This window comes from Chaetodon auriga, chromosome 4, assembly GCF_051107435.1.
Source record: "Chaetodon auriga isolate fChaAug3 chromosome 4, fChaAug3.hap1, whole genome shotgun sequence".
Lineage (NCBI taxonomy): Eukaryota > Metazoa > Chordata > Actinopteri > Chaetodontiformes > Chaetodontidae > Chaetodon > Chaetodon auriga.
Window position 1 is genome coordinate 21,192,753 of NC_135077.1, and position 121,896 is coordinate 21,314,648.

The window sequence follows — 121,896 nt, forward strand, 5'->3', positions numbered from 1 at the left end:
AATGGCCGACATGAACAGGAGTAATGATTACAGCACTTCACTGTTCATATTATTGTTTTAAGACCGATTTGAACAACTGTGAACTCATGATTTAAGAGTAAAATGACATGCATTTAGAATAGATTATATGTCCAAAGAAAAAAAAAAAAAAAAGAACAAAGAGAACTCTGTCTCTTCAGGACATGAGAGCGAACTGAGCGAAGTTTGGAAAACCCCGTTTTACTTTTATAGTAAGCAATAGCAGCACAAACAAGAAAGCAGCTATGGAGCCCCATGTGGTAAAAAGCATGTTACTAATATGTATAATCAGGATTAAATATAGTCAAATGAATAATTAGAAAAAACTGCGAATTGTTAGTCATGTTTCCAACTCATGACTTCACCCTCATGACTTTCTGTATGTTTGACCAATCACAGGCGCAGCTGTCCTTCATGAGCTACATCAGTGTGGGCTGCGTTGTTGGGATTATTGCTGGCTTCTGCATAGGTCCAGGTAAGCACTGCAGCAAATCTACCCTCGCCGCATATGTCACTTAAAACCTCTGTTTAAAGACTCCAAATGAACATTCGCAGTCCATACATACTGCACTCGATGTTGGCTGCCCTGTGTGTAAGATAACACTGCTCCCTGCTGGAAGCTCGCACAACAGCAGGCACCAAGTGTGAAAACCAGCAACACTCCCTCCCGACTCCTCCTCTGACTGTGAAGAGATATTGTATTTCATTAGTCTTGTAAATTAGGAAATCATAACTGCCACACTACATCCATTCCCTCAGCCATTTGTACACTGGATGAGTTGAGTGAAGTGAATTAAGAGGCAATAGTTTACAACTTTAGGAGCCATGTTGAGTGGACCTGCAGGGATGATGAATTAGAACAAATCTGGTTTACATGCCGTCATTCGTCAAGCCGGCAAAATCCATACCTCGGCACGCACGCGAGGATTTCTGTTGCTGCAATTAGACTTTTAATGGTTCATTGTTCATAAGCTAGCTGTGATGAATACGGTTTCCTTTAGACAAAACCTTGCATGCACAATGGACTCCCCCCAGCCCCCCATACATACCACAGATGTTGACAAATTACAGCATAGTTATTGGTTTGACAATATTAAACCTTCCTCTATGCAATTATCATGCACAGATAATGAGGACATCATTTGGAAGGCTCATCATTAGAGCATATTAATGCATATTTCTCCTTCTTGGCTTTCACTTCTAACAATGAAGAATTATGTGTTTAAGGCTAAGACAACACCTCATAGATCGTGCATATCAAAGTAATGAATTGGTAAAGTCCTGGCTAAGCTATTCTGTTTCTTGTTGTTCGAAGTTGGACTCGTGCCAAGTTGACAAACATCCTTCTCTCATGTCAATCTATGATCACTGAGTAATAATGATCAGTTAATGAAGTGCACGCAGGAAAAAAGCAGTGTAATATAACAGTCCTGGGGCTTGAGGAATGTTTATCATTTGGTATGTCATGTTCTGTTTATTTTGAAAGACTGCCAAAGAATAGTCCAGAAAGGGAATATTGATAAACTAATTGATGAATGAAGACGCTAGTGTTAATTTCACTACACCCAATAGATTCATGCAGCTGCGCTGAGTTGTTAAATGTGATTTGTATTATGACAGCGTGATAGGATGCCTAGTTAGATCAGACCGTGGGATGAGCCGTGTGTGGAGTGAACCATGACTGATTGAGAAGGTTGCTGATGTCAAATGTGTCCTTTAAAATAATGGAAATATGTTCCTTTTTCTCTTGTGTGTAGCTGGCGTGCCTTTCTTGATCACTGCAGAGCTGTTCAAGCAGTCTCATCGACCGGCTGCCTACACTGTGGCCGGCTGCCTCAACTGGTTGTCCAACTTCACCATCGGCTTCGTCTTTCCCTTCCTAGAGGTCAGAACACACTCAAAATCCACTGAGCCAAATTCTGATTATTCACCGCTCCTCAGCATTGTTTATTAGCTGCAGGCAGGCACATTATTTTTTAGCAAAAAAAGAGCTGCACACAAGCTGCCCTGCACCAAACGACAGCGAACAGCTATAGCATTTAGCCGCTAAAGAGACAGATAGCAAACAGTGAAAAGGAGAGTGAATACTGGACTTAGATTCATCAGTCGGACACAAACACGACGCCTAATGGATGCTTGCTCTGTGTCTGCTCAATGTTTAGAATAAGCAGCTGTTTGCTAGCATGTTTGCCACAAACATTTAATAAGGAGATGATATGTTAACGTTGTGTTCACAGCTTGTTTCTGCTGCTGTCCCCAAGTGGCCAAATAAGAAGGAAAAAATCAGTCATTGCTGCTTTAATAATTTCAGATTTCTTGTTTGCTAATCCATTAATATCATCTGAAGTAGTTTGTATAAAATCTATAGTAGCAACCTTTTTGTGTTCTCTGCTATCAAATCCAAGTTAATCTGCATTTATTAGCTTCACTGTCTCTGTCCAAGGATCCTATTTTTGCCTGTTTCATGTCTCCTTGCAGTAAGCAGTAGTTGTGTTGAAGTAGAAACTATGACAGTACAGCTTCACATTTGTCTCCTTTTGCCTCCTTGGACAATTTCCACTGTGTAAAGAACAGGATTTGTTCTCTTTGATGCACCACAGGCAGCTGCAGGTCCTTACTGTTACCTGATCTTCTGTGTGATCTGCTTGGGAGTGGCCGTCTACACCATGTTCGTGATTCCTGAGACTAAGAACAAAACCTTTATGGAGATCAGCCAGATGTTCGCCGCCAAAAACAACATCCTCAAAGAAGAGCTGATCAGCAATGGTCACCTCAAACTGGCTGTGATGAACGGCTACGGAACCCTTGGCTAACATGATGAAAGATAAGCTGCAGTGAGGAGGTGGACCTACATGCGAATGATGGTTTCTTCTCTCAGTGCGCCATCCTGGTCTGAACGTCACCATAGTGGAGATAAAAGGTGGAGCTGCTGTGGTCTGCTGCTTCATGTGACAACTAGAAAGACCAAAGCGTACACACAATCACACACACACAAAAGGAAAAGTAGGTTCATCTGTTTGACAGTCGTCACTTTCCACACAAACAACACTTCCCTGTTTTAACAGTTAATCCCGTCAAAGTGTGTTCTCTACGTAATGTGAGACAAAAGTCACGCAGTCATGCATTTCAAATCAACCATCAGTGGCATTTTAATCCGTTTCTCGGCATCTTAAAGCGTTTTTACAGGATCTGAGTTGGTTTGTCACAAGGATTAATCTGCATTAGCTTCACTTTCTGTGAACACATCCCATGATCACTGGATGCTTCATCCATGAAAGCTGTTCCTCTGTTTTCTGTTGCTGTACATTTACAGTGTTCAGCTCAAGGTGAGTGTCTTCACTAAGAACTTGAGCTTGTTTGTTGTGTCTTTCTTCTTTCTTTCAGTTTTGTGTCTCTTTTCACGTAAGAGAGTTGGATATTGTGGCTACTGTAGTAGTCATGTCATCTTGTCAAAATATATGCACATGTATTTAAAGCTCGTTCATGAGATATAATTTATCAATATATCACTGCTGCATGTTTTATGAGACCTTTTTGTATAATGTATGGTGGAGTCAGTGAGAGATATGACATGAAATGAAAGACTGTTCAAAAATATACAGACGTTTGGACAAGAAATCTGAATGTTTTCTGTTTTCTGCTGCATTCAGCTGCAAACTGCAAACGTGCCAAAATAAGAGAAAAACGCCCTGGTCTTATACAGCAAGTCATACTCCAAGTTTACCCCCTGTACATCACACATGGAGCAGCTCTTCTGTGCCACCACAATACTTTTAGTTCCTTTTGGGACCAATTTTTACTTGACATTCATTTAGCTGTGGTGACGTCAATAACTGGAAGTAGCCTTCATACACAGAAAGTTACAACCCCAATTCCATTAAAGTGTGGACGCTGTGTAAAACAGAAATAAAACAGAATGCAATGATTTGCAGGCAAACTGTTTACTGACAACGGTTTTACAAAGTGTTCCTGAGCCCATGTATTCATATCCTTCATGTGTTCACAAAGCGGTGAACCTCACTCCTGTCCCAAGTTGTTTGAAACGTGTTGCTGCACCAAATACAGAATAAGCATATATTTACAAGAATCAATGAAATTGATGAGGTAAAACATTCAATAAATTATCTTTGTGTTGCTTTCAATTGAATGTATGTTTTTAAAAAAAGGATAAGAAAATGATCACATTCTGTTTGATTTATGTTTTACACAGAGTCCCAACTCTTTGGGAATTGGGGTCGTACAATAAAGAGAAAAGTCATCGTCTGCCATCATTGCCTCTCCCCAGAAATCAAACATAGGAAAATAACACTTTTATTTACCGCAAAAATACACACACATCATGAAACCAATACCCAAATAAAACGTGGGTCTTACAACCACAATTCAAATGATTCGAAACACAGACGATGGACAGCAATTTTAGAAGAAACACAAACAGTCAAAACAAACCTTTTGTTTCAAAGGGAAAGACTGAAGCTAATAGTGTAAACTGAAAGGCCCTGATAAGACATACGTTCATGTATAATGGGTTTATAAGTCGCCACTAATGGTTAATAGATTGTTTACAAGTGAGGTTCAAAGTTCATTCTTGACCTTGAAGACAGCATTTGAGAAAAAGGTCCATTTAGTGGCTGCTCTGGGCTTTCAGTCATGTGATCTTCATCATTGGATTAGTACAGTTTGTAATTGAAGATGGTCCTTCTCAGACGAATTACTACAATTCAGGGCAAACTTCATCTGCTGATGAAGGTTGTATAATAGAATAGAAAATGTTTTCTCTACATTTACTAGTGATTTACACATCAGTTTTAATCCATTAATAAGAATAACTAACCCATTTGGCCAGTGTTCTTCCGTTCTATTTGGTGATAATCCAGTTATAAATGTAAATTAATTAAAATGAATTCATGTTCATGGGTTTATAAGTCCGCACTTATAAAAGTCAGTCAGTCATTAATAGAGATTTTTACAGTTTATCATGCTTGCAGTTGTAAATGTTAATAATCAGTGGTTTTATAATAATACCTGATTAGTGATTAGATTAGTGATTATCACCTGAATCACCTGCAGACAGCAGACAGACACAGTGAGCGAACGGCTGATGAACAGAGTGGAGCTTTTAGCAGCTAAGGAGCTGAATATTTCCCTCAGGAATTGGACTGACAGAGTGAAAAGAGTGAATGTTGGACTTAGATGAATCCAAATGAATGATCAAGTGGAAATGTGGAAATGTTTCCGAACAATTTTTTATTACATTTTCGTCCAGAGCTTCTGCAGCTCTTTCGGTAGGAGGTCGGAGGTCAAGCAGTTCATTGGAGATGGCTTCCTGATGAACTCAAAAATTGAAAAGACAAAGCAAGTGTCAAGCTGGAGGATTGTAATTACTGGCCAGAGGGATTTTTCATAACCTGCAACCCAAAATTTGTTCTTATTAAGGGCCACAGAGTGATTTATAAGCATTAGTAAAAGATTTATTAATGTATTACAAGGAGTTTTCGACAGGTTAGCAGCCGAACAGGGAAAAAAAGCTTAAAGCGACAGTGACAAAACACAAAAAAACACGACTCAGCCTCAACAGATGGAGAGAATTGTGGGATCTGAAAGGTTTGAAAAGCGATCCTGAATTGGTCTCTTCCTCCTGCATACGTATGTTCTCACTGGGGACTGTTGGTGTAACTTTAGTGTCCTCAACAAAATGACTCTTACCAAGCCAAAAAATGAGTTAGCTGTAGGTTGAGCTTTGCTTCACCATCGTTGCACACTCACAAGAAGCTGTTTTTTCTTTCTTGGAGGGACTGATCTGAGGCTGGGAACTGGAGAGCAGACAACATGTGATCTTTTGACAACAACCAACAGGCTGACATGGCTTCAGTATATGGATCTATGTTTTCTGTCTCTGGTTCCAACAATAAATAAGACCACGACAACGTAGCTGGAGTTAAAGTGAGGGAAGTTATGACCATATTTTTGTCATTCATCTCAAATTATGTCCTGTGATCATAGATCATAGTCTGTTTACATTGGACATTCACGTGCATCTTGAGTGATCTGATCAGCTGTCAGAGCAGGCACGAATGCACCTAAGATGCAGTAAACACATTCGGAGGTGGTCTGGGCCACATGTGTCCAGGTCCTTTAGCAGTTTGTGCAGAATGTGACCTGAGCCTCATTGAAGGGCCGCCTACTCAACTGACATCCCCTGCACAATAACAAAAAGAAAACGGATCTTATTGATGGAGTTCACATGAAACATGCTGTCTGATGTCCACATGGGCTGCTGGTTAAAAACAGCAACAGACAGTTATGTTGCTATTTCATGTCCGTGTCCTGTAGTTGTAATGCTGTCGAGTGGTATTTAATAAAATTCCTAAAATGCACTGGCAGTAGTCGTCGGTATTGAAAGAACACCACATTACATTTACTTACAGAAATGTTGATGTACATGTTTATTTGCATGAAGAGCTGGGAAGTGAGATCTCAGGTGGTTCCTCGAGATGTATGTGGAGACATGATACCAGGTGTATTTAGAGCTGTGCACTTGTGGCAGAATCACACAAGCTGCAGGTTAATGCCAGGTGTGAACAGGACCACAGCGCTCTCTCGCTCTAAAACTGCCATCATCCAGACTGCAGTTCTTGCTAAGATTGCAAACTTGCCACTCCATGTGAGGCTGTACAGCAAATGTAGGAGTCATAGTATGCTGAAGGATAGGAAGTGGTGCTCGACTCCCTCTCATCTCTTCCCATTGCCTTTAGGCTGGCTGATCCATCTGTCAGCCCCTGCACAAGGGCCCTGCAAACCCCCAACTGAGGCAGAATGGATAAATGTTGTCACATCCCCACTTGTCCTGACATTACAGAGGGGGGAGAAAGAAGAGGGTCAGCCGGGCCAGTGTGGGAAACATCAGCATATCACATCTGGATAGTTTTGAGTTTTGGTATGGTAAATCTGAGTGCCGTGGCCCTTTCAGACACAGCTTCCCATGGCAGAAAGGAGAGAAAAAGGTGAGGCAAGCTGGGTGATTGAGAGCTAACCTTTGGAGTTGTTGATTTGCTCCTGAATGACAAATGGACAGAAGAGTTTGAGTCCTGAGAGAGGACAAATGGGGGCACTGTGGCTGTTCATATGTAACGTCAGTGCCAAACAAAGGGCTCCTTGCCACAGAGACTACAGTATATTTCTGTGGATAATGCCACAGCATTGTGCACATGTGAAAACACACTCACACGCAGGCTCACTCCGCCTCCGGCAGGCAGAAGCTATAAATCAAACAAATAGCATCACAGCCTGGCGAAGGAAGCATTCCAACAGATAAAATGCTCTCCCACACAACAAAGCCACACTCACTGCGTAATTAATTGCAACAAATTACCTCTTCCTCTCCCTGTCGGCCCCCACCTCGCCTCTTTTACGGCACTGACAAGCGCACTACACGCTCCTGCGCGCGTGTCTGCTCGGGTGTGTATGCGCACGCAGTGCACACTCCTGCGCGCATCGTGGCACCGCTACGTATACACACACACACACACACACACACACACACACACACGGCCTGCACCCTTCATAAGTGCTTTAATGTGGCTTATTGCAGTGTGCGGTCCCCTTAGCCGTGGAAATATTCGCTTGACGGATGTGCTTTGTCGCCGGCGCTCCCCGGCGGAGGGCGGCTGTCAGGGAGGAGATGATAACATTAACAGGGAGGCAAGGCGATGACAAATGCCTGTTATCAGCGAACGAGGCCGGTGACAAATCGAACGGCAGAGCCCAGGCAGCCCCGGCGCGGCGTAATAAAAAAGAAGATGGATGGCACACCCAGGCAGGGCCCGCGTTAATGCGATTTCCACTGCTCTCCCTGACTCCCAATTAAGGCTGGGGGGGGGGGGGAGGGGTTTGGGGGGAGCGCAGGAGAGAGGGGAGAGGAGACAGAGTGTGTGCGGATGGGAGTATGAGAGAAAGGAGAAGGATGGTGAGAGGAGGGAGGAGTGGAATGGGAGGAGAGGGTAGAAATGGGAGGGCAGGAAGGAAGGGTGAGGTAGACGCATTGGCGTGTGCAGAGGAGAGATGTCACAGAGGATGAGGCGAGTGACAGGAACAAAGTGGAGGAACCACAACTGAACATGCAGCTTTAATTGTCTGCAGAGCCCATCTGCTCCCTCCGCCCTCTCCTTTACTCACATCTCAATCAGGGCCCTGTCTCAGAGGTATAGGTTGTTATGTGTCTCTGTGGCCAGGTGGACCACCATTAGAGCCTTTCAAACTCAGACAGTAATGAACAAACCCTCCCAACACCCCTCTCTCTTTACCTTTAGATTGTAAAATGTCAGAGCAAATTCTTGCGTGGACAGGCTGTAGCTCCTCCATCAGCAGTATCAGGTGTGTCAGCAGTGGATCGAAATAAAGTCCTGCGTGCTCCTGCGGTTCTCTATTGGCCCAGGATTCAAAGGGCTGCTCCCTAAATCAGCTCTTATAAAAACAGAGCTGACAGGCAGCCTATGGCTTATGGGCAGACAGAGCTATACAGATGAGCTACGACTCTGTCCGGGATGACTGTTCCAACTTATCCTGTCCAAGGACCCAGATGTTATCTCTTTGCTAAAAGGATCAGCGCAGGATATTGAGAAATTGCCGCTGGATGAGGGGGGCATCTGCGCCCGAATACCCATGGGCTGCTGTTTTGTCACTCTGACAGTGCTTTATAAAAGGCTGAGGAAGCTCAGAAGGCTGCAGAAGCGCGGGACCATATATCTCCCGCTATTACATTCAGGCTAGGAAGAGAGGGCTGAAATGACAATGAAATATAGCCCCGGCTCAAAGGGAGAAAAAGAACAGGGTCTAAAGAGGGACGGCTGAGTCTCCTCGGGAGCCTGCAGGGGCTGTGCTCCAAATCGGAGACAGATGCACAGCAGTCCTGGACACTAACCCTGTGCTATACTGCAAGCACACAGAGGTGAAGAGGAGAAGATATGTGGCTTCAGAGAGGAGTCCTGAGAGAGAACAGCCTCTGTGTGCCTTTGCTGATATTAGTCTGTAGGAACAAGGAGAAATTAGAGGCCTGCAGGAGGAAAGGGAGGAGGAGGAGGAGGAGGAGGAGGAGGAGAGGGTAAAAGTCCAAACTCGGCAAGGACCCCTGCATCATTAAGTTGTCAAGTGGACGGGAGGCCCCGAAATATGACTTGGAGTTATGGTGGCGGCCGGGGCTGATGATATAAGAATTACAGTACATGGATCACAGCCGGATCGATAGGTAGACAAAGTCATTATGGAGGGGCTAGAGTTCAATGCCTCCCCGGGGCCACGAGCGGGGGACAGAGGGCTTTTATTTATCACCGTGGCAACGTGTAACACACACAACACACAGGTGGGTCGCTGGGCACTTATATTTTGCTTGTTGCTCTTATTTCCAAAGCTATCTGTTCCCGCTGTATTGATCGTTTAAGCCAATCTGCGCGCGCACAAATGGACCCCCGCACGTGTCATTCATTTGTCAACACGTTTGCGCCCCGTGAAGGATGTCCGCGCACGTGTGTGTTTACAGGTAAGCTTGATGTCTTGGCGCATGCACATCACTCAGCAGTGAGCATTCGTCCTTCTCTGCTCTCTCCGTCTCTGCAGCAGAGGGATGGGGAGCACGCGCAGGGCAGCATCGATCCTCTCTGTGCCGAGAGAAATTAGGCATGAAATTAAAGCTCCCATCAAAGGCCAGGGCCGGCACTGTCACCTGATCCAGCACTATTTATACTCCCTGGAGATGATGATGATGTCTCCATCACACTGATGATAACAGGACAGAGGGAAGAGAGAGACGGAGGTGGAGAAAGAGAGTCTCTCCCCTCCATCCACGGTGCCACTGACCTGCCATCATTTATACTGCCAGGGCCCAAGTGCAAGGTTAGCGCCAGCGTGAACCCCCATAAATCACGGCTCTGCTGGACGGAGAGAGGCCGGGGTCGACGCCTCTCGCAGCCCAGCTCTGCTGATGAGAGAGTATTTATAGATCAGGAAGGAGAGAGGGAGGAAGGAGAGGAAGGGTGTGTGTCTAAGTGGCTTATGACGAAGGAAATGTACAGATATGGTGGGAAAATGACTGTAAATGCAATAAAATCCCATTGTGCTTTGGTGTGACACATGGCACATTAGCTGCTCTGCATTCATGTAAAGTCAGTCAGTGCCGAGGCATCACAGAGGTGCGAGGAGCTCAAGAGCCAGCAGGGGGAGCCCATTCACCACACATCACACCAAGTCTGCTGCCTTCACGCTGACATTTGGGCTTCAACATAGCACAGTTGCTTCTCATCCTCGCAATGAGACATATATGAAATAAATAAATAAATAAAGAAGTGAAAACCTTGTAATCTGCAAATCACATGCAAATGATCAGAGGTTCAAAAAATCCACAGTTTGAAGTTGACGCATATTTTTTTGCAGTGACATTCTGTCGGACGGCGGGCCCAGCATGGTGCTGTAATGACCAGTGGCCAAAGATTGTCCAGGATAAACACTGGTTATGGTTGACCACAAGATGACTGGTTGTCCCTCGCTCTCACTTTTTTCTCTGCAGCCTCTGCATGCAGCGCGGCGTCCAGCTCGCCAAGTAAATGCTGGCACGGTGCCAGATTTTGAAGAAAGAATTACTTAAAAAGAAGGTTTTCAGGATCACACCGTCAGTGCTCGTGTCGGCTGTGACCTGAACGCCGACTTTAGGGAAGAGTTTGGTGAATTGGTGGATCACTCAGAGTATCTGCAGGAATTAGACCAATTGTGAGGGGAGTTTCCTGTGCTGTGTGTGTGTGTGTGTGTGTGTGTGTGTGTGTGTGTGTGTGTTTGAGAGAGAGAGAGAGAGGGAGAGAGGGAGAGAGAACAGGGGCAGCAGTAGCCTGGAGGTCAGAAAAGCAGCCTTGTGATTGGTTCAAACCCAAATTGGCTGGGACTGGGAAAAGAGATGGAGAGGTGGAGTGTAAGCACATTTAACGAGATACTTACACTTTAAAATGTCTAAATATTTTACAAGTGTTTTCATCCATTTCATTTGATTCTGAAAGATTTTTTATTTTTACTACACATGTAGATTTAAGAGGAAGACATTATATTTTGACTCCACCACATTTACTGTGTTTGACAGTTGTAAGAACTTTGCAGAGAAAGGCTTAACAAGTAAAAATATCAGCTTGTGTGATCATCATGTTTATCCAGTGAGACAAAAAGGGATGTGTTCACTGTTTTTTTCTGACATCCCAAAGCTATGTTCTCTCTATGGTATTGAGATAAAGTCAGGTGTGCACCCAAAAATCCGTGCTCACTTTGTATGAATTAATGCGGAAACACTTATTTGATGGATCAATAGGTCAACTGACTGAAAATTAATTGATAAGAATTTTGTTGGCTTTATTATTTATTAATTATTGTGATTGTAATTTGAATTTTGGCGACAAGCTGTATGAAGGTGTCAGCTTGAGCTCTGGGAAACTGCAATTTTTGATGTATTTATTTAGTTTTTAGAACATTTTAGAAGCTAAACAAGTAATTGATTAATCAAAAAAAAAATCATCAGAAGATTGATTCCTAATATTAGTTAATTGAGTAGGCATCATTTTTACTATTTTAGTCTTTCGGTTTGATAGTTACAGTATTCAGTTTCCATCCAGGAAACATATGTAAATCCTCACTACTGTCACTTTGATACTTATATGTACAGTTTACTGTAAATTCTACACGTGTATGCATGCAAGTGTTACTACACTGTCATTGGTATTTTTACAGTTCATAAGTAAAGTTAGTATAAATACTTTTGATCATGTGATTGAGAACCCTTCGAGTGAAAACCATAAATGAACTGATGACTCATCTCTGCACTCTGAACTTAACTCTGATATCAGAATGAATTTACTTTCACAATCACAGACGACAACCCCCACCCACCCCATGTCTCCATTACAGTCTCCCCACCCAAACAGCCCTCCTCGGGACATGAGGGTCAGAGTGGCAGATAGGAGGGGTGTTTGATCGATAAGCACCACCCACCCCTCGGCTCACTGACAGCTCCTGTCAAGTCTCCAGCAGGGCTCGTATCAAATGGATCAACCCTTTAACCCCCACCAATGCCCGCCCCCCACTTTAAAGGAGAAGTGTCACTAACTGCCACTGTCACATACCAGTCAGGTGCTTTCAACGCGCTGATAATGTGCCAAGGAATGTCACCAGGACTGTTATCCCAACTGTAACGGGGAGACTGTGTGTGTCGGGAGCAGAGCTGTTGAAAGTTGGCCTGTATTATGTGAGAGAGTGTGCCTGTGTGACCTTCCTGACTCCATGTTCTGCTTATCATTTCAGATCAAGTTACAGAAATATAGGATTACACTTTTTGATTGATTTTACAGCATTTCATACATTTTCAGTGCCCAGAGAGTTCAGGGTCTGGACCCGAACCTGCAAGAAATCATCAAATGTGGAAAAAACAAACTAGTTGAGATGAGTTACGAGGCTGGAAACCTATACTGTCAGGTTTTTTTTTCAAGGACTACTTTTTAAAAGAGGCCCGCTACTCTCAGCATTTCACCAGAGGAGAGGCGCTCCTCAGTGACCCACATCACAGATGTTGGAGGTGGATGAGTCCTTTGTGTGAAGTCTGAGAAAACTGTGTTTATGTGTCCTACACCCGCCATAAGGCCCGCATTCTTCGCTGCTTAACACATCGGTGACTGTGTCCTTAAACTGAGACGCAGCAAAGCAGGCTGCAGGGCTCACAGTGCTGGTGTATGTGTGTCTTAGAGGGAGGGGGTTTAAGGGGCGACAAGGAGATAGTGTCGCTGATTGACACGTGAAGAGCGACTAAAAAAAATGCTCCCCTTTGGAATGCGACAATCTCCCAGCGTCGCATGTTGCTCTGCGGCCGACTGTGAATTGTTAAAAGCATTCCTGGCAGTTGGGGTGAGGGTGAAAAGAGGGTGAAAGGAGACGGTCTGGTGCTAAAAGAGGAGTTTGTTTACCCCTAAAGAGCATATCCTAACAGGCCTGCAACATAATAAAACACGAAGGATAAAGATGGAGAACGGGGAAGGAGTGTTTTGATACTTTTTCTGCTTCTGTCACAGCATTTCATGTCAAAAAACACAATAATCTCAGCTTCCATTGGCTCTCATCTTTTCTCCTTTAAAGCAAGTCAGCCCCACATTTGGGATTCTCCTGAGAACAGGGGTTCAAAAGAGGCTTGGTGGTCCCTGAGCTCCTCCGCTCACATACTCCCCCACACCACCGTCCCAAACCCACCCACTGAGGCAGGCGAGGTGGTGGTGGTCGCGCTGAGTTGAGGTCCTTGTGGAGCGGCAGGTTAAACCGACCACACGACAGTGGCAAAAGGCCCCCGCTTACAAGGTCTAATTGGTTCCACAGGTTGTGGACTACAGAGGAAAGAGTGGAACGGGGAAGAAGAGGAGGGTGAGAGAGAGGGGGAAAGGGGAGAGTAACAGCAGGGAGCGAGAGACAGATAAATGGTAGGAGGAGAGAAAGAGGGATAGAGGAGGGTGCAGGAAGGATTGAGGGAAGGCTAAATGGAAAGCAGAGCGAGCGGACGTAGAAGACAGAGATAGAAAATGATATCAGATAGATGGAAAAGACAGAAAGGAAACAAAGCAAGAAGGGATGGATGAGGAAGAGCGCAAAGATGGAAAAAGGAAGACAGAGAGAGGAGCAGACGGGTCTTGTTTCCATGATGCAACAGTTGGGTTTTACAGTGACTTTTACTGCAGCGTTGACACTGGTTTTGTCAGAAGGCAGCTTTCAATCCCAGGTGCATCACTGAAAGACTGATCACACAATATGTTAGATAGATAGATAGATAGATAGATAGATAGATAGATAGATAGATAGATAGATAGATAGAGTCTTTGTGTATTTACTGCCTTCCTGCCTTCATGATTTCTAATATAGATCAACAAGACTACGAGTCTTCAGCCATGCTAGCAGCTCTGTGAGGCTGTGCTTTCAGCTAAATGCTAAAGTCAGCATGCTAACATGTTCACCATGACAATGCTAACATGATGATGTTTCCATGTTCACCATGTTAGCTCAGCGTGTTAGCATAGTAACATTTGTTAAGTAACTTTACACACAAAGCGCAGTCGAAGCAGATGGGAATGTAGTTCGTTTTTTGATCTGATAATGAGCCTGTCAAACACCATTTTAATTTTTACAACATCCTACAAGGACCATATTAAGTAATTAAACACACATATCACATTAAAACACGCAGTCTTGAGCTGCTCTCAGTAGAAGGTTGTTGCTTTGCAGCTAAGTGATTTCATGGTGTTTCTTGTCGGGCTCATCAGCTGGTTCCACCTGAAACAGCAAATATGCTCAGATCCCTGTGTTTACTTTTCATGTCCTGAAACTTCTCACCAAATCCCTGAAGCAGTTTTCACACTCGGCAGCACACTTGGATGCCACAGCAGGCTTTTGTTCTCGCAGAGCAGGAAAATGCACAGTGTTACCTCTTTCCAGTTGCACTTGCCACAGCTTTAATTTTGCTTCAAATGAAAGCAGAGAGCGGAGAAGCTGGCTGGAGGTTCAGCTTTTTGGTTATGTCGACCATGAAGGCCAAATCACACAGACACTTGCTCTTATGGAGTTTCCAACACAGGGTAACACATACAATACCGTACACAAAAACTGAGGAACGAGTGAGGAATGAATAAGGACACAATATACGTAATGTATTGTTCATAAGTAATTCCTGAATAACTCTGGAGGACTATATAGCGGGCCTGTGATGAGTTATTAGAGAACAGACTGGGAGATACCATATCAATAAAGCATTAGTCATGATGATTTAGTATGTGACTCATTGCACCACCTGCTGTTGCCAAGTGCAAATTACTCAGGACATTTGTGAGAAAAGCAAAGTATTACAAATATGTTGTGTACGTGTTTGATAGGCACGTTTTGTAGTTGAGAAACAAAATGCATTATTTAGTTGATGGCGTTGTTTAAAATCAGACTGTGTTCGTTAGTGAACCGTTGAGCATTTGTAAAACGTGCTGTTTCAGTTTTGGCAGGAAATTAGCTCCATACACTAATGCTACAGAATATGACTTGGATGTGAATATCAATATATAGGCGGTGCGGATAAATTGATTAAAATAGTCTTTGAGGAACTGGCTATCTCTGTTTTGTTAATTAAGGAACTAAATGTGAATGTTAACTTTATCCAATCACATTTGTCCTTCAGCTCATCCAGTTCAGCATGTTTGCAGCTGTAATGATGTCTGATATCAATTTGCTTTAAATAATGTTGTAATTCTGAAGTAATGTATGGGAAGAGTTTTTTTTTTCCTCCAGAAGTGTACTTAAGTATGTCTTTGTCACTAATTATACTCATACAGAATTTCCAGTTTGTGCATTAAAAAGCATCTCCTCTAGTGTTCTCCACAACATGCGATGCTCTTTATGGTCCCTGTCCAGCAAGGTGTTGTATGTTGTCTAGTTACAAGAAGTGAACTGATGAGGTTTTTGTGCATGCCAATCCCAAATGCGGAAATTGTTTTTTTAACTGGCTCCCCTCCACAGGGAGGTCAGAGAGCAAGGGGGTCAGAAACAGAGCAGCATCCCTGGAGCTAGCAGCCCCTCAGCAGGTCAGCCAGTTTTTAATTCACGGACGCCTGAATGTGCTCTGAAGGTAACGTTGTCTGAAAACCTATTTTGCATAGTTGGACTTGGACTTCTATCAAAATCGTATACAATACCACTTCACACCTGTGGGGTTCTGTTTTGATATTAAAATCTGTAATCATTTTTCTTTAATGTGCCCAGCAATGCAAAATTGTAAGAACAAACCACCTCAAAACCCCTGTGTGAGCTTGACATTTATTTTTGCCCCTTTATTCAGCTTTTTATTTGTTGGATTCTGTATGTATTTTTGTTAATCTTCAGCCTACGTGACAATGAATAAATCAATTCAATGGCCAGAAAACCACAGCACAAAGCCTAAAAGCTGCGATGGCATTGAGAAGCAAAATCTGGAACTGTTCAGCAGATGAAGGAGTGACTTTGTGAGTCCTCAGAGTATTTATTCCTTTTTATACCCCAATGAGCTTTAGTCCGTATTATTGGTAGTTATGGAGCAGAAAATGGTATTCCCAGAAAAATCACCCTGGGTGCTGTCACACCGCAGGAAATCTTACAAGTCATTTAATCTAGTTAGGGCTCTTAAAATATTATTTTTCCTTAAAAGAAGGTTAAAAAATCTAGTAGTAGGGAGAAGTAATTTACCATACTGAAAATACAAACAGAAAATACAAACATTTTTGAAGAGTTTTCTCAAAAGAATGCCTTTATGATACTAATGGACCAATCTGCCTTGTTTTACAGAACACTATTGTTTCTTATTTCAGCCAAGTATCTGAGGCGCCTCACACTAAGTGGAATTACCTGATTTTATATTTCACGTTTTAAGCATGATTTCCTTGGTGTGATACACCTTTTTTATTGCCGACACCTCCATCCTCTTGCATAGCTCATTTCTTTTATGGAGCAGGTCCAATTTTACATCTCCATGACATCTGTCCTAGACTGTCTAGACCATAGTAATAACACGTATAAATTCCAAAAGTGACTGGCATTCCCATTTGATGTAAAGTGATCTGCTGTGCGCTTGCCAGGACTGAGTGAACAAGATCACTGTTGCTGTTATACAATTTATATGAAGGAGTCACTAAGTTTCCCTGTTCAAAATCCTTGTGCTTTGGTGGATGATACTGCAGCTGTAAAAATCGAGTGAAAAGTACCTTTGGTATTTCGGCTTAAAAGCATCTACGAAGCTCCTCATTCCCAGCTTTTATCTGGAAAAACACACCATCTCCAGACAGCAAATTTAAACTCCTTTTTGTCATTTGTTTTTGTTTCTGAAGCTGTTCCTGTTCCTAGCATGCACACCCTCAGCCAAGTTACAGTACAGCTGCCGTCAAGTAATGCCATGAACAAACTATTACAGTCCAGATGTATTGAAAAGTATGCATCACAGATGTACATGGGGTATTCATAGAAGTGTTATCAATGTGTCAAATGTCTGGTAAATGTGAGGGTTTATCACATCTTTTAAAATTAAAAAGAACTTGAAATAACGTCAAATCTGGTTTCTCAGTACTTTAAACAGGTTATTGGGCTCCAGCCTGACACATTTACAGAGCCCAAAGTCATCCAGCGATGCAACAAAGTAATGAGAGCAACACTGCAACTAGGCAGTCCAGCGAGACCGTGGGCGAACCACTGTGACTGTTAACTTTAACAGAAACGAAGCCGAGCAATCAGATTCAGGCATCAGTCAGAAGTTTGTCCGTTTAAACGCATCAAAGAAATAAATCAGGAGTCACTGCAGAAAGCAGGTGAGAAGACTGACACCACTCTAATGTCTGTACAAAAAATACTACTTTACTACTTTTTAGCTGTAACCAGCAGCATGCTAAGCTAAGCTAAGCTATCTGGCTGCTGGTGGTTGCTTCAGATTTACCTTACAGACACGAGAGCGCTATCAGTCTTCTCATCTATTGACCGGATTTCCCAAAGTGTCTCTTCCCTTAACATCCTCATTCCTTCTATACGAGTAGTTTACACTTTTACATACTGTGACTGTTACTGACCTGTTTCCAGTTCAAATTTGTTGCACCCACTGGTGCAAAGCAAACTATTCTGCAGGCAGCGAGCGCCAGTCCAGCTCAAGAGAGTGATTCATATTTGTGAAGATGCTTTGGTTGGACAGGAAATGTGTGCACAGTCATCACTTGGCTCAGTGTGACGCTGTGAGACATTTTATCAATCAAAAGTGGATTCCAGAGTTGAAAAACACGCTAAATTAAGAAAAAAAGTTACATTTGAATTGTATATTTCAAGGTAACCTCTGATGTTAGAGATAATCGGCGGAACCTTTAAGGCTGATATTCTGCTGCACGTGAATGTTTGATGTGTTTCAAGGGTTAAGCCCTCAGCTGGATGGAGGAGATAGAGGCTGGGAGCAGCCCATGAATCCTGCAGTCTCTGCAGGCACAGCATGGTAAAATAATTAAGCTTGCCTTTGAAGGGGACTAAACAAACACAACAGCACTCAACACCAGCCCTGTCCACTCTCCATACGGTTTTCCTCCTTGCCTTTAAGTGGACTTTCCTCCTCTGCTTTCTCACTCTGTTACCTGCCATACTTTGCCCCTCGTGTTAACCAGCTGCCCTCCCACCCATATTTCTCATCCCTTCATCGTCCTTTTTTGTTTCACGTTTTGCGGTCTCGCTCTCTGTGCAGATCCTCCTGGGGAAGAAGGGTGGGGAGTAGAGAGGAGAGGGAGAGAGAGAAGGGCCAGGTGATTCACAGGTCAGTTTTTTACATCTTCTAAAGTTGGCTTTAAACTGAGGGGGGAAAGGGAGCTGCTGGAATACTTAACTACTAATCCTTAAGTGTTACGATACTATTAAAATCCCCTCTGTTAAGTAGCCTTTAAAACACTTGACAATAAGGGAATGGAAAACGCGTGATCTGATTCTTCTTGGGATTGCAGGTTCTGTTGGCGTTATTTTAACATGACAGAATGGCAACTTGCCTGCTGTCAGCGAGTGTGATTTCGTAGTTTTTTGATATTCTACACATGTAGAAGCTGAAGATTGCTACTGTATATTTAGGCCTTTTCATATATAATGTAAGAAAATGACGATGATGACTAGACATTTAAGATATGGTGCACTGTATGATTCAGGACAGTACAGCAGTACATCAGCACATGTATTTGCTGAAGCATGTTTCTGAATGATATTCAGTTGAATAACTTTGTCCCTGCTTATCAATATAGGTACTGCAGTATGTAGCGTCTGTAATAGTTTGGCATTTGGCATATGGAGCAACAGCCAGCAGCCGTTAGCTAGCTTAACATAATAATAGCATAATTAATTGTAGCTATATCTCATTTGTTAAAAATGTGAAAACCTGGAGTGAAAGTGTCTCACCTGGGTAGTTTCTATATTGACTGAATAAATATCTAAAATATATATTATATATATCACCATGACTGGATGACAGTCACACACACAGATATATATATGTGTGTGTGTGTGTGTGTGCGTGTGTATGTGTTAGCTTCCAGTCTTTATGCTAAGCTAACCTTTCCTCAGGGAAAACATAAACGGCTCACATATGATATTAATTGGAATAAATCATATAAAAAACACACATGGCACTTGTTAGCTGACGGAGGTTCAGCACACCAAGGAAAGTCAATTACATCAAATTGAGCGTCTGTGCACTCTTACCCCCACCCACACACGCCCTGGCCAAAGATACACATCCCAAAACTTTAGATTGCCATAAGTGCACACTTATGGCAATCTAAAGCAATCATGAAACCAAGTCACTACGCTGATAGATCCAAGCAAGCATAACGCTGTCCAACACAAACAAATCAGCTAATGGAGACAGTGCACAGTGTGGCTGGCATGTGCAGAGTGGCAACAATAGGATTAGAAAGCCTACAAGGAAGCAGTTATAAAACAGAGAGGCTATTTGAGCAGTACCCATGGGGATGGTATGGATTGTCACCAATTGCTCATTTTTTTTATTATGTCCCACCTCTTGGAGGAGTGTGAGGAATTTTAAAACCAGGCCGGTGATCTCACCACAGAGTGGACTGATGGTGATGATGCATGAGGGACATTACGTTCAGCTCCAAAACTCCAGCTCCTCTTTCTTATTTTTCAGAAGCTCAGGCCAAAACACATTATGCCAGAGATCCGAAATTTGTCCATTAGTCTTTGTTTCATGCTGCAGAAATCTCAAATTGATTTGTTAAGCAAGAAACAATTAATGCAATCTAAATTACAGCAGCACATGCATGTAGATGCTAATTATTTTAGAGCTGTAAATGATTTATCAGTGATGACAGGGGAAAATAAAATTATGAAGCTGTTATTTTTATTATTGAGCTTCAAACCTGCATTAAATTATCTTTTTAAAGTGGAAATAAAAGAGGAATGTGAAAGGCTAACTTGTCAGGCCAACCCTAAGAATTAACGCCCAGCTCTGCATATTTATTAGATTTCATGCTCTTTTAGCCCATTGTTTTGTTTTTCTGACTTTATATTACATTACATTCATTTTGGCAAACTTTTTTTTTTGCAACATGCAGCATCCTCATTGGGAGCAATTTGGGGTTCAGTGCTTTCCTTAAAAGAGCACCTCAATGATTTGGTATTGCATCAAAATAGATCCAGCAGAACCACAGATATCATCTGCTTGATTCAATGCACTTCCTTGTCAAAAACCTGGCAGCCACATTACCCACCATGCAACTCGACCGCCAATAATTTAGCTGTAATGTAGCGTCGAGCTGCTATTCTCAAGCAGAGATGAGGAGCAGGCTACAGACGTCTGGTCTCACATGTTGTAACTCCACACCCACAGATTTTTTTTTTTTTTTTTTGTAGCCTTCAGCCAATGTCACTTGAGGTCATGTATCACACTTTGTTCAGCTCCCGCTGGAGCCACAAAAGACTTTGTACAAATGTTTTCACATAGCCAGTTGTATTATGCAAAACCTGCAAACAGACTTTTGAGTGCAAAATAGGTGGAGTTCCCTCTTAAGGGGAACTTGACACCAAAGAGTCGAGTATCGAACCACAAACCAAAAAGTTAAAGGATGGCCCGCCCAAAAAATCTCAGCAAAGGCCACGTAAGCTCTGTTTGGTTGAGTCTCACCGCTCTCACAAGCCTCATACTCACAAACGTACTCCCACACGGGTCAGGGCGTCCGTTTCCTGCTGACTCACTCAGCTAACGCCTGTCCACAGTTCAACGATCAGTTTTGCAGAAATGATGCAAGGTGAGATTTGTTCTGCTTTCTGTTTCTGACGCACTTAAAAATAGAGCTAAGAGGAGCGTGAACGTTCAACTATTGGAATTATAGTTGTCAGTTGGCCAGAGACATGATTCCAGCAGGATGATAATGCTGCTCTGTGTTTAGCCAAAAAAGACTTGCTAAGACGATGGTATGTCACCATTGTGTTCTGTGACTTTGTAAATGAGTCCACTGACAATGCAATGCTGCCTAATCTTCAAAATATGTGTTTGCTTGAACCTGTGTATGACATGAATTAGAGCTCATATGCGATGCAACACATATAAGAATTAATACGGCTCTATATGGACAATATGAAAACCTAACAAGTGCTTATTTTGAAATAACATTTAGCTATGAAACTGAGGTAAGATCACAGAGATGAATTTGGTTTTGTAGTGCTGCATAAGTAAATAAATGCAAACTGTTTGTTCATTTACCTGCCTTGCATTGATTGTACATATACACTACAGCAGGGGACCAAAGTAAGACGATGCTGGACTGTCACATCTTTATGCACACTGTTTAATTGTGTTTGCTCTTCTGAAATGCATGTTGAAATAAACTGATAATAGTGAATACAGCACCCAAATACAGCACATGGTGACTGTTTTACTTGTTTAATGACTTATAATCACAATGTTTTACATTTGTATTTTATATTTTTGGGAAAAAAATGCATAGCACATAAAGGATTCCATGCTGTACGTTTGTTTCTGAGTTCACTCCTGATGTACCGTACGTATACTGCACTGATGGAGCATCATGTTGATTAGTATCTTTAATATTTTTGCCATTTTCTTATTAATCTGCGAAGTCTTAGCTTTGTGGATGGAAATCTTGCAGAACCACAGTCGATCCAGTTCAGATGACAGAACATAACAAATCATGAAACTGGCCTCTGCCACACCTACACTTTTTTTTTTTTTTTTTTTTCATTTTTGTCACGTTATTATGAGAATATTAAGGTTTAATTTCCTGAATTAAATTTCTCACAGCTGAGTTTGGCCCTGCTCCTGGCCTCTTTTCAGTCCCTCACTGACCTTCACTGACGCCTTGGATCTCAGTTTGTTTTCATGCAACTTGATGGTTTAGTGGTGACAGGAAGCACGTGAAGCCTGCAGCAGAGGGAGATGCTGTGTAACAGAGATGTGAATCTAAACCTCAGTTGTTTCAAGTTTGAGAGAGACAAGCTGTGACTGCAAGAAGACTTTATGGAGATAAGTAAGAAAACTGAAGGACAGATGGAGCAGTGGAAGGAGAAAAATGGTAACACTTCAAAACGGGAAAACTTTGCAAGATAGTGAGCAAGCAAGCGAGAGATAAAGAAAAAGAGAGGACGATGAAGGTGGAGAGAAAGAGCAAAGGAGAAAGAGAGCAAGAGAAAGGCATGGAGAGGTATGATTCCCAGAGGACCATTGAATTTCCTTTCTTTCTTCTCTGCGTTTTTCATGGTCCTCTCACTCCCAGGTCTACACAGCTGTTTCAGGGCCGGGGGCTTCTTTCTCCAGAGCCCAGATGAAAGAGCCGCCCTAAGCAGCCCTGCAGGTAGGTCTGTTAAAGCCATTGCTCTGGCTGTCCACTGCCCAACGCATGAAATAAAAAAGGCAGTGAGAGAGAGAGAGAGAGAGAGAGAGAGAGAGAGAGAGAAGGAGAAAGAGGAGGGAGTATAGAAGAGGGTGAGAGGGGGAAAAAAGAGGATATGAAAACAGGGATAAAGAGAAACTCAAAGAGGAGGGAGGGAAGGAACAGAGGACACAGATGACAGACAAGGAGAAAAGACGGAGACGGAGGAGCGAGGGAGTAACCAGGGAGCGAGGGGAGGATACCTGCCCTCAGCCACCCCAGACCTCCTCCTCACCACCCCCTGATAGCAGGAATGATGTCTGCTTTTATTGACTTTGTTAAACCATTTTCAATGCTACTTCCTATGTGTTTACAAGACAGTAAATCACGCTCCATTCGGGGTGGGGGGTTAGAGGGTGAAATGCGGGGAAAGCATCCAAGTCGTTGGGACGGGAGACCACTGCGATGGAGCCAACGACAACTTTGCAGCTTTCTACCTCACTGCTACACACCTTTCCTTACAGGGAATTGATGGGGACGCCACTGTGGGCCTGTTTGTCTTCATTGCCTTCATTTTCATCTGTTCTGACACGAGCAAATGAGTAATTTAAGACTCGCTGAACAGTAAAGTTGTTGTTGAGATACTTAAAAATAAGCCTACCAAGAGACAAAAACACACAGAACTGTACTCAACAGTTGTTAAAGGCTTCAGCAGAGAGCCGTATTTAAAATCACTAGGAACACCACTCAAAGTCGTTATGCAAACACATTCGGGTTATGGCAAAATTGGGTCCCCTTAATCACTTCTACACACCGGGGTCATTCCCAGACAGTCGTTTCATCCAGTTAAAAAGTCATTCGGGCGCTCCGCTCCGCCCAAACACAAGTAAGTACTTCAAACGTCATGCGGTGGCGAGAACATTGACTTGATTTTCCAAATTTTCTCACAGTAACAATTTTCTCAGGCGCTGGCATTGCGACACCAGCACATACACACTCACTCACACACGCAACACACTCACCAAATCATCACTGTGTGACTGAACTGCTCCGAGTGACTGAAAGGTAGACAGACACCCCCACCGCCACCCTGATTACCTCACTTTAATGGCACCGTACAGTACAATTACTGTCCCTGTCACGCTGTCTTTCCATCGGTCCAAACTCATTTCTAAGATTACAATAAAAAATAAGACTCTAGAGGAATTTTGCAGCGTAGGGAAGTTCATCAAGGTATCAGCTTAGAAACTGGCTGTTTTCATTGGATGACAGGCAGCATATTTTTGTCTGCCCTCATCTGAATAAAAACTAAGTGGGTACCATCCTAGAAATATGTCACATACAGCAAGACATGCATGTTATGAAAGATATACAATAATTCAAATTCACTGAGTCAATTCATGTTTACATAACACTCCAGAAGTATTCAGAGAAAAAAACCTGATCATTACTATTCATAATAAGTTGCCCTTTATGAAGGGTTTGTAACTAATGTCTTATTAATGCTACTTAATCACTTATTTATGCTTTGTGGATCAGTTAATGCATTAATAACATCAACTTTTGGGTCAGTACGTTCTAAAAAATGTCTCTGGCTGTTGAATCACCAATAAAGTCACTGAAGCTGCAGTGAGTCATTCCATACCATCTCCTGTTGCTGATTGGCTGAAATAGTGTTGTGTGGCTGGGTCGCAGTCACTTTGTTTGTTTCCCATTAACAGAGCAGGGCTGTGTGCAAAAACTGGATTATTTTTCAGCACACACACAAAACAGACAGCTATGAGGAGATATTCACTGAACTTCAAATTCAGCAAATATCAACAGTGTTTCTCCAGAATGACCCACCACGACTTAAATAAAGGGCCAAGAGTTAACCATCAATATGCAGTTAGAAATGTTACTAAGTCATTAATAGACAGTAATAAATTATCATTATAAAGTTTATCATTATAAATGTTAGTAAGCAAGGCTAGATTATCAGCTGTGCAAAGCCAGGACCCCAGACCCAGAGGGGCCACAAAAGCCTCAGGTCACTGCAGGTAAACTGGTTTTGGTAATTTGATTGATTGCAAATTAATTTAGCAACTTTTCATCACTACAATACAATACTATGGTGAGTCCTGCATTGCGAGGTAATCTTGTGGGGCCCTCAGGATTTCCTCTCTTGCAGAGGGTCTCAATCTAATTTCAAGAGCTATATTGTTTTATACACAATTCCATGTGAGTTGTGTTCAATAAAATTAGTAAAATCTCACACAAATGAAGTATTACTCCAGCATAGAAGTACTGGTTACACTGGACACTGCACAGAAGGTGGAAGGGTCAGTAGGGGCCCAATAGCAAATTTTTGTTCTGTGGGCCCCAAGAGGTAAATTCCAGCCATGTTTGTAAGTTATGAATAACCATGATAATAAATCACCAAGTCAGCAGTTACTGTTGTTAATTAAAGGTCAAGAGTTCACAGTTTTTTAATAAGCTGACAGCCAGAGTCAGTCATCTATAATTTTAAATGGTAGAATGCCTTTAATACATTAATAAAGCCATTATCAATTACATTTTTGTCTAAATTTACAAATGTCATTACAGAATTTAAAGGTTAAAGTCCATTCTTATCATTTTCCTCCGTGTCCACCTGCAAACTGTAGTTTCAGTGATGTTGAGTGTGTGAGCCAGCACACTGTCCAGCCAGTTCAAGGTAAGTGAGTGGCGTGTGGTGATGTGGTCACAGGCACATTATGTGGCTCACGTTGTTGCAACAAAGCAGCAGTGCATAATTACAACAGGTCGATTGAAGAGTTTGTCTTCTAAAAAGCCGCTGAGGTTTGGGCAGCGAGCGCCTCTGCTACCAGATGACACTGAGAATCACAACATCCCACATATTCTTTCCACCCAAACACTCATACATACACTCTCATATTCTGTCCGTCTTCCTCTCTGGCTCTGTTTTTTCTCTTCCTCTATGGTGTCTACCTTTCCATTGGCTCTGCCTTATGCAAGAGTGTGTATTTTTATGTCTCACATTAGCTTGGGGGAATAATACCTCTCACTGAATGGTAGTCTGCTCTGGGGCCTTTTCAGACGTTCAGTCACTCCTCTTCTAAGAATAACCAATGTGCATCTTTGCCAAAAAGTTCCTCTCTGTGATTTCTTTTTCACAGCATCCAGTGATTGCTGTTTTTGTACCTCATTCGCTGATACCAGGGCCTTGCTTTAGTTAGCAAACTGTGATCCAAATGAGAAAAGCAGCATTGGGGGACTAAGAGAAAAGGCAAAAGAATCGGGATCTGGGGCAAACCTTGGAGCTGTGTCAACTCTTCTCAAACTCATTAAGAGGCCAGGGAAGCTGGTCACTAGAGAATCTCAGGAGTGAGGCAGCAGACAGTTTGGTATGTTTAAAAAAAAAAAAAAAAAGAATATAAAACGATAGCTTTTGATCATGTTTCACAGTAACCTTTCATGTACAGTCTGGAGAATTTTAGCCAAACCTGTCTGATGAGTCACCTTCACAAAATGCCACTTACGTTTGCAGAGACGGAACTGTTTCTATATTGGAGGTGGCTGTTGTAGACTGTACTGAAGTCAAAGAGATGTATCGACTGTTCAGTCCTGCACCAAATGTTCTCCGTCAAGTTTTTTAAAGCAGAACAGACTGTGGGGCTGAATAACTAGCTAAGACTAAGATGCTGAGTGTAATCAGAGGAATGGTTCAATTCATTTACTTTCTTGCAGAGAGTTAGATGAGATTGATATCACGCTCATGTCTGAATGCTATGGAGCTACAGTGAGCAGCCAGTTAGCTTAGCTTAGCATAAAGCCTGGAAACAGGAGGAAACAGCTAGCCTGGCTCCGTCCGCAGGCACTACCACTTCTCATTCTCAATAACTAACATGTTAGATCTTGTTTCTTTAATCTATAAAAAAAAAAAAGAGGTTTAAAAATTACACATTGTGGTTTTACTGGTTGTTATGTTCAGGACTATTTCTTGGCTGGGTGCAGTGAGTTCCTGGAGTCACTGTGAGGTTGCCAGGCAGTGAGTGTTGACTTATACTGACTGTACTGAGAGGGGTATCAATCTTTCATAGAACTCTCAGCAAGAGAGCAAATCAGCATATTTCCCAAAATGTAAAACTATCCCTTTCCTCAAAAGAAAATAAAAAAATAACATAAAAATCTTGTCCACACAAGCAACATTTTAAAAAATCTCTGTCCATAAAACACAACTGAGGCGCTGTCAAGAGCATGCAAACCTGACAGGCGGCGATATAACTCTAACTCTTTAGCCATGATGGCCAATCAGAAGCCTGACAAAAGCTATTACTGGTGGGCTACCTGTACCTAGAGGCCTGATCGTATGACCAGCCTTCGCCACAGTAAACAAAGGATAGAACATTGCACACTCTGTTGTCACAAGCCAAAAATCCTCTTTTCCCTGTCCACACGTCAACGCTGCAAACAGAGTCTCTAAACATCTTCATCCTGGAGGGAGTTTTCCAAAAGCTCTGTCTGCAGTGACCTAAAACTGCATTTGTGTAGGACAAAAGGCCAAAACACATAAAAAAAAAACCACATTTTGACAAACACTCTTGCATGTGTGAACTGGGCATCAGTAAAGTAACCAGTGTGGATTTTCTGTATCTGTACAAATGGCACTTTTTCAACAAAACAAACACTAACTTCCTCTGAAAGAAGCTGTTCACTCACCTCACATGAATGACTGCCATGCAAACAATATACAAATTAGGTAAGAGAAAGAGAAAGCAGTGATCTAAGAGATTCACAAATGAAGCAGCCATGTTTGTCTTCAGGCAGCATACTCACAAACACAGACCATTCAGACCAAAAAGAACTGAAAAGCCTAATGTAGTCATCATCATACATATTTAACAGCCACGGCAATAATATCCAAAGTAGTTTTTTCAAGGTGTCTGAATTCTTCCCACCGGCTGTTATTGTCAACTATCACTGAGAATGTGGGAAATACGCAGCTTTCCTAGCAATCAAGACACAGGACTTGTGTCATTGTCTGGTCTTGGCTGACCCAAGGCCATGACAAGAGCAGACAAGGAAGCATGCTGGCAAGTACCTCAGAGAGAATAAAAGCCATCTTGCAGTGAAACAGTGTCGTGCTTGCCGGCATATGAGACTCAGCTGCCTGTTTGAAGAGGGGATGTGGACAGAAATGAACATCTTAGTGGATGGAACTGATTCATTAATCTGCATATTTTGAGTGAAACAGAGAAGTCTTGAAATAGCGGGATTGAAGTGAGCAGAAGGTTCCCACTGATGACATACATGTTCTGACGACAGAAATGAATATTTATTATTCCCATTAAATCACTAAATCATCATTAAATCAGTAACATCACATGAAATGCATTCATCCAATTTGAATCTGTCTCGATCTACAGTGTGCTGTGGGGCCTACATGAAAGAAAAAGTTTCTGCTCTTGAATGATGTGGGTTAAACTGGAGTTACGTGCAGAAGACTGTTCTTCTTAATCAGATTTTCTTTAAATGTCTCGTGACAGAACTAATCTGTGGGTTTGGAAGGTCAGATATGCGCTTTTGATGAGTCACTGTGTGGTCTTCATAAAACTCAGCATCATTAATTATCATGCATGTGGATTTCATATTTGGATGTGCGATTGTTGCTTCATAAGGGGCCAAAATATGAAAGAACAAAGCTGAATTGTTCCAGGTGGCAAAATCACTTGTTGCAGTGTCCCGCTGGAACTAATAAGGCAGGTCCATTTTCACCCTCTAAATCCCCTCCACTGGCTGAAATGACTGATTTATAGCTAATACATTGACCAAACTCACATAATTATATATATATTACACTCTTGTACAGATGTTCTGTGTGAAGGGTGCAAAAGTTTCCCATACTGTTCATACAGAGAACACGGGCCTGCATTTAGGAGCACTCACAGGTAAGAGCTGATGTCCAAAAGTCGGTTCTGGCTCATTAGGATAATAACCTGCTTTGAGGCTTGAGGCCAGTAAAGCTACACTGTAGATTAGCACGTCTGATTTAAAGCGCGCCTGTAAACACTGATTATGCCTCACGTGTTTCACTCATGGTGTCATGAGGATACACAACTGATTTACTGTAGATGGCTGAAGTTTTTTTGCACCATTTTACACTCATTTTTTGCCTCGACAGTCTGTTTTTCACAATACGTGAATGACAATCTTGATGTGCACACACAGGAACAGCGGACAGAGGGAGTGAATGTAGCATTTGGCTCTCACTTCCATCCATATGGGCTCATCTATTTAAGTCACTGAAGTTAAATTAATTTTTAAAATGTCCTGCAAATATATTCAGCTCTCAATTCAAACAGAGTATTTTAAATGCAATACTTCACCTATCTTATTAGCTCTTTCTCTCTCTCTCTCTCTCTCTCTCTCTCTCTGTGTGTGTGTGTGTGTGTGTGTGTGTGTGTGTGTGGCTGCTATTCAAAAAATATACTTTATTTAGAGAGAAAAAAGCTACTTCAAATCTTTATTCATGTCTATTTTCCTCTTGTGTTGGATTGAAAAAGGCGTCTACACAATTGATCAAGTGGAGGGTTTGTTCCTGACAGGCAGGAGTTCAAATATCCCATGTTACCCCCCCCCCCTCCCCGACCCCCCCCCCCCAACCTATCAGTCCAAAGTGTAACAGTCACATCCCCTTGAAGGAAACCCTGCCGCTTTGTTGTCACAAAGAATAATTACAATATAATTGCATGATGTAGTGTATGAAACCATGCTGTGAAAGTAGCAGAGCAGGCCCAGGACACACTTTTGAAAATCAAACCGGGATTGTGAAAAGTTATGGAGGAATGATTGTGAGCGAGAGAGCATTTGTATCCAAGGCGAAGGCTTTAGATGTTATGTGAAAACCATTCTGTGTCATGTGTTCACATGGAATACATATTACTTACATATGTAGGATGAAAAAGTACATCAAGGTCTGTCTTGAGGGACCACCAAACAACCTCTAACCTGCAGTCAGGGAATAAGTTAATGTAACTGTAGATTTTCTTAAGTACATGCCAGGGAATTTTTCCATGTGGACATTTGTGCTTATAGAAAACCAAGTGCACAGTGATTTTACATGGATGAAGATTCGGTAACACCATGACGTGCATGGGTGACATGAATGTGTATGATTGTGGATAAATGCTTGTTAAAAACATTCTGGAGGACATGCTGACATTTAGTGTGTGGATCTAACGTGCATATTAACCCACAAATGAGCTCCTCTCTTCGTGATATGGGGCAGTTTCCGTTTGCATCTTGAATGTTGTTGAATTCTATACGTTCATGCTCACGGATTTTGTAAGTGTTTTAATAAGTGTTCAGTTTCAAATTGGCTCCAGCCTGAACGCTCCGCCTGCTCTCGCGGAGGATATTGACTTTCCCGCAAGTTAAAGTATTTAAATGTAGAGGGAGACAGATGCTGTATGTGGACTGGAGGCGACCACAAGAAATACACGTGTGGGAGGAAGGTTGACGTTGGACTTTTACTATCTGTGCATCCTGCAGAGGGACAGCTGTAGCATCGTTGCTGCAACAGCGCACCAAACAAATAAAGCCGCGTCGCTACTCGTGGGATTCATTCAGTTTTTTTTTTTTTTCTTTTCTTTTCTTTTCTTTTTTTTTTATTGAATCACTAATTTTGAGGAAATTCACAGGGCGCATCTGAGCGCTGGTGCGTAAAGATCTGTGCGTAAAACTATAAAATAATCGCCACTGCTCCGACACACAGAGTCAGAGAGGATTTATTCCGACTTGAAACCTTAATCAAGACCTGCGTTGCTCAGAGAGTGATTGACACGAAGAGGATTTGATGAAGGTGGTTCGGTGACAGCGACTCATCCGACTGTCAGTTTGGATCGGCACCGCAGCGCTTTTAAACCTCTGGGACTTTTTAGTGGATCCTGTACCTGCATGGGACCCTGACAGTTCTGGATCTCTTAATTGTCACGACTGTCGCCTTCTATATGTAACAAAAGGGGGATAACACCGAGCTGAAAACCCCATCAGGAGGAACTTTATTTCCGAGAGCTTCCAGCACCGAATCAGTGGAGTATTCATGAAGCAATATTTGAACTATTACAAGATGAGACTGAGGACATCGAGGTTAGGTTATCTGTAAGTAAAGAGCTGTCAACACACTGTAGTTGCCTTTGGAAGTCACTGAATTCAAGCAACAGGTCAGACCTTTTAATTTTTCTTTTCTTTTTTTTTCTCCTCCTCCTCAGGTTAATTCAGTTCACGGCGCTTTGCTTTTACGCACAGGTAACTCACATTTTCACTTCAATAAAAAGAATAAATGTTGCGTAAAGTTCTATAATTAAGTAAGTAAAACTTAACAGGTATGCAGGCGCCGTGCTCAGCGGCACACAGTTCAGCGTCTCTCCATCTGCAATAGGCTGCAATAACAATGAAAACATTTTATTATGAGTGCTATGGCAATTGGCAACAATTCAAACATCTTGAAAAGAGGTAAGCTCCAGCCTAAAAAGTGATCGTTAAAACACATGTGGATGGAGAACGGCTGAAATGAGAAAAAAAGGAGTCAAGAAGGGGTGAAAGATCATCGGTGGTAAAAACAACCCATCGGAGTGAAATGTCATCCCCGAGGGTCCATGAAAGCATCTCCGAAAAGATACTGTACGTGTGCAAATAAATGCGAGAAGAGAAAGCAGGATGAACTATGCAAACGTGATGAATGACATAATGAACTGTGGGCCTGGGCCTCGGCTCTTTGACTGGCGAGCTCCAGTCTCCTCACAGTTCACGTTTTTTCAGGACTTGCAAAGTCAAAATTGTGCGACATTAAAAGGCAATTTCATATTTCATGACATGTGTTTCCTATTGTCCGACAGAACACTGTGCAGGCTCCTCCTAATTTCAAGCACCATGTCACCGAGCAGAGCCGGCTGTCGGACCGGATGAGCCGCAGGTTGACGCGGACCTACCAGCTGTACAGCCGCACCAGCGGGAAACACGTCCAGGTCCTGGCCAACAAGAGGGTCAACGCCAACGGAGACGACGGAGCGGTGCACGGTGAGGGTAGAGATGAAGACTTGCAGAGAGGAATGTGTGTTAGCAATGATTTAAAACGCTAATAACACCACTTACGATTACAAAAACCACAACTAAGTATCTGTTTAACCATCGCACGTGGAAGTAAAGGTGCAGAACATGCGCAATTAAGCACATTTATGAGCGAAATAGGCAAAATATCGCGAGAATACGGCATGCAATTTGCACCTTTTAGAACATTTTGCTCAGTTAAACCCTCACCTGAGGTGGCTTGTATAATTACAAACTTTAAACATCGTTATATAATAAACAGCTGAGCAGTTAAAGGTTCACATATGTTAATGCATTCAGGCAGAGCACTTTTTATTGTCTCTGAAATGATGAAGCAACTTTAATTGAAGGCCCATAACAGAGTTATGGCCAGATGAATGAAAACCAATGACAGCTAAAGGCCACAGCTTCTTACATTTCAATGCATTCAAACCTCAGGAAAACAATAAAATAGGAAACATGTTCGCCCTCACCAGCACAGGAATTGTTTAAATTCAATGGTGCGCGGGGCGGCGTTGAAAAGCAGTATAAATTATGTCATTTCTGGCAACCTGTAAGAAAACGTTTGAGCCAGGAGAAACAGTCGCAGCAATTGTAAACATCGTTAGTGGCATCAGTGTTGCCATCTTTTATGGCTTTCTGAAGAGGATTTATGTTTTCAGTGTGCTGGTAGTCTAGAAAGTCCGTGACACCTGTTATGATGGACTCCAGGGAGCCACTTTGTTCTTCGCTTCTAGCTGGGAAAAACTTTCTTCAACTTAAAGGGAGCAGAATTCCTGTCACCAAAGGATTTTGGTGTGTCTAGCCATCTTTCCACCACAGCCACCACCGTCCATCCACTCCCCAGTGCCTGCTGCCTGCTTTTTGGAGCCTCATTTTATGAGGAATTTTCATTGCATTGCAACTCAATGTATGACTCAATTTATAAGGAGTGGTGAAGTCAGCATCTTCACTTTATACCTTTTCCTCTCCTGTGTGCTCTTTTGTCTTTGAAATTTCTCAGCCTACACACACATTCGCACAGAGGGAGAGAGAGTCAGTCATGCACACATTGGCCACACATCCTAAGTGGGTGTCACTCTTGTAACCGGCCCAAATCTGACCGCTGCTCTGTGCTTGTGGCTGTGTCCCTGACCGCAGTATTCTCACTCTCCTTTATCCGCAGTCTGAACTGCATCACAGCACAGCATTTACAGACATTCAACAACAATCACGCCGTGCAAAATCACTATCATTTGCTGCTATTTTGGAAGGCTTGCATGCCATTGTTAAAGGCGGCTACTGGATCATAAAAGGGTTAAGAGGAAATGTGTATGTCATCTTCATGATTCTGGTTCACCAGCCGCAATCGTTTCAAAACAATTTAATGCCATTTAATGATGACATGATTCCAGTTTATTGCAGGGTCTATTATACATGAAGAGTACATTCAGAGGAAAAATGTGCTGAGGCCATTTGTCTCACACACTGTAACATCATAATCTGCATGCCTGCACCATGTCATCTCATTACCTGTCATCTGTTTTGTCTGCGCAGCTAAACTGGAGGTGGAGACGGACTCTTTTGGAAGCCGTATTCGTATTAAAGGGGTGAAGACAGGATACTACATATGTATGAACAAGAGGGGGAAGCTGATCGGCAAGGTAATCTGGAACTCATAGTTTTGTGGCTGCATATGACTAAAGCAACATCTTGAAGTTTGTTTGTTTCTTGGAAATGTTATTCCAGATTGGCAGCTTATGGCGACACATTGTTGAGACACATTCGAAGCCAGAACAAATTTGATTTTCAGATTTGTCGGAGCAGCCCTCTTAAGCTTTCAAAGGGTATTTGATTGTCTGGAAATAAAGACGATCCGCTTTCCGCTTCTTGGAAATTGTCCAAAATACTTCAGCTTCCCTCCCCCTTTTTTCTTTCCCCAGCGGAAAGGACGAGGCAAAGACTGCATCTTCACCGAGATTGTTCTGGAAAACAACTACACGGCTCTCCAGAACGCCAAGTACGAGGGCTGGTACATGGCTTTCACACGCAAGGGCCGTCCGAGGAAGGCCTCCAAGACCAAGCAGCACCAGAGGGAGGCCCACTTCATGAAGCGTCTACCCAGGGGGCACTTGCTGAGCGAGAGGAGGCCGTTTGATGTCCTTCCTCTCGCCGTCCCCGTGCACCCTGTGAGCAAGCGGACTAAACATTCCCATCAGCAGCGCTCAGGGGGCCGCTGAAGACTGGAACCACTGAGGGAGAACTGTGGACGAACCGGCACAGAAAAACCACTACAAGAGAAAACAAGTGCTCCCAGAGAAATTAACTTTTACAGTCAAGTGCCCACACACTTTTTGCCTCATTTTGTGGACTTGTAATTCTTTGTACTGGATTGTATGTAAACATTGACTATCTAATCTGCTAGTTATTTCCAATTCAGACAGACTTTAGGACAGATTTTTACTTATTAAATCAGGGGGGGCAATTAAAGTACAGAGGAGCTCAATATTGTCATGAGTGAAACCCTTTGGTTAGAAATTAGCCAGCTCAGCAGCAAAGAATGTTTAAATGAGAAATGAGTACAATGAAGCTAGACATGGCAGCTATCTGTGGATTTTCTTGTGGTTGCAGCATCTGAGTCTCAGTTGACATGTTATTTTGCCTTTAGGAGGCCATTTTGGAGAATTTTTAACCTGTTTTTTTTTTTGTTTTTGTTTTTACATATATGAATATATTTTTACTGTAAAAATGTAAATGACGTCAAATGATGGAAATATTTATTGTAGAGTGTATATTAAAACCACTAAAGAATCAGTTCACAAGCTGCTCGGCTTTTCTCTTGTGTGCTTGTTTTGGGATGGAAAGCTAGCAGACGTTGTTGGTTGCCCCCAAAAACTGTTGTGTTTTTTTTGTTTTTTTTTTCCTTTTTCTTCAAGCTGGAGACCCAGATAACTGAGGGGCAATATCTGTGACAGGCTACTGAATTCAATGTGCTCAGCAAGTGAGACTTGGGCCTGAATGGCTCGAGCTATGCATTAAAAGCGATGAGGTCAGCCCACCATTTTGGCCCAAACAAAGGTTACCACCATGTAGTTGCATTTCTCACGATCGCACACCGTAACCCTCTGATCAAATGGGCCCTTTGTGAAACCTCATATAAAAGGGCATGTTATACAATAGTGGGTTCGAATAATAACACGAGGAGGGGTCAGTTATCAAAAAGAAGCCAGTCACACAGGGAGGGGTAAGGGGCTGGCGGGAGGGGGTCTGCGGAGAGGGGTTGCAAAAAAAACATCAGGGCCTGTGTGGCAAAATGTGGCATCGGCTGAAAGAGGGGGAATGGCTGGGAAGAGGCATTCGGGAATGAAAGGGAGGCAGAAAAGAAACCCTCTTCCCAGAAGCAGTTGAGCATGACCATCAGAGGCCAAACGACAGGGGAGGAAGAAGACCCTGAACAGAGGGACTCGGCGGCTCTCACAGTGCATGAGCTGGATGTCCAATTTGTTAGTTGGTGTTTGCTGCCGCAGGAATTTGTTTTGACAGCAGCTCCAGCTCTGAAGACTGTAAAGCATTAAATTAAATTACGAAAATTAAGACCTCACAATGGATGTTTGGTATTTAGGGCATGTGCTCAGCAGCAAGAACTTCTTATGCGATATATTTAAGCAGTATTAACACCAAACCTCTGCAAAAACCATTTAATCAAGCATGTACGAATGCATTTTTGTCAAAAAGTGGGGAAAAAAATCAAGTCTGTCCTAAGAATTTGCAAAACAACAAGACAGGCTGGGTTTAAATGTTTTCTGGTCTTCCTATTCTTTCCATCTGGAAGAACACAAAGCACAATAGTGAGGGAGACCTGTGGTTTTGTCTCTGCTTTTTGCACTTGCTCTCTGGGTTTGGACAAGTGGTGAAAAAATGCAAGGAATCACAAGGTTGAAACAATCTATATTTAAATGTCATTGTCTCTTTTAAACAGCACTGTTCTTTTTTTATCCACTGTCTAAGTATTTCTGACAGGACAGTGTTTTTATCTAATGGAGCTTGAAGGTGAAAAAGTAGACAAATATCCCGTTTGGAAGCACGGATGTGGGTATACAATTCTTTTTCTTCTGTACATGTCATATATACATTGACTTCAAAAATCCCAAACCGTGAAATACCATCTTTCTATTTGTCCTTGTTAGACACTAACTTGAAATCCATTTGGAACAAATGGCTGCAACAGTTGCACCTATTTCTTACATGTGTCAATGGTGTTTTAGCTAGAGACCACAGGGTCAGAGTGACGCTCTGTTGTAAAGGGAAACAGTAACACTAGCTTGCTCGCTGACCAGAGCTTCAGTAATGGCTTTCAGGGTGGCCCACTACATGCAAGGAACATGAGGGTATTCAGTTAACACAAATGGGATGTGCCCGTAACAGTGACCCTGGAACGAACAGGGATGAGGCATTGTGTGTTTTGAGTGTTTTACAAGGACATCAATGAGAGGAGGGTGGTAGGTTATGTGACCCCCATCAAAACTGCTCCTGAGTACGCTTGTAAAAATGTGTTGATACAATTTTAAATTTCCCAATAAAGACGTAATATCAATTGATGAATTATTTTTCTGGGAAAGAATTAATTTGGACTCTCATGTTACTAACAAAATTATTAAATCTAGTTGTAAGACTGTGAAACAATACATTTTACTGAATATGTATGTATTAAATACAAAGGACAACTCTAATACAGGGACCTGAAATTAGGAAACACCAATTACAAGCATTAAACCACAGATAAGGCACTGTGCAAAGGTCTTGTTAATGAAGGGATCCACTAAAGATAAGCAAACAAGAGCTCACATGTGACTGGAAAATGACGCAGGGAGGTTCTGCTTTCAATGCATCGCAGAAGGATTCTCTTAGAGTCAGAATTCACTGAGTTTTGCAGTCAGCGTCCCCTTCACTGATCCCCTTCAGTTTCTTCAGCTCCTTCAGTAGCTCTTGTTCAAGGGTTAAGATCTCCTTGGGTTTCTTGTACTGGACAAGGGAGAAGAAAAAGAGTTCCTTCAAAATTCTCCTTATCTGCCCCCTTCAGTGTAATCATGTTCGCCAAGAAAAAAGACAAATTATTGTAGGCACCAGAAATGTTATCATGCTGCGCAGAGGAAAAACAAAAGCCATGAAAAAAAACACCCACATCTCATGCTCAAGATTTGCATTAAATTCAATAAACAAACTTTAACTTTTATGGAACACTGTCTAATGCAAGTAAGGATGATAGTTTGTGGGACACGGTCTTTGGATTCGTTAAAAAAAGAGCATATTTTTGCAGTTAGTCAAACTGCTGAGATGATACTTTCTGGGTCCCTGCATTCAAAATTGTAGCTTAGGACACATATCTAAGAGTTAACCTTTAATGTTTACAGCTTTATATTTAAAGCATTAGGTGACAAGATTAGAGGTATAGATTCAATTATTTTTCATTGTTGTGTAGGACTTACATTGACAACTAAGGTGTTGTTGGCATGAGTGAAGCTGAGGGCAGAGCTGTCCAGTGGCAGCTGACTGCGATCTAAATCAACAACACTGAACTTCTTATAATACCTGCGAAGACATGGAGAGGGTATCATAGGTTGATCACGCCATACAGACAAATGTATTGTAAACAGTGCCATCTATAGGGAGAACACAAGTATTACATGCAACAAGTGTACAACACAGGAATCAAAAGAGCCAGTGTTCTCCTGCATATTTACTTTTTGTTTGAGGTTTTTATGATGATGCATCTCTCAGATGGCTCCACAGAAACACTGAAGACGTCTTTGGGGTAGGGAAGGTTGCGGATTCTCCACTGAAAGCAGGTCTTTGTGTCTTTACGCATGAACAAAGGCTGTGGAAACAGAAATCATTCAAATCCATTTTACAGACGTGGCATTGACTAGTGTTTTCTCGAAGAGGAATCAAAGTGAACTAAAACAAAACAAGCCTGTATGTTAGAGAATGAAGTGGCTCGAGTGTGATTCCAAAGTCAAAGTCAGAGAACATAGATGAAAACCCACATTGGAGCAGTTCTCCTTGATCACCTCCGAATCCAGAGAAGTGACAGGGCCCACAAGTGGCTCCCCAACCTCTACCTGCCATTGGCCCTGAGCTCCAAGTGTGCTTTTATGTCTCCACTTTCTGACTGAAAAGCACAGAACATTTTTAGAAGATACACAAACGTCTGCCACTGAAACTGAGAACGCCAGCAGCTACAATCTGCTGAGTAAAACCGCTGCGGCTTACCAATGAGCTCATCTGTTTTCAAGTCATACTCCTCTGCCATTTCTTTTTCATCTGTAAAGAGGTAGTGGATCTTCCTTTTTCCTGGAAGAGGAATAGAATTTCACAAAAATGTATCATATAAACCGGAAACACAAAGCGAGCAATCAAACATACAAAAAACAGCGCCCATTCTTAGGATAGTAAGCAATATACTAAATATTTCTGTCATTCTGAAATGTGCAATGTTTAAGATAATGAATTTTTGGTCAAATACAAACAGCTGAAATCGCTGTAACCAGAAACCAACATAGATGATAAAGGGTACCGTTTCAGGGATGAGTGTAAGTGAGCAGAGAAGCTGACAGACCCGTTGATCAGGGAGACGTCATAATTAGCCAGATTAGTTAGATGAGATGCTAACCTGGTCTATAAAGACACCCAGAGGTCAGTGAGAAAGACTGGACCTCAACGTCTTTTACTGAATGTGTTTTACTATATATTTGTGTTAAAACATCGCGTGTAACATGCTACAGCGCCAGCAGTGCCATCTGCTTGTTGCCTAGTAACATTAATGCTAGCGAGAAAGCTAGCTAACAGTCTAATGATGACCAACGTTACGCAAATCTGTCGATTTGACAAAAGCAAATCTTCATCTTTGAAAAACTTGTTGTACTCTTTGAAAGTTACCCTACTCACCATCATGTATCATAGCTGTTTTCTTGGCTGATTGGAGGACATCAAGCCAGCTCTGCACTGCCATGTTTCCAAAGATGGTATGTTGCTGGCCACTTCCGGACTCAAGCCGTAACCACAGCAACCAAGGTTAATACACAAACTAAATCAAGAAAAATATTAATAGAGTTAATTAAGTTTTATTATTGCAAAAGTCATTGCAAATAAACAAAAGGCAATATGTAGGTTTAGTGTATAATTTAGACAAAAAAAATTTAAACAGAACTAAGGCAACTAATTGACCCGGAAGTGAAACATTTAAACTGTAACGTTACGTCTCTTCCTGATTTCACTACGTATGGTTCCTTCTGAACAGGGGTAAGAGCAAAATATTACGACCAAGAGAGCTTTCTGCACAATTATGTACAATTATATTTGGAAATGTTGGAATGAATTAAAGCACAGTTTGAATATTGAGTAAAAATGATGCTTGAAAGACCGACTATTTGCTGTTTCTTACGTTAGCACAACCTAAAGCTAATCCACTGTAGCTAACACAATATTGTGAACCAGAATTGTTTCTCGTTGGGTTAAATGTTGTGTCAACCAGCGTAACTACTGCTGGATATCTGCACTCAGTACAAACCGAGATAGCTCCCACTTCTTGCTATTCCTATGTCCAAATATCCTGCATGTGCTACTGACACTCTGCAATACACACTAATGTTGACAATACAGAGCAATTAGAAGAGAGAAGTGTTTTACTGTTTTATACTTACTGTGAGTTATTAGCGATAACAGACGTCAGTAAAATTGCTACAAAGTATATTTACTTCAGTACTGCAGGACAGATTTTGAGGTCCCTTCACTATAGTATTGGGTATCGACTTTGTGCTACTTTATATTGACATTTAAAGTACACTTCAGAGAGAAATATTGTATTTTTACAGAAATGCATTTGTGTGATAGGTACAATTGCTAGTTATTTCGCAGATTAATACTTTATTTTCAGCATCAATAATCATGTTCTCACTTATAGGATGTTATTATAGTACTGTCCAGAAATTTTAAATTAGTAGTGCTTTTGATACTTTAGATGATAATGCTGACATACTTTTGATTCATTAACATTTTGAATGTTAAAAAAAAGCCTTTGATAGAGTATTTTTGCTTCCTAATATCACCACTGTCAAATTGTAACAGAAAAACAGTTCAAAATATAAAAGGCAAACAAATAGTAGCCCTAAAAATTGTCTTTCAATACTTAAATTCTGCCTATTTTTCAGGGTTTGCCCACTACATACTCAAACACTGTTAGAATTAGTATATTGTGTTGTATAATTAGTAGTACACAGCTTGTGTCTCAGATTTGTTTAGAAAGGTTTTGCTCTGTAACTTCATAGATCTTCTTCATGTCACAGGCCGCTGCTGCCCCCCTTCAAGAGACAAAATGGAGCCACGTCATGGGATTATGAAAGCCTTTCCCAAAGTCAAAAGAGCAAAAGTGTTCAACGGAAAGGATGCACCCCCAGCAAAGAGGAAACCAGATGAATGTGATGTCACAGGTTGTCACTGTGTGTGTATGTGTGGGAGAGAGAGAGTGACTGAAACATTTATAAGATAGGGTTTGAAAAAAGGACATAAAGCTGTACAAAAGAGGATAAAAACAAATACTGATAACACCAAAGTAGTTGAAGCCAGAAAGTCCAACATTGTAAAGCGTTCCTCTCTTCTGTCCCAGGAAACACTTTTAATGGTGTCACAGTCTACATTCTGCCTGCTGGAATAGGAAATGCCAGATACCAGATCTTCCAGAGACAAATTCAGCAGAATGGAGGACAGACGGAGAGTTCACTGTGTCCCAGTGTCACTCATGTTGTTGTAGATGATAACATGGACATTGACAGGGCCCAGCGCTTACTGAAAGTGGATTGTATGCCCTCTGGAGTCCAGTTGGTGAAATGCACTTGGTTGAGCCAGTGCATCAGTGAGAAGCAGCTGCTGGATGTTGCCAGCTACAGCCTTCTTCAACCAGAGAGGTAAACGAGCTAATAGTGCTGTTTTAGAATGCTAATGTCTGAAAGCTGTTGTTAGCTGTACCTGTATGTCACGTGTTTCCAGTTTATCACACACAAGAACTTGTGGAAGTCAGGGTCAAAGAGTGTCTTCTTTTGACTTGTACATCACATATTCCACTTAAGATGTAAGTATTTACAAAACTGTTCTCTCCACTTAGGGAATCTGGAACAGTGCATGAAAATATTTTGGAAGAGTTGCCGAATGTCAAGCCTGCGGCAGAAACTACTGTTGAGCCAGTGTCTGATCAAGAGGAGACTAAAGACATGGTGGGTTTCCAAGCTAGACCTTGAACACATAAAAACTGTGTGTGTTGGATTGTTATTATAGTTTTACGTTACATTTTACTGTCAGATGGTCCCAGACACCAAAGGAGGAGAGGAAGACGGGGTGTCTCAGGGTGACCTGGAAGCTCTCATCACCGGCCAGCACCCCAAAGAGGAGCCTCCTCGCCCCAGCCTCGACCCCGGTCCAGACTCTGCTCAGGTGGTCTCAGGGAAGTGGGTCTGTGCCCAATCTTCTCAGTCCAAAACTAATAACTTCAACAAGCACATCACAGACAAACTAGAAGTGCTGGCCAAGGCCTACACGCACCAGGGGGACAAGTGGAGGGCGCTGGGCTACTCCAAGGCTGTCAACGCACTGAAGAGTTACCACAAGCCTGTTACATCATATCAGGTAACTGAATGCAGATGCTTTTAATATTATGCTGTTGGTTATGTCAGTAATGTGTATATTTGTTGGACATATTGTAGCGAGTACACTTTTCTTGGATGACAGATTATTTTTAGTCTGTAATACAGGCGTTATTTTCCATATATTCCTCTTTTAATCAGAGCCTTTTTTTACATTTGTTGTAGGAGGCTTGTCAGATCCCAGGAATTGGAAAACGCATGGCCGACAAAATTGATGAGATCATGGAGAGCGGTCACCTGCGGAAAATTGATCACATCGGAGAGGCTGTGCCAGTGTTGGAGCTTTTTACTAACATCTGGGGTGCAGGAGCTAAAACTGCACAGCTGTGGTACCAGCAGGTAAGGCACAAACAAACACACACATACACACACACACACACACACACACACACACACACACACACACACCAAATCAACATATTACAGGCATAAAAGAATTTAATGTGAAAGCTTGAAGTTGAAGGGCTTCAATCTTGTATTTCCTCTTTTGCGACAAGGCTTTTTTATTTACCCTGGGGTTATTCACATCAAATTTCAATTTACAACACATTAAAACTAATAGAACTACATTTGCTCACAATTCACCCAAACCCCTTCCTGTTGCTATTGCATCCGCTATTTTGGTTAATTGCACAGTTTATCAGCTGTTCTTTACTGTTATTTTCATGCATTGATTATATATGAAATATCCATAAAATATGTCACTTGCTCAGTAAAGTCATGCCTTATAAAAAGATTGCAATAAAAAACAAGTTAGAAAGTGTGCAGTCTTCATCTGAGTCCTTAAGGAATGGTGGTTAAGTTGTGGGTATAAAACTGAATCCTAAGCAGGTTAATAACTAGTACAAGAAGGAAATGGGAATTAAATGTTTTTTACACGACATTCTGTCATTCTGTACTGTTTGAAGATTTTCTGAATAAGGTTTTTTGTCTTGTAGGGATTTCGCACATTAGAGGACATCAGCACGAAAGCCCACCTAAGCAACACTCAGAAGATTGGACTCAAGCACTACGATGACTTTCTAGACCGAATGCCCAGAGAAGAAGCAGCGGCCATAGAGACAGTGGTACCGTGTCTTCATTTTTCACAATGTCCTCATGTATCGTTGTGTGGTGATGGCTGAAATATGTTTGCATCTTTCACCACTTTAATAGGTTTAGTCAAGTTTACATGGAGGTGATATATCTTAGAAAAAAGATTCCATCTCTCACCCACAGATATTTGGAAGCAGGAGGCTTAAAGTAGGAAAAGTTTGTGTCAGCTTTCTTTTACTGCTTGATAATGGGAAAAGCAGACTGTGTTCTCACAAAGTGGAGCATCCCAAAGGAGAAAACCAACTCTTGAAAGTTGCTGCATCTTAAGTTAGCCAGGTACCTGTTCACTCCAGAGCGTTGAGTACAACGCTAGTTGTTGTCATATTGTATTACTTAGATATTCTTTTTCCTGCAAAGCTGCCAGAAAGAAAGTGCACATGAGATAGATGACTAAAGCATGTGTACTCCCTCAGGCTTGTCAAAATAATATGTGATGCTTTAGCGAGCCTGCCTCCCAGTATTTGGCTGGAAACAGGTAAAAGCTTACTTGTTTGCCAGTCATGGTGGGAGTGGTAAAAACAGGAGAACATACAAAGTAAACACCGCTTTTCTATCATTGAGAAACCAAAGATAGAAAAAAGCTCCATCACTCTAAGATAGATGATACCCTCTATTTTTTGCAGGTGAGGGATGCTGTCCAGGCTATAGACCCACACCTGGTGGCCACCGCATGTGGCTCCTACCGTCGGGGAAAGGCCACATGTGGAGACGTTGATGTACTCATATCTCATCCTGATGGCAAATCCCACAAGGGCGTTTTCAGCAAAGTGTTACATACCCTCCATGACAGTGGTAAGCTCCATCTTTTTGTGGTGTTGAGGATTTTCTCATGTCTTACTCACAGGCTTGTTGTCCTTCAGAGAAACTAAAGAAAACCCCAATGGTTTATTTCGAAGGGTTTTTGACAGACGACCTGGTGAGCCACGAGGAGAACGGAGAGCAGAAGAAATACATGGGTGTTTGCCGTTTGCCAGGACCCGGCCAACGCCATCGCAGGCTGGACATCATAGTGGTGCCCTACAACGAGTTTGCCTGTTCGCTTTTGTATTTCACCGGGTCGGCACACTTCAACCGCTCAATGCGAGCCCTGGCAAAGACAAGAAACATGAGCTTATCAGAACACTCGCTGAACCAAAATGTGGTGCGTCAGGGCAGCGTGAAGGTGTATGGTGGCACTCCTCTCACTACACCGACAGAGAAGGATGTTTTCGGTCTCTTAGGCATACCATACAGACAGCCTCATGAAAGGGACTGGTGATGATTCGCTGGTCACTAAGCCAATCACACTGCTTTGTCTGCTTTTATAGAAAAATGATGATGGTGATGATTATGGTGACAATGGAAGCTGCAGTTATGCTCAGTCAGCTATTTTTAAGGATGTATTAGTGCTTCATAATTTATGTAAGAGCCCTGTTCGACTTGAATGCTAATTTTATTCTACAGGTGAAAGAGTGGGATCCATTCAGATCTCAAAAACATCATGTTTTTCGTACTAAACCCTTGATGTATCTGTCCCTCCAGATTGTTTGAGTGGAATGTGAAAGGTTTTGAGATGTCTCTGAAAGTTTTGCTGTCAAACCAGTAAAATACAATGAATGGAATTCTGTTGTAGGCTCCAGAGCCTTTACTTTTTTTTAATTTTTTTATTTTTGTTACAAACTTTACAGCAAAATTCAATTTGCAAAACTCTCTTCTGCACAGCTGGAAGCAAATGTTTCAGTGGGAAACATCTCAAAACTTGAATGAGTAAATTCAAACCTATCTGCAGGGTTGGAGACCACCAGAAGAAAGTAGGAAAATATGTGATTTTGCAAACTGAGAGACATTTTAGTATGGGAGATGCTTGACACTATATTTTATGAAAGATGAGTAATGACAATAATAAAACATACTAATGGGTAACAGCAGATCTCTTCCTGTGTCAGTCTTCATTTGCAACGAAAAGTTTACAAGCCTGAGTCTGAGATGGGACGACAGTTCTAGTCGTAGTATTAGCTGGCTTGTGACATACTGGTTATGAGTTTGGCTGGGCCACGTTTTACAATTACAATTACACTTACTCTGAGTAAGTCTAATATGGGCGAATAACTCATTTTCAAGGTGTTGATCATGAGGAAAAAGACTTTTGAGAACTGTGTTTTGAACATGTGTTCCCATACATTAGAGAGGATGAATACAGGAAGATAACAAGGCCAGGCACTGGAGACGCACCGATCAGTGATTGGTCCGCTTCTTCCGTCTGTCCAATCGCAGGTCAGTCCGCAAAACCAGTGGCGATCCACACAACGCAACGCCCGGCCCATCACGTTGTGCACATGGATCGGGTCGAGGTGACCACGCCACACCCAGCAGACCGAGGCAGAGTGCCTGTACCGGAGGAGCGGCTTGTGTAACAGCTGTATCAGTCAGTTGCACCGACAGCAACCAGTTGCGCCAGCACTGACTGAGCCTCGTTGAAATGTCCAGTACGCAGAGGAGGCGGCGCATGCAGCGGCCTCTCCGCGCAACAGCGGCCGACAAATAGTTGAAGATATTCGGACTCACAGTTTGTGAACAGCAGTGTTTACGGGCGCATGTTTTTGCCGTAGCTGGAGCCACTTTTTGGAGGAATGAGAGGCGCGTGCTGGGCTCTCAAAATGGGACTGTTTTTGCACGCTGTCGGCTCTGTCACCCCCACCGAGTCCGCAGCAGAAAGGGTAAGGCTGAGCAGTCAAAAACAAGGCTCTCCCTCACAGGGCTGCTAGCTAGCTGCTTACCTGCTCATGTCAGCAAACTGCCCAGCTGGACACTGACTGTCTTAATGAACAACATGCCCAGTCATTGTTACAGCACAGAACATCTGTCGTCGTCAAAGGTGTCCAGCTTTAACTTTTCTGTGCTGTCAACAAACATGTTAGCTTGCTGGCTAAGTTGAGCTGCTAGCTGCGATCGCTAACGTGCTAGCACTGTTGAAGCACAGGGACACTGGTGAGTCAGGGCCTTGATCTGTTGTGTTTATGGTGGAGGATTGACATTTTAGCCAGAAATGAGTTGCCTAAACAACAGAAGCAGTTCTTCAGGTATTAATGGAGCCACACCGGTAGACATGACAGCTAATTGCTAGCACTTATTGGTACTGGTACTGGTAGTTTTGTAGTAACCTTTAACATCAAAGCAGAAGAAAACCCCCCTTAATTCACCTGTTCTGTGTTAAGGTAATGTTCAATGTTGTCGTCCGTGTGTTAGCAATGACACTGTAGACCCAGTCATCAGGTCACCCAGCAGTTTGACCCTTTCTGGATATTAAGCTGTTTTAAAGAGAAGCAGTGCTGTATCAACATGTGTTGGGGTCTCCTCTACAGCCTCCAGACTTCCTCCTCTTCCTCTTGTTGTCCACCTCCACAGATACTGACAGAGTCTGTACATATGACAGTAATAGCAGTCATCAGAATACACAGTTTAATTCAGAGGTGATTGTACTTCTTTTTTTTTTCCTCAAATACAGCCAAGAGTCCAGGAGTCAGTCCGCTGTTTGACCTTTAATGACTTCACCTTAACCCGAGGGGTCTGCTTCAATACCTGTCCATTTCTTTCGATGCTCGTTCAGAGCAGTTTTACCTCTCTGATCCTACATGTTTTAGGGGCATGCAGTGGTTGCTGTATTACATATCGCTGTTTGTTGTGACTGCACTTAGGCTTGTATAATTTGAGTGGGTGGACTGATGTAATTTGTCAGCATGTGGTACTGCTCCTTATCACTATTTGAATTTCGTGCAGTAAAGGGTATGTTTCATCAGCCACGATCCTTGATCATGTGACAGTTCAGTGAAAGCTTGAAGGGGTGGAACTAAACTAAAACTGAGGTAGATAATTCATTTGATGCACTCTATCGGAAGTCATACAAAACAAACCATTGAGTGACCTGACGAGTGTGACGGGACATGATGAGTATGAAAACATAAACTTGCAAGCTGCTAAATGAGGCTAATGCAGTTTATCTTGATAGATTGAGTCTTGTGTTATATCAAGCATTTTTGATTATAATAATCTAAGTCTTACGTATGCAAAGCAGTAATAGACGTGCTGCAGACAGACTGTGTGGCCGTTATTGTGAATATTAGCCATCACTCCATTCATTGTGAGAAAGTACAGAGAATGATCTGTTGTCACCCTTATCTGGACTTGGCCACTACCCTCAAACGAGACATCACCCTCTTTTGTTTCATCTCTGAAGTGTCACACAAAGGTCAAAGGTTTAAGTTCCTCCGTCCAAGAGTCCTGCGAAGGCATCAAGATACAAGAGTCACAAACTAATGGACTAAATTGGCCTTCGTCCTCTTCTTCTTTGATTTTTTTTCCTGTGGGAAAAAAGTCCACTTACTCCTGTTATCACATGCAGTGTCACATACAGTGTCTGTATCTGTGTTATCAGTGCACGCATGTGTGCGTGAAACATAGAGTTACGAAACGACACGTGCAGGCAGATTCACGTTATTTCAGGACGACTTGAAGCGGTGAAATTGTGTGGGGGAACAGAACTATGTCATTTGTTAGTGGATGTAAAACTGATGGGCTGCTAGGAGACAATAGTTGCATCACATGGCCCTCGGCTGTATCTGCTATTTGCATTGATCCTTCTAGCACTTCATACAACACTGAGTCAGCTGTATTTCACCCGAGCCACAGCATTATCATAACCAGTGACCACATGGTTCTCACTGACATCCTGATTCATTTTCCTCATTAGCTCTGTTCTCATCGGCAGCTCACAGCATATATTTTCCACTCCTCGGCGTGGTCCAGTATTTGGTCAGTGTGGTATGTGCAGGGGCTGTTGTTTCAAAAACTTTGCAGCCTTTTTGTTTTTCTTGACATAGCTGGTCACAGTAGGTATAAGAAACAGTTACTATAAAGGCAAATAGTTGTTGGGTTGTCTTTTTAGTTAATACTCTAAGAGCTTGTAAAGCTGAGTTAACAACTACTGTCACCCAACATCATGGGGTAAAGTTAGCTGACAGTGTAAGCCACCGATGCTCCGCCGCCTGTACCACAGACACATAAATCTCATATTTCAGAGGTCCAACAAAGTCTTGAAAAGGCTTAATTTGAACTGTTACGTTTTCAAAGTCAGGTCACATGCTTGAATTCAAATATGCTCCTTAAAAAATACTTGATTTTCCACATAATCTGGTGTTTCATCTGCACAGTCACTCGAAAACGAAAATCTTTTAGTATTTGAAATGAAAAGATCCTGTGTTCATATATGTTTGTTGTTTCCTGCCGTTAAAATTCCGTTAATAATCGTGATCAAAATGTAGAATCAAAGCTGAAACAGCTGGTTAAATAAACAGTGAAGTCATACATTGACTCCTGTGGGTGCAAAGAACTCTGAAAACTGTTTCTGCAGTTGCATTTATAGTCCTTCTCTTGGATGAGATGTGACGATAAAGAGCCCAGGAGTCGGGGAATTTTTGGTTTAGATACCTTGAAAATCCTTGAAAAGTTCTTGAATTGTACTCTTAAAAAGCTCTGTGGACCTTGATGTTTGTATATCGCTGCTTTTATACAACGCTCCCTAAGTGCAAGATCACCAGTCTCAAAAAATGTCCAGAAAATCTCCTTTAAACATGAAAACCTCCTCATAGGATCACATCAAAAGTCTAAATGTTCAGACGAACATGAATGATGTAAAACAATATTTGCATATGTGTGAAACTTAAGTAATAAGTCCAACGTGAATGTTCTGCTTGAACTCAGCAGCAGATCTGTGTCAAAGCTCGGCTGTACTAATTAAATAGTAACAGCTAGAGTTTGTCTTCATCTTGTACTGAAAAGTGCCGGCAAACATACTGCCTGTTCTAACTTTTAGATAAAATGAGGCAACCGGAGTTCATTGAACCGAGCCTGCTCAGCTGTGGAGATTTGGAAGACGCTCTCTGAGGGAAGGTCTGCTATTAACGGTTGCTAGAAATGCGTCAGCAGTGTTTTGTTCTGCATAACCTTGATGACTATGAAAGAGCACCTTTCTTTGTTGCAGGACAGAATAATAAATACGGGGTCAGTGAGGTCTTTACGTGCATCGCCTAACTTGCCAAGTCCTCCAGGCCTGTGCCAAGTGGATCAACTCTGACTGTGTGCAGTCAAGAATTAACCAAGAGCTGAAGCCACTTATCTGTGGGAGCAGCGTTCAATAGTCACCGGGGGATTTTTTTCAAACAGCTCTCATTGTCTGCTCATTTCAACAGCTGCTCATTAGTAAGGTTGATTAGTTTCTAATGCAGCAATAATTTCTGGGACGGTAACCAAATCTGCCCTAAATCTGGCGTAGCATGAGAGAGATGGATTGTTTCAGTGTTGCCTGTTTGGATGGGGGACAGAGGAATCTGGTCTGTCCGGATTCTTTGCTCGCTCACCGTCTGTCTCGCAGGATCAGCAGAAAATAAGTTGCTCCGGGATGGTGTCAGGTGAACTAGATTCCTTTTCAGATTTGCTGTTTGATTCCTGTGACAGAAGTTAGATTAGAACAGACGCCTTTTCTGTCTGGAGGCCTGCTCGCGAACCCCGGACCCACCCCAGCTCTCAGGCTGGAGACCCAAACAGTCTCGATGGTTATCGGTATCGAGTTGCACCAAATGGTGGAGCGTAGCGGGTGAGTCAGTGAAAACAGCTGAAGTTATCAGAGACAAAGCGGAGGACACGAACATCATGCGTTTAGTTCGCGGAAAGTGAAATCTGTCTCTGCTTTGCTGGCTTTGAAACAGCTGCAGAGAAATGATTCATCCTTCAGCTTTGGCTGCATGTTTAATGTCAGCAGTTTGGTTTGTGCTGATGTGTTACTGCTCTGTCTCCGGCTTTTCTCGCCGTTCTCTCACTGCCTCACACTTTACACACGCATGCACGCACACACACACACACACACACACACACACACACACACCTCTCACTACTCTGTACGCCTTATTATCATACGGCGGCCCAGCTAGGAGCTCGCTCTCTGCTGCTGCTTGGAAATTTCCGTAGAGCAATCCTTGTCCACTGTTTGGCCCGTGTGTGTGTGTGTGTGTGTGTGTGTGTGTGTGTGTGTGTGTGTGTGTGTGTGTGTGTGGGTCGAGTGGACAGAGAGAGAGGGAGTGCGAGTATGTTTGAGAGCTGTTTGACTTGTCCCCTCTGTGGGATAATGACCCGTGAGGTGCAGGGACTCGTCTGGGATTTTTGGACCCTGGATCATCATGCCTCACAATCTGGGACCTGCACCGGTAAACTTTAGAGAGACAAACCGTCCTTACGTTAGAACTTTGGTGAGCTAATCATTAAGCTAATCTGGGAGAAAACCTCTGAGGAATCATTCCTGGAAAAATCCATGGACCTTTCTCAGGGGAGGATTGTGATTACAGCGCTGTCTTTTCTTCTGGCACCATGCAGATCTGTCTGATGTGATTAGCGTCGCCTGTGACCTTTCACAACTTAACTTTTCTCAGGTGTGATGGATGTGCTCGGTCGGGCTAACTTTTGATCAGTCAGAGCTATTGTTTTGCTGTATTGACAGTAGCGGACTGTTGGAGTGGAGACTGATGCCTTATTGATTTTGGATGAAAGTGGTCTGTTGTGTCAAACACCCTCAGACATTTTCCAGGTTTGGACTGCGGCTCAGCTGAACCTTTAACTTGAAATTGTGTTTCAGATCTCAGGCGACATTGTTAGTGTCTTGTGCTGGCTGCTAGTCAGAACTTTGGGCTCGGTATGGGCCTGAAGCACAGATGAAATTCTGGCAGCACGAGTGCTGAGGATGTTAACTCCAGATGAAATGTTGGCTACTCGATATCTGCAGGGTTATTCAGGGCTGTGTTTGCATATGTAATTATCACCACCTTTCCAAAATAATTGACATGTTTTGCACCGTTGAGTATCACCTCTGTTTTCTGTGTGCATTGCATGGTGGGACAGTCGTGTACATCAGCATCACGCCATGCTAACTTTCTGTGAGTGAGCTCTGTTTTGTCATTTTGTCGGTGTGTGCGCGCTGCTTCTTGTTGAGAACCTGTTTCAAAGTATATGCATTTATGCATTTGTGCATGGCGTGTAAAGTCCACGGTGAAGTAGCTCCAGACGACATTTTCACTTGTCAAAGTAAAAGCACAGAAAATGATGAAATGAATGATGCCTGAATTCCATTTCGCTGCTTCAGTGTCAGGGACCTGGTGTTGTCCCTGCTGGCTCGCTGTCGCTCTGTCGTGGCTTGCTGGGACAATTGAACAGAACAGAGCCATCATTAACTTTATTAGTGACACCTTTGCTGTTCGTGCTCTGACAAAAGGCAAGAAATGACTCGACACTGATGCTCTAACGATGGCAGAGCAGTGAGGGCTCTAGCTGGTGCATGTTTTCATCTTGTAACAGTGGACCGTGAAATTAAAATCACATCAAATAAAGCTCGAATGAAACATTTACTGTAGATCTAAAAAGGAGAGGACTGAAGTGAGTAGACAACTGAAACTAAACACAGTTGAATGAAACATTAACATTCAGAACACGACAAACTGCAAATGTTCATGCTGAATCTGACGGGCAGGACAGGCCGCTTCCTCAGAATGAGGCTAAAGTGACAGCAGCAGTATACTCATGAACGGCTCATGAACAGGGTGACGGCCTTACGCGACCTTAGTCAACCATTTGATTTTTTTACCGTTACACATTTCAGGAAACACCCGATGGGGCTGTGTAGCTGGAGGATGAACGGAGCACAATGTGTACAGTGTCCTGTGTTTAACCTAAAGTCACATATTTACTTTATTGCACACTGGTTGATCTCAATGCAGGCTGTCCTGTCGCTGTACTTTGAGTGTTCCTGTTGATCATTGTAAAACACAGAAGAAATGTCATTGTGTGTGTTTTTTCTGCTCACTCTAACCTGTTGCTACAGGATAATATTTCTGTGTCTGTGCTGCTCTCTTGCAGAGCCTGCTGCACTGTGAAGGCATTAACAACCAGAGCTACATCTGTGAGTCCGGCCACTGCTGTGGGGAGTCTCAGTGCTGCAGCTACTACTACGAGCTCTGGTGTAAGTATCCTGCTTTTCCTTCACCTCTCTCTCTGTATCCACAATATTCCAAGCCCCCATGATCCCTTGTGTGAATAATAGGTGCGACTTCCAGTCCTGTCACACCTTGACCAAGTTATTGTCTTCAGACCTCTGTCAAAGCTGATGATCCAGATGTGTCTGGGCCCGCTGAGTTGCAAGCAGATCATCTGGACGTCGGATGATTTGACATTGGATGTTTTATTTGACCTTTTGAGACCACATACATGTACATGTCTCCAAAGTGTTTATTTTTCACACGTGCTTCAGAGATTAGTGGATGAGCTCTGCCCCAGACTCATTTCCTTTTTAGCTTTGGTAAGAAATCAACCTGAAGTGTAAAATAAGACTAATTCAGACACAAGAAAATTCAGTCATTCTCTGACCAATAGTTGTAGAGTGGTAACAGTAGACACCTACCTAAAATAGATTTCATTCCGCTGGGTTTTAAATGTCCCAGTTCCTGTGTTTAACAATGGTTTCAAAAGTTCAAAAGTCCTTGAAAATGGTCCAGATTCTTTCCAGACATCTGACCACAGAGAAACGTTCCCCCTTAAGCAGATAAATACGAAAGCAGCCTTCCACTGTCAACGTCTGCATCATTCTGCACCGTGAGGCTCAAACAGACAAGTGAGGGAACTATAAGCAAGCACAGTGTTGAAGGGCACTTCAAATGTGAAATGAACTGTGTCGTGCAGGTGTGTTCTCTGTGAGCTTTGCCTCATTCCCAGTTTTTCAACATTTTTAACATGTGATGTACCGTCATGTATGTTTGAGTGCATTGTTGAACATCTTACTCTTAAATTCACTAAACCAGCACTGTTTGATCATGAGCGTGACATTAAACTGATACAGACTCAGATCCAGAATGCGCCGTGTGTGAGTGACTGCCTCATTGGTCGGCTGGCATCCCTTACCTGTCAATGCTGGCATGATGAAGTTCACCCTCCACTCCTCCAGCAAGTCCCTAAGTGCCCTCCATCACTGGGGTTAAGGAGTGAATCGCTGTATATGTACAAGACGGAGTGTGTGTCCGTTTCCAAAATGCTCTGTGTAACAGTGTGAGAATGGTGCAGTAATGATGCTACATGTGCTCGACGGGCTCTTCGTGGCATTTTCAGCATTTGTGCTGTGGTAGAAGGCGGCCGCGTGGCCACAAAATGTTACAATAATCAACTAAAATGATGAACTGCGTCGAACAGAAGACACATTTCACTTCACAGTCTATGCATTCATGAATATATGTTGGCATCTTGATTTGAACAAGGTTGGTAATAAAGCATGCAGGACTTAAAGCTGAAGATCTGAAATGCTGCATTTATATTCCTTGATGACTGTGCAGCGCCAGGAGAGACGCGCTGCACTGAGCGCTGAGCATTTACATTCTTACTGTCCAGACACACGGACTGCATTGCCCCGTAGTCCTTGAAGTGAATTTCCCACATTTTTGTGTGTCGACATAGTAGCGTCCCACTCATTTCAAGCACACAGTCAACACAAACCGACCCATGTTTCAAGCCTCACTCATTTTTGCTCCTCGCTGCTGTTTAGACTGGATTCTAGACAGTACAGTTCCACAGATAATTCCTTTGTAGGAAACTAGGACTTAATAAATATATTGAGATTTCTCTTACTGTCTTTATTACTATGCAACCTGTTGAGATCATGGGCATCCTTTATTTTTTTTGCCATTTATTTTCCTGCAAGGTTAGACCGGAGTATTTCAGACAGCATTTACAAATATGCCTGTCAGTGCTTTGTTGTATGATAAGAGCAAACTTCAGTGATGCTTGAATTGATTGTATGGCATAAAATTCCTAGTGCAACACATACAATGCATACGTGTATGTTTGACTGTGTTAGAACAGCTGTTGGCAGGATTTGATCTGCATGTTTGTGTTAGCAGCAGGCCCTTCATGTTACATCAGCGCAGGCTATGACAGTCAGACTTAATGGATATTATAGACCACAATCTCTCCTGTTTAAATCTTTTCATCTGTCATATTCACGTTTTATCCACTGTGTTGGAGTTCCACTGCAAACACAACCTGACTGTCGGTTTTTCTCTCACTGCAGGGTTTTGGCTGGTTTGGGCCATCATCTTCATTTTGAGCTGTTGCTGTGTGTGTCACCATCGGCGCACCAAACACCGGCTACAGCAGCAACAACGGCAGCATGAGATCAACCTCATCGCTTACCGTGAAGCACACAACTACCCCTCTGTGCCCTTCTACTTCAGTAAGAGCCCCCCCACTGGAACACACATCACCTGATGATGGAGCTTCATATATGACGTGTTGCATGCATGACCCAGTGACTGTATACAGAGCGCTGCCTGCCCAGCACCAAACAGCAGACAGAGTTAGTGCCCAGCTCGTGAACACAGTGGAGCGTTTAATGGCTCAAGAGCCAGATGTTTTCCTCAGGAGTTGGTGAAGACAGAACAGCTAAAAGCGGTGTGATTTTTGGTCGTACCTTTGCCAAATGAAAGGAAACATGACTACAAATGAGTGCTAGTGTTGCTCTGGAACTGCCGGATGTGCAGAGAGACCTCAACATTAGGTGAAATTAGCGTTGTTGTGTTTGCAGCTTGGTGGTGCTGCCCCCCCATGGCACAAAAAAGAATGAGTTTTTTTTAGATGATGCCAGTTCCAAGCCACCCAGTGAACGGGCTCATACACAACTTTGATCAGTTTTTAATTCTCAACTTCTCGGGTTTGTTCGAGGGAGATCCTTCACCGCTCTTAGCTTGGAAGAGCTGTCAGTTGTTTTTTGTCAAGCAATTGCCACACGGTACACATTAATCCCCCCCAAGTGCAAACAGCGTATAATTTGTTTGGTCATACACGTTTTTATATACATGTTTATTACTAAGCTTTACCAGCTGCAGTGCATGATTTAGAGAATACCTGTGTCTGTTGTGCTTATTGCTGTACTTACATCAAACTGAGGAATTAGTGACAAGCAAAGCAGTGGTGCCTGACTCAAATGTAATGTTTGCACTGAGAAGTATCCCTGGTTTCACACAGCGTCAGAACCTTCCCTGTTTGCGTGCCCCAGTTTTCAGGAAATGGCCAGCATTGCTCTCTTGGTACCTTGCCAGTGTTGCAACACCATCCCAGTGCTGCAACAGCCCTGAGCAAGGAGCTGACCCAGAAATGAGCTTGTTTTGTCACATTTCTCCCCCTATTGCTTTGGGAATGCTTGAATAGTGCTCTGGGAAGTTCAGGAGGGTCACGCTGAAATTTTAGGGGTCAGACAGTGTTGTTTATTTAAAGGAAAAACACACCCGTGTAACTGTTGCTTACTTCGCAAACTGTCTTTAGTTGTGTCCATTTTCTTCAGTGTATATGCAAATTTGTCCTTTTTTTCTACTCAAAGTTTTTTTTTTTCCATCTTTTTCTATTCAGGGTTTCTGCCAAACTACCTCCTGCCCGACTATGAAGAGGTGGTCAACCGGCCACCAACTCCTCCCCCTCCATACAGTGCCTTACACACAGGCCCAACCTCAGTGGCCTCCAGTCCACTGGCCACTGAGCAGCAGGAGGGACACTGTCCGACCATCCAGCCCGCTCCGGTGCCTCCGGTCTCTGACAGTCTGTGTTGCAGACCCAGCATAGAGGAACCACAACCCCCCACCTTAGACTTTAGGCCAAAGCCTGACAACAAGCCCACACAGACAACACAAGATTCAGACGTGATACTGCTGTCAGATGGGCTCAACAGAGAGGGACTTACCAACCAGGAGAAAAGAAGTGGAAATGGGGACGACTCCTGCAAGGACCCCCTGCTGAAGGACCTGTCAGAGGGTTGCACTGAGGACAAAGATAGACTCCCCAATGGAAGGAGGAGGCGATTCACAGGGGACTCTGGGATTGAGGTGTGTGTGTGCGGCATGCGTGGTAGCAGTGGTTTCAGTGGAGCTGGAGGGACAGGCCAGGAAGGCAAGGAGTTGAGGGAGCTGGAGAGCCTGCTGGGGCGTGAGAGAGACAAGGAGGAGGAGGAGGCGGAGGAAGAGGAGGAGGGGGGTGACTTTTGCGACAGCTGCGGTCATCGAGCCTCCTTCAGTGTGGAGGAGGAGCAGGCGCTGGGTGGGCCGGAGAGGCGGCCTGCACGTGGGCCGGCAGGACCCCCTCAGCCGGCTCACCAGGTAGGCAGCGCCTCCCTCCACCCTCCGGTGTGCCTTCTCCTCCACACCATCAACGAGCAGGAGGGGCCGCACCACAGCACCAGCACTGAGCCGCAGGGCTGAAACCCAGTCAACGCACCTTTGTGTCATAGAGGGAAGGAGAGCACTTGACACAGAGCATGGAGGCATATGCTTTTGTATCCGAGCAAGTGTTCGATGTCTAAATACTTTCTAGGTGAGTATTTTTATGAATGTGTGCATCTTAGATAAAACAGGTGTGGGAGCAGGAAGTGGACTCTCAGCTGAAAATGACTTGAGATCCAGTGGTTGAGAAAGCCGCCTCCTCCCCATGCTGGAACAGTGGCCTTAACCTGTGTATTTTGGGTTATATTTGGGCAGTACACGCCCTTTTAACAGCCTGTGGCAAGTGAGACCTCTCACACCGCACACTTATATACACACACACACGCACACACACGCAGTCATTCAGTTGTCCTTCTCAGGCAACGGAAGCTACTGATGCACAGTTAAAGACGTGACAGCTGAAGCTGTGACATCAGGACAGGACAATCACTGCCCAGGATGAACGCAGCTCTGCTCACCAGGTGCTTGCAACAGTTCTGCAGAGCCGTTCTCTGCAGGCAGGAAACCACAAAGTAAAAAAAAAAATAACATTTTGGATGAGTGCAATGTGGAATTACCACAGTATGTGCTTATGCAAACTGTACAGGGACAATAGAACAAGACTGTGTGGGCTCTCTCGTCAGACTCATGCTTCTGAAAGTGCTTTTTCAGCCATTGAAAACCGCTCTGCCTTGTGTCTGTTTTTGTTGCTCTCTATCTGCCTTGCTACTGTAGTGATAGAGAAGTATAAGTGCATTAGCAAATCTTCATGTGAGCAGTTCCTATTTTGCACAAAGTGTATTTATCTTTATAAATGAAGCTTGTTAGCTGAGAAATAATCAAAACCCAAAATTCGTACCTTCATTAATTCAGTCTTGAATTGCATTATATGATTAGTCTCTTTGGGTTTTGTTGCAACTTCTTTAAAAAAATGGACCTGTCTGACTTGTTAGGATTTGCAACACTTTGAACACAGTCATTAAAGATTCATTTAATGACTGTTTGTCGTATGTGCCTACCAAAAAAAAAGCTGATTTTTGATGAGCAATGATGCGCTGCAGTGAAGCTGAGAGACCATCAGGAAGCAGGTACCAAAACCCAAGAAAAGAATATTTAGCTTCTTAGAGATTACGACTGCGATGGGCAACGTCAGACCTCAAAGTTTACTGTCAGTCACTTCAGTAGATCACCAAACTCACCAGCTTTTCACACGAGCACAATCTTACCATGTTTTCATTGTGGTATTCATTAATGACTTCAGTCGACTCGTGTGGACAAAATGATTTGTCAAGTGTTTTTTTTTTTTTTAAATCAGTGCCGATTGTCTGCATTTGTCCTGTTCCGTCTGGCAGAGGAAATGCTCTTTTTGGAAAAAAAAACTGCAACCTTAAAATAATTTTTCAATGTATGTGTATTAGGTTTCCATCATTTTAAGGGATCTGCATCCCGTATTCAACTTTATATGAAGGTTATTAAGCCCATAATTGTCATGGTTGTGGAGCACATGACCAGAGCTTACACGCAAATAATTTGTAACGGAAACATGCAACCCATCCCTCAAAAAACAGAAAAAAAAAATTATTAACAGTTGCAGCCTGTAGTTTTGATGTAGAATAACCAAAACAATGATGCAAAGACGAGTAATCAAAGAATGAGATAAGATAACAGTGTTGGTTGTCCTTGGTTATTCTTTATACCTTAAGATAATAAAAGTAATAAAAGTTATCAGTTACATCAATATATCTTCTGTGGAAGACTCGTCCGTTTGAACTGCCTTTAAGAGCTTGAATGTTTCAAGTTGAACCTTTAAATACAAATGTTACTGGAGGTGCAAAACAGTAGATGATTGATGATGAATGTGCAATGAAGGATGCCACTGATCAGAAAATGTACATGCTGTGTGAAACCTTTCCAAATTGAGAGAAGTCACATTTTGTTTGCCTGCTCTTGAGGAGCTGAACTGATGCTACATGCCATTGTGCCCTGCAAATCGTATTTTTTTCCAGACGTTCCTTGGGGCACCTTCAAAAATGCACACATTGCTATGTCTGCAAAGCACAAATTGTTCAGCCATTGATCTCACAGATTTCTGTATGCCCCAAAAATCCATCTAACTGAAGATGTCTCCCATATAGGTTTCCAGCACAATTTAAATTGTGTCTGTATTGACGGTAAGAGGACTGAATTTTACCCATCAATGCCTGAACACACTCTAAAGTGCTTTATATGTTAATGCTTTCAGTGAGCTAGAAAGTCATATTGTCTAATTGTGGTACACTTCGTACCAAGATGAGCTATTTTTCACATCAGCTGAATCCTTAAGAAAAATTATTGGAACTGTATTCAATTTCAAAACCACTGTATATTTGCAAATTGTGTATAATATTCTGTAACATGTTTGTGAACCAAATAGTCGCTTTCATAATTCTTATGAAATCAGTAGCTTTATTCTCATGGACAGATTTGTTTTCTCATTGTGGGTATTCTGATTTTTTTCTGTTTAGAAAAGCTTTAACTTCTTTTGAGACTTATCCTGAAGTTGTGTGAAGGGTATGTTTGACTAACAGTGCAGTAGATGACTTGTTAACAAGATCAGGGGCCTCTCGCCAAAGACACGTCTTCTGTCTTCACCAGTGTGTGTCAGGTGGATTTGCACATGTTCTTTGAATGTTCAGATCATAAAGCCATTTATTACAACAACCCAGATTGATGTATGTTCAATAAACGTGTCATTTTAAATTCAAGCTGACTCTTTTCTTGTCAACACTGAGTTGGTTTTTTGCGTGGGAAACTATGCTTGCACTTCTCAAGAAATGGACTAAATAACTAAATATATGAAATCCAACATGTTGATTAGACTTTGAGTGCATCCGGGCGCAGCTGTGGTTCCAGGCAGTGACAGACAGGGGGTGCTGTGGAGCCGGAAGTCAGCTGTCCACACTCATGTTGATTTTGTCCACTTACTGTAGAAAGCTTTACTTCACAATCTGTGGACCTCTGAACTGTTAGCAGGCAACGGGACAATGGCTGAACAAAAGAGGTGAGACCAAGCTTTATGTCCTGTCTCATGTTCATGTCGCATCATGAGTCATACTTGACACAGCGTTGCAAAGTCAACGTGAGACGGTAACAAGTTGCTTTCTAGTAACTTCAGCTAACCTACGTAGTATTAGTATACATTAAGAATATCTTGGAACTGTGAACGTGTAATATAGCTTCATTTGCTGTAGCGAACCAGCTGTCTGAGCTAACGTTAGCTGTTAGCACGTAGCTAATAGAGACTGTAAGCTAACGTGTTTAAAACGCTTTTTTCTTTAAGTGCGTGTGCAAAAGACTTCGTGGATGGCGCCATTCACGTGGACGTCAAGGTAACAACTTATAAATTGCCTCATCCATAATACTTGCTAACATGTCTTAGAGCTTAGCTAATGCATTGACAGTATTTTCTTTAACACGCAATGTTGTAGTTCGGCATTGTTGTTCAGTAGTAACCCCGTGCTCAGGTGAATTCACCGGACAAAGTTCAGCTCTGAACTCCGCTGCTCACCTTAGGTTACCTTTCATGCATTTAATGATAACAACCTGATGTGTGATAAGGCGCGACTACAGGCAGCTTTTCTGCCCTCAAACAGGATTATTATGGCAAGGTGCTGCAGAAGACCTCAGACCTGAAGACCAATGTGTGTATGACTCCGGCCAGGCCTGCCCCTGCCTTCGTCCGCGAGGCTCTGAAGAAAGTGCACCCTGAAGTCAATGCCAGGTCACTGGGCTGTTGTTTCACTCTCTGTTGGTGCTTCACATGTGTTTACGCTGACCCAGATACTCACAGTGCAGGTGTGCTTCTCCCTCAGGTACTATGGCTGTGGCCTGGTGGTGCCCGAGTGCTTGGAGGGCTGCAGGATACTGGACCTGGGCAGTGGCAGTGGGAGAGACTGCTACATGCTGAGTCAGTTGGTGGGAGAGAAAGGTCATGTCACTGGCATTGACATGACCGAGGACCAGGTACTGAGCATCAGTGAAGGCTGTCACTGTCTTGTAACCAACAGCTTTCCCACTCTCCATTCTGAAACGCAAATTCAGCGTCAAATGCAACCAAACTTCAGACTGTTCTAACTGTTCTAATGAAATGTGCAGCCAACAGAGAGGATTCATGCAAGTCTGTGTTGTCTTCTAGCTTGAGGTGGCAAAGGCATATGTGGACCATCACATGAAAGAGTTTGGCTTCAAGAAGGTCAATGTCAATTTTGTCCAGGGCTTCATTGAGGCCCTGACAGAAGCCGGTCTGGAAAAGAACTCATTTGATATCATCATGTAAGAAGTCTTTCTCTCCTTGTTTCATATTTCAGTTGCTGTGTCATTGGAGACAAACTGTGTTGAGCTTTTGATTTTCTGCCATAGTTCAAACTGTGTGGTGAATCTTTCTCCAGACAAGAAGCGAGTACTGGCTGAGGCCTACAGCGTGCTCCAGGTGCACTGCTTTTTGAGTTTGTCCTCACTTTATCATAAAACTTGATAAGAATTATTAGCTAAAAGCATTTTGAATCATGAACCATTAAACATATCAGTCTCTGGAGTTTGCACTGATATTTACTATATGCAATGTGACTGTTGACCTGCAGGATGGTGGCGAGCTGTACTTCAGTGATGTCTACAGCAGTGGAAGACTGACAGAGGAAATTAAAAATCACAAAGTGCTGTGGGGTATGTCTGATTGGTATCCTACTGCCTTAAAGGCCCACAGACACATGCCAGAATATCACATTGTAGTTTATGTTGGCAGGTGAGTGTATTGGTGGAGCGCTGTGGTGGAAGGATCTGCTGCAATTGGCTGAAGAAGTGGGATTCAGCCCACCTCGACTGGTCACAGCCAAGTTTATCTCTGTTGGAAACAAGGAACTGCAGGACGTTCTGGGTTTGAAACTATTTTTTTAATCTTGATTTGTTATTTATTTCTTTTCGTGTATTGCCTTGTTTGCTTGTTTCTAAAGCATATCTCAGGCTGGCTGCAGTAACAGGCATTACTTTTCAGTCTGGATGAAATTAATGCAGTTGCACCAACGTTACAATGTATTTGAAGTTTGAGATTCATTTTAATCTGTCTTTTGTTATGTATTTTTGTTCTGTTTCAGCCTAGATTGGTCCAAAAACTAAATTTCTTCAAAAGACTTTGCACACAAATGCTGCCATTTCCACGTATTCTTTCTGACTGGGCCTCTGCTCAGGTTTAGGTGGGAAATTATGTCAGGTCACCAAACTTGAAGAGAATGATAGTTGCCCACAAGACGAGTATCACTGAACAGTCAAACTAAGTTTGGAACACTTCTGGCAAACTCTAATTCGAAAAACATATAAATGCCACTAGGTTACTGTATTTACTTGGTTTTAGAGATTTACCTGGAGCCCACATTCGCAGTTGTTAAAAATCACATTCGCGGGGGGGCCCCTATAGCTCAGTTGGTAGGGTGTGCACCGCATGTATTGAGGCTGTCAGTCCTCTGCAGTGGCCACAGGTTCATCTTCCACCTGCGGCTCATTTGCCGTGTGTCATCCCCTCTATCTCTGCCCCCTTTCCTGTCCTACCTTCAGCTGTTGCTATCATAAAGGCTAACAAAAAATAATAATAAAAACAAGTCACATTCGCTGTGACCAGCTCCAACATTTCCATTTTTCCATTGTGCTGTACGTGGACACCAGACACAGAGATTATGTGATTTTTAGTATTTGTTCTATTATTTTTAAATAGATTTAATTTAATATTTTTTTTACGGTGTGTAAAGTCACATTAGCCTTGTTGGTATATCTATCTGTTTATCCGTCTTTCTGTTTACATTATTGACTGTTTTCTTGGTTTGAATAGATTCAGGTTTCCATAATTTAGATTCACAATGCGCGGCTTGGATTTAATTTGTGTTGCACAATCCTGGTTAATGTATAATGTATGTTAAATTGGTTTCTACTAAACTGTTATCGCTAACTGGTATTGTTGACTGTTGAGTGTGTGGGTGTGTGCCAGTTAATTGTTCAATGAACATATCGCACAAGGCATTGTATGCTGTTGTGTTTCCGATTGACTGTGATGCATTTATTGATTTTCTCTCCCCTGTTGTGCAATTACAGGTGACTTCAAATTTATCTCCGCCACGTACCGCCTGTTCAAGGTCCCTAAAGGCAACGCTAAGCCCTGTCTAGTCAAATATAAGGGCAACATTGCAGGAGTAGAGGAAAGCTTCCCGTTTGACTGCCGTTACACATTCAAGGTCTGTAGATGCCACAGGACAGAACAGCTCAGTGTCTTCTTCTCATGCACTGCATGCAGATATCAGATGTGATGTGCGGATGTATTTCACAGCCCAATGAAGTTGTGGAAGTTGATGGAGAGTTGGCCACCATCCTGACCCAGTCCAGGTTTAAGGGGGCTTTCAGTTTCCCACCACCAGGAGACTCCTGTCCAGTCAAACCTAAGGTCAGTGTCACAGCTAAATTCCTGGATGTGGAAATGTCTTTGTCTGAATTGTGTTTGAGCACTAGAGGTCAGTATGTTTGTGGTATCAGTTTCAAGTGTGTGACACACCCAGAGAGCTCCACTGTCTAACTGTGCGTAGTCACACATGCATGTGTGCACCAGGACACATGCCGCAAGTTCTTACACACACACTCACATACCCACTCAAACATACATACGCACACGTCCACACACACGAGGTCAAGCAGCTGTCTCAGAGTCATAACCAGACTGTGGAGTCATGCTGGGGAACCTTGAACAGGAAGGAATGTTCTCTTCTCAGCTAATGGAATTCCATCTTATCAGCTCTCATGGTCATTCTGTGAACATGCACACATCTAAAAACACCACTATACATTCTTCAATGACTACCCTAAACCTTTAATCACTCATTTTACACATTTTAATCGGCTGCTGAAGGATTTCCATTTTGTTTTTAAACAGCAAAGAAGTAATTTGAAAATCTCAGTGATTCAGTAAACTGTGTCCCTTGGTTTAACCTTTGGACTGAAGTGAAACCTGGTCCGAGGTACTTTTCTCTAATCAACACAGCTAGTTGATGATAATAGTAATAAATAGCCTTTGGTCGTGTTCTTGAAAGCACAGCTACTGTGAAATGCTGATATAACGAACAACCCGTGTCTGATGAACGTGTAAACCAGGAGAAAACATGCATTTCAGGGCCCAGTTTACAGCAACAGTCTATTCTGCTATTATATAGATTGTACGGCATATTAATTAGTGTTTAGTGCTATAAAAGCAAGAATTAAGTTTTCAAACTTTTCAACATTTCTCACAGTTGTCTTGGATGAAACATGCTTATTATAAAATACTTAAATGGTACTGGATGTGGGCTTGAAGCTCCTAATGATGTGTACCCTGTTGAACTACTGATACAGGCTGGCATTGAAGATCCTTTCGAGCTGGACCGTCTTCTGCATAAAGAAAATCCAGGTTCAGCCACAGGGGGATGCTGTGGCACACAGCCTACTTCCTGCTGCAAATAATGGTTTGAAGAGCACTGAGATACAGGCCCAGAATCATACCCTTAATGCATAATAACAGTAGTTCAAAATTACTGCCTTGATAACGCTTTATGCAATGTCATTATCTGTGTCTTATTAACATTTCAAATGAGATTTCAGCTATTTAAATGAATCCCTACTCACACATAAACATGTGTCTCACTGATATGCACTCCCACACTTAGTCCAGTCAGTCTCCTCCACTGGAATTTAATTTATACAAATAATTATATTGCATGAATAAAATGACCTTGGCTTTGAATCAAAGCAGAATTTTAAAATTGTAAATAATCTTGAATTTTATTGGACTCTACAAAATAGTTCCTTCTTATAAGGCTATTTTTTTTTCCAATTATAAAAATCTGACTTTCATATTCATGCCTTAACAAATGACCCTACTTCTGTTGTAATACAGCTAATTATATTGATTTCGTTTAAGCAATTAACAACTTTTGTATTAGTGTGAGCTTGGCAACAGTTTTATCATTATTATGATGGTTAACAATAAATTCATATTGGAAATAAATAAATACTGGCAAGCAATCAAATGTCCTATTTTTGTTTTTGTACATATTGTGGGTTCTGTGCACCAGTATTGCATGAGGTGCTTTGAAGCCAAGAACAAGTCATCAGAAGAATGGAAGGTGCACAGCTGATTTGAAATAGGCCGTTAGTACTATTCAGTGATGAATAGACATCCATTCTGAAACAACCTGGGAGTCCCAACACCCCAAAACTATATTTCTTTCAAAATGATGCTTATTGTTTGCAACATTTCTCATGTTTTTCTTTTCACAGAATGCTCTCACCTCTTCAGGCCGCTTAAAATCCTTCTAATAAAACGATCTGAGAAGGAAAAATGATTCTTTGGCTGATCTGCCTGCAACTCACATCCACACTAAGGCCGTACAAGTAGATATTGCTTCATTTTAAGGGATCACTTGACAAAAAAAAGAAAAAAGAAAAAAAGGGAACCACTACTGTGGGGCACAGTTCAGCGGGGCATTTAAGTCCATCAGCGTGCTGTCTTATAAACAGTGTAATGCAACTCAAATAAAGTACATTAGAAATGAGCATGTTGTTGACTGACTGACAGTCTCAGTATAAATTTGAGTTTCATTATTGTGTCGCATTATGTTGTGCAGGTATTTATGTTTCTTTATTAATATGTCATTTTTTTAACGAATACGTTTTAATCATGTACACTGGTTATCTTCTGTAGTAGGATGTATGTTTAAAAAAAGTCACGAGTAGAGTCCTGTCTGTCTCTTAACATGAGGCGCACTTGTTTTGGAATTTGATTCGCCAAGGAGGCTGCGGCCGCCCCGCCCCCCGTCCAGCGGCTCCTCCTGATTGGTCGTCGCCGTCGCCTGTCTCGGGGACATCAGGGGAGGCACGAGTTGGCCCATAAGCCTGCGCTCGCGAGCCATCAGTGTCGGACACGTAGTGGGAACGAGCAGGTCCCGATGCACAAGTCACGGCAACCCTCGGCGGAGATGAAGGCGGACTCCGACTGGCTCTGATTTTTAAAAGCCCTTTTCATTCAGCAGGTTGGTTGCCAATGGTTATCAATATGGCAGAGCCGTTATCCCAAGCACCCACCGCTGCAAAAATGGCGTCACTTAACCGGGTCCGAGCTTTGGCGATGATTTTCTTAACTGTCACTGGCTGTTGTGTCACCCCGACAAGTGGCAAGGAAGGGTCCGAGGAGACCGTCATCATAGGGCTCCGACTGGAGGACACGGACGACATTTCCTTCATGGATAAGGGCTACCTGCGGGTGAGTGAGCGGTCTCGGGTGAAATTAAGGGTGTACGGGCAGAACATCAACAACGAGACCTGGTCCAAGATTGCATTCACGGAACATGAGCGGAGCCGGACGGTGGGGAGCCTTGACAGCTCCTCGGGGGATAACCAGAGCCAAGAGGACTCGTCCGGCTCGCATCCCTGCGGTATTAGGACTTCGGATATAATTATATTGCCCAACATCATCCTGAATCGAAAGACGTCCGGAATAGTTGAAATCGAGGTCAAACCTCTGCGGAAGACTGAGAGGAGTAAAGCGTATTACCTTTGTATCGCCACCGCGACACCGGCCGTGCCCGGGATGCACGACCCGTGGACGGAGAACACCTGGATCTACCACGACGGGGATGACACCAAAGTGATCGTGGTGGAGGAGAAAAAGTTTCTGCTGCCCTTCTGGCTCCAGGTCATCTTCATCTCCATGTTGCTTTGCCTGTCGGGTATGTTCAGCGGCTTGAACCTGGGGCTCATGGCTCTGGACCCCATGGAGCTCCAGATTGTCCAGAACTGCGGCACGGAAAAGGAAAAGAATTATGCCAAAAAAATAGAGCCGGTCAGGAGCCAAGGGAATTACTTGCTTTGCTCGCTTCTGCTCGGGAACGTGTTGGTGAACACCACGCTGACCATCCTGCTGGATGACATCGCCGGCTCGGGGTTGATCGCGGTGGTCATGTCCACCATTGGAATAGTCATTTTTGGAGAGATCGTGCCTCAGGCCATCTGCTCCAGACACGGCCTCGCTGTGGGCGCCAACACCATATTCCTCACCAAGTTCTTCATGCTGCTCACCTTCCCTGCGTCCTACCCGGTGAGCAAGCTGCTGGACTACCTTCTGGGACAGGAGATCGGAACCGTGTATAACCGGGAGAAGCTTCTGGAGATGCTGCGCGTCACGGACCCCTACAACGACCTGGTGAAGGAGGAGCTGAACATCATCCAGGGCGCGCTGGAGCTCAGGACTAAGACCGTGGAGGACGTGATGACGCCGTTGAGAGATTGCTTCATGATCCCCGGGGATGCCACACTGGACTTCAACACCATGTCCGAGATCATGAAGAGCGGCTACACGCGCATCCCGGTCTACGAGGGCGAGAGGTCCAACATAGTGGATCTGCTCTTTGTCAAGGACCTGGCGTTTGTGGACCCGGATGATTGCACCCCGCTCAAAACCATCACAAAGTTTTACAGCCACCCGTTACATTTTGTGTTCAATGACACCAAGCTGGATGCAATGCTGGAGGAGTTTAAAAAAGGTGAGGCAGCCTGATGGAGTGTGTTCACTCATGTTCACTGTGTTTTTATTCTGATGCCAAATTAAAAGCCCACTAGATAAAAGGCGTCTAAGAGCTTCTACATCTTCAGTTTAGTATCTCTGGAGCTTCGAGTGACAAAAGTAATTGCACATGCAGGTTGGCCTTTCACCTGTCCAACACACTGCCCCTCCTGGATGAGGGGGTCTGGACAGGTGAGTGATGTAATACTTTGTTTCAGGTAGTTGCTCTGCCCATTGACAGGTCAGTGTTTGAAACCTGATTTTCAGGATCAGAAAGTGGAAGGAGGATTCTTGTCCCTGTTAAAGATGTCGCAGAGTAAAAGAGGAGGAAGAGGAAGAGGCTGCTTCGGCCTCTCGTCTCATGCCTGCCTCACTGTAGCAGCCACTTCAGTAGTGAGGTGCACTTGGCCACAGCCTCCCCGCTCACTTCCTGTACAGAGGAGGAGGAGGAGGAGGAGGTGTCGTTATCTTTCTCCATCGCTTCCATTCACTGTTAATGTTCACACAGTTTCTCTCTCTCTCTCCTTACCTTGCCCTCTCATTCAGTCTTTTTTACTCTTTCCCCCCCTCCCTCCCCCTCTCTGATTTGTGAATGCATTAGGACATGTGGGAATGGTGCAACGGCAGTGCTAAGGTTATCAGGTGGGGCATCTTGTTTGAGAACCTGCTTAAATCCCTCTCTACCTCTCTTGTGCTTGCCTCTGAATGATGGTGGCGATAACTCCTTTTGTCCAGCCCTGGAATGCAGTCGTGTGGATAATGAATAACAGCCTCTAACACCCTCGAGCCCCCCGTGTGTGTGTGTGTGTTTGTGTGTTTGTGTGTGTGTGTGTGCGCATGCATGGCGTTTGAGAAAGATGTTTACCTCACCCACGGTTTACCTGATGTTTTGCATAGCCATCCCCCTCACTGTTGTTGCCTCTGACTAAGTTATTCCCGGCACTGTTTGTACATGTGGTTCTGGTCTGCTCTGTCTTTACACCCTAATGTGCAGCGATGGCAGTGACTCAGTGACACATGGGCGCACCTGTTCATCAGTTGCTTTACCAAAACTTCAAATGTGGACAGGGCAGGATTGATGCATTGCGTGCTCATTAGAGTATTCACTTTGTTTTAAGAGGATTAATTGGGGGGAAAACAGAAGAAATCATTGAGCTCCATTACCAGAAATTCGGTGTAGCGCTCCATGCCAAATTAGCATTACATAATATACTAGTTGTGGGGGGTTTGTTTGTTTTCATCACAGATGACTGTTTACAGACGTGCACCAGCAGCAGAAAACAACAAATCCTATGACGCTATTGATCATTTTTCAGACAAAGTTCAACTGGATATGAGTGTGACATGGTGCCATGTTCTGCTACGTGATTACAATAATATAATTATCAAACATGAGCCTCATAGTGTCTCTCACCTCCTTACATGAGCCCAAGGGGACTGAGAACATCTGATGGCTGAGATGTAGAGAAGTATTATGTCTGTGTGTGGGTGTGACAGTTCAACAGATGCCTTGTTCCCCTGTGTTAAAAGTATCAGTCACAAGTCACAGAATGCAACATCATGTTGACTTTAATGAAACACACACACTGCAGCCTCACAGACACTCTGTGCTCATGCAGGATCAGTAGCCAATCATAGTTTACTGTATCTTTGTTTTGACTAGAGAACACCAACCTGGACCCTAGCATCATTTTTGAATAGAGATTTACTGTGATGAAACATCAATATTGAAGTTTAACTTCATGGTTTGTTGTTTAATTTAATACTAACCTAACTAAAGTGGAGTCATGTAGCATGGAATGATATTTAAGAAAAGTTTTATAGACTTTGTTGTAAAACTTGTGGTACTACCACACAGCTGGGTCATGAACAGGGTTCACATTGTCATTTTTTTAGACACTCCTCAGCTTGCGTCCAAGTAGTAGTTGGTCTGTTTTGGTCGCTCTAGTTAGCTACGTACCTATCTGACATTGATATTTACTTCATCTGGCACAGGTTGAACAGACTTAGACATGCGTTATACATCAAAGTTAGACTTAATGTTTGCACTCATCCAGCTTTGTCTACAGCTGTGTCCTTAAGACCGAGCTTGGGCGGAAATGTGGGTTTCTGGTGCATTGCATTATTTTAACTATGCTAGCAGAATATTGTTATATCATGATATTAATGTACTTACTCTGATTTTCATCATATCAGTTTGTCCAAATCGTTTCGCTCTAACGCTAGACTGACGTTTGTGGAACAATAGCCTGAATTGTAAATCTGCATTTCGTTTATCTGCAGTGTTCAGAGTGCAACACTGTCTGCACGTTAAAATCAGCTGATACCTCAAACACCTCAGATGTCTGCTGTGGGCTCACGTGTGTCTGTTTACTCGAAGTGGACTACTCTCGTAGAATTATTAGTTACCTCCCATGAAAAGAGAAGACACGGCATGCTCGCATTATGTTGGCAGCACAGTTCATCATATAGCTATGCCGTGGCGGAGCGTCGGCCCTGGCCCTGAGCCAGAGGGAATTCGCCTTCAGCCTCTCATGGAAATCATAAGCAACTGTTGTAGGGAGGGCTGCAGGGTTAAAGTTTCCCGTCAATCTGGCTCTGTTCGCAGCGCACACTCAGTTCAAAGTGCTTTGTATTGTAAGTCATTGTTAATTAATTTGATGCCGCTCGCAGAGCTACATAGCCGTCTGAAGTCTGTTACAAAAAAACGGAGAAAAAAAAAGTTCAGCCCGCTCATTTTAGAGACCGTTGCGGCATTGGATGTAAACGTTCAGGCAAGGTGGTTTGTGGGAGATGTTTGTACCCTCACTGTATTACTCATTTTTCTTACAATCTGCTCAGAAGTCATGCTGAATTAACGTGGCCCTAAAAACAGCTAAATAGGAAAGCAACCTGTTGAATAGGAAGAACGTGAAGCTGCTGCTTTAAATGTTGAATTTGCTCGACATTTGCTCGTGTTTTCTCCAGCTCGACCCGGGCTCCCTAGGTCAGGGGTTACGGTCAGACTCATGCAGGAGCTTTTTAATTCAGGCGGACACCCCTCTGGAAACTTCTGACCCCTTCATTAATTGCTCTCCGTCTGTGATTGCAACAATTACTGTCATCCAAGGGGCTGCTTGTCAAGCTGCAGGTTTACCGGTTAATGAGTGGATCAGTGTGTGCCATTTGGGACCAAACCAAGTAGTTGAGTCAGAAACAGGATTTTAGCTGCCCTTCTGACTTTGAGTTATGTGTGATATTCCTGAAAGCCAAAGTTATTCACTCACTCACATGCAGTGCAATCAGCTTTGTTAGGGGAGGAAAGGATCTACTGTATGGATGTTTGGAGAGCTCAATTCAGGTTATGCACAGGTTTCCTGAGCTTGCTGCCCCTGGGGAAGGCACGCCACTTGCCTAACTTGATTATGGGAGTCCAGAGGGGGACTGGGACCTGACCCAACAGAGGCAAGGAAAACTTTTTCCCTCAATCGTCTCCCTGCCTTGCTAACAACGGACGCACATTGTTAGTTCTTTGTGTATCTACAACCCAGATTCCAAAGAAGTTGGGACGCTGTGTAAGATCCTTAATAAAAACAAAATGCAGTCATTTGCAAACAAACCGTGTTTACGACGACTGTTTTATGAAGTGTTGAGCAGATGTATTAATATCCTTCATCCAATCATGTGTTCACAAAGTGGTGAACTTCGCTCCATCCTTGCTTGTGAACGGCTGAGCCTCTCCAGGATGCCCCTTTCATACCCAATCATGATACTATCACCTGTTACCAGTGAACCTGTTTACCTGTGGAATGTTCCAGACAGGTGTTTTTGGAGCGTTCAACAACTTTCTCAGTCTTTAGTTGATCCTGTCCCAACTTGTTTGAAACATGTTGCTGCATCAGATTCAGAATAAGCTGCAAAAATCAATGAAGCTGATGAGGTCAAACTTTAAATATATTTTCTTTGTGCTGTTTTCAGTTGAGTTTACTTCTGTTTACTCAGTGTCCCAACGTTTTTGGAATAGGGGCTGGCACTTTTAAGCTTGTTGTGTACATTGATTTAGTTATTCCACCAAGTGTTGACATGTACACTGTTAATACAGGTCTATGAGCCATTGAGCACATGAAGCTTCCCCATGAAGCTACCAATTTTAATTATATTTTATTCATGTTCCCACCTCATCTTAAAACCTGCCAGTGAATATCTGAATGCTAAATGACCACTGCCCGTTATTTTATCTCATGTTCAGCCCGTGCTTCACAGCTCAGGGTGTATATGCTGCACAGTTTGAGAGTAATGTCTCCAGTGTGACAGAGCCTACATGAGGCCTGGCACGTCTTGAACTAGTTCCCTGATTGCTGCAATATAGGCCAATCTACGCTTAATTCAGATTCAACAGCCTTCACGGTCTCTTTGCTCAGTACTTTGTCTTAAAGTGCTACTCTTTTTTCCCCCTCTCTCTCTGTTGGTGCTGTTAAAATACTGACAGGAGGTTTGTGGTTCGTTTCACGTGCTTTTATTCTTTCTGGGTGTTTGTGCGTGGAGCGTATCATAGCAAATGTCTCGAAAAAGTGTGTGTTTGCCTGGTAACCCTTGGTGTTAATGCTGCAACAAGTGTTGGGATTAAATGGCATCATGTTGGTAAGAACACTTAATGTTTCCTGATGAGGGACACCCCTTTGAACTCAGCAGGACTTCTCCTCCCAGCCGCTCACTTTATCAGAACTAATTACCTCGAATCAAAGCTTGTCTGCGTTTCACGATGCTTTGTGTTACAGGAGACGGCATTAGGAGTTGATTTTTTTCTTGTATGGAATGTAGCTTTAATGCCAAACTTAGGACATGCATGTGGCAGCGGCTCTATGTTGCAAACAGCACAGCATCGCATGAGAACACTTCACCATATGCTGCTGATTTAAAAAGCATTTACATCGTTTATCAAGGTTGATTCTGGTGAGCATTTTCTCCTCTGTAATGAGCACCTGTCTGTCATTTAACTGTGTTTGAGTCTTCATGTGCACCATGCAACCCTTTGGCTGCATTTTAAGAGTCAGGGCGAAAGCTGCTGTTGTAGAAACCTGTTGAATGGTAACTTTTCCCCTGTTGTAGTCTTGACTCTTGATTTAAGGGACCACGAGCTCTTTTGCATGTTTTAGCCCATTGTTCTACAAATCATGAACACTTTACATGACTGCCAGCAGAGTTTTGCAGAGACTTGTCGGTGATCCATCACCATTAACTTGTCCATTGTCTTTGCTTTCTGTCACAGTCCACAGGCGAGCGTTATATGCTAATGTGTTTGGTAATGTGTTTTGCCACTTGGGCAAACCTGTCTGAGAACAATTTCCTCTTTACGTATCCAGCAACATTAAAACTCAGTGGGAGTGATCCTTTCTCTGGCCACCTGGCACATGGAAGTCCATATTCAATCTCCTTCTAGAGCTTTTTTGTCTCCACAGACTCCATGGGGCCAATATTTGGCTCTTTACCTGCTAAATGCTCTACTATGTTCACCAGCTGGTTGCTAATTCTGTCTCTCTGCTCTGCTGGTCATTTGATTGATCATTTCTATAATAATATTGATAAGTGTGCCTTTAAGGATGTTCAGGGGTTTCCACAACTTCATTTGAAAAACACCTAAATGGACGTTATCTGTTGACAGCATGTTTTCTTATGTCTATCGCCTGGGTTTGATTTATACCAAAACATAGCTCAGGATGTCAGAGTGCCCTTGAATGCACCACCAAGGAGAGCTTTCAGAATGTTCTGTTCTGTTTCAGCGCTCCACAATAACATGTTTACAGTGATGGATTTTGTCTACAAGTTCAGTGTCTCTACGAGCTCGCTGTTACGCTCCAGGTGTGTTGAACGCGGCAACGTTTTCGAGATTCCACACGTGATGTAATATTTATTCAATCACACGAGAGCTGCCAATTGCAACGTAGAATCTAAATGAATGAGCACCAGATTGACTTTTGGTGATTTAGATATCATCTGGATTGAACTCTGGGGTTTGTTGTGTTCAAAGGCTGGCTTTTGAATTGGCCTACATTCTTCAGATTCTGGTACAACATGGAGTGCAGGCTTTTAAGACCCGATTAGTACAACAGTTGAGTGTGAATCTGGCCGCAGTACATACCCAAAGCCTGTCTGATCTGGCATTATGACTTTTACTTTACATATATTTTCTACTGGGCACCCCGTACGACGTATTAAACACACAAGCACCAGCGCAGTGTGTCTGCCGTGGTTTGGATTTGCTGCTCAGCGACGTGTATCCTAAGGTGAAACGATAACGTCTTTGCCTTGTGTGTAGTTAAGTCTTCAGGTAAGCTATGCAATCATGCAGTGCTGCCCTATTCACCAAGCAAACAGCTGTGTCAGCATCAGCTTGAAACTGTATATTTCGCATGAGTTGAAAAATGTTTTACCCTTCAGATTTGCCCCACTTGGCAAACCAACAAAAGGTGCAATAGAAAATAGACCGTGCTGCCGTCTTTTAAAAAAATCCGCTCCGTCCCTTGAAGAGGACGTGTTCCAAAACCTCACTTTGAAGAGCAAATTGTGTGTTCTTTTATGCAAGACGTTTGATGTGAACCTCTGTGATCTGGCCTCCTCACCTCTGTACGGCAGCTTGATGTGATGCATCAAAAGGCTGCTTATAGCGGAGGAACAACAGGCTGCTATGTGGTCTGCTGAGATAGAGCCAGTTAAGAATTAAGTATAGAGGGTATGTAGCAGGTATGCTGGCCTCTGTGTGTTACAAAGATCAGGTTGATCAGAATTTCTTGCTAATATTGGTGTAATGTGAGCTGTCCATGTTAGTTGCCATCTCTTCTTCTTGATAATGTGGCCATTTCATGTCTGGTAGCTTCTGATGATGGCTATTTGGTGAAGAAAGGCTTTGGTGGTTTTGTGTTGTGGATGTAGTTAAGGAGCTGAGTCTGCTTCCAGCACATGTTGCCAAGGATCTGTAGCCATGCACTACTGAGGAAAATTTGTTATTACGCAATCCAGAATGCAACCACCCCCACGTTCCTTTTAATAAGCTGTTTCCCAAAACAGAGACCTGTGTGTTTCTCTCTTTTGGAGGGGCCAAGGTGTTAACAGATTATTTAGGCTTCATAACTGACATGATCACGGAGTCATTACCATAACAGCAGAGTAAGACAGAAACACTGTAAATGGTTGTAATGGAACAGGTGAGGGCTTCATTTCGAACAACTGAGTGATAGACTCACCTATCACACTTAGTTAAACACACAGTATGTAATTTCTGCCGCTAGGAGTCTGTCAGTCAAGACAGTGAAAACAAAAGGCAGAGTTTGACGATGTGGTGAAGTAAGTTACTCAGGCCAAGAGGTAATGTATTCAAGTTTTATTTGCGTACGTGTTTCAAGGGCTTTCCTGGAGGTTTGAGCATCAACGGGTAAAAGGGATCTGAACCATTGACGGGCGACCAAAAGAAATGCATTGTTACCTTGAATGAATGAACAGGTTTCTCTTTGAACATTGTTGGAAACACTTGGGATAATGTAAGTACTCAACTCAACAAAATATATATATATACAACATGCGGAAATGCAACGAGCATCTCTGAGCTGTCCCTCTTCATCGTTACAGATTTAGTTCCTGGTTTTGTGAGACACTTGTTGAAGTGTCCAATGGTCCAAGGCATTCAGGAATTACATGGCATCACTCTGAAGGGAAATGCAGTTAAGAATGCAGTGAAAGTAAATTTTGAACCATTTACCCAATGCCGTGAACATCAGGAGCTTTCTCCCAAAGCTAACGAAAATAAATACAGTCTGTGATGTCATCAAGACAACTGATGCTCATTTTGCATTCAGTGACAGATCTTGTCACTAAAATAAAGGTTCAGATTGAGACTGTCCTGAGTAAAAAGCCGTGTTCTTTTTGTCTGCTTGGAGGAGAACGTCATCGACAGTTTGTTTTGACTGCAGTTATGTCTTTAAGATATTATCATGGCAATTTGGGTGTTGTTTGTAATGTCATTCTTATGAAATGAAGGGAAATTGCTGCTATTAGTGTTGCTGTGTGATGATTTGGAGGAGGAGAAGAATGATGATGATGATGATGATGATGATGTGCTGGAGTGATCATCGTGTCTTATTAGCAGAGGCTGATATTGGCAAATCTGTAAAGCTCCCTCTGAATATGCTGTTTCCTTACAGTAGCGGTCTGTCACATTGGTGAAGATGAACACTAGAGCTACTTTTAGCTGCTATCAAGCACATTTGGTCTCATGCAGTGTAGAAATACCAGTTCTTTTTTAAACCAAGCAATCCTTTCCTTCCTTTCCTTTCCTGCATTTACACTTACAGCATGTGTCCGTTTGCACAGCTTTATCTTTACAGGGTTTGTGTCTAACTCTGACTTGAGCAAAGGGAAAAATAAGGCTCATTCAGGCTGTGCCTCAGAGAGGGACAGAAAGCCCTCCAGCTTGGTCAGCCTAGTAACCAGGCTCTGTGCAGCACACTCAGGGAAGCAGAGCCGTCTTGCTTGTGCAGCAAGTCCCATCCCCCTCCTCCCACATTCCCTCTCTCCCTCTTCTCTCCATATTGTCCTCTTGCCCATTTCCCTCAGTGTTATAAATTACAAACGACACAAACCTCCAGGCCTAATGCCCTGCCATGGACGGCTTCCAAGCTGCACTTTTTGGAGAGCCAAGAGGCTGGCTTCATTGATAACACCGGGCACACTGTCCGTCTCTCCATTTACTGGCAGGAGGAAAAGCCCAAGACGGGCCCTTCACAGGCCCGAAAGACACCAGCGCTTTTTACAATCAGCTGATGGAGCCTACTTCTCTGAGACTTCAGCAGTGCTAGTGTTTCAGTTCAGCTGGCCATGCTAAACACATCAATAATGAATGAAACAACAAGAAGGACTGAGCATCCACACTTTATATTTACTCTTACATCATACCTTATGATTCAATTATTCATGACGCCGTATGGATTTTAGATGTGTGTGGGAAACTAATCCAAGTCATTTTGGGGGACATTTGGGACATTCTCACACCACTGTTTTGGTTTCTGAGAAAATTGGCACCAGCCACCCATAAGCATTTATTAGCAACGGAAACACTGTGTGATTCTCAAAAGTGCATGTGACCATTTCATGGCATCACACTGCCAAAGTAATATTAAAGGGAAGAATCACATTAACAGCATAAACAAAGAATGTTGGCGTCTTTTATATCACATGCTAAAAAAATGACCCAATGCAGGTGTTTGTCTTTGTGATGTGGCCTGGATGAGACCTGCATTGCATACAGCAAGGGTAAACAAGGAAAAAGCGGTTAGAAAACACTGTTTTTAGATCGTTTCTGCACCACCTCCGTCTGCAGAAATAAAGCAGAGAGAAACCAGATATCTGCCCATGCAGCTTTGCTGTAAGATGCATTTTTAGGTCAGTCAGTTCTCTTAGTCTGTCTGCACTCTTTCCCTCTGTGGTGACTCCCAACTAACAGCGAGGGGGCACACTGCTAGTGGCGCCCCACTTTGGTCTGCAGGCCCCTGCCACTGCTCCAGCTAACCCTCACTTTGGGCATAAAAACCCTCCACTGGAGTGCATATCTATCAAAAACATGATCCTATTCTGCTTATCCTGAGCATTTATGTTGCCAGGTTTGAGAATACATGTCAGTAATCAGTAGTGGCAGCAGACAGGGGATCCTGTGTGGATGGGTAATGGAATAAAATCAGCGCAGGGTGCAGGACGTTCCTGCAGGTTTCATGTTTTCCTCAACAACCCACATTCTCAAAGCTTATTGCCCAAAGCACGGCAGCTTTTTTATTGAGTACTTAGCTCATTCTAGCTTTAAGGATTTCGCCCCGGCTAATTGTTTTTATTGAGGTATTAATTATGAGTTTTAAAGCTCCAAGTACTCGGAGCCAAAAATGCGTGTTTTCAGGTGTTTAATTAGCTTGCTCTTTCTGTGTCACAAGTGAAGAGTGCGTCAAGTGTTTTGGTTGCAGTAGTGGTGGTGCTGTGGGACATTTTATTGCTGCTGCTTTTGTTGACATTCACTCCTAAAGTTTATTGTTTGAGGTATTTAAAAAAAAAATCATTTTAAACATGTCTGTGTTTTAATACATCCTTGTTTTCAGTATCACTTGTTACTGTATGGGCTTGTAAAGAAGTGACGTAACAAGTAAAACATTAAATGGCTGCATTTATATGATACTTTTATCATTCACCCATTCACACATACCAGTGGCATCAGCAGAGGCCCTGATGGAGCCTCAGCCACGCTCTTTGATGTTAGCTATTGAATCAGTTTATGTTTATGCCCAAAGGGTGGCTGATAATGGCCTTAAAATAATGTCATGACCCGGTGCTTCTGCTTGAAGGGGTGAAATGAGTTTGTTGTATTGCTCTCTTTTGTTATCACAGTCTTCTTGCATTTCTTACATATCACAGTGGTTTGTTCTACATGTGATCTTTTGCAAGCAAACCACTTCCACACCGCAGGCATCATTCCCCTTTTTGGAGTGAACTCCTCCACCGTGGAGTCAGTGGCACTGATGCTTTCAGTTTCTGTATTGCTGTGTGCATGTTGGAGCTGTGCATAATGGCATGATGTGAAAGATTATACCAATATTATTGTGAATATATAATATGGCCCAACCCCAATAAGTTACCTGAGAGTGAATGAGGTGAGTGTATTGACTTTAGTGTGTTGTGCCTTAAAGTGAGACTGTGTAAGTGTTAATTACAGTGGAATGACTGAATTTCCTGTCATTTTACAAGATTTCCTTCAGTCAGTTTGTTGTCTTGCTTTTGTGATGAAACCAGTGAAATGTTAATATGTAACATAATAAAACACATGTGTAAATGCGGTCCAAGTAGAGAAGAGTCAGAGACAGAAAAGTGACTCAGTAACATCAGTTACAGAACAATATCTAAAGTTAGCTAATATTAGCCGCCATAAGCTACAACAGTAATAACCGTAGGTTGTGCTCTATTGCTCATGAATTCAGCTTTTAAGAAGGATTGTGTTATTTCTTCTTTCAAAAGTCTTTCTTTCCCATCTGCCCCGTGAGTCTGTGCAGCGTCTTCAGCCACATTGTTGTTGCTGCTTGACCTGGTCAGCGAGCAGAGGTGTTGCTTTGGTCTCTTTACAAGCAAAATGGTACCAAACCTGTCAACCTCACTGTGATGACAAGACTCAGGGATGTGCTCACAGTTACTGCTCACAGCTGTGCTTTGTGGGCTTTCTTTCACTTTAGACTGAGACAGGCTACCTGGTTTCCCTGCTTCCAGTCTCTATGCTAAGTTAGGCTAAAACCCTCCTGATTACAGCTCCATCAATGCATAGAAAACTGATATTGATCTTCTCTCCTCTGAAGTGTAGAGTCACACAGGAAGTGTTGTGTTTTTTTTTTATAATGGATGTAAATGATAATGTAAAAGCAATCTGATTACAGCTCACCATGTGTTTGTTGATTCACCGTCATCCACAAGCATGGACAGCACACACCTTCTTCAGAGCACAACTGACTGCAGTTGCAGATTCTGACCTTCTGCCCAGGGTGTCGCTGTTGCGCCAAGTTAGCGCACAGAGCTTCAGATGTGTCATTGTCAAAGAGAGTAGGCTAACGTCTGCTAGTGCAGATAGATCCTATATACAACATGTGAGGAGCCAAACTTGTATCCATAACCTGGACCAAATGAGAGGATCACACATCAAACTGACACTTGTCATGAAACACGATGATTTTAACACTCTGATTGTTTTAAGCTTGTTTGAAGCGAACACAATTTCATTTTAGTCAAAATCTGAATCTTTAAAAATCTATTGGATGCAGCTCTACTTTTGCATGTTTTCCTTCTTTAAAACACCCCCAGTTCTTGTCATCGGTGTGTGATGTACTCACCATTCAGCAGTTGCAACACTCGCATAACAGAGCAGCACCTGACCACAGGCCCATTCATTTATCCCCACTGGTTTCCCATTGATGCCTCTCCTTATGACTGAGGCCCAAAGGAATCTCCACCCAGGGGACCTTTCAACAACAAACGCAGCCAGCTACGACAGCAAGCTGCTTCTCTGAATGAACAACAATGTCATTCCTGCAGCGTGCGTGTGTGGCTGTACTGTATGTGTGTGCGTGCGCGTCCGTGTGTGTAGTGAAACACCACTGGCTAGTAGCAGCAGAGTGATCTTGTGACCAAGGCCCCTTAATGACGGTTAGGAGCTGTGAGCAGACTTAACTTCTCTGCATTACCCTGATTAGTCCGTATCTTGCTAACAGTATTGTTTGACCCACAGGCCAGCCAAGGCAAAGGGACCAAAGCATGAGTGACTGAACTCACATCACTTCCTGGTTTACATCACACAGAAATAAGCCTGATTTATGGTGTGTTTCAGCTGCCCAGAGTCAAAACGAAGTTTCACAAAAGGTTAACATCACACACTGTGGACTTGGTGATGGCTGTTTTCACTAAATGTGTAAAGGTTCTGATTTTCTGAGCAAAGGGCAGTGCCTGTAACCACTGGACCACCATATAACTACACTTCCCATAACCCCCTTTATAGTAAGAATGCTTACTTTTGTGCCATAAAGCAATCTCCCTTAGTGCTGTTAATCACTGCAGCTGAACTGTCTGAGAGGCCTGATATCAATGTAGAGGCTGGAAGCTTCTGTCAGTGTCGTCTGTGTTTATGGCGATACACTTAAAGTGATTGGATGTGCTTAATTTAATGTGTGAATGTTTATTGTTGCTGTGCTTGAGGTATGCACCATCTTTCTGCCCGTCAGAGGTTTCAGCCGGACACACACACACATTTGACTGGTACTCGGTGTCAGCAGTAAAATGCTGTACACTGTAAATGTGATGGCAGCAGTTGGAGGCGAGAATAGACCTTTGTCATCTGTACTGTTTGTGTCTGCTTGTCAAGGACGGTTCTTCTTTGTCTGAACTGTGTGTGTGTGTGTGTGTGTGTGTGTGTGAGAGAGAGAGAGACAGAGAGAGAGTAAATGAATCTTTCGTCTGTGTTTCCCAGTTGTCTTCCTAGATGACCAGTGATATACAGACCATTGCTGCGGCTCAGAGTGATGGCCGCCGGCCCTCTCTGTCCTGAGACTATGAAACCCAACTTGATTACATCTGTATGACAAGAACATGAAGCTCTTTGCTTTAGTACATAACAGTCTGTCTCCTGCTCATGTTCAGCATCTCTTGATTGGGAAAGAATATAATACAATACAATTGTGCCTTTTTTGGCCCAATGGACCAAACAGGGATCATTTCATTTGAATAAGCAGTGCTTATTTGTGGATGTAATTTCAAAATACGTTCATGTTTGTAGAAGTGTAGCCGTGTAAGGGACATCTGCACTTTTACGATGTCAACATGAGGCTGTGATGTTTAAACACGTGTTGGCTAGTATCAGCATTAGCATATTCAAATCTTAGCCACCTGGGTCTCAGCGAGTACTCAGCCAGGTAAACACCAGGTGTACAAGATTAAAAAATCATGGCTGAGAGGGAACCAAAGACTCCTTTTTATAGTCAAACAGTTGGAGTGATGTCACTTGTGGGGTTTCCTCAGAACTTGACAAAACCTCTGCAGAGCAGTCGCTGTACTTCCACTTTAAGTGCTTGATTAATTTGTTCCTTTATTTATACTGACATTATGAATGCCTCACAAGGCATTTCATTTATCTGTTATATCTGTAATGCCTGGGCAGGAAACACAGACACTTAGACACACAAACATTCAGACTGACACACATTCCACTTTTGTCTCCAGATAATACAGGCCAAGACACAGAATAATGTTGTTTTATTGCGTGTGTATTCAGCCTAAGTGTTTATGTAAATGAAGCTTTAAATAGTCGACATGTTAGCGGCATCAGGGTCAAGGTTTTGCTCATGTCCATGGAAAAATGGGTCAGAATGGCTGGAAAGTTTCACTCGAGGTAGATTTAGAAGAAAGACTATCCAATGGGTTCCCATCACCCTAACATTGCACTATATTTGTCAGTGCTCAAATATTTTGAAAAATAGGGGGGGGGAGCAGGGCAGGGAGGGGGGCAGCGATGACTGTCCACAACAGATACTGACCCCTCATACTCCCACCCCAACTCTCCGAGCCTTACGTGCCTATTTATAGGGGAAAATTGCGCTATGGAAAAATATGACAAAGCTGCATTCCATAAATAAGCTGGGAATGGTGGAAAAGAGCACACGGCTTGGTCTCTGAAGGCCTGAGTGAGGTTCTCAGGCTTGGCTTTGGATTACAGATGGATGGATGGACAGATTCTGTAACAACTGCGTGCCACATATCCAACCAGTGTCAGTGCCTGAGTGTATGGAGCAGCAGCTATAGCTACCAGTGGGAGCACAGGTCATGCTCTGTGTGCGTTCTCTTGGGAATTAAGGGACCCAAAGTCTAGTTTACATTTGGTCATTTAAAATCATGCATGGTGGGACTTCTAAAGGTTTATACCTGTGTTTTTAACCATGCTAGCAACATGGCTGTAAGAACGGCAGTGTCGGTTGGTTGCTTGGTCCTCCACTTTGGTCCAGACTGAAATATCTCAGCCGGTCTTGTATGGATTTGACATTTGTGGTTCTCAGATGATGAAGCTTGCTGTTGCTGATGTTGGTGATCCCTGACTTTTCATGTAGCACCAGCAGCATGTTTAAGCTTTTGTTTTTTAGTGAAATAATGAAATTTGGGAAAACATTCATGCTCCTCACATTGAGAATTGTTGTCACTTTGGGGAACCCTTACCTTTCCATCTTGCGCTGTTATCAAGTACTTTATGACTAAATACTTGCAAAACTAATTACATTCCCTTCAACCTCAGCTGTACGCTTTGTTAGGTGCTAATTAGCCTTAGCATACTAACGCTTTCAGCTAAGATGATGAACGTGGTGAACATTATACCTGCTTAATGTCAGCATTGTCATGGTGAGCTTGTTAGCATATTTCCATTTGCTTTTAGCTGAAAACACCACAGGGCTTAAGTACAGCCTCACAGAGCCGCAAGCACGTGGTGTTTGTCTCGTTGTCACTTTTTGATTCGAATATTTTCAGGCCAAGAAAAATGAAGGGAATACAGAAATTAATAAACAACAATTCAGCATTTCCTGACAGAAGGAAGGAGGCTGTTACAAACCTGAAGGAATGACTTAGAGAAACTGTGGGGCATGTAGTTTTTAATGAATAAAAAAATAAACAGATGAAATAAAGCAACATTGAAAATAATGTCCAAATGAAGCGGGCGGCTGCTCTGGGGAGTAGATCCTTCGCTGTGTCTTCATCCTTTCACAGCCGCTGTTTTAATGCACACTACTGAACAAATGTGTTGTGGTCCCTGACTCTCTCCTCGGTGGGATTAAGCACTTCCTGGTACCTTAGTCATCTGCTGCTTTGTTGTTAAGGGAAACCAAATAATCCTGTATGTGTGTGTGTGTGTGTCTTTACTTCACCCAATCACAAATGTAAACTGAAGCTTCCATTTACGGCTTTAACGACACAGCCATCGTTCTCGGAAATGTTTTAGAAATCGCTCATGATCTTTTTATGACTAAAGCCTTACGGTTTTTGACCCGAGGAAACATGCTTCCTAAATGGATGAAATTGAAAGTGAATTGACCCCCGACCCTGATGTGTGCAGTGTGCCTGTGTGCTCGACTACCCAGCATGCATTCAGCCTCAGCCCAGCTAGACAGCCCCAGATGTCAGGCAGCAGTGGTGGCTTATAGGACCCCAGACGACTGGTCTTCACAAGGACACGCTCTCCTCGTGGCCCGCTTCCAAGTTCCAGGCTCCAGAGGGTCAGCCTCCCCGCTCTACCTCCAGTCCCCCCGCCTCATAAAACCCACTGCCATAACAGCAGCTAAGGAGCTATGAATAAACAGGCTGTCATTGTCTCCTAATATATTTATGGAAGACAGGAGCTGCATTTTTTCTGTCGCTTGTGTGGTATTTTGTCTTTGTGGGAAACTGGAAAGTATGCACTCATCTTGTGGGACTGCAAGACAAAACGATGTGGAGTGGAGCTACTGTGCGAAAGGCGAGTGTGCGTGTGTGTGTGTGTGTGTCTGTGTCTGTGTGTTTGTGTGTGTGTGTGACATTTAGAGAGACAGAAATAGACTTTAGATAGACTGTAGACAACAGGACCAGAAGAAGAGTTGTGTGTGGGTAAAGTACTCACAAATTGTCAACTTTTAGATCATTTTTAGGATCAGTTTTACCTGATGATGGCACCAGAGGAAAAATTAGAGGATCACCATGGTGACTGGTGACTGGTTAGAATTCATCCTCTGGAAACCATGAATGTCTGTGCAGAACTGGATCAATCACCGATGTTATAACAGAGAAAATACACAGATCAGTGTGAAGGGATCTGTGGGTGCATGAGTTTCCCTTCGCATCTATTCCATGGAATTAATGGCATTTCTTTCCCCTGATATTGTAGCTCACAGGGCAGACTCTAGAATAAACTTGCATTAACTTGCTTCTTTTTTTTTTTTTTTTAACTAGGGACCTTTGTGGCCCCTGTTAAAGCTCTTACAACAGGTCATCTCTAATAGTTAACCCTGAATAAACTCCTCCGTAGAAGGAGGTGATGGAAAGTGTTCTTGATGTGAACAAACATCCTGATGGGATTAGTTTAACTTGTCAAACAAGTGAGTTGCGCCGTTGCGGTCGTATGTTTAGTGTGTGCGAGCGCATGGCTGAGAGAGTGGAACAGATTGTGTGTTGATCTCAGCAATGGCCTCCACCTCTTATCAGTTGGTTCACGTAAAGGTCGGAGGTCGGGCCTCGTTTTGTGTCAGAAAGGTGAGGTTATGTTGACACACATTCCCATTGGTTGTTCGCTTTCCTCTGATAAAGCCGAGCCTGCCGTTCCCATATACTCACACACAGTGGACAAGAGCGGTTTTACAATATATTCAGTCAAATACTACAACCCTGCAGAAGATACTAGTGTGAATCATTACATCGCTCACTTTGTGTTTAGTCTACATCAGAGAGGTGTTGATTTAACTTCTAATTGTTGGCTCACATTTTCTTGTACAGTCAAGGTTCCTGTTATTTCATCATTCATCATCTTTTGGGAAATGTCATGAGTATTAACAGCTGCTTTTCCTTGGACATGAAATACTCAGTTGGCTTCGATTAAAAATGCTGTGGATTGTGGAGCATGAAAGCTCATTCTTGACCTCGCGGATAAGCTGAGGTCTGCTTATTTCAGCTGCATCTCACAGTAGTTGCTCAGTTATCATCACGCGACAGAAGCGTGAGTGTTCACATGTGATGGCAGGTGGGTGTACTGTGTGTAGGGGAAGATCATAAACACAAGTAACTCTGGTTACCATAAGCTCTGGAAGTCGACCTCATTTAAAGCCAGTTTGGTTAAGTTGTTCGTTCTTTCTTCTGCCGACAGTTTGATGAGAAGATCAACACCAGTCTCATGTCTCTATCTGTTGTATATATCTGTGTCTGTTAGCGGAGCTGCTGCAGGTATCCTGTTACTTTTGGACAGAGCCAGGCTAGCTGATTCCTGTCTTTATGCTAAGCTAAGCTAACTGGCTGCTGACGGTAGATTCATATTTGCCGTACAGACATGAAAGTGGTGTTGACCTTCTCATCTAACTCCAATAAGAATAAGAATTGGTGTATTTCCCAAACTGTCAAACTAAATGACAGACTGTAATGATGCTTTGTACAAAAAGAAATAATAAAACAAGTTGATTTGTGCAGTTCACATGTTCAACATGACAGTGACATTAGAATCGACGTAATTTTCCCAGAAACCTAAATTTGGAAGCTTTGTTTCTAAGTCTGACGAGAGCGGAGCGGATGCCATTAAAGAGGAGGAAGTGAGCATTGATCTGTTTCGCTGTCTTGTGCTGTGCTGTGCTGGTCACTCCATTTGCCTTTCCCTCTCTGGCCAGTTCACAGTAATTGCTTGCTCAAGGACTTCTGAGGCCTTATTGGCGTCACGCACTGAGGCTCCGTTTGCGTTTGTCCTAGTTAAACCCAACTGTCAGTGATAAAGACACCCGCTCAGTACGCCATAGACGTCTTAATAGAAATATGAAGAATCCACTGCTCTTTGAAAATCAGACCCAAAATAATGCCTGCCGTTTGCAGACTGTGTGTAATGGAGGATTTCTGATGTTTACATTATTAATACCTCTCTTTGGAGGTCTTCCCCTGCCAGCCTATTACGTGTAACCTGAGTATATTTCTTGAAAGCATCAATTCTGCATGTAATGCTTTCTCATTCTCACATTCAGACTCTCCGGCTCTGCGCCCTGCATGTCAGTGTGCTGTCATAGCGCTGTGAGGAGGCAGCGAGCTGCAGTGCAATAAAACACTGTTGGTGAGCAGCTCTCAGTCCTCTCAGCCTCTGCTTGTCTGCACCAAAGCAGCCAACATTAGCTGAAGCAGCACCTGAGCACTGACTCAGTGATGGACCGGTGTTCTCCAAAAATAAACACATGCACCCGTACACACGTGCATGCACATGCACACACAGGCACACTGGCGTCCTCCATTATTTACACCCAGGTGTATCTGCATGCAAACGGCCCATTTTGAGACAATCTGATCACACAGCGGAGGCTTCGCCCGGTCTGTTCCTTCGCTCGGTGAGAATATCGCCGGGGCGGAATGGAAACTTCATTTTGCAGGGGCTAATATTAGCCTGGGCCTCTGGAAAATTCCTTTTAAATGATCACAAGCTGAGAAAAGGCAAAGAATTTGTTTAGCGTTTTGCTTGACAGTATGCTCTGCATACACGGCAGTTTGTTTCTTTCTCTTTTTTTTTGAGATGGTACAGCTCACAGGAGGGTCCTGGGAACACAGATGTGGAGGGAGGGAGGGCTAAGGGGACTCGTGTGAGGAAATGTAGGAGTGTTTGACTGTCAGTCTGCCTCTCTGTCTGGCTGTGTGAGCCTCTGCTGGCACTGGAAAGACTTGAACTACCTTGTTCTGCATCCCTGGCCACTGGACTGACTGAGAGGACAGTTACTCCTTCAGATCACCTTGTGTCACCTGCTCTGTGTGTGATTTTGGGTTGTCAGGCTGCTGTAACACACACTGCAGCCTCAGTGTTATCACAGGGACAATGCTTTGTGAAATGAGTGATTTATTGCTTCTATTCCACACTATAAAATACCATCTGTATAATAATTACCTGTGATACATGTTCAATTAATACACTCTGAAATGAATGGAAATGGAACTTGCCCCCTATGTCCCTGCCTGTTTGTTCCCTTGTACCCTCATCACTGCCTGACATATATTTACCTCTCTTTATTATTATATGACCCTAACTTTATAACCTGTCTTTGTGTATCTGTGTGTGCATGTGTGTTTTTGCTAGGAAAATCCCACCTGGCCATAGTTCAGAGGGTGAATAATGAGGGTGAGGGAGACCCTTTCTACGAGGTTCTGGGTATTGTCACCCTGGAGGACGTTATTGAAGAAATCATCAAGTCAGAGATCCTGGACGAGACTGACTTGTACAGTAGGTTCCCCTCTCAAAGCTCATGCCTCTATACGATCCTCAAGGCGTCCCCAGACTGTCACAGTAAGATCCCTGACCTGCTTTAAACTGATCCAGGCCCAGCAGGTGGCCGTATTTAATGGCTCTGTGACACTGCGACTGTTGAAACCAACTTTAATGTGGATCTAATTCATGCAGCAGAGCCATCTCAATGTGCATCATGGTAAAGTTTGAGGGGCTTTCAAATAAGCACAAGTATACAAAAATGTGATAAAAGACAATGTGGTGCTGAAAATGTGTTGAAGTTTTAGCTGAATTTGATCAGTTGTTCATTCCGAATGGGCTCATTTTTGTTTGCATGCATTAAACGCAATTTAAAGTGCATAATCAAATCTGTTCTAATCAATATTTTTGGATTAACAAAGGATCAATGTTTGCACGTAATGTGAAAGGTGTCGCTCGTAATGCTGAACACACAGAGAGCTTTCATCGACCCCGTGATTCCCTCAGCTCTGCCGAGTGTTTGAGCTTCTTTCAGCTTGGTTGTTTTGGTGAGTCTGATTGTTCATCTGAATGGTTTCCAGCAGGCAGCTGTTTTCAGTGAATAAACCAACTGTACACTGCCTGAACAGCAGGCAGACAGTTAGCGATCAGCTGGTGAACGTAGCAGAGCATTTAGTAAATGAAAGTCAGTGTTAATGGACTAAACAAGAAACTGATTGCCAACATATAAACCATAAAGATTTACAACATATGATACATGACCATGTTGCAGCTTGTTTCATTGCCCCAAGCGGACAATTAATGCAATTTCTACAGTAACCCTGAACTTCATTTGAGGTTGTGTCTTTGTAACTCTGGATGCTCTCCACCATCTCCTGAGAAAATCACTGCCCCTGCAGACACTAAGCGTTCACCAGCTCCTCACTAACTTTGATTTCTGCTGTTGGGCCGTCTGGAAACAAGGCTGGGCGGGAAAACCAAAACAATGAGCTGGAAGATGCTGAAATGGGGAAGAAATAAGGGGAACTGTGGGTTCAGTGTTACAAGTGATGTCTTTCACTTTCCACAACGATTTCTATAAAGATACTGATCATAGAGATTCTCTTATTTGCATTACGCACCAAAACCTACATAAAACCATTTTTAAAAAAGTATATAAATAAATATAAATAGTGAAAGTTTTGTTCACATTTTACATTCAGGGAGCAGTTGATGGATTTTTTAAAGTTATCATTTATTTTACTTGTAAATCTCTTAAAAGTTTGAGCTGACCAAACCACGAGCTGTGCTGTTACACTTCTAATGGTATCAGTAACGGCAGACATGGAGTACGTGCCAGTCTATTTGTTGCCCTAATACATATGGCTTGAAGTAATGCTAAGAATGTGGTAAGCTAACAATGTAGCCCCCTATAGCTCTCTTTTAGTTCTGAGAAGAACGCCACAGCTACATTTCCGGAAAAAGCAATAAGCTTTGGGTAACTCAAGTTTAGTCCCCCTCTGACCCGGGAGGTCTCGCTCAGTATCCGTGGAGCGCAGTGCATCGTGCTTTTCAGTTTGTGCCTCACGCTCGACTTTTCATTTTCCCTCCTCAGCTGACAACAAGACGAAGAAGAAAATCACCCATCGGGAAAGGAAGCAGGATTTCTCTGCCTTCAAGCCTACCGACAATGAAATGAAGGTTAAAATATCACCTCAGCTTCTGCTGGCTACCCTGCGTTTCCTAGCAACAGGCAAGTGGGCTGCGTTGCTGCTTGACTTCCCCCAGTGTGCCCTCAGCCCCTCACTGTGTGTGTGTGTGTGTGTGTGTGTGTGTGTGTGAGCTGTTTGTGTGTGCATGTGCCCGTACGGGCTTTGAGTTTTGGGCAAGTGGGTGTAGGGAGGAGTGAGTATGTGTGTAGAATGAGTATCTGCTGTTTGTGTGTGTGAGGGAATGAGTTGTGTGAGGACTCACAACAAGGGTGTTGGTTTGCATGTGTGTGTTTGTGAGGAGGTGGAAGGCCTCTCGGGAGCGCGGCACGGGATGTCTGTGCAGACTGCGCGCCGATCCAGAAAAAACTCAGGCATCTATTTGCTTGCGTGTCATGCACTGAAGGTTACATGTCGGGATCTCAGCTCACAGCTTTAAAAACACCACCCTGTTTGCTTACGCTCGTTCCTCAGTGACATCACGTCCAGCATTTTTTGGCCTATGATCGGGGTTCTCACACAAGCCGACATACTTAGTGTAAAATGTGAAATATTTCACCCGCTTTCCCTTGGGAAATGGATTTCTGAACAGGCTGCAGAGTATCCAAGTACTACTACAGCAGCAGCGGTGGCGGTGGCGGCAGCAGCAGCGGTTGACTATAGCCTCCGTGCAGATGGATTTGCTTCAGAACTTTGACCTAGCAGCTAAGCGTTGATTAAGTTCCTCTAAAGGCTATTAGGGAGTTTAGTTCCTGGTGGTGGAGCCAGCTGACACATATCACCGCCACTGAGTTGAAGGAGCTGATTGGCCCATTAGGTGGTTGAGGCAGACCAGTCACAATCTAGATACAGTCTTTTAAAGTTAGAAACGAGTTTTGTGTCAGGTTTGTAAGTTAGGTCACTCAGATTGATGTGCTAACAGCTTAAAACTAGGGCTGCAACTAAATACTCGAATTATCAGTCACTCACAAACATGCCTCAAGTGCTTTATAATCAATACGCATGAACACCCTTTCTCCTCAGAGTTGGGGAAGGAAAGCATCCACAAGTAAAAACTCTTTCATGGGATGGACAGACATATACTGTATACAGAGGCTGGGCTGACAGTAGTGAAAGTCAGACTCACTGAACTTAATTGCACAAACTCGTCATAAACTGCTTGTTTCAACCACATGAATGACACCTGTTCACTCGAAGGTGCGCGTTCATGAGTTTTCCCCATTAGCGTCATCTATGCCCCTAAAACTGCCATATAGAGCTCCTTGTTTCACTCTTTTTTTTTCGTTTCATTCACAGAAATGACACACTAGAGTAAAAAAAAGAGTTTCACACCACAGCGGTGTCTGTAGTGGTAACAGACGACCTGAAACAGGAAAATATGAACAGCAGGCGTCAGCTGCCAACAGCACATCGTTAGCAGTGACAGAAATAAAGAGCGACAGGTTTGACATCAAGTCGATGCCACAAAACACCTTTCTAAAGCAAAGTGGTGCACGACTTAGATGGGAGGCAGTGACAGTCACGCAGACACTATGAATTATGCCAATAAAATCAGAGAATAAAAGAAGAAAAATGCTGTGAAACCCCCCAGTAATTTGGCAAGCCATGATGATGATGAAGGTGCGGTGAACAGAATATTCATTTTGCATAGGTGTATTATATTTTAGTTGACTTCACAGTCATTTAGGCTAAGGCATCATAATTCTTACAGTAAGTGAAATGAGTGCAAAGAGGCGATTCTAAGTATGAGAAAATAGCTGGTGCTATCACCAAACTGCTGTTATTGTCCAACCAACGCTTGAAAACCATGTCTGTGTTTGACATTTCACTGTATCAATCAGCTCCAGAGTGCAGCATCAGTTGGGCTGTAATGTCTGTCTCCCTCTCTGTGTCTTCAGAGGTCGAGCCGTTTGCGCCGGTGCAAATGTCAGAAAAGATCCTGCTGCGCTTGTTGAAGCACCCCAACGTCATCCAGGAGCTGAAATACGATGAGAAGAACAAGCGGGCGGCAGAGCACTACCTCTTCCACAGGAACAAGCCCGTGGATTATTTTATCCTCATACTGCAGGTGAGTGGACTCAGGGAGGGGCAGGGTGAAGGTTTGCACACTGCTGGACTCCACTACTGACAATTTACCACAATGAGCACGGCCTAAAAAGGTCTGCAGGCTGTGATTGTACTGCAGTTTGGATTAAAGCAAGCAACAATGCCATCAATAAACAGCTCATTAGTATCTTTAAAACGGCTCAAGACCAAAGGAAGTCCCACCCATCCAAATACAAAACATACTGAGCTAAAATGGAATTAAAAACCAGTTGTCTATCTCCTCTGCGTCCAGTAAGTCAATATTTGTAACAGCCAAATGAGGTCCAGGTAGGATAATTGTGGGGTCACTGCCCTCAGGACCAGGTTTTAGGAGCAGATTGGGAGCTATTAAACGGAGTACGGATTATCTACAAATAGTATAAAGGAAACAGGAGGGAGGGAGGGAGGTTGGATTTGTTGTAAACTCACGGGCAGGATGAATAAATATATTTGAGCAGGAAAGTGGCAGATTTTGAAAAGGGTGAAAGTGTGACTGCAAAGCTGTAGCGGAAATCCTCGATGGAAAGGGTAACTGACACAATGAAGCACCAATGCTCCGTCCAGAAAACGTGCAGTTTAGAGTCAGTGAGGAATGAAACCAGTGTAATAACAAGGATGAGAAAAGCAGTCTGTAAGATGAGTGGCACAGCATGTTATTCTTGGTGTAACGTGGACAAAGTTTTATTTGAAATATAAAGTGCGTACAGAATGTAGTTTAAGTAACACTGTGTTTCTCGTCATCTGTCACAGGGGAAAGTGGAGGTGGAGGCAGGAAAAGAGGGCATGAAGTTTGAAGCAGGACCATTCTCCTTCTATGGGATGATGGCTCTGACGACCTCGCCAGGTAAGACCTCCGAGCGACACGCCAGGTCTTTGTGAGTGTTTCCCCAAAGAGTTTTGTCAGTTTGACATTCAGAAAAATCCCCTGATCACTGAAACGTTGTTATTGAGTTTTCAGTAGCCATAAAAATGCAGCACCAAGTACCAAAAGTTGGCTTTGAGCACTTCCTCAGATTCATACTCCTTCTCATTTATCCTTCACTCAGAAAACGTTTGGATTAAATCATGATTACCAGCCGCGACAGCGTGGCAGCCGTTGTGTTGTATTTTGTTGGAACTACCACAGAAGCAGATTTGAGTACTGGGCCAGGTGTTTACTGTTCATGTCTGTGTGTCTGTGGACAGTTTTTCTCAATACAATAGCCTCACAACTGTGCAAGATGCAGTCATGAAACTTTACAGGTGTGCAGTTGAGATCAAAATGAAGGCTGAGTTTGTAGACAAGGTAGGAAGACGTTAGGTGAGACTGTAGACCATCTTGTGATGGGAGCACACCAGCCGCTGAGCCAAACCAGTGTGTTATGGTGCAGTGGAACTGGTAACCTGTTAGTATTTACATATACGTATATGTGTGTGTGTGTGTTTTGCTGAAATATTCCCTTGTTTTATACAAGGACTGTCCAACATTAAACATGGCAGTCCTGAATGTAGAGTGTGTCATTATTGGCAAGAAATAAATGATCAGCTGTTTGGTGAGAACATGAACATTAAAGGTCCGACATCAGCTGACAACTGTTCACGTGTCCTCAGGAACCTCCACTGCAGTGAGAGGATGGTCAGAGCAGGAGGTGTTGACAACATCTGTGAGGATTTCTGCTGTAACAGATGTGATCAATGAGAGATCTGATGTCTGTAGTGGCGTCTTTGATGCCCTGATCAAAACCAAGTGGTTTCATGGCTGCTTACAGGCATGTAGTTAAGATCTAAATGAAGGCAGAGTTTAAAGATGGGTGGGTGCTATCCAACCCACGAGGTCTGTGTACTCGTGTAATACTGTAGTAATGACTATTGAGTACTCATATAATACTGTTGTAGTGGCTACTGAGTACTCATGGGTCAGAACGTCAACATGGTGATGGCCATCATGGCTGGTGTGATCTCACTGTAAGATGCTTTTAGACTGTGCTTTGTGTGTGTGCTTGTGACAATCAAACATTTGAACTCCATGTCCTAAATTGTTCATTGTCCTCTGTGTGATTTGCGTTAGTAACCAGGTTGTGTCACCAGTCCAGCAAAGGACAGATCAGTCTCAGATCTCCTCTGATTAAAAGCCCTCATTTTTTGGATGATTGTTTGTGAACAGTGATTGTAAGACTGACGAGGCTGTCCTGCAGTGACATCATGAGGAAACGTCACCTACTGATCCGCTCAGTCCTCTCACTTCATTCATAAACTACAGTACTATTCTCAGCCTTTTTCAACTATTCTGATTCACATGGGCGGTGGGATCTGAGAGACACCTACTGGTGAAGTGGTGGAATAACCTTTTTGGCCTGAGTGCAGTCTCTCAGAAATTAGATGACTGTGTGATTAGACATGCTGTACCAGGAGTGCATTTATTTATTATTTTATATTTCATCTTAAGCTGCTAAGTAGCTGTGATGATTGACAGTTTGCACCTGTTGGGACTACTCAAGTGATGCCAATGTTTCTCTGCCAGATGTAATCCATGTTTACTGTTTGTAATGAAACTTTAACAGGCTCTTTTCTCTCTTCTCTTCTTCACTCGTGTCTGTCTCTCTCTCCCTAAAGTGCCTCTGTCCCTGTCTCGTACATTTGTGGTCAGTCGGGCTGAATCCCTCGCAGGATCTCCAGGTACAGCGGCCTGTCTTTGCAGTCCATACACACACTGATCTTCACGTCTAATACCACACTGTTATTGTCCCGTCCACTGATTAGATGTCAGAGTTTGAAACATGATAATGATGTTTTGCTGAAATGAATAAGTTGCATAGGAGATTGTTTAACTTGGATGCTTTTTATAAACTTACAGGAGCATCTGCTCATTTATGTCTGTCTTATGTCTGTTTGTACCTGAATGCAACATGTACTGTACATGCATAAGAGGGAGAGAGGAAAACACATTCGGACTGAGACTTAACACCCTCATCCTCTGAGCCATTAGTCAAGTGGCTGAATGGTGTTGGAGACTGGAGGCCCCAGAGCGGACCCAGGCTCCGCCCCGCTCGCCCCTAACCTTTAACCCTCTGACAACATAAACAAGACCTACAGCTACAGCCCCCTGCTGGACACCACTAAGCGCACATACAAAGACACGCACATACACATATGTCCGCACGCACGGCCACACGTACACAGAGCGCACACACTCAACGCAGAACTACGGACATGCTGCCACGAACACAAACACACCCTCGTATATCCGGAAATGCAGTTGAACAAATACACTCTCGTTCTCTCTTTAGCAGTGACCTACAGTGCACCTCTTAACGTGTTTTTTTACCCAGTTTGAGTGCGTGGAAATGCATTATGTGTGTTCTTGACACACACCGCAGCTTTCTGTATTGACCTGGTCCCTGCGGCCCCTAGAAAGTGGAGTACTAATCCACAAGAGTTCACATGCCAGGTCTTTGGCCCACTGTGCTCGGTCTGCTCACACACACACACACACACACACACACACACACACACACACACACACACACACACACGCACACACACACACACGCACACATATTCCTACATGGGATTACATACATTCCAGTCTGCGTAGTAGCATTAGCGTTGGCCAAGCCGTTTCCACTTTGTTGTGTGTGATTTTCACTAGGCTTCTTTAAGAAGTGGAAAACATAATCTGGCTTTAATTAAAAATAAAAAAAATAATAACAAAAGTAAAAAAAACAAAAAAACAGAACAAGTCTTCTATGTGGTAGCGCATAGAAGGAAGCAGCATCACTGGAGACCACCGCCTCAATGGAAGCTGTATGAAACTGCCCTCACCTTAAGACTTATGTAGAAATTAGATTTCCATACATCACAGCAAGTGTGTGCGTGCTAGTGTCAAACAGTTGACCGTGAAAAATGTCGGCAGCACACAGGATGCTAAGTGCTGATGAAGCTGTTGAGCAGCTCAGGTCGTTTCAGCAGCAGCACCACAAGACGTTTTGTATATGTAGCCATCAAAGTCTGCAAAATACATCCAAGTACAAGATGTGTTGTACTTACAACTGCGATGATCAAGAGGTTCAGGCTGTAGAGAGCACCTAACAAGACCAAATCAATCAATCAATTGCAAGTGTCATATAAAGTTAGAGATAGATTAGAGCAGTGGGGATGTGAATTGAGTGATTGATGACTGACTCCTCTGCTTATTGGCAAGACCGACAGTCTGCATCTCTGTTAGGCTGTACTTAGGCTGCACATTGGTCTTTTCAGCTAAATGCTAACATCACCGTGCTAACATGCTCAATGTGACAATGCTAGCATGCTGATGCTAAGAAGGTGTAATGATTACAATGTTCACAATCTTAGTTTAACTTGTTAGTATGCTAATATTAGCTAATTAGCACTGAACTCAAAGTAAAACTGAGGTTCATGGGAATGTCGTTCATTTTGCAGATATTTGGTCACGACCCAAAGTATTGGACAAACACACATTTTGACTTAATGATGGTACTAGAAAGAGTTACTTCACTCAGTTTTCTAATTCATCCTGAGGAGAGCAGGACTCTGTAAAACCACAAATTTAAACCTTGTTGTGATGCCAGCGGAAAAGACAGAGGAGAGGTTGAGATATTCACAGTATAATTGAAAACTTAAACCTACTGGTGGCGCTAGAGGAAAAGTCAGGGGGTCAACAAAAAGCTCATGATTCATCCTCGGCACCACAAATGTCTGTACAAGTTTTCAAGGCAATCCACATCATGTGTCTGTTGTCTTCATCCAGCCTTTGTCTCTCATGTGTATTCGTGTGTTTCGGGGCTTTAAATGTTTTCTCCTCTCACATCGCCTCCTCACAGAAAATAAATCTCCGCCACGGCCGTTCGGACTCAACCACTCAGACTCACTGAACAGGAGTGATCGTATAGACGCCATCACCCCGACTCTCGGCAGCAGCAACAACCAGCTCAACTCCTTCCTGCAGATCTACGTACCAGACTACTCAGTCCGAGCGCGCTCAGACCTGCAGTTCATAAAGGTGAGCGAGAAAGGCTCTGACCGTTTCAGCGTCGTCCGGCTCATTGTTTTGGTTTTGTAGCTGGTGAAGATAGCGGAGCATCGAGCAGCTCAAGAGCCAAATATTTCCCTCCAGCTATGAAAAGCCTTTTGATTTGCTACCTACCAGGCCTACAAGCTGTGATTTTTGACCTCATCATGGCTCCATCCTTTCTGTTTCCTAGGTAACACGCCAGCAATACCAGAACGCCGTAATGGCGTCACGGATGGACAAAACGCCCCAGTCGACAGACAGTGAGTTCACTAAGATCGAGCTCACGCTGACGGAGCTCCATGACGGGGTGGAGACCCCCACCGTTGTCACCACCACCGGCAGCACCACGAGCACCACCCCTGCCGTGTCCGTAGTCGTGGCCAATGAGACGTCCCACCTGCTCAACCAGCAGCAGAACTGTGTGGGCCTCAGCAGGAGCAACCACAGCGCCCACAATGAAGGACCCATCTAGCCCCCGCCGAGCCCGGTGGAGACCCAGACCCTCCACCCTGTCTCTAGGACACACAGGGAGCGGTGGCGTAGATGGAGATGAGGGAAAGTGGGGAAGCGGAGGCGGGTGGAGTGAGGGTTCTGCTCCAACCAGTAGCCCCCAGTCAGTCAGTCAGTCAGTGAGACCCTTTCATGGAGGGGCAGTGGGGAGGACGGGTGCCGTGTCACCCTGAACGCCCCCACCTGAACGCTGTCAGAATCCTTGCTGTACTACACCCTCTTACAGAGGGTGCACTCGGACAGTACCTGTGACTGAGCTTCTTTTTTGGGACAATCTGACACTTTCATAGCGGTGACCCGGACCAGAGGATGACAGAGTGCATGCAAACCCTGTCCCCCTTTCCCTGACACACACACACACACACACACACACACACACACACACACACACACACACACACACACTCAGAATAACACAAAACTGGCTGTATTTTGTCCTCAGGCCAAAGACTTTGGTCCCCCCATCTTTCACTGGACACAGACTGTTTTTGCACACATACACACACATGTTCAAACACAGTCACATTCCCCTACACACACACACGCACCCACACAAATGCAACTCCCCCAGCCATGCATCTTTCAGGGAGGCTCAGTTGACTGTTGATCCCATCAGCAAGGACTCAAACCCAAACAAGCAGAGAGCAACGGTTGGTCAAAGACTGCACCAAAAACCGCTTTGAAAGAAACCGTTAAACCACGAACCAAGAATGTTTTCCTGTATTTATTTATTTTATAATATTGTATGTATATATGTATGCGTGGAGACATGATATGACATAAACTGGCATACGAGCATGCACCAGCATGTACACAAAGGTGTGCGTGAGGCACACGTGTCATATCAAAAAGGACATGCTACATATATGGAGACGAACATCCATTCATGTATATGAGGAGGTGAGGGTCTTTTACAGATACAGTATGTATATTACAGATCTTGTTATTTTTACTATTATCCTAAATCAGGCTTATGGTACTCTATCTTTTTCACCTTTAAAAAAATCACACTATTGCCTTTAAGAGAAATCATATAATTAATTATTTTAACAAAGTGCAATGAACTGCAATTTATTTAAGAGATGATCATGAATAAAAAAAATCACTGTATTATAAATTGACAGATATATTTGTATGTATGTACTGTATGTATGTGTATATTTGTTTTTGAAAAAATGCTCAACTGCAGCCATCCACAAGCAACATTGTCCTTAGTCAGTCTCTCTTTCTCTTTGTCTCTTTCATGTTTTTGCACCCTTTGACCTCGAGCTCGTCCACTATACGTTCGCATGGGAGTCATGATGCCTAGGCTTTTCACAGTGGGGGGGGTTATTGGGTGAGGGGGTGTGTGAAAGTGACAGCGTGGGCACCGATGCATGTGGAGGTTATATGTCCTTTTTCTTTTTTTTTTGTTTCTTTTTTTTTTTTTTGGCAATTTTACGCATAATCAAACTTGATAATTGCACAGTATTAATGACCTCATCTAACATGTTGAGCATCATCAACGTCACAAAAAGTAACCTCGACATTAAACATGTCCATGAATGATACACACCTATGCTTTTCCACTGTTTATGTGTGTGAATGAGGTTTTTTGTTTGGTTTTGTTTTTAGTTCTTTTTGCATGTGTGGTACTTGCATGTTTGCGCCCACAAAACTTAGCCCGGCGGTTCGGTTCATAAAGGCTATTTTTTGACAGCAGTGAATGTGAAAGAGACTAGACTTTACTTGTTTTGGCTCCCAACACAGCGTAGATTATAATCCATGTTTAATCATTCTTGTATTAATTCAGATCAAATTCTAAACTATTCTTCACAAATGTTGGCTGCTATTGAAGAGAGATATTTATATTGATTTCATTTTATCTTAGAAACTCTGTAGCCATATATGTTTTGTTTTCACAATTTCAAGAACACACAATTAAAGAATAGTTTGACATTTTGGGAAATTCGCTGATTTGGATTCTTGCTGAGAGTTAGATGATAAGGTCAATACCACTCTCTTATATCTCCGCTACATGGGAGGCTATGGCCAGCGGCTGGTTAGCTTAGCCTAGCATAAAAACTGGAAACAGCTAGCTACCTAACCTGCCTCTGTCCACAGGTTAAAGAAACCTGCCAACCATCTCCTCTAAAACTCGTTAATTATTCCTGGATGTTGCAGCTCCAGGCCAAGAAAGAGAAATACTTAACTCCACAATTTGACGCTTATAAGCAAGCTTTTTTGGGTCACCTCAGACAGAGCTAGGCTAGCTGTTTCTCACTGTCTTTACACAGTCTGTCAATCTTTATGCTAAACTAACATCTGTTGGCTCCAGCTTCATATTTAGCGTACGTGTAAGTGAGTGGTATCAATCTTGGCAAGAAAGCAAGTGAGCGTAAATGTCGACCTATTGCTTTAAGCCTTTTGTTTTTTGCTTTAGTACCTTCTTGCCCTTATTGTTTTACCTCATGAAGACAGGAATGAGTTTTAAGATACTGTACATGTGCTTGAAATCTTTCCTTCCTAAGTCTTAGCGTAGAATGATTGTTTACTTCATATCTGTAGGGGCGTAGGTTTTAACTCTTTAACTCTGAAATGACTTTGATTTCACTTCCAGGCCTGTTCATTAACATTATGTGTACTGTATGCTGGCCGTTTTCTTGCCACCTTACAGGCAACATCAGTGTCCTACAGCTGAATGCCTTTCTGTTAATATTCAGTTGCCGTTTGTAACCACTGGTGGTCGCTGTTTCCACATGTAACAGCCTCTGAAAACAGCACACATGGACAAACAGCCCCTCCGTCTGTTCAGCCACGAGGGGCGTCTCGGCTGTATAACCACACACACAGAGTACGTCTGCATTGTTTGCAGCTGTGTTCGCTGTTGTTTATTGTTTACTTGAAAGTGCTCCTCTGCAGCAGGCCCGCTCTGCTCTGCAGGGACAATCACTCCAGTGATAAAGCGATGAATGATGATCAGATTGTAAGATTGTGCTTTGTGATATTCATACTCTGCTTTGCTTTAGAAGCCGGTGGATCTCAGTGCCTGACAGGAGAGCGAGAAGCAAAAGTCCAAACGCACAATAGGAAACACTGGGGGGGAACATCAGCTGGGACTGGGTTATTTCATTATTCTTACACACACATGCTATGTTTCTCTCTCACACACTCCGTCCTCTGCTGAACACAGACCGTCATCCGTCCATCATGTGAATGCTTTGCAGGCCTGTGTTTAACTGGTCTTCTGTCCATCCCAATGCTGCTACTGTACCCATATGCTGTCCATAATGCTTCTTCTACCTGAAGACAACATTCCCATTGCCTCCACCAGCTGGTGGTTTAATAAAAAAGTGAATGATTAACAGACAGACAGTTGGTGGCTCAATGTACTCAATCTGTTACTTCTGAATGTTTTCTGATGAGGCTTTGGTATCCTTCAGCGATACAAAGGTGCTAGTTTCCTCTGAGTAATATGGTAATTTATAGCACTTAAAGTGACAGTATGTAACTTTTGAATGAAAGCCTAACACAGTCTTCTTTCAAATTCAAAGTTGACTTCATACGCAATGAAATGAAACCTTGCTCAGTTCAGCACACTCAGGGGTTTTGTTTTCCAATTTCCTTGGTCTGCTATGACCAGTAGCTTGTAATAGCCAATTTTAGCTTATGTTAGCAAACTTAGATATTGCTATATAGCTGTCACTGAGTCCTGACATTTTGACTCTTCTCTTCTTGTGCTGCTGTTACACCTTTATCCTCTTACTATTTTAATTGTCACTTCAGGCTGCTGCTCTGCTAAAGCTACATATCGTTGCTTTAAACCTACAGAGACGCAGCACCTCAGTGAGGCGTGTCAGAGAAGAAGCGGCTGATGAGCCAGGGGATATAAATAGTCAATCAAAGTATATTTTCAGGACTTATTGAGGACAGTAACGTTGCTGTCATGACTGAGGCAATATGCTGCAGCAGCACACCCTCTCTCCTGATGACCATAAATGTGACAAACTGTGACACAATAATGTCAACAGTAATGTCTTCAACTCTAATAACAGTGAGTTGCTGAAACCCATCAGGTTAAGTTTACAGGTCCCAACACTGAAGCCAGGAGAGTGTTTACATAGACTTTGCTGTATAAGAGACATCACACTACGACACATGATATGATGGACTTTTTGCTACTTCTGCTACATTTCTCAGCATCCCACTATCCTCCTTCTTACCAAAGAGGTGGAAGACTGTCTGCAGACGTCAAAGTGAGGCGCCTCACTTTGACGTCTGCAGACAGTTTTCTGTTTTAATGTCTTTAAGGTTGGAAACATTGTCTTATTCCAGACTGTCTGACTGGAAAAAAAGGAAGCACAGGTCTTTGGGTCCGCACAGCGTTTGACTGCACAGCGTGAATGAGTGAGGTACAGTGCTTTGTCATTAATGTAACACATCAGCTTCTAGAAGTGTCCACAGCCTCTGTCTTTTCTTTTGCTCAACTGCATTATTGATCAGCTGTGTGTCCCTGTTGACCTCCTGTTTCTCATTATTTCCCTGTGTTAGACAGTAGCAATTTGTCTGTGGTCTCTTGTGTAAGTACACATTTATTCAAGTGTAGCAGGTTAGGTACTAAGGCAGGTGTTGCCTTATATAATCCATTACTTTACCCAGTTTATACTGTGTTTTAGTAATGAATTAAGTATTAACAAACAAGTGAGCACTGACACGAGGTAAACCTGCTGCCTGGTAACTGTCCACTGTGTCCGCTCAGTAATCCAGCCTCGCACAGCTGTAAGGTATTAACAACAGAACAACAAGAAACTTATGAAAAACTATCTTTATTCTACATTTTTATGTAATTTACTTCAATGTACAGTCTGTATGATAATTTCTGGAAACGAACAAATGAAACACTGTTTGGGAAACATCAACTGATATGCATAAAAACAAAAGATTACTATAGATTAATAAATGAAAGGTGACACCTTTTGGGCACCTGATGTTAATGTGGATGCACTGTGGGCATCACAACAATGGAGAAAAATCTTCTAAAGCACTGTGACCTGCTCGCCAGCCTTCAGTTAGTCCAAAGCCTGAGCGACAGACTTTTGTGGTACTGTATAAAAGTTCACCCAAAAAAAGAGAAAATTATTTGAAAAAAGAGAAGAAAAGGAAATGGAAATGTCTATTTACAGTTCTGTAAACCAGGACCATTTAAAAACACTATCTTAGAAAAATAAAAATAACCCCATGGTTGAGTACAAGGAACATTTTTGTTACAGTACTTAACATGCTGTTCACATTTCCCTTCATTGTAAGTTTTTTCTTTTTTTTTTTTTTTGTCCCTGTGTAAACTACAATGACAAATGTCAAAAAAAAGCTTTTCCTAAAATGATGCAGACCACATAGAAGTAAAACCAATGCTACAGTAACCACCCTGGCAGCCAGGATATGCTTGTTATTTCCACATGCATATGCAAATTATGCAAAGAAAAGACAGTCAACCGTTTCCTATTAGCAATGCAGCTGCCTCATGTAGCATATCCACTTACTGTGTGTTCAAGGAAAAAAAATCAAAAGTGAGAATACAAACATTACATTTGTAAAAAAAAAAATAATAATAATAATAAAGAATAGATAAACAGCTCCTAATATGCTTCTTAATATCCTACAAGGTTTCATCCAATGAATCGTAACATAAGAGCTGCAGTTAAACACATCCAGCTTTCTCCACACGTCAAGCCAAAGCAAAAGCAGACGGCATGTTCCTTCCCTTTTGTGGCCTAAATCAACAGGCCAATCCGACACTTACAGGACCGACACAACATGTCAAGACTCAGCTGAAAGGTGAGGAAAGTTAAAAAAGGAAAGAGAAGATCAAGTCACCACGTTTGAAACTCAGGCATCGCTCTCGGGTGCGTCTGGACAGATCGCAGGTGTTAGTTTGTGTCTTTCTCTCTGCTCCTCTCACCAGTCTGAAGTGGGCGGGGCTCCGTTGGAAAAAGCTGTTATCGTGTATGTCTGTTTACCAATCAGGATTCAGCAACATTTGAACCAAGCTGATGACTGTTGGTGGCTTGTTTGCTCGCTGGCCACATTTCCATCCACATTTTGTACACAAATGTGGCGTTTTTGTTGATTAATGCGTTAATTTGAAGAAGATTACATTATTACATTATTTCTGTCTGTTTTCATTCCCTTAAGTGGATGTTGAAGTCACATATACATCAAGATTTTTTCACAATGCCTGTCTCCATTTTGTCCCATTTTGCTGTTACTGATACACCAACTTTCCACCTAAGCCAAGCAAATAAACCATTTTAGGATATTTCAAACCTATAATGAGACGGTCACGTCCCAGTGTTCAGAGGCCCGAGAGGAGGATGCTGTATACACTCAAACACACACTCCCCGTCGTCGACACGCCGACGATTCAGGGTCAGCAGATGAAGTGAACGGCCAACAAAGCTCCAAATCGAAAGGAGATAAACAAAGCGAGATGCACAGAGCTGAGCTTCATGCTGCACACCTGAAAAAGCCTCACTTCCTTACACACCGAGGCCTCTTTCAAGCTCCTACACTTGACAAAGATCGCTTCACACATCTCGAAATTGCTGAAACTGATTAAAACTGTCTTGTCTTATACATCTCCCCTACCCAAATAAAACAGTTGAAAGCAATACTCAAGTTTCATCTTCCTCAATAACCAAGAGGAGAAAATACTGCATGTTAGCTGCTCCTGGCGTTAAACCAGTCACCTGACAGCTACAAATGTGTTTACAGTGCTTTGTCCTCATTGTTAGTAATAAAGTATCAGTTCAAGAGCCACAACATGTTTCCTCAGCCAAACCTCAAACAGAAAAAGCTTCAGGTTATTGATTGGTTTAACGCCTGCTTGTGCTTCAGTGCTCCTGTGCTTCAGTTTAGTACAGTGGACTCTTAGCTTACTGTCACTCAGGATGCTGCCGACACACGACGCAGAAACACACGCCCTGATGTACAAGTTAGAGCGAGTCACTCGTCTATAATGACAAGAAAACTGACAGAACCGAACTAAACAGATGAAAAACTGAACGTTGTTCCCATGTTGCATAAACAAAAGGTTTTAATAGAGCATGTGCATCTTTTTGCAAACCGTGATGGCAAAGTGTTTTTTGGTTTTTTTTTGCATACTGTCTAAGCAAGGCCGGTCTGTTAGGGTTCAAACTACAGTTTACTGACCGTATCTGATGGATTTAGGTGTAAATGTGACTACATCATTTTCATCCACCAGCAGGCCTTAAAAGTAAAGTGTGATGTTCTGTCTCACGGGGAAAATAATAAAGAAATCAAATGAAATCAATTAAAAACCAATAAGGGTTTTGTTTTTCAGAGTGAAGGTCGGAAAAGCTGGGTTTCAGAGGACCAAGCATGCACACAGTCTTCTGACAGTCATATGATCCGTCTCGCTACTGGTCCTTTCAACTTTCTTCACAAATCTCCAGTGTGTGTGTGTGTGTGTGTGTGTGTGTGTGTGTGTGTGTGTTTGTGTGTATACAGTATTGACATATGCACACACACACAAACAGTGGAGAGGTTTTTCCTCCCTGCCTCACTGAGAGAGATAACTACCTGACTCTACTGGGAAACACAAGAAGGCAGGAACAGGAAAAAAGGTCCATGTCCCAGCTTATTCCTCCTCCTCTTCTTCCTCTTCTTCCTCCTCTTCCTCTTCCTCTTCCTCCTCCTCATCATCATCCTCATCGTGGCAGTGAGTGATCTCCTGGGGAGTCTGGGGGAACAGGTTGGGAGGTTTGATCTCGCTGAAGGAGCGGGTCAGCTGGTTGCGTTTGCACTCCAGGTCCTTGCAGTCGCTGCAGTGGGTGCGGTTACGCGTTGCCAGCGGCGACTCCATGTCCATGTCCACGTGGGCGTGTTCAACCGTTGACTCGTGGGGCATCTGAGGAGGAGGAACGGCAAAATGTGAGAAAACAACTTGGCAAGACTAGTTGGCTTACTGGAGGAGTCTGCTCTACATTTGGGCTTTGGTCCTCAGGTGTAAAATTGAGATTATTCAACCAGAAAGCCTCTCGTTGTTTCCTTAAGGAAGTTAGTATCACTCCACCTCAGTCCAAGGTAGACCTTCATCAATACCAATGACAGAAACGAGTGAAATAAAGAGGCGGTGTTGGCTCTAACCTTTGAGGGTGTGCGGTTTATATTCAGACTCACCAGCACGTGTGCGGCTCTGAAGAGGTAGCTGAAGGGGTAGTACAGCAGGTTGATGAAGGAAGCTGCGTACAAGTCGGCATAACGCATCACTTGAGAGGCAAACAAGGTCTGTCGGGAGCCACTGCGGAAGAGGCTACCCATCATGCCATAGCACATGTCCATGTCGTGTGTCACTTTCTAAAAGGCAAGAGGAAGAAGACACTGTTGAGTGTACAAAATCATACCGAAACAAGATTTACCGACTACCAGGGATTTACTATCCTGACCCTAGAAAGTGTAGTATCTTTATGAGGGGCGCTGGTTTGGTTGTTCATTGACAAAAGTGACTCAACGATTACATCACAAGGAACAATGAGGAGGTGGATTATTGTTAGTGGTTAGACTGTAGTAGACCCCGTATCAAACATACTGTCAATATGGGCATTGATAACGAGGCCATTTCAGCCCCTGTTAAAAGCCTGTGGCCTCCTGGTGTCATTGTGATTAAGGTCGTACCTTGACTCTTCTCTGAATTGTGCTGATGTCTGGCCTCTCGTTGCTGCTGCTGTCCAGATGTCTGAGGAAGGGCGGGGACAAAGACAATGAGGACAAGAGAGGGTGGGGGAGGAGAGGATACTGGCATCAGTGTGCTGAAAGGTAATGTGTCAAAGAGGAGGTTGCAACACCGAGATTTTGCCAGGCTATAAATAACAGCAGTAATACACAGATATCAGGCAGCCTGCGGGAGCAGCTCCTTCAGACTTTACCCTGCTGACCCTGCCTCTTCTCTCTCAAACACATGCTCACATACATGCAGAGAGCAAAGAGCAGCAGAACTGCTGCAAGACACAGCGATAGGCAGGGAGGTGGGATAAGGTGATGGGAGGGGGGAAGAGGGGCTAAAGGTCTTCACTCACTTGTAGAGTTCTGCCAAGAAAATGTCTAGGCCCTGCAGCTCCTCGAATAACGCTGGAAAACACAAGCAGAGGGTGAATCTCCGTCGATTCATGGCGCATACACAGTGTGTTGGAGTATTAGTTAAAGTGGGAATGTGATTACGCAGTCAGTGCTTTGACTTCGTACCTACTGATTACATGATCTTAATCACGTTTACCTTACGTACTACTCGTGTTGACGTTGTTGAGACGGTTTTCTAATGCAAGTAGTACTACATACATATAAGGATACATTAGGGCTGGGACATTAATCAAATTGCTTGCTGCTTGGATTCTGATGTTACGGTACATTTGGATTTTTGACATATCGAGCAGTCGAGCTGGTATTTCTACCTGTCACTGTGTGTGTTGGCCTGTGATTGTGTACTTGTTGACGGACTCACAGCTCTTGTCCGTCCACACGTGCAGCTCCTGGGCCAGCTCGGGTATAACCAGGAACGTCCTCCAGCCTTGACGTTTCTTGGACTTGAGGATGTCTCCAAAGATATGGTCCCCAATGTAGACTATGTCCTTCCCCTTGGCCCCCAGCAGGTCACAAACTATGTCAGAGGAACCTGAAGGAGAATGACATGACATTAAAATCTTATCAATCGCAGCTATTACAGACAGCTAAACACAAGGCCAAAGAGTAAACAATGAAGGAAACTCGAGTCTCACCTCCAGAGTAGACTATACCATGCTGCAGAGGCCCTGTGTACGTTCCTATCTTTAAACGGCCTGTTGTCTGAAATGAAGCAAACACATGAGATTGGTGAGAGGAACCTTGTCACAACGACAGAGATAAACCACAAGCAGAGTCAGCTTCATGGACACATGAATGAAGTCACATGCTAGAGCACATTTTTGCATACAGAATGTAGTTGTTTTTTTTTTGTAAACCTTGAGGCTGCATCCAGGGTGTGTAAACTTCAGGTCATAATCTCTCTTCTGCATAAATGCTCATTGTTAACTTCAAGAGAATGTCTGTCATAACGTCAGGACCCATTCTACTTGTATACAGCTACAATTTCGCCAATCGCTTATCAATTCAACCCAGAAGCAATTATTTGTTCACTTAAACTCAAAATCCGACTAAAAATAACAGCTGTCCTGGCAGCAAAGGCAACCCAAAATGAGTCATGAATGGGTTTTTTGACCAAAACCATTTTTTTTTGAAATTTTACATCAATTCACCCTTCTCCGCTCTAAATTTAATCACAAGTGAAGCTCAATCAGAGTTCTCAAAACTGACAGATCATGTAATTCTGGAGACAACGGCCTTAGCTGTAAGTCGTGCTGACGATGGTCCTACGACCGAAACCTTCACTGTCACATTTTTTAAGTTTTTGGCACATATAATAAATGGTTTCTTCTACATGTATGCACACACTAGCAGACTGCTAGCAGCTTAACAAGCTAACAAACCACTGGGCTGCAACATATACGCCATGATACGTCAGCATTCACATGCAGTGCAGCTAACAGTCAGGCCTTCTCTGTCCCAGCCGTGTGCCCTGTGTCTGCTCACCGTGTCAACTTGTCTGAGCACCGTACCCTCTCCAAAGAACAGCGGCTTCCTGGCGTCCACCAGGATCAGATCAAAGTAGGACTGCCATGGCCGGTGGGAGGTACCAGCCTGTGGTGGGTACAAACACACACACACACACACACACAAGCAACAAAGTCACACATGTGTATGAACATAAAACATGTTTTTCACCTTCACTCGCATATTCAACACATTTCAAAGTCTGATCAACGGGAAGGGAAAGAAAAGCTGTGTTTTACCTTCGGGCCATGAGGGAAGTCAAACAGGTAGGTCATGATTTTCTGAGGGGAACAACACATGCAGTGACAGTCAAACCAAATGCAGCAGTGTTTGGAGTTAATACAGCCACTAGTGCTGCCTCTGCCTGTCTCACCACGGCAATTTTTAAACGCACTTACTGCTGTTTTCCCCTAAGAAGTAAAGCTTCCAACAAAACTGCATGCCTATACTCACATCAGTGTATTTGTAGTCACTGTTGGTAGCCAAGAAAACCTTGGCAACTTCATTCATTCGGCTGAGGAGGAGAGGCAGCTTCCCCTGGTGGGAACAGAGAAGAAGCAAAGAAAGAAAAGACTGAAGCTCTAAGCATCTTTACAAACCAGCCTCTTCACAGAGTAAAACAAAAATGTGTCACACTGTGTGTGTGTGTGTGTGTGTGTTCTCAAACACAGTACACTTGTAGCACCCTTGATGAATACAAACTACTTACATCTTTCACTACATACTTCTCCAGGTTCTCAACCGTCTTCTCCTTCAGAGTTCCCTGCAATTTGAGACACGAGGATCAGACTAAACACTGAAAATCTAGATTTAAAATATACAATGTAAAGTCACACAATCTGCACAAATATCCCCTCCTCAATTTAGCAGCACCATTCTTCATTTCATTCACTAGCAGTTTGAAACCCGTCATCAGTGACAACCCACGCAGAGCCCCAGAGGACTTGTGGCCTTCAGCTGTGACTCTGACAGGATGTGTAAGAGGAAAGAGCAGGGCTGATAACAGCAGTGATAGCGAAGATGGTTTTTTTTCGCTACCAAAAAAAGTCTGAGTGTGTTACTAAACACATAATAAAGAGCAGTTAGTTAGGGGCAGCTCGTCCAATAGGGGATAAAAGCTGTGCCCCCTGAAGTGGGAGCGTCTCACCCACAGTCCACAGCACTAAGCTGCACTGTTTGATTCTATGGGCCTGACAAATTCAGCTTACTGTGTGTCCGCCACAGATGTTTTAGACAACTATTTTTTTCACAGGGCTGCTTTGAGTATTTTCAATACTAATACCCCCAGAGGGCGACTATTCATGGCCCTGACATTTGGTTCATTGCCACTATCCAGTGAGCTTTCCCCTTGACAAGCTGTGCTACTAAACAACATAACAGTTAAGAAAGCAGTCTCTGCTACACCAGACAGTGAAAAGGAGTTGATCCAGAGGTGTGTTGAGCTTGTGATTAACCAAGTTTATTATAGCAGTAAAAATGAACACGAGGAAGTAAGAGTCATGTATCTGCTGCATCACCTGCTGTCAGTCAACAGAATGTGATTTCCCCTGCCATATAGCGCTGATGACGCAGGATGACATCATTGAAATTGTTCAAGCAGTGAGTTAAATGTTGTGTGTGTGAAATTGATCTTAATGTTGGCAGCTTGTACAAGACATATCGAAGTCTAAAGGCCACAGTGTCATCAGCACAGAGCACAGTCATGTCCAGACAGAGGCGTTATAGACTAGAATGAGTTGCACCCTGACATGAATGTGAAGCGGACATAACTGAGGCTGAAGTCTAAGCGGCCTTGCCTTGAAGTGGACCCAGTCGACAGCGTCGCGGACGTCCTGGAACATGCTCTTATAGGACATGAAGAGGTCGCCATTTTTGAAGCCAGTTTCACAGCTGAAGGAGAGGAGCAGAGACACACACGTACACAGCCGTCGGACAGGCCACATCTTTACAGAAGGTTTTCAAAAACATGACATTTGTTTTTTTGTTTGCTTTTAAATGGGATAGCCTTCCCTTGTTGGAGGGGTCCCCAGCCAAACAGGAAAGCATTCTCCCCCTAAAAGACCAACAACCAGGTTTCAGAGGACAAAGGACATGCAGCCATTCCAGATTACATTCTCAACAAATTGACAGGTCATTGTATCTCCTTAACGTATCAAGTAATAGATTATCTGATAGTTATATCAAGATTTCATTCTCTGTAAATAGTTAGTGAGAAGATTTTCCATTCCTTTCACACTCTGATAAGAATCCATGCTTTTAAATAATTAGTAGAAGAGATTAATAAATAATTGTTATAGAAAAAGGGTTCGTAGATGAACTCCCATTTGATTTCCATTTTAAAACAATTATGTTATATTAGCAGTTCAGACACCTGGACCCTCCCATGCTGAAGGACTTGATCTTGACCCAGTTTGGCTCGCAACTGTCTTTGTGTCACCATGTGGCACCCACAAACTTCTTGCATGACAGGTAGTGTTACAAACAGCTCCTCACCTTGTGTATCTGTCACAGTTGGAGAAGAAATCCACTAGGCAAGCAAAGAGGTAGGTCTCTGTGAAGAGAGACAGAGGGACAGAGGGACAGAGGGACAGAGGGACATGTCGTCAGTGATGAAGCAGCTTGGTCAAACTTGGAAAGGTTATCCACAGCGTTCAGAGATCTCACCTGGCAGGTTGAAGAGTGTGTTGAGGATATAAAAGCGCTCTGTGTCATCTCTCTGGATGAACTTGTTTGGGTACCGTTCACGGATCTCGGGGCTGGGAAAAGAGGACAAGAGAAAAGACAAGATTGAATCTTTTTTTTTCTTCTTCTTTCTCGCGCTCACACATATGCAGACAATGTCAGGAACAAATGAAAATCTGACATGCAGTATAATGTGCAATACTGTTCAAAGATCCATGCATCTTAGGGGAGAGAACGTTGGACACACTCACCCTCGGAGGAAGTTGAATCCATGGACACAGACCAGGATATTACCATAGGCGTCAACCTTTAACAGGTTTCCATACATGGTGTCGAACACAAGGCCTCTGAAAGTAGGAGGAAACAAATGCTCCTGTAAGTCTACCACACAGGACGAATCGTGTCTGACTTCATGGAAACATCTGGGATCTTAACTGCCATCATCTGTGACTCCAAAGGATTAGAATCATAAGAGATGAGGCAATAGATCAGCAGTTGTCCATTACCCTGACGGCCATCATCATCATCATCACCATGATGTCTGTGTGGCGGGGTGTGATTGGTCTGACCTGGTGGGAAAGGATGGGTCGTAGACGAAGCTGAGCAGCTCCTGAGGGTAACCGATGGAAACCAGCCGCTCCACTGTGAGCTCAAAGCCTAGTGACTCGTACTCTGGTGACTTGTACACTAGAAATGAGACACACCCATACACATGGTTTAAATTCAGTTTTGCCCCAGTAGAAGAACACAACAAACAGTGCAGTTTGGTGTATAAACTCCTACAAGAAGCCACAGATTTTGGCATCGACGTTGAAGGCAACTGTGTGATCCCGCCTCAAGAAGCCTGGTATGTTAATGTTTGTACACGATCTTTCTTCTACGCAGCATGAGTGGCCAAACAATTAGTCGATCAGTTGACTGACAGAAAATGAAAGGACAATAATTCTGATAACTGAATTACAGCGGAAACAGTTAGTCGATGATTCGATTGGTTGATGGTCAGAAATTTATCCTACAGCAATTTCGATCATTCATCAAACATTTTCTGATTTCAGCCTTTCCAAAGTGAGGGTTTTCCTGCTTTCCTCTGTTTTACGTCATCCAGATGGTTGAAACATTTATGCAAGAGGACACATCAAGTCCACAGCGAGACATTTTCTTGCTCTGTGGAAGATAACTACCTGCTCAATCAGCTATTAAACTGGTATCTGGCTGCCAGGAGAGCTCACGGAGTACGTGGTGTACACATAACATTTACATAAAACACTGCTGTGCGTAAACTGTTGAGCGTCCCGACCTGTGGGTAAAGCTGTGATTACACAGCAAACAGCGCTTAATTCGAGTGACATACGGTCAGTGGAGCTCACTCATGTTACACAACACATACATGTGACTTTTCTAGGGCTACATGGTCCACGTGAGAGTGCGTGGTGTTGTCTCAGCATTTGGATAACACAACCCCCCCCCCCCCCCCCCCCCCCCCCCGCCCACACACACACGCACTCTTTGCCCTTCTCTCTCCTTGCTATCAACAAGGGTCTAGATGTCCTGCACGCAAATCCACAAAGAAACAGGATCAGGTGTGAGAATGAAAAAGACAAAACTTTCAGCACCCCACCCTGTCATCGGCTGAGCAAGACATTTATCCCAGAGCCAAGTGTAAACCCAGGCAGGGAAAAAAGAAAAAAAGAAAACACAGACTGATGCTGGATTAAGAAAAGGCTGGCAGAGGATTACAATGCTATCTGACACTGGGAACAGAATATGTCAGATGTTATAAATACGACATGGAGAATGCGCTTGTGTTGTTGCCTACACTCCCAGTGGGGTTGCGGGAGGCCCCTGGAGGGGGAGAGATATTGGCTGATGATTCTTGGAGGACAGTTAGTGAGGGAACAGCACTGCAGGACAAACAGCAAAACATCTGTGTCCTACTCTGCAAAGAGTGTGCGCTTGTGTGTAATGCTGGGGTACACACAGAAGCATAATGAGCATGCAGAGTTACAGGACAATCTTGGGTCCAGTAAAGCTTTTGTCCTTTTGTCGACTGGCCCTCTCTGTAAGCCTGAGCCTGTTTCTGCATTGTAGTCACGTAACCTCTTGCAGTTCACCCCCCCCCCCCACCGTGGTCTCCCAGCAAACTGAGGGTTTAGGCCCTGTGCCCAGAGCAGTAGCATACACCAACTAAATTGCCCTTCCTCCTTCTCCTCCTCTTCCTCCTCACTCACTTGTCACTCTGTCACCTTTGCCATCATCATTCTATCTTTCTTTAGTTCACTGTATGGCACTTTACACATGCTGACCTGAGGCACTGGTGTGTCTCTCGCACACACACACACACACACACACACACACACACACACACACACACACACACACACCAGGACTCCGTGGGTGCGGTTTGATCAGATTTGATCGACACCACTCAACACAACATACGCAACAGATGCAGACCCCCACTGCATCTCCCAAGATTTTGATTGAAGAGCTGTTAAATCCGGTTGGTGGACAGAATAAATGACATCATCTTTTTCCATGTGAGCCCAGCCCTCTTCAGACCAGCGAGAGCAACACAGAAAATCTCCCATGTGACAGAAACAACACTGTTCTAACTCTGACTTAAAAAAAACCCTCGAAGTACTTCAGCTCTTTCTGTTTTTTTTTTTTCCTCAGAGGTGACTTAAATGACACCCAAACCATTTTACTCCTCAACTACTTGAACAACAACCCCCCCCCCCCCAAAAAAAAGAACTCAAGACCTACACATGACACTCATGGTCTACATCATATCTATTTCAAAAGTAACTCTAGAGGCCCCTCAGTATTTTGTGCCTGAGCAGTGTCTGTTGACTGATACGTACATCAGTTTTTCCATGATGCCACACTGGAGGCTACCATCACAGAAAGCTGAATATTTTAGTACACATTATTGAAACCTCGTGTTTACAGCATTGTGTTATTGTTGCTTACATCGTCCTTGACTCGCTTGCATTTCTGCTTTGTAGGGGTCCTCGCTCCCCTGCTGTAAGCCCCTTCTCACATTTCTCACACTGCCAGTATGCACACACACACGCACACGCACACACACATGACCATCTACTCAGAGCTGGGGCGAGAAGCGGCCTTAGCTTCGGGGATCTGTTACTTTGGATCTCTGATGAAATTGTTGCTAGTTAATTATACCCTCCTTGCTCCAGTTGTTGAGGTGCAGTTTATAGGTCACGTCTCCTCCAGCCTAAATGTAATGCACACCGCTTACGTGCAAGGTAAACAACCTGTAACCTTCTACTCATAGACCACTAAATCCAAATCATACACAGTGTCCCTCACAGAGCCTTTATTGGAGCAATGTCACACATTAAGTATTAGAAGCCGACACCTGTTTTAATTTATCCGAAGCTACTGACGTGCAAATGTAGGCCTTTGTCACAGATTTACACGACACAGACACTATCAAGCATACTGTGGAAAAATGAGAAAACTTAAGTACAGCCTCAGGGGCCTACATTCCAGCCAAAAGTCCATTGGAAAACTAGGACAAAACTGTGTGTATCTCTCAATGCAATCTGGGCCTACGTGTGTGTTTGAGCAATATTTTCTGCAGGCTATTATGGGCTCCAACAGATGAGGCAATGTTGTCTCATGCAATGTTGATTTACTTTACAAAGCCTCACAGAGTACTACAAAAAAGTGAGCTGTACTCGCATGCTGTAATAGCTATAAATGTCTCCGTGGTTGGGACTTAGAATTGAGAATCCTAAAGTTGATCTTTATGTCTTTGGATGAACAAACATTCTGTCAGAAGCGCATCACAACACCATGAAACAGAGTAAACTATATAAACTAAAATAAGCACACTTAAAGCACGTCGGGCCATGTTGCAGGTATCTACCTTCATTATCAAACACCGAGCTTCACCCTTTGCACTTCATAAGGTGGAAAATAAAGATACTGCTCATTGTGCAAAATAACAAAAAGTGCACAAAGTGTATATCATAGCTGAACAATAAGATTTGAAGTAGGCAGAGCTCAGGTGGAAAAATATGATGTCAACCCAACCAAACCACAGCAGGTGACAGCTGGTTGGTTGGTTACTTCTGCTGCCAAATAAGTGTCAGTCAAACTCAAACCACACCCGTGCAGTCCTGATGACACAGATTAGCTCAAACCTAAGCATTTTTTCCCAGGGTTTTACTTCATTGTTGCTTATACACTCATGAATATTTACAATGAGAGAAAAATACTTATTGTGGCTTTATGGGACTATTCATCTTTAGATTAGTTCAGTTTTGGACCATTAAACATCACCAAAACAACATTTTCTTAACTTTGAGTTTTTAAAGGCACAGGTACCTCGATATATATGAACCTGATGGTTGACTATGTACTGTCTTATAACATAATATTACCCAAACCTAATGAAAACATGTCCAAAAACACTGTAGATCTGTAGCACAAGTAATGCTTTCCTGTATCAGAACACATGCATCATCATGCTCCTACCATGAACAAATAAAACAGATAAACTGAGTCTTCTCTTTGGTTTAAACATCACATAGTGGAACTGTTACACACAAAGCGTAAAGCGTTTGTATTGATCCCACAGCCTAACATGGGCTCGGCTGCCATGAGTATTGACTGATAGCGGTTATTAAACTGTTGACAGGAACTATGTTTGCGATGTCCCTGTACACTCTCTAATAAACTCCAGCCAGTCAATAAGCAAGACACTAAATTATCTGACTGTTTTCAGGTACATGTCCACACTTTGTAGAAGCTCTGTCAGCATTTAATTTTTTTTTTCAAACTGCATACTTAAGGCAGTTTGCACATTTGAACTGCCTTTAACACCCTCTCGAAACAAACACTGCAGTGGGCCAGGGTGCTGTGGTTAAGCAGCAGCCGTTCTGTGACACCACCAGCTCCTTGGAGTTGATGAAGCACGTCTGTGGTCAAAACCTGAACACCCTCCAACGATACATGATAGCTATGCTTCTAGCAAACATTAACACTTGGTTATGAGCTCCCATAAAGAGAGTCATGTCAACAGCTGAGCGTCCGTAAAATCTCCTGCCCTCTGAGCATCGATGGGGGTACAGAGCCAGAGGGGGACTACGAGTGATCCCCGTTCTCATGGGAGCCATCACTGGTGAACTCAACAAACAAACGTGACCTGCTTTTCAAAGTCAGGGAGGATTTATTTATAGAGGCACAGGGACCAAAAACTGGAGCTGAGTCACAGAACAAAGTGGCATGAATAAATCTGGATATTTTTGGCCCAGTTACTGGCCAGTAGGAAAAAGAACATCTCCATACAAGCGACTTTGTGGGGAGCGGGGCTTAACGTTTTGTTATCTAAGTGTTATAGTGTGCTAAATGTGTCACCAGCATTGACCTAAATAATATTTGTGGACAACAATTCTGGGAGATGACAGGGTGGCCAAATGTAGAGCTGAAAACAGGGGATACTGTAGACTTCAACGTCCACACAAAACACACAGAGCCAACAAGGGATTGAAGAGGTGAGAAATCTGAAAATATATACAGTTTGTACTCCCTCAAAATCTAAATTTATCCTGGCAACTCTTTTTGATCAATGCATCTATTTTGATTGGCTGCCATGGATACATTTACTGTATCTCTGAACCTTTTCGTCAGTCTGGATTTATTAAGTGACTCTTGCTCATTTGGACCAGTTACATTTTTAATATGCCAACAAGAAGGACAATCCATGTAAACTGAGGATCTGCTCTGCAATCCTCCAGCCGACTGCACACCGAACATTTAAAACTACCAATAGTAGTGCTAATGGTTATTTTAATTATCAATCAATGGATCATTTTCTGTCAGTTTAAAAAATAACTCATAACTCAATCACAATTCTCATAAAAAGATCAAAATAAACAATTTATCTTTACTGTTTTGTTTCATCAAAAGCAGTGATTAGTTTGATGAATGTGTACTCAACTTACCTGCTAAAGTGTAATCCATATCAAAGCCAAAGCATTTAATCTTCTCCATTGCCAAGCTTCTGTTGACAAACACTCTAGAAAAAACAAGTTGAGGTAAATGTTTTAGTTGCGAAGCAATACTCAACAGTAAGAATAATCAAATATTCATTTGTGCTGGTTCACTAAATGAATGGACCCACTAAAACAAAGATTGTAGGCTAGAGTGGGTCTATTCAGTGTCCAGAAAAAATCTACAAAAATCAATAATCAATGATGCACAATGAGAAAAGAAAATGTTTGTTTTTTTCTGTAATATACATTGTTACTATACATCATTCTGTCAATGTGTGGATTCATCGTGGACATCATAATATATCAGAAATCAGCCTCTCAAGTCAATGCCCAGCACATTTTTCTGAAAGTTGTATTTTATAAGTACACTTGACATGCTGTCAAATCACATCAGGCTAATTCAAAACAGCAGCAAAAAATTCTGCCACGATGACTTTTGATACATGTCCTACACATTCATCAGTGTCTACAGATGCAGAGTGCTGGCATATTTTTTTAAAGACATGTTACAATTTGGGTGGTCCTTTTCAGTGACTAGCAAACCTATCTTAGGAAAAGCAAATAATAGATGTTGTGGTACACTATCGCCAGTCGTGACAGTATCTGGAAAGACTGAAAACACTGAATATCACAAAGCACAACTGTATTCAACAATTTCTGGTCTTAAACAGACAAAATAATACTGTACCACAACCGTGCTGACCATTCTAAACACAATGTTCAAGTAATCATGTCTCAGAAACTATGAATTAGAACTAAAATTGCACCATATAATTACCCAATTGTGCAGCACTACAATGAACTTGCCACACATGCCTTCAGTAAAACCACAGGAAGTTAAAACTCTAAACCAGGGGAAGGTAAAACCTGACACACTTGGTTCTAAACATGACAATCTTCCAGGAAACAGCTCCACTGTGCTGCCTCATAAATCATTCCATAGACTGGGGGTCCTCGCTGGTCACAGTGATAGACAGTGTTTGCATAGCCTGGCTGACACAGAATAGACAGTCTCACACACACTACTAGCTTAACGCGGACTGCTGGCTCTGACCTACACAGCTTATCTTCAACATCTGTGACTGAACTCAAAGTGTAGCCGTGTTCCTGGGTATTTCCACACAAGCCAAGATGAAAAGAAGATGGAAATCAGCTACAGGGAAATCAAAACGGTCACACTGAAATGAAAACGTTACATCACAAGACCAACGCTGACTCTGCACGGCAACTGATCTGTGACCATGACGTCTCATCGTCACCAATGTCCAACTCAGCTGTGAAATACCTGGCAGCGGATCCATAGTGAACAAGCTCCCATTTAGATCTTAGTCCAGCAGACGACTGGCGATGCATTCTGTGTGAAATTAAACCTCAGTTTGACTCTCCGTTGGTCTGACCTGCTCCAGCAACACAGGGCAGCTCTGACCCACGAACAATGCCCCCCACTCCACCCCCCTCTCTCGCTCTTTGCTTTCTTGCCATTCAGAAATTTTCTGACTTGTTGCAAAAATGATTGTGGCTATTCCGCGTCATTCTCTGTTGTTGCTCTGTGCTGTCAGTCAGGGTTGTTGTTGTGCAGCATGATGTTTGTGGGCCCTCAAAGACATCCAGAACAATCACAAGTCAGGTAGAATCAAGCAAGCCCCCGGCCCCGAGCGACAGCTGCTTACCATACTGAGATATGGATCAATGTAAACACTTACAGAACAAGCCCACTTCTTTTTTTAGAAGAATCTGACAGGGGGCAGCAGATCTTTTATTATACATGGATACCTGATATCTGACGGAGGAATTGTATCACAAGTAAATCTGTTTTTTTTTTCTTACAAATGTTCAGAGATTTTGGTCATTTAAGTGTAAATGTGTCCTTTATTCATATGTCCAAGTTGCTAAATTCAGTTGGTCGTGTCAGCTCAAAAACTTAATTTTCACTAACTAAATGCATTCAATTGCTCTAATTGTTTACATTATTTCTGTTTCAGGCTTGACAGGCAATCAAGCAAAACCTGAATATTGAAATATTTCAGTGGTTCAATATGGATGAATTTCAATTTTATCATTAACTACAGATTCAATGGCCTGAGATTTTCATGGTATGATAACCATCTCAGAAAATAACTTGAAATAGCTTCACAGTATCGCTGTATTACATTATTCTTATATTAGCTACGATTACCCTTAAAGGAATGAAAACAGAAGGGTTTTTTTTATTGGTTGAACAAATGCTTTATTATAATTTCACAAAATATTGTGTCCTGACAGATGAAAATGAAAAGACTAACATGGTAGAATTCAATACTGTAGAGCAAAGCTAATGTAGATGGTATGATAATCAATTTACATACTACAGTATACTGTGACAGTATTAACAATGGGTGGGGGAGGGCGGAGGTGGCTTCATTACCAGAGTCAGCTTCAACTTTGGTCACTTTTGCCTCAAACATCCCATATCACAGGCACCCCACACCTAAAAAAGAATCCCTTAACAACTATTGGTCCATCTGGGCTCAGCTGTGCGACAATCTGCCAGATTTTTTCCGCTGCTCTCTAATCTCACAGAGACAGCGACTCGACTCTCTGTGACAGACAGTTTATCTGTGCCGGGCAGAGCCGTCAGCCCTCTGCTATGTGATACAGAGCTCACTATTGGGCTGCAGTGTTTCAGCTGATCTCTTACTGTGAAGGAATGCTCTTTGTCTGTCTGTAAGATAAACAAAAGGTCACCTTCACTGGTCCCTTAAAACTGATTGAGCTGATCAAACAGCCTCGGTCAACTTAACTAAACAGAGCTGCTGTCACAGTGTTGCCGTTAGCGAGCTCAACTCCATTTCTGTTATCTTTGCTTGTGCGATCGTTTGTATGCGTGCGCCTGGAGAAGCTGAGGGGTGTGGAGGATCGTGGACTGGGTGATTTACAGTATGTCAGCGCAGAGCTAACAGATGAGTGACAGTTTCCTAAACCCTGTGAGCACTGCATGTTATATAATGGTGTGAAAGGACAGCAGGGCCCAATGGACATGCAAGGCATGGTTAAACATTGAACTGCAGCACACGTTTTATTACTCTGACATGGAACAAATTCCTCCTTATATCAGCCTTTCAACCAGTATGACTAAAGGGCGTTTCCAGTCAACAGGTACAGAAACAGGGGGGTCTATCTACGGTGAGACTCGCCTATTGTGCAAGTTAATAAGTTACAAGTTTTGGATTCATGCACTCACTCCCAGGATCTCAGCAGGGCGGTGACATTTCGCCATGGGACAGAGAGGAATTTTTCATAACAGCCAGAAGGCCACACCCAAAATACAACTGTATGTGAAGACTAAGCCCACAAAACCTGCTTTATGTCCAAGCTCACAAACCTAAGTGATGTGGCCTAATGAGGGTTCGGATCCACTTGATGACAGGTAATGAGGTGGAAGACAGCAAAGGAATGGACAGACAAAGCTTCGGAGTAATAGAAATCCTGAATAATGAATGACTATCAGAGCCTTGCCTTTAGAACGGTCTTAAGTAGAGACACATTCAATAATGCTGGGCCGATATGGTCCAAGTACAGTAAAAGCCAGTAAATGCCAGAATAAGTAAACAAAGCTATCAGTCAGCCAGTAACATGTCATCCGGTTATAATGGCAATAAAGAAGTGACACATTGCACAGAATGTAAAAAGATCAGCTGGAAATATTCTGGTCTTAATAGCAGCTTTACAGCTAAGCAATTAGTTTCTGAATGTGAATGATGATTCGTTCCGCCTCAGAGAAATGAACAGTGAACGCCTCTGTTCGGCCATCCACAGCATATCTGAGGCAACCCTTGCAGGGATTGAATATTCTTAGGGAGCAGCTATGGTTACACTTTAAGTACAGCTTTTCTAAGTGCTTTCCAAAGGCAACCGGACTTGCTTCAGCTTCTAGACGACGCTTCGCCTCTCATCTGGGAGGCTTCTTCAGCTCTAACTGACCGGTGGGGAGTCCCGGGCATTTATCCTCTTTCAGGGTCGTTCACACCTTGGGAGTCGTTGAGGTCACATGCGACTTGCCGACTCACCCCGGTCATCATGTGAGTCATCAGGGGCACGTCAGTCGTGGTGTGAATGGTTGTTGCGCAGCCTGGGGAGGGATCTCAGGACTGCACTGTGAGCTGGTAAGTGTTGTCGTACACCACTTTCTCTGGTCAGCAACGGTCGTTCCAGTTTGACGTAGATGGCCTCTTCACTCCTCTTTCAAACCATCACACTTCTCTGACTTCAGTATGGTCAAAACAAATGTGACCAACTGATTGGATAATGATGAGACGTACTACTCTCTGTTCTACATAAGAAACTTGTTATTTCTCTAACTGCTAAGCGATGGTTACCTTGGTGACTGAGGAAGCCATGGAGACCAGAGTGCATCCAGGCATGAATGGCCACAGTCTTTACTTTGTTTACCTGTGTTTGAGCATAGAATGGCCCTTTTTTCTTGATGGTAACTGATCATGTATAAAGTCTCATGAGATGCCCATTTATACATTACATTACATTACATTACAGACTTAACACTTAACTTTCCTAGATGATGGAAACAGACCATGCTTTTGAGGACTATGTATATTTCTCCAAACATAATCTAACCGCTCATTTTACTCTTTAGCTTCCAACCGCTGATACAGTTCATCTGGCATTTGCTGTATTGATTTGGTCATTGTTGTAATTCTTACTAAACATATTGATTAATTCACCTTTTTGAAATGTGTCTGGCTTGTGTGAAGTGACTTTGCAAATTCCTCCAAAGTCTAGTTGTTGTTGTGGTTCATTTGCCACACCCGAGTATTCATGTATCACCGTAATGTATGTTTATGGCGCAACTGAAAGGTCAATCATCTTGTTTGGCTGCTCATACAATGCTCAGGCGACCCACCTGAATGTAGCTCCACATGCACTTCTTACCTGTGGTATGGCTCTCTTCTGTACTTCTTCATTGTCAGGCCGTCCATGTTGGCAGGCAAGTCTGCATAGTTCTGCAGTCTGTCACTCCATGAAGTTGTCATCTTTAAAACCTTTCAGTGTCTGGGGAGACGGAAAACAACACAAATGGAAGGGCTCAATTAGAGAACGTGAGGTCAAACACAAATACAGCCCTGTGTTTTCCCTTAAGCAGACTTTTACACTAATTCCAGCTGAGAAGCCTGACATTAGTAACGGAGGACACAGAGCTTGTCTGTATCCTCTCCTGCGCTTGTCACATAGGACCCTGATCTCACTGAAGAGGTAAATGCAACAGATCCGAACAATTTAATCATCATCAGTCAATTACGGGTTTTCCCACGGTGTTCTCTAACGGCAAATAGAGGGCATGGTGAGGGAGTGGAGGATGAGGCAGAGGGGACATATGGAAGAAGTCAGACCAGTTAGGTCACACTGTTCATTTCAGAGACAGAACAAACGGCTGAGTCTCATGCGCGGTGTCATGTTCATACGGCCTGGCACAAAACATCCCATCTCACTCACAAGGCAAAGCCACAGAGCAAGACTGAACTTAAGACCCATTAAACAATTTCACATGGACGGTCTTGCCAGTGGGCTATATTTACAGAAATAACAGAGACTTTAATCCTTGTTTGGTCGGCATCACGTCACACACAAACAAGCGAAGGACTGGGCAGAGAAGAGAAACAACAATCTGTGGAAAGTCTCAAGAATTCCTGCCTGAGCAGAATGTAAGCCCTTTCTTGGCCTGGTCTTTTAATGTTTTTTCCTCCCATGCTGACACTCTGTCATTCTCCTGTCACTGGGAGGCTGGGCTGCGGGGAGGAGAGGCAGAGGGGGTCAGCTTTCTGGCTCTTGGTGCCAGCACAAATGCAAATGACACTGACACGTTGAGGCTGCGGAGAAAGTGTCATCAGGGCCACAAACACTGCACCAGAGAATCAAAACACTGTCATCAATGTCACCATTTACACTCTGACCTCGAATATTCTTTGAGAATATGAGTATTAATGAGTAATATGAGTATCCTAATACCTAATGCAGCTAATGCCTTTGTTACACTGTGGCCCACGGTGTGCACTGGGTCCACTGGGGTCTGAGGGGGGCTCTGGCTTGCACAGATCCACAGCCGAGCAATAAGCGAGCCTGCACACAGCAGCCGAGACGAGGCTGAGCAGAACTTGTCACGGGCTTTGTTGCCTCAGGTCCGTGTCGACAAGAGCGACCCGACGTTTACCTCAACAACACTACACGTAACGTTACCTGTCACTGCTTTCGTCTTGAAGTATTATCTTAAGCTGGATAAACACAAAGGGCTCTTCAACGAAGACAACGGCGACTAATTCGCTTCAGCTACTGTAAAAGTGTCTTGAGAAGCTAACGGCGAGGCAGCCCCTCGGTTAACGTACCAGGCGACGTCCTGGTATTTGCTTGCTTGTGAGAGCTAGCTAAAAGCCTCTGTCCGGCTCGTTTTTATCTGACATTGATGAGAAGGACAGCAGTCGGGCAAAGCTAACGCGTTAGCTGGCTTTCATTCAAAAACAAACGCCACAAAGTATCGCAGCAGATTCCACTGCGTTTAGCTGCGGCTGGCGTTGCTGTACTCACCTTTGACTTCCCGAATAAAACAACTGCACCGTCGGTTAGTCTGAGCATGCGCTGTGTGGAAGTCGAAGAAGTGTCTGATGTGTGTTTTCTTCCAGAGAGCGCAGTCAGAGCGGTGATGTGTTCACTGTACAGCCAGGCAGCAGATGAGTGTCTGCTCTCTCTCTCTCTGTCCCTCTCTCTCCCTCTTTGAACAGCCAGCTGTTGTTATGACATCCAGGGGGCGGGGTTTAACTCTGTCTATCAGGAGGAGGCGGGACGATGTGTCGTCGTGGCACAGACACGTGACTCGCATCTGTCATCATTTGAGTATATTAATGTGTAGAATTGCATCTATTTGAGTTGGTGCAGGGATTTATTAGCTTTCAGTGAACCTGCAGCAGAGTAAATCAGTGATCTACCCAAGATGGAATACTATTATATTACTAACATTTGTTTACTCAACTAAAACAACAAAAAATGCAAGTGCACAGATAAAGTCAAGCACAGTTGTCTCATGTTTGCTGATTACTTAGATGCTTTCCCATCTGTTCAGGTGCTGAAACATCTGACAACATTGTACTGTACCCCCGTGGTGGATATATGCATACACAGTACAGCTACTCCATTATAATAAAAGTCCTGCATTCAAAATCCTACTTAAGTAAAAATTACATAAGTATTATCAGCAAAATGCAGCTATTTCTAGTGTAAAAAGTACCAAAGTAAAAGCATTTGCCATTATATTGTTAATAACTGATGTAGCAAGTAGCATTTTTACTGTGGTCAAGGAGGAGCTTGACTTTATACAGTTAGGTAGTTTATTCCAGTGGTTCTGAATCCAGGGGTTGGGGCCTTCCAAAGGGTCAACCATTAAATCTGAGGGGTCGGGAGATGATTCATGGGGGAGAAAAGAGGAAAAAACTAAGTTCTGCTTCACAGATTGTGGTTGTTTCTTTAATCTTTGCTAGTTTTACCTCTTTGGGCCTCAAACAGTTAATCAAATGAAA

The 121,896-nt window shown here is 43.1% G+C and overlaps 8 protein-coding genes across 9 annotated transcripts in view; 6 read left to right on the forward strand and 2 right to left on the reverse strand.

Moving 5' to 3' along the window:
- Positions 1-2,831, forward strand: part of slc2a15b (solute carrier family 2 member 15b) — a 14,223-nt gene extending 11,392 nt beyond the window's left edge. Inside the window, exons 10-12 of the mRNA XM_076728935.1 lie at positions 418-493; positions 1,776-1,903; positions 2,619-2,831. Coding sequence (XP_076585050.1) covers positions 418-493; positions 1,776-1,903; positions 2,619-2,831 — 417 coding nt within the window. The remainder of the gene's footprint in view (positions 1-417; positions 494-1,775; positions 1,904-2,618) is intronic.
- Positions 2,832-30,262: 27,431 nt separating this feature from the next.
- On the forward strand, positions 30,263-34,304 carry fgf8b (fibroblast growth factor 8b). Its single transcript, XM_076729433.1, has 5 exons — positions 30,263-30,584; positions 30,695-30,731; positions 31,322-31,502; positions 33,069-33,175; positions 33,455-34,304. Exons 1-5 carry the CDS (start codon positions 30,526-30,528, stop codon positions 33,749-33,751), a joined length of 681 nt encoding a protein of 226 aa, XP_076585548.1. The 5' UTR covers positions 30,263-30,525; the 3' UTR covers positions 33,752-34,304.
- Positions 34,305-35,442: 1,138 nt separating this feature from the next.
- On the reverse strand, positions 35,443-38,537 carry dpcd (deleted in primary ciliary dyskinesia homolog (mouse)). The gene is made up of 6 exons (XM_076729434.1): positions 38,457-38,537; positions 37,782-37,862; positions 37,556-37,680; positions 37,253-37,386; positions 36,998-37,100; positions 35,443-36,533 (listed from the first exon to the last, which is right to left on the reverse strand). The coding sequence occupies exons 1-6, from the start codon at positions 38,518-38,520 to the stop codon at positions 36,429-36,431; spliced, it is 612 nt and encodes a 203-aa protein (XP_076585549.1). The 5' UTR covers positions 38,521-38,537; the 3' UTR covers positions 35,443-36,428.
- A 207-nt stretch (positions 38,538-38,744) lies between these two features.
- poll (polymerase (DNA directed), lambda) lies at positions 38,745-44,207 on the forward strand. The gene is made up of 9 exons (XM_076729696.1): positions 38,745-38,810; positions 39,854-39,997; positions 40,174-40,471; positions 40,669-40,777; positions 40,863-41,186; positions 41,369-41,542; positions 42,142-42,270; positions 42,922-43,090; positions 43,195-44,207. Exons 2-9 carry the CDS (start codon positions 39,883-39,885, stop codon positions 43,554-43,556), a joined length of 1,680 nt encoding a protein of 559 aa, XP_076585811.1. The 5' UTR covers positions 38,745-38,810; positions 39,854-39,882; the 3' UTR covers positions 43,557-44,207.
- Positions 44,208-44,578: 371 nt separating this feature from the next.
- Positions 44,579-58,347, forward strand: wbp1lb (WW domain binding protein 1-like b). Its single transcript, XM_076729583.1, has 4 exons — positions 44,579-44,994; positions 51,233-51,335; positions 53,430-53,591; positions 54,764-58,347. Exons 1-4 carry the CDS (start codon positions 44,908-44,910, stop codon positions 55,603-55,605), a joined length of 1,194 nt encoding a protein of 397 aa, XP_076585698.1. The 5' UTR covers positions 44,579-44,907; the 3' UTR covers positions 55,606-58,347.
- Positions 58,348-58,516: 169 nt separating this feature from the next.
- as3mt (arsenite methyltransferase) lies at positions 58,517-64,199 on the forward strand. The gene is made up of 11 exons (XM_076728470.1): positions 58,517-58,645; positions 58,925-58,973; positions 59,238-59,365; positions 59,457-59,607; positions 59,780-59,916; positions 60,004-60,073; positions 60,225-60,306; positions 60,386-60,517; positions 61,723-61,862; positions 61,955-62,068; positions 63,007-64,199. Exons 1-11 carry the CDS (start codon positions 58,629-58,631, stop codon positions 63,112-63,114), a joined length of 1,128 nt encoding a protein of 375 aa, XP_076584585.1. The 5' UTR covers positions 58,517-58,628; the 3' UTR covers positions 63,115-64,199.
- Positions 64,200-64,542: 343 nt separating this feature from the next.
- On the forward strand, positions 64,543-98,341 carry cnnm2b (cyclin and CBS domain divalent metal cation transport mediator 2b). The gene is made up of 8 exons (XM_076728469.1): positions 64,543-66,191; positions 85,572-85,715; positions 87,292-87,429; positions 89,284-89,453; positions 90,221-90,314; positions 92,063-92,125; positions 94,291-94,469; positions 94,672-98,341. The coding sequence occupies exons 1-8, from the start codon at positions 64,694-64,696 to the stop codon at positions 94,951-94,953; spliced, it is 2,568 nt and encodes an 855-aa protein (XP_076584584.1). The 5' UTR covers positions 64,543-64,693; the 3' UTR covers positions 94,954-98,341.
- Positions 98,342-99,780: 1,439 nt separating this feature from the next.
- On the reverse strand, positions 99,781-121,113 carry nt5c2b (5'-nucleotidase, cytosolic IIb). 2 transcript variants are annotated; one of them, XM_076727971.1, is made up of 18 exons: positions 120,911-121,113; positions 119,264-119,383; positions 114,287-114,360; positions 108,884-109,001; positions 108,566-108,661; positions 108,297-108,388; positions 108,126-108,183; positions 107,429-107,522; positions 106,342-106,395; positions 106,086-106,169; positions 105,872-105,913; positions 105,612-105,719; positions 104,762-104,828; positions 104,488-104,658; positions 104,066-104,117; positions 103,665-103,725; positions 103,170-103,346; positions 99,781-102,897 (listed from the first exon to the last, which is right to left on the reverse strand). In XM_076727971.1, the coding sequence occupies exons 2-18, from the start codon at positions 119,362-119,364 to the stop codon at positions 102,628-102,630; spliced, it is 1,719 nt and encodes a 572-aa protein (XP_076584086.1). In that variant the 5' UTR covers positions 119,365-119,383; positions 120,911-121,113; the 3' UTR covers positions 99,781-102,627. The 2 variants fall into 2 exon arrangements, with proteins under 2 accessions (XP_076584086.1, XP_076584087.1); XM_076727972.1 differs by having other exon boundaries at positions 107,429-107,685.
- Between the last annotated feature and the right edge of the window lie 783 nt (positions 121,114-121,896).

Excerpts from the sequence above, each read along its gene's own strand:
- fgf8b (XM_076729433.1), top strand. The coding sequence starts at position 30,526 with ATGAAGCAATATTTGAACTATTACAAGATGAGACTGAGGACATCGAGG. Across the intron at positions 31,503-33,068 it reads AGACGACGGAGCGGTGCACG|CTAAACTGGAGGTGGAGACG; the intron begins GTGAGGGTAGAG and ends TTGTCTGCGCAG. Across the intron at positions 33,176-33,454 it reads GGGGGAAGCTGATCGGCAAG|CGGAAAGGACGAGGCAAAGA; the intron begins GTAATCTGGAAC and ends TTCTTTCCCCAG.
- dpcd (XM_076729434.1), bottom strand. The coding sequence starts at position 38,520 with ATGGCAGTGCAGAGCTGGCTTGATGTCCTCCAATCAGCCAAGAAAACA. Across the intron at positions 37,863-38,456 it reads AACAGCTATGATACATGATG|GAAAAAGGAAGATCCACTAC; the intron begins GTGAGTAGGGTA and ends TTCCTCTTCCAG. Across the intron at positions 37,681-37,781 it reads GAAAACAGATGAGCTCATTG|TCAGAAAGTGGAGACATAAA; the intron begins GTAAGCCGCAGC and ends TGTGCTTTTCAG.
- as3mt (XM_076728470.1), top strand. Across the intron at positions 58,974-59,237 it reads CCATTCACGTGGACGTCAAG|GATTATTATGGCAAGGTGCT; the intron begins GTAACAACTTAT and ends GCCCTCAAACAG. Across the intron at positions 59,917-60,003 it reads AACTCATTTGATATCATCAT|TTCAAACTGTGTGGTGAATC; the intron begins GTAAGAAGTCTT and ends TTTCTGCCATAG.
- nt5c2b (XM_076727971.1), bottom strand. The coding sequence starts at position 119,364 with ATGACAACTTCATGGAGTGACAGACTGCAGAACTATGCAGACTTGCCT. Across the intron at positions 106,170-106,341 it reads AGAAGTATGTAGTGAAAGAT|GGGAAGCTGCCTCTCCTCCT; the intron begins GTAAGTAGTTTG and ends TGTTCCCACCAG. Across the intron at positions 105,720-105,871 it reads ACTTCCCTCATGGCCCGAAG|GCTGGTACCTCCCACCGGCC; the intron begins GTAAAACACAGC and ends TACCCACCACAG.
- poll (XM_076729696.1), top strand. The coding sequence starts at position 39,883 with ATGGAGCCACGTCATGGGATTATGAAAGCCTTTCCCAAAGTCAAAAGA. Across the intron at positions 40,472-40,668 it reads AGCCTTCTTCAACCAGAGAG|GGAATCTGGAACAGTGCATG; the intron begins GTAAACGAGCTA and ends CTCTCCACTTAG. Across the intron at positions 40,778-40,862 it reads AAGAGGAGACTAAAGACATG|ATGGTCCCAGACACCAAAGG; the intron begins GTGGGTTTCCAA and ends TTTTACTGTCAG.
- wbp1lb (XM_076729583.1), top strand. The coding sequence starts at position 44,908 with ATGAGAGGCGCGTGCTGGGCTCTCAAAATGGGACTGTTTTTGCACGCT. Across the intron at positions 51,336-53,429 it reads CTACTACTACGAGCTCTGGT|GGTTTTGGCTGGTTTGGGCC; the intron begins GTAAGTATCCTG and ends CTCTCACTGCAG. Across the intron at positions 53,592-54,763 it reads CTCTGTGCCCTTCTACTTCA|GGTTTCTGCCAAACTACCTC; the intron begins GTAAGAGCCCCC and ends TTTTCTATTCAG.
- cnnm2b (XM_076728469.1), top strand. The coding sequence starts at position 64,694 with ATGGTTATCAATATGGCAGAGCCGTTATCCCAAGCACCCACCGCTGCA. Across the intron at positions 89,454-90,220 it reads ATTTTATCCTCATACTGCAG|GGGAAAGTGGAGGTGGAGGC; the intron begins GTGAGTGGACTC and ends CATCTGTCACAG. Across the intron at positions 94,470-94,671 it reads CAGACCTGCAGTTCATAAAG|GTAACACGCCAGCAATACCA; the intron begins GTGAGCGAGAAA and ends TCTGTTTCCTAG.